Here is a 116,667-nt window from a genome sequence, read left to right on the forward strand (position 1 = left end):
GAAAGCTGACCTCCTTTGGGCCATTTCTCCCAATTGAATAAGCCCCAACCACTGGTTCTTCCTCTTGCCCAGCCATGCCAAAACAGACTCTAGAGATTCCAAACCTCAGGAGTGGCATTTTTAAAAAAATCTGTCTCCCCCCCGCCAATATACTTCTACTTATGCTTACCAGGTCAGGACTGACTCTGGGGAGAAGCTCTCCTCTTGGGGACACTCCTGACTTTCATGGGAAATCAAAGCTTGTCTCCTCTGCCACCATCCCAGGAAGGCTAAAGCAGGAGAGCATCCCAGAACAGCAGAGGGCCTGCTCCCTAAAAACCTCAAGGTAGCTCACCAACACTCACTGAAAACCCGCATATAGCTAGGAGATACAAAGGAAAAGTATTTAAGCTAGCTTGGGTTGGAAGAGGGAGTGCAAGGAAGGTTTCAAAGAGAGGATGAGTACTGAAACATGACCAGAGATTAGCCAAGCAAATGTTGGATGGTGGAATAGCATACTTCAGGGCTTAGAAACAGAGAGAAAGGCAAATTCAGAGAAGTCACATGTTCAGGTATGGCTGGATTAGGTGCGTGTGTGTAAGCATAAAACATGAGGTTGGAGGTAACTGATGGGAAATGAGACTGAAAAAACCAGAAGCCAGAAAATGGAGAGCTTTCCTGGTTTCCTGTGCTAGAGAGTTTGAACTTAATCTTGAAAGCAATTAAGAGGCCCTGAAGTTTTAAAACATGGCAAAGGGGTGGAGTGGCACTTAGGATTAGATTTCCATTTTAGAAAGATCATTGGCTACTGGATGGATAATTGATTGCAGAAGTGGAATTAGAGAAACCAGTTTGAGGTGCCTATGAGATTTCCAGATGGACAAGAGATAACAGCTGCATGGTTTGAACTAAAGTTTAGGTAGTGGAGATGGAGTCAAGTGGATGCATTCAGAACATATTTTGAAGGTAAATCTTATAGGAGTTTATAACTGATTACATGTCAAGAAGAGGGGAGGAATCAAGGATGACTGGCTTGTGTTGCTGGACGAGGGATGCTCCTAGTGAGATAGGGAACACTGTGTGAGGAATAGTTTGAAGGTGGAGGGAGAAGAGAGCAGATGATTTTAGATTTGCAAATGTTGAGTTTGAGGTGCCATTAAAACATTCAGATGGGGTCAATCAAAATGCAGTTGATTATACAAATCTTGAGTTCAGGAGAGAGATCTGTGCCAGAGGTATGGATTCAGGAGTCACTGGCATAGAGACGGAATGATGAGACCACCCTTAGAGAATGTGAAGAATAAGAAAGAGAAGTCTAGAAGTCCAGATGAAACCCTGGAGGGAATAGTCAGATTTATACAGTGGGCACAAGAAAAAAAAAAACTTATGAAGAAGACTTAGAAGAATCATTTTGAGGGACAAGGAAAACTGGGAGGGGTATTACAGAAGACAAGGGAGAGGACAGTTCTATGAAGGAGAGGGACAAAGTGAGATGACGGAAAGATGACTGCTGGGTCTGGGAACAATATGATTGTTGGTAACCTTAGTTTCAGCAGGGGGCTAATGGCAGAAGCCAGGCTGCAGAGGGTTGGGCATTTGGTGGGATGGGGAAGAAAAGAGACATCAACATTAAATGGCTTGTTTAGGAATCTTGATGGCAAGAAAATGATGAGGATAGGGTAAGAGATGCAAAGGGAGGAGGTCAGATAGGGAGCTCAAAGAAAGTGCTAAATATTTGAAGTAGTCACCAGGAGATGCTCACCAGGGAGAAGTAGAAGGACTTCCAGAGAACACTGAAAGCCCCACTGAGATGCAGTCATGATCAGGATAGGGTAGAGTTGTGCCAGCTTAGTAGTAACAATACCAATGCGTGGAAAGGACCTGTGCAGTTGGTAAGTACCAGAGCTGAGATTCAAACTAGATTTCCCTCCCCATCCCATCAACTGTGTAGTGCCCCCTCCTCCACTCCACGCTGCTTTTCATCAACATTGACCTTGTCATATTCATCACTGATGAAGAGTATTGACTGTCATCTCTGCACCCAATGCTGCAGAGGCACAACAGACTTTAATATATGTTTAAAATATTCAATAATTAATAAGTATAATATATTTCCTCCCTCAGGTGGTTTAGAATTTGAAGAGACAAGATATTTGGCAAATTCATATACATAGAAAATGATGAAATTCTGTCTCTGTTTCTCTTTATCTGTCTCTCTCTCTCTCTCTGGCTCTCTTTCTCTATGTGTCTCTGTTTCTGTTTTTTTCTCTCTCTCCCTTTCTGGCTCTCTTCTGTGTTTCTCTCTCTGTCTCTCTGTCTCTCCATTTCCCTCCTTCCTCTGATTCCCTCTCTCAACATTTTTCCCAACAGCAGGCAGCTCTAGTCCCTTACACTGAAGTGTCATTGGCTCATTTAGAAAGTCCATATCTTATAGTCCCTCAAACCTCTTTATCACTTTCATCCACTCATTAAGAAGAGATTTGTTAACATCTGTTCTGAGTAATGTACTATGCAAGTCACCTGAGATACAGAGATGAATAAGATACAGTCCTTGCCCTCAAGTAGCTCACATAATAGTGGGGAAGAACACAGATTTAAGAAGGAAACTGAAATACAGTGTAATAACTACTATTTGTAGCTGTTTTCTCATCTATGCAATAGGATTATTAGTACCTACCACAAAAAGTTGTTGTGATGATTGAGTTAACTGTATAAAGTGCTTATAATGGTCACATCAGAAACACTATGTAAGTGTTGCTATCATTATTATTATTACTGTTACTACTACTACTACTACGTTGGAGGTAAGTAAACACAAAATGCTGCAAGAACATGGAGAAGTGGCACTTGTTCCAAGCTAGAGGAAGAGGTATATGAATTGAACCCTAAACAGAGAGAAGTCACTACACAGAGAGAGAAGAATGCCAGGCATCCTGCATAGAAGGAACAGCCTGCAGTCAGGTTTGGAAGCAAAAGACAACATGACATGATTGAGGAACTGAAAGTAATTTAGTTCAGCAAGAATATGAGGAGGGCAATGGCAAGAGATGAAACTTGAGAGGTCATAGAGTACAAACAAGTCTGGACTTTATCCTTTAGCCAATGGGGAGCCACTAGAATGCTTTATGTAGACACTTGATCAGATTAGACACTTGAAAGATCACCTTAGCAACGTGGAGAGTGAATTGTATGAGACAAGATTGGAAATAAGACAAGTTAGGAAGTCATTGCTATATTCTGGGGGAGAAAGGATGATGAAGCACTGATTTGAGCAAGTAGCAGTAGCGATAGGGAGAAGGGTACCATGGATTTGAGGCATTGCAAGAGGTAGAGTTAGTGACACATTGACCATGGAAGGTGATGAATAAGCATGAAAGGCATCAAGAATCACTCCCAAGATTTTAGTCTGGTGCAAGGGGATGAATAGATGTATCATTCAGTGATCACAGGGGACCCAGGGAAGAACTGTTTGGGGAAGAGTGCGATAGGAGAGGTGATGAGTTCTCTTTTGAACATGTGAAATTTGAGGTGTGTATAGCATTTCCAAGAGGACATTTAAATTTTTTTTAACATTTATTTATTTTTGAGACAAAGAGAGACAGAGCATGAATGGGGGAGGGTCAGAGAGAGAGGGAGACACAGAATCTGAAGCAGGCTCCAGGCTCTGAGCTATCAGCACAGAGCCCGATGCGGGGCTTGAACTGACGGACTGCGAGATCATGACCTGAGTTGAAGTCGGACGCTTAACCGACTGAGCCACCCAGGCGCCCCCCAAGTGGACATTTAAATACGTGATTGCTCTGCCAGTCTTGAAGCCCAGGAGGAAGGTCTATGATGGAAATTTAGATTTGGAAGTGCCAATTGCTAGGTTGGAGATCAAGTCATGGGGTGGATTAAGTCCATTTAAGATGAAGTCATGGGACACTTGCTCAGGGATGGAGTGTTGATTGAGAAAGGAATGAACTTCTGAGGAATACTTGAATTTAAGAGATGATTAGGAAAAGAGAAATCTTGAAGAAGGTTAAAATGGAATAGCCAGATTAGGGGGGCTGAAAAGTGAGTGGGCTGGAAGGTCTTGTAGAGAATGGGGAAAAGGATGTGCCCTTGACCCTCAGGGTCTTGAACCTTGGCAAGAGTGTGGGGGCTTGCACCTTGAGCACTGAAAAATCCTAGACAGCTCTGAGATTCTAAAGGACTGGCTCAGATGCTTTCTTCCTTCAAAGCCCTCCATTGTAGAATAGTTCCCCTTTCCTCTGTTTATCCTAGTGCCCCTAGAAGATAGCCTAGGGAATTTTATGGCTCCCCTTAGGCCTTGGCACAACCTTTGCTAGAATCTTTCCACATTTTATGAGAGGCCAGACCTCGTAAGGGGATCTATTAAGAGAGCATGTAGGAAATGTCTGAGTGTGTTATGCATGCAGGAGGCCTTACTTAGGCTGGCTTGCAGAGGGAATTTGGGCAGGGTTGGGAGGACCTGAACTCTCAGAGTGTGGACAGAAGTGTTTTTTGCTTACCCCAACCTTCCCTGGAGTAGATTTTCCCCTTGGGAAGGATGACTCAGGGTTAGACCACTGCCCTCTAGGCCCCTGGATATCTAAGAGGCCTCTAATAACCTGAAGTCCAAAGCTATATCTTAGGACCTGTTCCTCCTGTTCCAGTCTCCTGGAATTTGGCCTTAGTCTGCAACTGAGGGGCCCTGTGGCACTGTTGCTGGGCAATGCATTAAACAGCGGCTTTGGATACAGAACTGTGCCAGCGAACAGCCTGACCTGGAGCTAACGCGTCCAGCACAACCGCCACTTCCACCACTACCTTCTCAGAAAAGAGTCACTCGTCTGGCTCTTGGCTTTGTCTGGCTGCCAACCTAAGGCATGTGCCTACGCAGGAGGTGATGGCATTTTGGCTCCACTTTCAAAGTTTTTTTTTTTCTTTCTCATGTGTTATTTCTAAAGATAACAAAGGTCAAAAGGCATCCAGCATTTTCTGGTTTCTCATAAGCTTCTGGTCAATATTTAATCTGGTTTATGGATTTTTTTAGGTCTTCTAGATGCCTTCTTGAGCCTGCTTGTGGCCACCCACAGACACTTGTAAGGAGGAGAGAAATCAGCCTGGTAGAGACACTCTGAAATGAGGGATTAAAGGCCAAGATCCAAGGAGTGAGAACTGCAGCCAGAAGGCAAGGGAGCAGGTACTGAAGACGCTTCTGCTGAGAGGTCTGCCATGGCCTCTGTTGGTTTCCAGCTCGTAGGCTACATCCTGGGCCTCCTGGGGTTGCTGGGCACTCTGGTAGCCATGCTGCTCCCCAGCTGGCGAACCAGCTCCTACGTTGGCACCAGCATCGTGACAGCAGTCGGCTTCTCCAAGGGCCTCTGGATGGAGTGTGCCACACACAGCACAGGCATCACCCAGTGTGACATCTATAGCACGCTTCTAGGCTTGCCTGCTGACATCCAGGCTGCCCAGGCCATGATGGTAACATCCAGTGCAGTCTCTTCATTGGCCTGCATCGTCTCTGTGGTGGGCATGAGATGCACAATCTTCTGCCAGGACTCCAGAGTCAAAGACAGATTGGCGGTGGTGGGCGGAGTCTTCTTCATCCTTGGAGGCCTCCTGGGCTTCATCCCTGTTGCCTGGAATCTTCACGGGATCCTGCGGGACTTCTACTCCCCACTGGTACCTGACAGCATGAAATTTGAGATCGGAGAGGCTCTTTACCTGGGCATTATTTCCTCCCTGTTCTCCTTGGTAGCTGGAATCATCCTCTGCTTTTCCTGCCCACTCCAGGGAAATCGCTCCAACTACTATGATGCCTATCAGGCCCAGCCCCTCGCAACTCGGGGCTCTCCAAGACCTGGTCAACCACCCAAGGTCAAAAGTGAGTTTAACTCCTACAGCCTGACAGGGTATGTGTGAAGAACCAGGGGCCAGAGCTGGGGATAGGGGTGGCTGGGTCTGTGAAAAACAGTGGACAGCACCCCCCGCCCAAGGGCCATAAGTAAGGGACATTGCCACTGGACCATGTCAGAAGGTGCTGCTGAGGATAGACTGACTTTGGCCACTGGATCAGGCAAAGGCAAAAATGGGAACTGGTGTGACAGCATGCAGGTTGAATTGTCAAGATGCTTGCCAAGCCAGCCTTTCTGTTTTCTTCACCTTGCCCACCACCCACTCCCCACCTGGAGTCCTCAACCCTCAACTCCAAACTCCACCTTCTACCCTAGGCCATGCCACAGAAGCTCCCCTCTGCCCCTTGATTTACCTGGGAATCCATCCCCAAACCTACTAATTATATCCCACTGGCTAATCCTCTCTGTGATCAGAGACCCTCCCTGTGGCTCAGGTCGGCTGTTGGCTCTTAGCTCATTGCTGGGGGATGTGGGGGGAGGAAGAGTGGTGGCTTTCATGGGCATGGCTTTCACCAACTTTCCAAGCTTCTCTCCAAAGAAACTGGCCAGTAATGAGGTCTGGAGCCTCCATCCCACTGTTGTTATGACTCCGCAGTGTTCAGACTGGTTTGTGCATGAACTGAAATAAAACCATCCCATTGTACCGAGGGAACAAAGAATGACTGGGTGCAGGATGAGAGGGAGGGAAGGCAGCCAAAGACCAAAAAAATCACTGCCCAGGACATTTCCTGGAATTCTCTCCTGTGGTGGGTTGGGGATCTGGCTCCCCCACTAGAGGAAAGCACAAAGAAAGAAGATATGGTGGAAAGCTCAAGGCAGCATCAGACTCTGACTCCACTTGAGGAACTGCCCCAGAAGCTGCAGCCTCAGCTTTCACTGATGCCCCTGCCTCCCTCTGACCTGGCCTCCTGCTAAGAAACAAGGCTATAGGTCCTACACAGTGATCTCCTTAGGAAGGGGAAACTAGTTTTTCTGAAGATGGCTCTTGGCTGGGGGATGACAGCAGGGACTGAAGAAGAAACCACTCCTTGATGCTGCCCAAGAAAGAATAAGAACTTTGGTCTCAGAAGCTGGGTGGGGACATGTGGTGACTCCAGTGGGTGTTTCTATCGGGCCAGAGAGAGGCACCTTCCCTAATGGACAATCAGCTTGAAGTCTGCAATCAGTGCCCCGGGGTCTCCTCACAGAACAGTACAGAGCCTCTGAGTGACCACAGCATCAGGTGCCTGCCCCCCGCCCGCCACCCTTCAGGCTGGCCCCACCATCCTTCACCAGACATCTCAGAGTTGCTAGAAGGTGTCTGAGGGCTTCTGCGTGGAACAATAATGCTCAATGAGCTGTAGCCCTGATCTAAGCCATAGCTGAGCTGCCCTTTGGGATTTCAGTTGAGGTGGGACAGTAGAGGATGGTTCCCAGGCACGCAGTTTCAGCTCGGAGGTGTGAGAATGTTCCATTTCCCCTGGGGAGGGAGTGGGGGACAGGAGTCACAGCTAGACCAAAGGCATTTTCCCTCACCAGCCAAAGCATGCTCACCCAGCTTTTGACAAACTCCAGTCCACCTCCCCAAACCTCAGTGCCAGCAGAAGGGGCTCACTCGTCTCTAACATGCCTTTCACCTTTCTACCTTCTTGCCTGTGATTAAGCACTTCTCCGAAGCTGGAAGGCCCTCTCTACTTAGCCACATCTTCCTCATTTCTGGAGAACTTGCTCAGCACCACCTCCTACACTGAGTCTCCTCTGACCACTCCGTCCCTCTCCTACCCTCTCTCCTCCAACCCTCAACATATAAATATTGCTTCTTTGATGCTTATTATTCATATTTTTTGGACGGACAGTTATCTTTTCATATGTGTGTATCTGATTTCACAAATACATTGTAAACTCTTGGAGGGTAGGGGCCATATCTGAGACCTCTCTGTATCCTTCAGACTATCTGTAAAAGTGCTGGGCACATAGTAGGTGATCAATAAACACTGGTTGATTGAGTACTTTTGTTACTGTTTTATTAATTCAAAGGGGCCCAGACAGGGCAGATGTGACAGAGAGAACTGGGCCAAGGGGAGGAGGGATGGAAACTGGTTTTACTCTTGAGGTGCCTAGCTGGCTCAGTCAGTTAAGCATCTGACTCTTGATTTCGGCTCAGATCATGTTCTCACAGTTAGTGGGATCAAGCCCCACATCAGGCTCTTCGCTATCAGTAGGGAGCCTGCTTGGGATTCTCTGTCTCCCTCTCTTTCTGCCCCTCCTTTGCTCATGCACTCTAAACAAACAAACATAGAAAAGAAAAGAAAAGAAAAGAAGAAAAGAAAAGAAGAGAAAAGAAAAGAGACTGGCTTTTCTTCCCACTGGGTGGATAAAAAATTCTAGACCTTAATAGAGACATTAAGAAAGCAAGACAGGTGTGCCTTGGTGGCTCAGTCGGTTCTGCGTCCGACTTCGGCTCAGGTCATGGTCTCACAGTTTGTGAGTTCGAGCCCTGTGTCGGGCTCTGTGCTGATAGCCTGAAGCCTGCTTCGGATTCTGTGTCTCCTCTCTCTGCTCCTCACCTGCACACACTCTGTCTCTCGAAAATAGATAAACATTAAAAAAAAAAAATAAAGACACCCCCCAACCTTCCCAGAGAACCTTAACCTTTTTGTCTTGCCCAGGGCTCCTCCCTGTTCATAACTGTTTCATTGAAGTTATTTAGTAAATGGCTATGTGTTTATTCCTTTCATCCTCTGAACCAGCATTGTGAAGAAGGCAAAACAGATCTGACAACCTCCATTCAGCAAATGGGGAAACAAAGGCCCACATGTAAAGAGATTTTCCCAGGGCCACATTGCTGGTGTTAGTGTCCTAGTCTCAAGACTCCCTAAATAGGACTCTGCTGATCCAATAATTGGAAGAGCCTGCCGGGGTCCCCAAGGTGCCAGAGGAAAACAACTTATGGCCAGCAAAGTCACACTGGGGACACATACATTCTCCTGGTCTCCTGTGAGGTGGATGTAGGAGAGCAGGACCAATTCACTGAGTGGGCCACCTGGAATTGCCCTTCCTGTCAAGCTGGCTGGCTGTCATCTGGGGGGCAATGCCAAGCTTACCTTTGAGTAAGACACAACACCTCAGTTCTAATTTCCCTAACTCTGGAGGTGTAAGAGTTTGGGAGGCCAATGATTTGGCCTCATTGGGAGTTAACAAAGCCTAATTCATAAAGATGTTAACCATGGCAACAGTGACAATAATGGGGCCCTGCAAGATTCAGCTTACCCAGCTCCTGGACCTAGCAGGCCTTAGCACACAGGAGTCTGTTATAACCAGTACTACCTTGCACTCCTGAAGTAGGCCTTCTTTGGTGCAGTGGCTTGGACCCCAGCACCCAAACCCATTTATTTCTAAAAAATTTTTTTAACTGAAGTTTATTTATGTATTTTGAGAGAAACAGAGAGCATGAACAAGGGAGGGGGAGAGAGAGAGAGAGAGAGAGAGAGAGAGAGAGAGAGAATCCTAAGCAGGCTCTGCACTGAGCACGGAGCCCGATGCGGGGCTCTACCCCATGAACTGTAAGAACATAACCTGAGCGGAAACCAAGAGTCAGACCCTTAACTGACTGTGTCACCCAGGTGCATCCCCCCCCCACCCCAAGCCCATTTGGAGGGAATGGAGGCAGGCAGGAATAGTGTGGAGAGAAAGGGCTCTCTGAACAGAAGTTTAATAAGAGGTCATGTCTCTCATCTGGCACCAGGAACCCCAGAGTGCTTTAGTGGCCACTAGGGGCTGGAAGATGGGGTTGCTTTGCTGACTGTGCTGTGCTGAGTGGGCGGCGGTCTGGTATGGGCTCTGATGACCCACCACCTGGCAGCCAAAGCACTTTCAGATCCACATCATTGCATTCTCCGAATACCCGGAATAAAGCAGGTCTTTTACAGGAGACAAAATGGAGGCCCAGAGAGGTGAGTAAATTCTCTAAAGTCACCGAGTGTCAGAGTCTGACTATAAGCTTGGAAATTCTTCCCACAGCAACGTGGGTCTGGGATTCTGTCTTGGAAGGCTTAAGAGTGCCTTTTGCTCTTCAGATTCCTGCAGCCATCCTATCCCTGTCTGCTGCTGGGATATAAGGACCTTCGAGGGAAACAGGGCACAGAGCTTCCCTTCATCTTAGGATAAGGCTGCCCTGGGACATCCTCCTTCCTTTTCACCAGGGAAGATTCTACAGAGGAAGTTAGAATTTCATCCTCAACTAAAAAAATCGGGCAAACCCGATAAAGAGCAACTGTTCCCTTTGGCTGGTTGAACAAGAAAATCCTTGCTCTAAATAGTTTCCTGGAAATCTTCCTGTGTCTGAGTCCAAGTTGAACGGCTTTCAGCTCACCCCATTGCCTTCCATCATAAAGTAATTTAGATTAGCCACAACTGAGGGGATAGGGAAGGCCATTGTGTTTATGCCCCAAACTGATGGCTCTGACCCTTGCACAAGGAGAGATGTTTCTGCCCTCCCTCATTCCTCTGATAATAGTGTGACTCATGTTTTCTCCCCCTTGGGGCCCTAGTGACCTACTGCTATGGGATCATTAATGGGGGAGGGGGAGACTGAAACTGGCTTCTTGGCGGGGGGGGGGAAAGCAAGTTCTAACTTTCTGAGAGACCTTCCTCCAGCTCTTCAAACATCCATTCAACCAGCTCTCTAGCCAGCCAGCCTGCCCATACCACCTGCACTCTTAATCTGTGTCAGACAATGTGCTGAGGTCTTTGAGTGCAACAAGGGTGAACAAGGTTAAGTCTGTGCCTTGCAGGAGTTGACAGATGATCTAGCGGAGATAAGACATGTACACCTGGGGCGCCTGGGTGGCTCAGTCGGTTAAGCATCTGATTCTTGGCTTCGGCTCAGGTCACAATCTCACCGTTCAGGAGTTCAAGTCCTGCATCGGGCTCTGCTCTGACGGTGTTCTCTCTCTTTCTCTCTCTCTTTCTCAAAAATAAATAAACTTAAAAAAAAATGAAAAAAAAAATAGTGTTAAAAAAAAAAGACATGCACATTTAAGTGTGGTCAAGGCATGATACAGTCTGTCCTGTGAGAGGTGAGGGAAAAGTGCCCTAAGATAGAGGTGTCAGGGGCTAGTTTAGAAAGGTTTGTAAGTCCCCTCAAATCCCAATCCATATGAAGTGGGGGGTCTGGCACCGCTTGAGCTTTCGGGGAAATGATGACCAAAAGAAACTGCTTCCTGTGGCTGAAGGACCATGGGAAATAGAGAAAAAGGGTGAAGAGTAATGCTAATGAGGAAACAGGGTTATACTGTGCAGCTAACCCAGAACCCCTCTGAGTTTGCCTCGCAGGGCTCCTAGGTGGCTGCAATGGAAAGAGTGACCATGGGGCTCAGCACCTTTGCTCTCATCTCCTTTCCTCCGGCAGGTAGCTGGAAATTGGTAGAGGCAGCAGAGGCAGTGTCCTGAGGCCTTTTGTCTCTGGACCAGAGGAGAAACACAGACTGACGTGGAAGGATGTAGGAGAGGGGAGAAAGGAGGGAGAGGGGCACAGCGCTAAAGGAAAGCAAATGAGGCCTTGAAGGGTCAACTGTTCCCTCCCACTCAGCCCCAGGCCCATGGACAGGAGATTTTTTTGTGTCTGTAGCTGCCCACTCTGGGACATAGAGGCCCCAGGCTAGGAAATGCATGTGCCCCTCCTGAAGCCTGGCCTTTGCCCAGCTTGGTCTCCCTGCCCAAGCAAGCGGCTCCTAGCTTTGATGTGAAATTCTGTTATCTCAACGGGAGAGAAAACCTCAAACAGGAAGTCCAGAGGGTTATCTCTCACTCTTGCCCTAAGTGGTGGCTCCTCCATGCTGCGATGTGATCACTGATAAAATATTAACAGGTTGTTATCGGGCACAGCAATACAGAAGCTGTAATCTCACCACCCCCTCTGCCTCACACAAGCTACCACTTTCCTGAATATTGCTGCTCAGGAATTCCCAGTTAACTCTTGCCTACAGGTCCCTGCTCTGGGCCTCATTTCTGCATGAGCCAGGTGGCAGTTGTCTTAGGTCTTAACAGAGCAGGAATTCACTCTACACGGGGAGATTATCAGGTTCTATTTCCCGTCATCCCTCAGGTCCCATTGCTCCAGAATGGTGCCCTTGCCACTTCACAAGTCACTTCCTTAGGAGGGCTCTGAAGAACTTTCTTTTTGCAAACATTACCTTGTGGAGATAACACAGAGAGAACACACCTGCTTGCAAAGAGACACGTATAATGTGATGCAAAATAAGATGCCAAATGAGTATAAGCAGTGTGGCAGGCAACCCAGGGTTCAGTGGTGGCTTCTTTTCTCCAACACCACTTTTGGAAGTCTGTGACATTTGACAAAGTTCTATGCTGGTTGTTTGGGAGAAAGGCCAGTCACACCAAAATTACAAGCAGCCTCTTCATTTGCACTTATTTCGGGGATTTTACCCAATGGGACGCAATGAGGTGGATCAGCATTCTCCCACAAAGGCTATCTGCTCCCTTGATTTAAAGGCACTGAGTGTAGGGGCACCTGGGTGGCTCAGTCGGTTGAGCGCCCGACTTCAGCTCGGGTCATGATCTCAGAGTTCATGGGTTCGAGCCCCGCGTCGGCTCTGTGCTGACAGCTCAGAGCCTGGAGCCTGCTTCAGATTCTGTGTCTCCCTCTCTCTCTGCCCCTCCCCCACTCATGCTTGCTCTCTCTCTCTCTCTCTCTCTCTCTCTCAAGAACAAATATTGAAAAAATTTTAAAGGCACTGAGTGCTTTGATGAAAAAGCACATCTGTTTTTCTAGGAAGAGAAGCCCATTCAGTTCTAGATTAGCCCTTGACGTCACTATTTGCACTAGTTTCTCAGTTTAGCGCTTTTTAAAAAAGAGGCAGAATGAGATGAGTCCAATGGGTTTAAAAAAATGGAACTTGAGGGAGCAGGGGACTTCTCTGAGGAACACATGCACTCTTCAACTCAGTGACTCAATGGCCTCCAATGGAGACGGAGTAGAAATCAAGAAAAGGCAGACAAGATGAGGTGCCATCTTTTTCTCGACAATTCCAGAGGTACCTCGTGTGGTTAATTTTACTTCTCTGTATGTAATAATAAACCAGTATGTTCTCAAGTGTCACTTTCTCACTCCCCAAGAAACTTGTCCACCTCAGCACTGTCTGGGGTGGGGGTGGGGTGCAGAGTAGCCAGCGAGAACACTCACAGGCAGAGGCCAACAAGTCCAAGACCTCCTGGAGTGTAAGAATATGATCTTGATGGCTGTTTTGATATCAGGAAAGCTGCCAAGTGACAGCCCTGAGTGAAAAACCCAGTCAAGAGGAAATGAATTTCCACATTGTTTGGAGGGATATTCGTTACATAAGTGAACGATTTCCTGATCATGAGGGCAGTTAAATATTGTGTGGGATTGTGGAACTTTCTTCCTTGGAAATTCCTAGTAGCGTGGGCTAGCTTTAGCATTTTCTTATCAAAAGCAAGAAGATGAGATTAGTTGTTTTCAAGACCCAAAGTATGGTGTAGTGGGAAAAGGGCCTGGGCTTTGGAGTCAGACAAACCTGGGTTTGGTTTGGCCACTGCATGCTCTAGCTCTGTGGCCTTGGGAGAGACTCTTACAATACTTTACACGTTAGTTTCTTCATATGTAAAATGGAAATGGTACCTGCCTCTTACTATGGTCACAGTATAATATATAGTAGGTCCTCAGCAAGTAATTAACTGTATTCTAAGCATATCGGTGACCCAAAGGGTAGTGTCAAAGTCACACCAAAATGTGTGTCTTTGGGGAGCAGGAACAGTTGACATCTGCAAAGGATATGCTTTCCCAGGTCAAAATTTCTCGATATTCCCCAAAAGTCTGAACACCTTGAAGACCTTGAAAAGACTTCTGCTCAACAGATTCCATTAACAGAGGCCAGAGGAAAAGCAGACTTGAGAAGTTGGAGAAGAAAGGAGTGGTGATGGCTTTTAGACCTTCATCCAGATCTGTGAAAATCTGAGGTCAAGCAGAACCATGACCAATCAGGTTCTACTCCTAGAGAAAATCTTAGTCCAAGGGAACTGCAACTTAATGTCCCCAACTCTGGGACAACTGGGGAGGTACAACAACCACTTTCCCCAATTCATAGCCTACAAAGGCTCCATTCTTAAGCAGATTTAGCATAGCCCCCCCACCCCTTGCTGGTACTCCCAAGCCCTGGATGCATTCTGTTCCTTAGGCTCCAAGTTAAATAATTCAATATTTCTCAAACCCACTCGGGTGTTGCTTTATTCACACCTCTTCCCCCTACCTAGCCTTGTGACTTCACTTACACTCTTCCCTACAACCTGGAAAATTCCACACCTCTGCCTTTCCAATCTTTACAGGTTTCCATAGCCTTCTGGAATATCAGGTCTTTTGGCGACATCTTCCAGAGCCTCTGCCTAAAGTCATCTTACCTGCCTCTGAGGACTCAATGGTCAGATGTATGAAATGTGTTTGGCACGCAGAAGGCACGCAAAACATTTGAACTATGCTTATCTACAAGTGTGTTGGGGGTTTCCGAGGATTCACATCAAAACTTTGGACTTGGGGATGGAGGCAAGTAACAAAACACATTTCTTCTGCAGATGCTACTTTACATGAGAAAAATGAATGCTATGTATGTCTCAATGACTAAAGCTTTCATATACCCAAGACTAAGTTAGTTCTCTCAAACTGTCTAGTTTATTATCCAACCATGTGCCCTGACTTTGGATTCAGAAAGTATGTTCTCTGAATTTTCTCTCTGCCTAAGAGAAGTCCTAAGTTAGGGATGTCCATGTCATCAAGACCAAGTTATTCTTTTGGGGAAATTACACTTGACTTAGCCTGAGCTCACCCCTAGGTTTCCTGAACATACCCTCATGCTTCACTCCTAACACAGTACTACAGAGAGAGGTTTTATTTTATTTTTTTTAAGTTTAGAGACAGAGCAGAGAGAGAGGAGAGAGAATCTTAAGCTCTGTGCTGAGTGTAGAGCTTGAGCGGGGCTTGATTCCACGACCCTGGGATCATGACCTGAGCTGAAATCAAGAGTCCGATGCTTAACCGACTCATCCACCCAGGTGCTCCCCTGCCCCTCATCCCCTAGAAAGAGCTTTTGACTCATAGTACAGAACTCTGAAACATGTTCTATCTGGGGATTGCCTTTGGGAACTGAGCCTCTGCTTCGAAATGATTGCCCCAGATTATTTGCAATCACCGGACATGGACAAGCATATCTTTCTGCAGAATCTCTGACTTGGTCCCCTGCTAGGTGCCCATTTGTTCATCCAACAAGCAGGTACTGACTTCGTAACATGGGCCAGGAACTTATTTCGTTGAGGCTTGCTCTGTCTGACCTTTAAGGATAGCTCCTCTTTCTTCTCTTGAAAAGAAGCTATTGGTGCTCTTGGAAAAAGGGAACAGAAATGTTTTCTTATTCCCAAGATCTGGTCTCTATAGACTTCTCCTGATTGTATTCTGTAATCCTCCATATTTTAAAATTGCATGCTAGGGAGCTTCCTTTCAATAACATTCAGAGTCTGTGGGAAAGAACACCTGTATTCCCTTTCTCCTTTGGTAGCCCTTTCAATTATCCAAATGAAAACTCAACCAAAGAGAAAACAGTAGTTTGCTCTGGCTCACACCGACTGACCCCTGCAACCTGTTGCACTTACCATTTCAGTTTTGCGTCTGCAGGTTTTAAGGTTCAGGGCTGTGATCTACCTTGTTCATACCAATTTAGCCAACCCCTACAAATGAGGCACTGTTACAGGCTCTTAAGGTAGATGGAAATATCAAGTTCCCATGATTAACTCATTCATTAAGGATGAATTATTTACTGATTACCTACTATATACCAGGTACTATAATCAGCTCTGGGATAAAGTGATAGGCAAAAATGTGCAAGGCCCTTCCCCTCACAGAACTCATTAGGGAAAGAGGCAGACAGACATCATGTGTGTTGTGTTTACCACTGTGTATCACACGGCACATCATAGGTAGCCAGTGAGTATTTGTTGAATGGGTGAGAGTCAACAGCCAAATATGTAACGGCACATTGTGAAAAGTGCCAGGAATTAAACAAAACAGGAAATAATGATAGAGTAGGGTAAAGAGAGGGGAAAAGAGGCTGCACAGAAGGCCTGAGAAAGTGGACACTTACACAGAGACCTGAAGGATGAGAAATGGGCAGCCATGCCCAAACTGGAGATGAGAGCATTTTAGAAGAGGGAACAGTATGGAGAAAGGCTTGGAGGGAAGTAAGAGCCTGACATTTTTCAGTGGGAAGACCAAAAGTGAGATCTGATGAAAAATAGCAGAAGACAAAGCAGATGAAGGAGGGGGTATGGGTTTTATTCTAAGTGCAATGGGAAGTCATAGAAGTCATAGAAGGGCTTTAAGCAGGGAGTTATATAATCTGATTTGTATTTTTTTTTAATCTGGCTGTTGTAATAAGACAATCGTGGGAACAAGAGTGGAAGCAAGGACACCAGTTATGAGTTGCAATGATCTGTGGGAGATGATGGTTGTTTGGACTAATGTAGCTGTGGTAAAAAGTCAAAATACTTTGGCAATAGAAAGGACAGACTGACAGACTGAATGTAGGGGACTACAAAAGAGGAAAATTAAGGATGACTTCCAGGTTTCTACCTTATGTGACTGGGTTGGTGGAGGTGCCACCTTCTTTTTTTTTTTATTTAAAATTTTTTTTTTCAACGTTTATTTATTTTTGGGACAGAGAGAGACAGAGCATGAACGGGGGAGGGGCAGAGAGAGAGGGAGACACAGAATCGGAAACAGGCTCCAGGCTCTGAGCCATCAGCCCAGAGCCTGACGCGGGGCTCGAACTCACGGACCGCGAGATCGTGACCTGGCTGAAGTCGGACGCTTAACCGACTGCGCCACCCAGGCACCCCGAGGTGCCACCTTCTAAAACAAGGAAAACAGGGAGGGAACGGTCCCAGGGTGTGTGTGTCACTGTTTATTTTTAACACATTTTATTTGAAATGCCTGCGAGACATGTAAATGTAAGTGTCAAGTAGGTAGCTATATATTTGAATCTAGAGCTTTCTAATAGCAAGATAGGACAAGGAAGTTTGTGGTAAGGGCCTTAAAAACGACCCAAAGCCTACATGTTCAAAGAAAATGTTATGCCTGCCTGGGTTAATCAGAGGAATTGGGGGGGGGGGCAGGGAGTTGACATTTGAGCCAAAGGAAAGATGATGAGGGAGAACATTCCAGGCCAAGGGAATGGAAGAGCAAAGGTGGAGGAGAAATTCTCAAGGCAGGTTCAGACACTGAAAAACTAATTCAGCTTGGATGGAATGAGGGTTGTGTTTGGAATGTTAAAAAAGGACTCTAGAGCTCACAGTGACAGTGGAGAGGAATTTGTATTACAACTTGAATGGCAACGGGGAACACTAGCAAGTCTTTGAGCAGAGGCATAACCTGATGAGGTCATTAAAAGTAATTTCGTGATCGTGAATAGAGTGGATGGAAGGAGTGAGAACAGGAGGAAAGGGGGGGCAGTTAAGAACCTATTCCACTTTTTAAGGCACGAAATAATAAGAACTTAAGTGTTGATTGGGAAACAAAAAGCTAAAAGGTAAATTACGAAAGACATTTGAAAGGGCAATTATGATTATGTTAACCTAACAGGACAGCCAGGAGGAGGCACCAACTTTTTTCTTCCAGATGTCTTGCCTCCACACTATATAAGCTCTGGTAAAGCTGTGTGACACTTTTTAATCTCTCCACAGTGGCACTGAACATTGGTTAAAGGGTCCTCGTGCTGGCCCAGTCTCACTGTAAATAGGTAACAAAGAGGTAGTTCTGGCATGGCAGTAAATGGACTCACACAGGTAACTGTCACCGGAAGAAGCAGTATGGGGTTGAGACCAGGAAATGGGCTGAGAGTAAGCACTAGTAGAGGAGTTAGAAGCTTTCCAACTTTTTTGTTTTAAAGCCCAATTGCCTGTACTCTTTCCTACCTTGCCCCCCACTCACCCAACACACACACACACGCATGCATGCATGCGTTCACTCTCCTACAGGCTGAAACTTCAATGCTCTGAATTTTTTCCCACACCACCTTCCAACCATATTGTCCGTATCTGTGCAAAGACCCACCTTTTCACAGCTCCCGTCTGAAGAACCAGTATCACTGACAGGATAGCTGAATACATTCCCCCTTTCTCAGGAATATTTACATTTAGACAACGGGGACTTCAATATCACAGTCCATCTATCTGACACAGAGATTAACCACACGGCAGTCCACAGCTGTGGTGAGGGGAGCGCAAGGGGACCAGGGGTATCTTTCAGTTCTCATTCTGATGGTGAAGCCTGGCTCTGGCCTCCCCCCGCTCCTGACAGTTTCATTACAGTGACTATGATGGGCTTCCTCTCCAAGGAGATAAAATAAACGTGGGAGAGTCTTCCAAAGTAACCCTGCAGAGGAAAACAGAACAAATATCCAAAACGTTTCTCTGCACAGACTAACTAATCCTATTGCAATTGCTTGAGCCCACCTGCCCCACCCCCTTCTTTTAAAATTTCTCCTTTACTTTTTCTTTTTCACGGCTGGCATATTTTTATGTGTCCATTCTTCAACATTTTGTGAAGAGTACCTTGAACTCTTTGGAGAGTACATGCTATATAAATACAATAAAGTAATGAATAAACAAAATGTCTACTTTTACAAGAGTATAGGTTTTACTATTCTTGATAGTATGAGATCAACCCCTTACTCAGCACTAGACCAGGAGTAGGTAGATGGTGTATTCTGAGGAATATCAAATAGATCTCCCTGCTCTAAAATAGCTCCCCGCACTACCTGAAATCTCACAGTTTGGTGGTATATATATATTTTTACATTTGTGCCCTGAAGATTTTTTTCAAGAACTCTTTATCAAAATGCAAATACCACGTGAGGGTGGGTGGATGGTCACGATTTGACCTTAGTTTCCTTTACATGAGCCCATCACTTCTGCCAAAAAAAACCATATTTTTCACATTCTAGCATCTTCCATGCTTTTGTTCATGTTATTTTCCAGAGGTAATGCTAAATACAACATAAATTATAAATATAAAATTACCTTATATGTTAAACAGAGTCTCTCATCTGATATCTAAATCCAAACCTACTCATTCTTTTTTAAAACAATTTATTTTTTCCAATATAAGAGTAACAGGTTTATTATAGAAAATGTGAAAAAGGCAGGAAGAAAGCAGGAAGAAAAAATACCAACCATGGTCCTACTACCTAAAGAATGACCACTGTTAACAATGTGATCATGCTAGTGCTTTAAACAAATCTTAGTTTAGGTCCCATATCTGATGTTATGCCTTCCTTCAACTTCCTCCCCTCGCCCCCAGAATGCTTCTGTCATGTTTGTACCACTCCCTTGTACAAGTTAGTTGACCTGGTGTGTGTCCTGTGCTTCCAACTAGGTTGTTAGATCCTTGAAGGCTGAAACCATGAGTTATATTTCTTAATTTATCCCCAAACACCTACTGCGTTGGACCCAATATTTGCTGGCTGATTTCACCTAAATGAATACAAACCATTTAGGAAAGGATATAAAACAGGCCAAGTATCTACATCATGAAAATTATAGCTTTCAGGTCATCTGGCTTGGTGACTATTGCTTTTCTGTTCCTGGAAGTCCTGAAAGCCCATCAACTAGCCTCTTTCTCCACACCAAAACTGAGTAAGAAGCAGACTGAGTAAGAGCCAGGATTTACTCAAAGATCCTCTACATAAGGCATAAAGGTGAGAGAGAGAGAGAGAGAGAGAGAGAGAGAGAGAGAGAGAAGAGGAACAGAGAGAGAGAGAGAGAGAGAGAGAGAGAGAGGAGGGAGAGGAGAGAAGAAGAGAAAAGAGAGGAGAATAAAGTAGAGTAGGGTAAAGGAGGGTGTATAGAGTAGTAAGTCTGGTGCTCAATCCAGTATGTGATTTGCCTCCAGCACCGTATACAGGATCCCATCCACTTGTTCTGAGTCAAACCCGATCTCACGAAGCTCCAAGTGAGGGAGGACAGAAGTAAGGAGATAGCTGACGTGGATACGCAGCCGCGTAAGCTTTGCCAAAGCCCTGTATGATGGAGTGAGGGGGCAGAAGAGATGACATGAAGTCATTAGCCAACAACAAAATGAAGCTCCTTACTAACGGGCCTACATTTCTCAACAATTAGGTTTTCATTAGCTAGACAGAAAGAAGAAAGCACAGTGCCACAAAGCACGGGGAGACTGACTGCAGCTCTCTAAGTAATTCCTTGATCCTTAGTGGCCTATGCATTAATTAAGGCTTCCGCCCTTATCTATGGCCAGTGACTGGGGTTCTTCAGGGATGGTTCCCATTAGCACTCACAAGCTGATAACTAAACCCTAGTAATTAACCTTTCTAGGTCATCTCCCTCTGGGGTCCGGTAGGAGACCTGAGCCTTCTGCAGCACTTCTAGGTGTGTCTCTGTCTCCTTCAGTTTCTCTTTGAGCTCCTGCTTTTCCTCCTTGGTTCTCTCCAGCTCAGCCTTCAGAATCTGGAATTCAGCTTGGCGATAGCCCATGTGTTTCTTGCTCCAGTACAAGCCTTCTGTTTCCTGGGTAGTATAGGTCACCAATTCATTTTGGACTTTCTTGAATTCAGAATGCCAGTGATTTCTCTCCTGTTCCAGCTCCTCCACCTGCAGTCCAAGAAACAGAAATTCAATGACCCCCACATGCTATGAGAGAGTGCCCTGGATTGCCCCTGATAAATTCACTCTGTGATTTCTCTATCCATATTCTACTTATGGGCCTTCTCAATCCCCAAATACGGGAGGGAAGCCCATTTGGGCCCATTCAATCTGAGACCCAGCACAGAATGACTCAATAGCTTCTTGTGTTTAAAGGCCTCAGGACACGAAACCATTAGAGCTCCAACTGTCTGGTCCCTTGGTTAAAATGAGGTCTTATATCCTAGTGGTAAGGGGGTGCCCTAACCTTTTGCTGGAACAAATTCCTTTCGGCCAAAACACGTTCCAGTTTTTCTGTGGTTCTTTTCAGTTCTTCCAGCTCTCTTTGGTTCTTCGTCTTTGGCGTACTGCGCTCTCCACTCTCCTCATAACCTCGTCCCTTCTCCCCAGTGGCTGCGGCAGGGGTGTTGACAGAGGCCACAGAGGAATAAGGCACTGGGCTCCAGGATTCAATCACTTTTCTTCTCTCAGCAAGCTCCTCTCTGTTAAAAGGGATCAGCTGAATGGGAGCTCCTGAATCTCTAACACCTTTTGCGACACCCACGACAGCTACAAAAGGTCCCTTGTTCACTTCCTCCTTGTTTATGTTTGTGCTGCCTCTGTTAGACTCTTCTGCTATCAATCTTGGCATCTGATCTTCTAATTCTTCAGGGAGCAGGGACACCTGGTGTTGGTCTTGGGCCCCTGAATACAGAACAGAGACTTCCCTACTCTGACTGGTACTCTTGCCTGCTTCTGGGTATTCTGGGGAAAGGTACGGTGGTGTGCTTCTCTCGGAACTGGATTTATCATGGCTGTTCTCCCCATCTGGGTAGGTGACAGCTGCCTCAACCCTCCTGTAAGGGCCAGGCATGGAATAATCTAGAGGAGGTGTTGTCCTCTCACTATGGAGCCTTCTTCGTTTCTCTGCCGGCTCCTCTCCCAGGATCCATTTGTACTTACTGCAAGAAGAAGAGGAAATTAAATTTTAAGCTGTCACAATACAAGCTAAATATATTCTTAATCCTGTGGAGCCTCTCTCCAAATTTCCTGCATTAAAACTGACTTGAGCTTTTATCCACAGAACATTTCAAGTTAGGAATATAACTCAACCCCCAAACTCCAAACTCTTCAACTCATGCGACTTGCTGAGATAGCAATCGGTCTGAAGGGACAGCTGAAATCAAAAGGTAGGAGGGTGAGCATCTGGATATAACAAGACCAGATTGACCTTGGTGAGAATTCTGAAAATAGGATTGAAACCAGACTGACTTAGGAGGTCCCAAAATGCAAGGAAAGGCAGAAAAAACCAACAAAAAATACACATGCAAAATCCCTTAACACAAGAATGGAAAAAAGGTCATAAAAAGCCCCGCAGAGTATGTGGAGGAAAACCAAGCCAGCTCGTTAATTTTAAAGTGTCACAAAAACCTTCCAGTATCAAAGACTTAGACATATTTTTTTTTATATTGCAAGAGAACACCATACAGTTCCTTTGCCAGCCAACTGGATTGTGGTTATTGCCCATTATTCACTTGTAAAAGTTAATTAAAACACAGGGTGCTAGTCAGGAACAAACAAATTGAATCAGCCAATTCAAGTCATTTCCCTCTTAGGGCAAAAGAACTCCCCTCTGTCACAGCAAACAGGCACTCCCTCATTTCTTCAGGAAAGTGCAGGACAGTAATCTTGAGTCACCTTCCATTTCTGGCTGCTATGTGCACTGACTGTTGAAGGAATTAACAAAACAAACTTGCACCATGAAATCCGTAGGCAATTTAAAATCATGCAGTAGGATGGGGACCCCCCCCCACACCCAGTTTTTACCCATATCACTGTTCTGTCTTCCCTGCAGAAAACCACAGAAGTTTCAAGGTAAAAAAATCAACTTTTGAATTTTCAATGAGAAAGAGTCAGGCACGTTATGCGCCACCTCACAGTATTTTGAGGCCACTAGGTTTTCTCTGCAATTTTTGGCAACATCCGTAAGACATCTCAAACATTAGCTTCTTATAGCACCATGAATGTTCTTCAAAACTAGCGTTCACTCAGAAAGAAAACTGGTCTGCATCTTAATAGATCTTGCTGTGTCAACCTTTGGGGGAAAGCCAAAGTATTTGTGGGCAATGTGAGAACACATGGATCCATCTATATAACATGCGCAAGGGCCACTGCAGACGGCCCATTTAGCTGCAGTGCTGAGGAAGATAGTAAAGCAGTCAGTTCAGGGGCACCTGGGTGGCTCAGTCAGTTAAGTGTCCTACTTTGGCTCAGGTCATGATCTCATGGTCCAAGAGTTCGAGCTGTGCATTGGGCTCTGTGCGGACAGCTCAGAGCCTGGAGCCTGTTTCAGATTCTGTGTCTCCCGCTCTCTCTCTGCCCCTCCCCCACTCATGCTCTGTCTCTGAGAAATGAATAAACCTTAAAAATTTTTTTAAAAATAAAAAAAAAAAAGCAGTCATTTCGGAGGTCTTCATGAAGGAAGGTTATGGGATACTGGATAGCAACACCCAAAGTTTTATGAAAGGCAATGAAAGTCAAATGATCTGCCTTCTCTTCATTTTACCACCTCTAAGGGTTCTGTCCTTAATTCACTTCTCTTCTCTCTTTTCTTTGGTAACTTCATACAACCTCTTGGCTATAACCTCTGGTTAGTAACTCTAAAGTCATTTCCCGAGCCCTGATTTCTAGTACTGAATTTCTAATTGCCCATCACTCATTCCTTCCTGGTGGTCCCCCCTGTACCTCACGATGTATAAAACTGGCCTTTCCATTTTCATCTTTAAACCTGTTCCCTCCCCTATGTTTCTGGTATGTGTTATGACACCAGCAAACTCTCAGTAATTTCATATAGTTCTACTACTATCAATACTCAAGTTCAAGCTCACATTACCTCTCCTGAACTACTGCAGTGGCTTCCTCCAGTCTCCCCTTCTCTCATCTCCAGATTACCTGCTGCCAAGTTAATCTTCCTAAGGTGTTACTCTGATTATGTTATACCATTAATTGAAATTTTTATGTACTGCTCCCCACAACAGAAAAGTTCAAATGCCTTAACTTGGTATGCTTTAGCTTAGTCCATTTGGAGTGGACTCCAAAACATAAGAAACAATTATTCAGCACTTACTCTGTGCCAGACAGTGTGACAGGTGCTTAATGTGTATGGTCTCATTTAATTTTTCCAATAACCCTGAAGTAGGTGGTGGTATTATCTGCATTTTTTTGAAGAGGATGCGCAGACCTAGAGATGTTAACTTTCTCTAGTCAGTGACAGCACTGACTGCACTAACTGCAGCTAGTCAGTGACAGAGCTAGGACATAATTTGGCCCTAGCTGCTCTCTCATTACCTCCCTTCAAGAACACCAGCCAAAAGAAATGTCCCATGATTTCTCATGCTGCTTCTTTTGATTGGAATGCCCTTCTCCTACCCAACACTGCAAGTCTGAGTCCAGCTCAAATGCTACTTCTGAATTCCCATAGCACCTTAGCACTCTATTATAATGTATATCACTTTTTACAGTGTGCCTATGTGTCTCTTGTAAGTTCCCTACTAAAGTACCAAAGTGGAAACTCCTTAACCAAAGAGAGCTTAACTAACTATGCTAGATGGGAATGAAGGAACAAAACTTTGCATATAAGAGGAAATCAAAAAGAAATGAGAGAAAAATAGGTGGATATTACTTACTGGTTCTATAAGTACTTACTAGCTCTGTAAATTAAGGTCTGGTTCTTCCCTTTAGGGATTGATTCTTATTCTAGACCTGGAGTCACTCATTTTAGTAAAGATTAATATAGGGTTTGAATAGCAGGAATTCTTCTCCAACTGCATAGTTTCTTCTCATTTTCTTTCTTCTTTTTATCATAGCCCTCAAAGGTCTGTCTGCAGAAGAACAAGCTGATATTTTGATAGGGACTGCATCGAATCTGTAGCTCAATTTGAGGAGTACTGACATCTTATCAACATTACATCTTCTGATCCATAAACACGAAATGTCTTTCCATTCATTTAGGCCTTCTTTAATCTCATTCAGCAATATTTTATGGTTTTCAGTTCCCAAGTCATTCTTGCACTTCTGTTAAATTTATTCCTAAATACTTCATTTTTGAGGCTACTGTAAATAGAATCATTTTACTGTTTTCTTAATTTTTGGTGGCTATTTGAAGTATAATTAACATACAGTGTTATATTAGTTTAAGGTATACAATATAACGATTCAACAATTCTATACATTACTCAGGGCTTATCAAGAAAACCATACTCTTAATCACTTTAATCTATCTCATCCATTCCACACCACACATCCCCTGGCAACCACCAGTTTATTCTCTATATTTAAGAGTCTGTTTTTTCCTTTGTCTTTTTTTCTTTGTCTCTTTTTTGTTTGCTTATTTTGTTTCTTAAATTCCACATATGTGTGAAATTGTAGGATATTTATCTTTTCTTTGACTTACTTCACTTAGCATTATACCCTCTAGTGTTGCACATGGCAAGCTACTGTAAATAATGCTGCAGTAATCATAGGGCTGCATATTATTTATTCAAATTAGTGTTTTTATTTTCTTTGGGTAAATACCCATCAGTGGAATTACTGGATCATATGGTAATTCATTTTTAAAATTTTTGAGGAAACGCCATACTGTTTTCCATAGTGGTGCACCGATCTGCATTCTCACCAACAGTGCATGAAGGTTCCTTTTTCTCCACATCCTTGCCAACACTTATTATTTCTGCTCTTTTTGATTTTGACAGGTGTAGTGTGGTATCTCATTGTGGTTTTGATTTGCCTTTTCCTGATGATTAGTGATGTTGAGCATCATGTGTCTGTTGGCCATTTGTATGTCTTCTTTGGAAAAATGTCTATTCAGGTCCTTTGCCCATTTTTTAATCAAGTTATTTGTGGGTGTTTTTCGTGTTGTAGAAGTTCTTCACATATTTTGGATATTAGGCCCCTTAGAGGATAATTTGCAAACACCTTCTCCCATTTAGTAGGTTGCTTTGGCATTTTGTTAATGGTTTCCTTCACTATGCAAAAGCTTTTTATTTTGGTGTAGTCCCAATAGTTTAATTTTGCTTTTGTTTCCCTTGCCTGATGAGACATATTGAGAAAAATGTTTCTAGGGCCAATGTCAAAGCTTTCTTCTAGGAATTGTTTTTTTTTTTTCTTCAAAGACCTGACTTTTGTTTCCACTGATTTTTCTGTATTGTATTTCTACTCTCTATTTCATTTCCATTCTGATCTATGTTATTTCTTTATTTCTGCTTGACGTGAGTTTCGCTGGCTCTTGTTTTTGTAGTTTCTTCAAGTGGAAGTTTAGGTTATTGACTTGAGGTCTTCCTACAATTTTAAAATGAGCATTTACAAATATAATTTTCTCTTGGAGTGCATTAGCTTCATTCCATAAGTTTTGATATACTTTATTTTCATTTTAATCTCAAGATATTTTCTAATTTCCCTTGTGAGCTCTCCTTTTACTCATCTGTTATTCTGAAGTGTTGTTTAATAGCCACATATTTGTGAATTTCCCAAATTTCCTTCTGTTGTTGATTTCTAATTTAATTCCAATGCGACTGAAGGACATCCTTTGTATGCTATCAATACTTTCAATTTGTCAAGCCTTTTTTTTTTCATGGTCTAACACATAGTCTGACCTGGAGAATATTCCATGTGCACTTGAGAAGAATATGCATCGTGCTTTTTTGGGGGTGAACTGTTCTATATGTGTCCATCAGGTCCAGTTGGTTTATGGCATTCTTCAACTCCTCTACTTCCTTGTTGATCTTCTACCCATTATGGAAGGTGGGGCATTGAAGTCTCCAACCATTATTGGTATTTATTTCTCCCTTCAATCCTGTCTGCTTTTCCTTCATGTATTTTGGGGGATCTGTTGTTAGGTCCATATTTAGGTATAATTATTACATCTTCTTAATGAACTTTATCATTATGAAGTGTCCCTTTACATCTAGTAACATTTTTTTTTTTGGTTAAAGTTTATTTTGTCTTGGCGTGCCTGGGTGACTCAAGTCAGTTAAGTGCTGCACTCTTGATTTCAGCTCGGGTCATGATCTCCTGGTTTGTGAGATCAAGCCCCACAACAGGCTCTGTGCTGACAGTGCAGAGCCTGCTTGGTATTCTCTCTCCCTCTATCTCTGCCCCTCTCCTGCTCATGCTTGCTCCCTCTCTCTCACTTTCTCTCTCAAAATAAATAAATAAAAACTTTTTAAAAAGTCAGGTCTATTTTGTCTGATGGTAGCATAACCACTGAAGCTCTCTTCTGGTTGCTGTTTGCATGGTATATCTGTTTCCATCCTTTTATTTTCAACCTATTTGTATTTCCGAATCTAAAGTGTGTCTCCTATATATTTAGATATTTAAAAAATCTAATCTGATAATTTCTGTCTTTTGATTGGATAGTTTAAAGTTGTCATATTTAATATTATTGAAATGACAGAATTTACATCTGCTACTTAGCTTTCTGTTTTCTACATGTGTCATGCATTCTTTGTTCCTTTCTTCCTCTACTGTTTCTCTTTTTATGTTATGTGGATATTTTCTCATTTAACATTTACAAATCTAACAATATATTATTGTTTTATGTAATGTTATGTCTTTTGAGGAAGCTGAGAGAAGAAAGCAGAGCAATCACATATTGATAATGTTTATAGAGTTTGCTAAATCAACCTTATTTTTCCATTTAAAATTTTCTTCATTTCTTTTTTTTTTTTTTAATTTTTTTTTTCAATGTGTATATATTTTTGGGACAGAGAGAGACAGAGCATGAACAGGGGAGGGGCAGAGAGAGAGGGAGACACAGTATCAGAAACAGGCTCCAGGCTCTGAGCCATCAGCCCAGAGCCCGACGCGGGGCTCGAACTCACAGACCGCGAGATCGTGACCTGGCTGAAGTCGGACGCTTAACCGACTGCGCCACCCAGGCGCCCCTCTTCATTTCTTAACTATGGTGTTATTTCCTTACTCCAATACCACTTTGCTCCCACTCACCTCCTCTGTGCTATTATTGGCAAACATTTTACATCTGTAGATGAGCCCAACAATAAGGTTATATATGTACATAAAATTATATACAAATATATATTGTTTTGTGAAATTATTCTTTAATTAAAGATAGAAAGAGGAAAAATGCTATTCTATTGTCTTTTATAATTAATTAGATACCACTGCCAGTGCTCTTTTATTTTTTCATGTGAATTTGAATTACTATCGGGTATCACTTGCTTTCAGCCTAAAGAACTCCCTTGAGTATTTCCTGAAAGGCAGTTTTGTAGAAACAAATTTCATCTGCTTTTGTTTATGTGAGGATGTATCTATTTCACCTTCATTTTATAAAGATAGTTTTCCTGGATTTAAGATTCTGGCCTCACACTCTTTCTTCTTTTACTACCTTGAATATGTGATCCTACTGCCCTCTAGTTTCCACTGTTTTAATGAGAAGTCAGCTGTTAATCTTACTGGGATTCTCTTGTACATGATGAGTATTTTTCTCTTTCTGCTTTAGAGATTTTCTCTTTGCCCTTGGCTTTCAAAATTTTCACTATGCTATGTCTGACTGTGAATCTCCTTGCATTTGTCCTATTTTGAATTTGCTAAGCTTCTTGGATGTGTAGATTAATGGTTTTCATCAAAGTGGGGAGGTTTTCAGCCGTTATTTCTTTGAATATTTTTTCTACCCTTTTTCTTCTTGTATCTCCTACTCTGCAGATGTTAGTGTACTTAATGGTGTCCCACATTTCTTTTGAGGTGCTGTTCATTTTTCTTCATTCTTTTTTTCTCTCTGTTCTTCAGATGGCATAATCTATAATTGATATATCTTCAAGTCTGCTAATTATTTTATGCCAACTGATATATCTTCAAGTCTGCTAATTATCTTGTGCCAACTCTAATGCACTCTTGAGTCTTTTTAGTGAAATTTTCATGTTAGTTACTATACTTTTCACCTCCAGAATTTCCATTTGCTTCTTTTATATATGTATTTACATATAAAATATATAGATATAGATACAGATATAGAAACAGATACAGATGTAGGTATAGATAACTTTCCCCTTTATTGATATTCTCTAGTTGATGAGACATGCTCTCCTTTTAGTTCTCTGAACATATTTACAATGGCTGCTTTGAAGTCTTTGCTAAATCAAACATCTGGATCTCTTTAAGGGAAGTTTCTATTATTTGCTTTTTTTCTTATGTACAGGTCACACTTTCCTGTTTCTTTGCATGTCTCATATATTTTTGTTGACAATTGGAAATTTTTTAAACTTTATTTATTTTGAGAGAGACAGACACAGCGCGAGCAGGGGAGGGGCAGAGATAGAGAGGGAGAATCTCAAGCAGGCTCTACACTGCCAGCACAGAGCCCAATGCCAGAATTGAACTCATGAAACCACAAGATCATGACTTGAGTTGAAACCAAGAGTCCGACGCTTAACCCACTGAGCCACCCAGGCACCAGATATTTTTTTTTAAGGTTTCTTATTTTTAAGAAATGGAAATTGCTATAGTCAATGTGGGGCTCAAACTTACAACCCTGAGGTCAATAGTCTCATGCTCCACCAACAAAGCCAGCCAGGAACCCCAACAATTGGATATTTTAGATAACACAGCATAACAACTCTAGATACTGATCCCATCTCCCAGAGTAGTTGATACTGTTGTTGTTTGCTTGGTTGTTTATTTAGTGACTTGGCTGAACTGACTCCATGAAATCTATTTCCTCTGCAGTATGCAGCCTCTGATGTTCCTGTTCAGATTTCTTCTTGGTTTTTACCTTTTACCTGACAACCTAAGAGTCACCCTTGGGTCAACATAGGCCCCTTTACTGGTCAAAGATTATGCTTAAGCCCTCTTATCCAGTTAGATTTTTAGCTTTTACTATTTCATGTATGGTACCATTGGCTTGGAGGCTGCTATCACAGTTCAAGGAATCTGTTTCTACCCCACATTCAGCCAGATAGTAGCAGCTTGGATTTTCCCTTTCTAATCACCTTTGAGAGGACACAACTTTGAGTATGCACACAGTCTTCCAGTCTACCAGGAAAAGTGTGATTTATTTTTAAGACTGGTTTCCTAGGAATTGCCCATGGGTCAGAAAAGCTTACTGTTGTCTACGGCCATACGACCCTGAACACGCCCGATCTCATCAGAAAAGCTTACTGTTCAGCCAGTGGTTATAGGTTGTGCTTAAGCCCTTAGTGCCAGTGAGAGCCCTGTCCTTTGTTGTTTGATCTGCGTGAGGCTTGAGGGCTGCTTTAAAGTCCACCTTATGTCCTAGTTTGATTGCTCTAGAGTAAATGCAGCCTTATGCTTATGCACAGCCTTCCTAATCCTAGGGCTATGATCCCAGAAGAGGTCTTCTTGACTTTTTTCTTGGTTTTCTCTGTTATCAAACTTCTGACTGCTCAGTCATATTTCTTGTAACTTGTATCATGGAGCTATGAGTGTCCTCTTAATTAATGCTCACCAAGATTTCCATTTTTTTTAAATTTTAGAGAAAGAAAGACAGCATGAGTAGGACAGGGAAGGGGAGGGGGACAGAAGGGGAGAGAGATAATCTTAAAACAGGCTCCACATTTAGGGCGGAGCCTGACATGCGGCTCAATCCCACCACCCTGGGATGATGACCTGAACGGTAATCAAGAGATGGATGCTCAATCGACTTAGCCACCCAGGCGCCCCTCCATTATTTTTGACAATGCTTTTATGAATGGAGTTCTCCATGATCTGTTCCACATAAAGTCAGCTCCTTTGGGCAGAACTAAGGAGTTCTTCATCTTTAAGGCCTCTCCCTAAGCAGAGCCTCAGTGTCATTGTGCACAAGTGGCATAAATAAAAGAAAATTTTCTTTATGAATGGGTGCTGGGTGATGTTTTTTGGCTTGCTTCTTCAGGCATGAACCTCTGCCCTATAAGCAAGCTGGGTGTAGAGCAATAGGAGTCCAGTATTGTCAACATACTATCTCTACATGCTACGTGAGTGCTTCCCCTGAGTGGGGACTGCATAGGAGAAGAGAGACCTATTCCTTTTGAGTCTGCCTGGAATAGAGCTTCTGCATGACAGAACTGGGGGAGATGAGAAATATCAGAGGCCTATTCCTCCCAGGTGAAACCATAGCTCTAGACTGGGAGCTAGGGAAAGAACTTCTGGATCATACCCACCTGCATTACAGCTCCCTGAGAAGTTTTTGTAAAATATAGCTCGGAAGGGGGTGAGTGAGAAGAACAAGCTAAATGTTGAAGACTGTTGCTGTTGTATCTGAGATTTCATAGATTTTCTTGATTGAATATTTCTGTATGCCTCTAGAACCATTTCTAGGAACTCCAAATGATTGTTTTTGCTGTTTAATAATATTTTCCAGTTAAATTGTTATTTGTTCATGAAAGAGTCCATCACACTCCTCATTTCTCTAGTCTGGAAGTTGCTCTCAAAGATCATCTTTTAAAATATTAATACTAGCTGCTGAATCAACCTTACTCATTTATAAAACTGTTCTTCTAGTTCTACCTGTATTTGTTGTTTCAAAATTTCCTTTAAACATATTAGAATGTCTTTCTTCCTCTCCTTCAGCTATCGCAGTGTCATTTGGATGGTATTTTTTGTTATCCTTTTAAAACATGAATTATAATTATAGCCTTTGACATATAGTTTATTCAAAGGGTCTCTAAATAGCTAAATGAATTACAGCCGCTAATTTTCTCCTTTGTCCATATGCTAATGGATACTTTAGACCTTAAGTTTGTATCACACCTAATGAAAAGTAGCATATATTGGAGATCCTTACAAATATAACTTTACCATAAGTTCCTTCATTTTTCATTCCATTACTGCCTTAGAACATTGCCTTTCAGGGGCGCCTGGGTGGCTCAGTCAGTTGAGTGTCTGCCTCTTGATCTTGGCTCAGGTCATGGTCTCACAGCTCATGAGATTGGGCTCTGTGTTGATAGTGTGGAATCTGCTTGGGATTGTCTCTCTCTGTCCCTCCCTCTCTCTCTTTCTCTCTCAAAAATAGATAAATAAACCAAAAAAAGAACACCACCCTTCATTCAGCAAGCACTCAAATATATGCAGAATGAATAAAGAAAAAAGGACTATTTCCTTTAACAAAAATATGCTAAACGATTATGCCAGCTTACATACTGGCTGAACCTATTCTTTACTGCAAGTCCTCCCATCCCCTTGCTGGTTTGTGAAAACTCACAAAGTTATTTCCAATGACACCTTTGGAGCCCTGTACTCCACTAGAACTTTAAAAAACTCTGTAGGATACTGTGGGCTTTATTTTATCTAGAGTTGGAGAGCTGTACTGCACGACCCAAGGAGCCTTATTAGCTTTAGGTTTTGATAATAACAGGGACCTTTGTAACTCCTGAATAAACCTATTATTTCAAACACTGTTTTACCAAGAAAACCCTGTAAATTTTACTGAACTCTTGTGTACCTTCATTTTTCCCTATAAAAAGGCAGACTCTTTGCAATCAATCTGAATCCCTTTATACATGTAGCTTAAAATGACAAAATCATCTTACTGACCTTACATAAAACATAACGTTAGCAGCATCAATTATCACGTATCTCTTTCCCTTGAAAGAATATTATTGTCAAATTAAAATTACACATGATTGAAGTACTTTACCTATCCTCTATAGCCAAAACCCAAATCTAGATATAGCAGCTCCATAAACAACTCATACGGAAATCCCATTAAAGGATGATGAAGTATGCCACCCAATGGATGTACTGCCGTACTGCACTCATAAAATACACACACACACACACACATATATCAGCATTTGCAATCTCCTTCAGATTACCAGAAACCACTCTAGAGTAACAAAACAAACACTGAAGCAAAAGGAAAAGTTGTCACAGAAGGGAAAGAATAGCCTGCAAGGGCAATGAAACATTGATACGGCAGTGGCAATTTGGGTGCGTGACCATCTCAAGGAAATCAAAGTAGAGAGATAACAATGTACTTTGAAAACACACAACACTTTACTGTCTATCCCTCCCAATATACAATGGGAGTTGGAAAACAATGGATAGGAACAGAGTTGAATTAGACTCAAGGCCCTGAGACTGAATGGATCATATTTTGTGGCACAGTTCAATCTTAGAAATTGCTCCTTCAGTATCACTCAGATTTAACATTAGTTACTGAGTACCTATTATCTTCCAAGGCACTGTTCTAGATGATTTCATACAGATTCTCATTTAATTCCTTTAGCGTTGTGTTAGTTTTACTCCTAATAGCTTACTTCCTCTTGAGACTTTCTGCTCATGTTCGGGGGTGGGGGATGGAAGGGGGGTCACGCGATTCTTCCATTATCTATGGGGCTTAATTATGAAGAATCACAGAATAGGGGACCTGCACACATGCAGAGATGTCTATCTAGATGAGAAGCTGAAGAGACCCACCTAAGAAAACAACCCTTTATATAATCATCACATTACTGATGACTGCAGAAGTTTCTACTTTTAGAGAGCAACTCTGTTATCTGCCTTATGGTTTGGCCCTGCCAGAAGTGAGAAGCATAGTAGAGAGGAGAAGGCAAGTCATAATTAGGAGCCCTGAGTTCCAGTCTCATGGTAGTAGAGGGGCAGTTGTATCTTTCAGCACTTCAAACACTCCTGTTATTTAAGAAAAAGGAAAGGTATGCTTCTTCCTGTTATAAAGATGAACAAAATCGTACTGAGGAGGTGCTAGAAGATGGACATGGGAAGACCCTGACTAAACTCATACCAATACTGACAAAAAATTCTAATCGTTATTATTTATATGTGACCGACATGTTAGGCCTACGGGGCCCTACAGGACTAAATGTAAGGAGAGAAGTAATGCTTATCTAGGTACCACTCCCTTATATCTGGATTGCATATTATTCTTTTCAAAGAGTTTTTACGCCTGTTATTTCACTCACATAGTTCCCAACATAATGTGAAGACATAATACATAAATGAGTATTTGTCAGATGACTAGCTCAAAAGAGACAGACAGAATTGACATAGGTGTAATGTCAAAAAAAATTGGAAGTACATGCAACACACAAGTCTATCAGCTCCAAATGGTATTTCTCCATCTGAGTTCCATGCTAGGCCTTAGGAGAAACATACACATAAACACGATAACCATACCTACTTTACAGGAAAATGGACCTGAGGTTTACTATTGAAGAGAGACTATGTTTTACCCACCTGGAAAATTGAAAAATACTGGAATCCAGAGGCTTAAGCTGAAGAGAAGGTGTCCTGCTTTCTTCTCCAACAGATGGAGGCCGACTAGGACTATCAATTCCCTCATATCCAATTGTCTTATTGTTCAATTCATCCATATCTTGAATAGCAGGAATCCTCAGTGGATTAGTGAACACCTAGCAAAGAGAGAAATGATTCATAAAAATCCTAATTTCAAATGAAATACCAAAGGATGAGTCAATCCTTCTGATGCTTGGAGAAAACACTTGGCCAAATAAAAAGAAACTGGTTTCTTACACAAAACAAACAGCACACGGTAATGTACACTAGAACACTGAACCCAGTTCAGTTATAACCTTATCAGCTGGACAGACCTCCCCAACTCACTTATTAGCTCCTACAGTCATCCCACCCACAACATAAAACCCAGGCCCCCTAATCACCACCTAATTCTCTCCTGTGACCCAGTTTTAAGGCTGGGTTTTCACTCCTCTGAAATCTGTGATGCTGGCAGGGGTGGAGGGAATAAGCATTGCAGCAAGTGTCAGTGCTGGTTTTGGAGAAATGCATGCGAGAGACTAATGTATATCCACAATGCACACACACAGAGACATGCATCTAAGATCTTGTGGAAGAGCCAGCTTATGAAGACAGTACAGATGATGAAGGTGGAGGGATGTAATGGGAAGGCAAACTGAATGAGGACAGGGCTGTCCCAGGAAATCTCCCAATCTCCAGATCAGACTACTAAGCCAAGACATTAGGGTCTGAAACCTGTGTATTCATATACCCGGGTTTCGGTAGGATGTCAGAAGAAGAATAAATTGCCTCTATCCTCACCAGTCTGACCTACCCTGATTGAGTGGGTAGAAGGTGAATCTAACATGCGACTAGCAGATATCTCTGGGAAAGTGGGTCAAGAGGAGAATCATGCAGAAAGGCAAGGTTGGGTGGGGAAGATACATGGGTGCTATGGTGGCTGTCAGGAAAGGAGTGTCCCTGAGAGGACGGCCAACCTTATTGCACCCTTCAGCGTCCGGAGCTGGGCAACCATGTCCGAGAGACAGTGCTCCTGAAAATTCAAAACAGCAGAGTCTTTATAAAGCCAGCCAGCCTGAAAGCGGGGAGAGGGCAGGGGCACAAAGAACCAACCCTTCTTCCCAAGAGGAAGGAGGAAGGAATCACCCCTGAATCCTGGAAGAAAGGAGATTGAGGAAAAAACAGACACTCAACAGGAGCAGCCTGTATGAGAATGGAATGCAACCCTGAATATTCTGTGACATTGAAAGTGATATTCACACTGTCCAGAATCAGTATGGAATCCCAATCTGGGAAATATATGATTTGGCTCTTCTATTTTTGGCGATCTGAACATCAGTAACGGGAGATCAAAGCAAAATCAAAAGATTCAACAGAAAAAAAGACCACCAGGAGAAATGTTTCATGATTTTTATGCAGCTTTCAAGATTGTTGCTTCCTTCCACCTATGTCCTCTGTTGGGGAAAATTTCATGTGAGAAAAAAAAGACGATGGGCTCTCACCTGGTGGTTCTCACTGTCCACTGGCAGCTTCTTCTTCTCAAGAGCTTGATCTCTAGGAGAAGATAAAAGTGCTATTTAGTTCATTCATGAAATTTCTCCGTCTGAAATGGATTACCAATTGCAGATTTAGGTTATATATAATGTTCCTACCAATTTAAAAATAGTGTGGGCCTCACTGAATAACTGAGGGTGCCTTCCTAAACTCTGCTACTTAAGAGAGAGTTCAAATGTCCCATCAAACAAGAGACAGGGAGGGGAAGGTGAGAGACTAAAGACAATCACTAATTAGACACTCAGGTGATGATCAGCAGGAATAAAGAACTGGTAGAATAGAGAAGTGAGAGGGAAATAGTTAAAAATCAAAAAAGAAAAAAAAATCTCTCTTCTCAAAGGTCCCCTGTCCTATTAGAGTCAGGCTCCTCTACCTTATGATCTAGAACCTTAAGTATACTCAACTGTTTCTTGGCTTTGTTCAAGTACAGGTCTTCATCGCTGAGTTCTTGCTCCTCTGGAACAGAGCATCTCCTGCAGTACAGAGAAGAAATCATCTTTTGGAAACAAAATGTGCTTTTCAGTTTTACCCTTTACTTTCCTTACAACTATGACAAGACAGGTCATTGAGGTTAACAACCCTCTAACCTCACAGAGTTCAGATTCCACCCACATCACAAAACCTGTATGCAGGTTAACATGTAGCAATTCTTATTTCAAGGCATCATCTAATTCTTTTGGTGCATATATCACCTTTCTCCCATGACATTCAAAGTATATGACAGCTACAAAGTTCCTATTATGGTGGACAGCAAGAAGCATAATCTTTATTTTTACACAGTGAGTTTCAAGAGAGACCTGTTTGAGGTTCCATACAGAGATTATTGTTAACAGTAGAACCTGGGTCTTTTGCCTCTTGTTTACTAAGAAAGTAATTCCCAAAGTGCAGTTCAGAAGCACAAGAATCCCTAAACTAGGTGATGATGCCTGAAGAAAATCAAAGGCTATGAGAGAGAGAAACAATAAGGGATTAGGAGCTTACACTGCAAAAACCACACAACAGATTAGCAAAGAGGAGAGAAAGGAGGATTCTATAAATTGAAAGACATCTGTTATATGTAAAGCACAAGGAAGAGAATTTTAGGAGTTAACACTAAAAGGAGTACTAGAAAGTGTATTCAAAGATCAAAAGCAGTCCTAGGAACAAATAAGCAAAAATTAGTAATAGTTGGAAACCCTCTATTAAAACTATTTTATTTTAAAGTTTATTTATTTATCTTGAGAGAGAGAGAGAATTCCAAAAAGGTTCCACACTATCAACACATAGCCCGATGTGGGGTTTGATCCCATGAACCATGAAATCATGACCTGAGCTGAAATCAAGAGTCAGACACTTAACCAACTGAATCACTCAGGCGCCCATTACACCCATTTTATAAGGAGGCAGTGTCCTGGAAGGGTATGTCTCCCAGATTGAGTAGAAACTGACAGAAGATACAGGATTAAAAAATGAGACTCCTAAGCACTCAGTCCCATATTCCAATCACACAATCCAAGTTATTCTCCAGGAAGAGGTGCTTAGGCACATCTGGAGACTATGGGGGAATGCTTACTCATTACAGACCTAGACCTCACTTACTGAATTTCCTCCATTTTAAACATTTTTTTTCTAAAAAGCATACCCTGTTTTAGTGCCTTTTTTTTCTACTGCTATTGTGCAGAAAAAATATTAAGAAAATCACAGCTAACTGAAGCAAACAGGATAATTATTTTGAGTCTCTGTGATTACTGAGTCAAATAAATATTTGTTAAATTGAAATAAATGCTCGTGGGTATGCCAGGCACTATCTAGATGTTAGATGCTGCAAGGGACATGCAAACAAATGGCGTTAAATGTACAATATGTACTATAATAGATTCAGGCATAGGAAGCATATGAGTGAAATCATCAACTAAACGTGAAATGTAAAGCCCTTGTTCTTGAATAGTTTACAATCTTTTGAAGAGCCAAAGCATATACATATGAAAAGCATCTAAAAATAATACAAAACAGTATGCAAACAAATGTCAAGAATTAAATACCATGGGAAGCTAGCATAAAATCACTGTAAACTATTGTCAACAGAAGTATCACACAAAATACTTAAGCTTCCCAGATGGATATGATTTGGATAGGCAGATGGAATGCAGAACGTCACTGTAAGCAAGCAGAATAACACTATCAAGTCATGGGAGAGGGAATAAGCATGGCATGTGTTGGAAATACTGAAGCCAGAAGCCTGGCTAAAGCATATGATCTGGGTTAAAAATAAGGTTGGATAGATAGGGTGGGATCAGTTAGCAAGAGGCTTGGATTCCAGGCTGAAGAGTATGGACTTGAGATAAAAAGTGTTTTAGTGGGCAAAGTGAGTGAAAGGGAGTGGGAGTCCAGTTATGGAATGAGTAAGTCACGGGAAAAAGAGGTAGAGCATGGGCAATACAGTCAGTGGTAGTGTAATAGTGCCATACGGTGACAGATGGTAGCCACACTTGTGAGTACAGTATAAAATACAGAGTTACTGAGTCACTATGCTCATGCCATACATGAGCAACCAATGTAACATTATATGTCAACCGTACTCAAAAGAGCTTTTTATAAGTGTTTTAGAACAGAGAGACAAATCAGGCATTTTCTCTGGCATAATAACCTTACCTGTACTTTGGATGGGAATTATAGTAACAGAACCATCTTGCAGGTAATGTAGATGGATCAACCTTGCCAGGAAGCTTCCTCCATTTAAGACACTCATCACACTGTACCCATGTCTGGTCAGGAATCTTCCTGAATGAAGGAAAACAGAAGTATGACTGTGTATATCCTAGCTCTGTGCTCTTATGTTAGAAAGGCACACCCTAAAAGGGAAAGAATAAAATTTTATATATGAATTGTGTTAGAACTGTAATGTTATGGTCTAAGTGTTTAAAACACACATCTTGAACTTCACAAAGAAAATAATAATAGAATTATACCAAACATGGATAAGAAAAATAGTAACAAGTCTTAACATGGTAAGCTACCATTATTTATGGAACTAAATAATATTTTCCAGTATCTCTTGTTCTAAGCAAACAAGAGGATCATTTTAACTCTAAAAATTAACAAGGAAGAATATATATTACAATATTACCAAGAAATAAAACCCATAGAATCATTGTATTTGCTTCTATACAACTGTGTAACAAGTTTAAAATGCATTTGTGGGGGTCACGGAAGCATCATCATCAAAAAGTCTTCCCCATTTCCCCGCAGACTCCCTAGTCCTCTCTTTTTGTCCATTTAAAAGTCTTTGTTTACACTTCAACCAAAATTTTATTAGGTTGGTATCCTCAACATTAATCTTAAAAACTCCTATAAAAGTGATTAAATCTCGTAACTAGAAAGGGTGGCTTCAGTCTAACAACTGAGTGAAATTAAGGCAAAATCCTTCTAGAGGTCTATGCTTAAGATACAAAGCCACTCAAATCCCTGCCAGGAAGCATAACCCAGTCACCTACACCTTAGAGCAAATGTGTTTCTCTATGAAAGGAGGTGGTCCATATAGAACAGAAGTAGTCAGCAACTAAGGTGTGAAAAGCAGACTGGAGGAGAAGGCTGGAGAAAAGAAACAGAAAGAGGGCACGGGGTACCAAGGGTCAGTCTGAGAAACATGTAATTTAGCTTAGAGCATGATGTGCGTATGTCACATTTATACTGCTCTTACCAGTAGCCATTTTCAATAGAGTGATAAGAGTTCTTTTATGTCTTAGTTTGTATCTTTTTCTTTAGTTTTTATTTTGTTTAAATAATGCTTTTTTTCTTTATAAGTAATATAAGCTCATTACAGAAAAACTGGAAAACACAGGAAAATATAAAAAAGAAAATAAAAGGCATGCATATTTCTACCACTCAAACACAGTGTCCTCTTCTTGTTTAAAAGTCTGCTTTAACATGGAAAATTCGTGTTTTTGGATATATGGCTTCCTTATCTCCTAGCTCCAGGCTGCTCTAGCCTTGAAATGTCCAAGCTCTAAGCTCAGGCCTGACCTCTGGTGTCTATTTATTTCCATACAGCTACTGCTTAATTTAGAGCCAGAGACAGCAAAGGGCAGTTTCAGCAGCAGTGGGAGGGAAGAGGAAAGGTCGTGTTGGCTTTGGTTTGGCATGCGGATGCACAGAAGAGTTGCATGCAGAAGCATGCCAATGTGACTGCCTTGGAGAGAAGCATTAGAGACAGCAAATCCTTGCCTTAGGCTATATCAAACTATGGAGGATCCTTCCAACCAGGCAGATAGGAGAGGCATTTAGCTGTGATTGCAATAAATAGGTAGTTGAAGGGGCTGTACCATCCATACTCCCCTACTGCATCCTTCCAGAAGAGCATCATGGCTAAGCACTTGGGCTTGGGGGTCTGACTGCCTATATTTGAACTTCCTACCTACCACTTTCTACTTGTTTCATCTTGAGCAAGTTACTTAAGCTCTCAGTATATCAGTGTCAGTAAAAAGGTAATAATACCATCTGTCTATCCCACAGGGTTGTTGTTAACGATTCAATAAATCTAAATACATGTAAAAAACTTAGACCAGTTGACTGGCATGTAAGTACTCAATAAAGAATAATAATTATTACAATTCTGCCTCCAGAAAGGTTGAATAACATATACACACACTCTCTAGCAATATATGAACATCTGTTTAATGGCATTTATCACTGTTTATTTGAAAGGCAAAAAAATGGCATCTTGTCCTAGCTGGCATTTCTTTGAAAACCACAGAGGTTATACATGAGCAGAGATCTTTAGAGTGATATTCACACAACAGTCAGTCATGTTGCACCGAAACAAAATTTTGTATCATACATTTGCCTGATAACTTCCATTAAAAAAAAAGTGCATGGATGTCAACCCCAAAATCTTTTAACACTCTAATCCTTGTCATGATAGGGGTGTAACTGATTATATATGTGTTGGTATGTATTCTGTCCTCTGTTTTACCCTTTCCTGGTTATTGAGGCATGTCATCCTGATCCACACTTCTGTATGTAATTTGCAATCCTAGACTCAATAAATTCTACTTTTTTCCTGATATGCTGGGTTCTCTACTTCTACCTTCAAATGCCTTGGTACAGGTCCAATAGTGTTCACTAAGAATAAAGAGAAGGGAAGTTTGCTAACATTTCTGAACACCTACTATATGCCAGGCACTATGCTACAAATGTTATGCTCATTTCATATTCTTACAGAGGTGAAGTAACTTACTTACCCAAGCTCACCCAAACTATTAAGCAGATCCAGAGTTTCAACCCAGGAGTGTCTCATTTAAATGGTCATCATCTTCCACTATATCACACTGCCTGTAGGATAAACTGACAGTACTAAACTCTGCATATTTATGACCCAAGCCACACAAGTGTTAAACCAGAATGAAGAGGTCTACAGAATGATGAAATCAGTACCTGTTATTTCCTATTTTTAGTTAATTAAACTTCCTATGTGAAAGCACCATCTTACCCTTGTTCCTTCCATTTGCTCTATGGACATTAACCCCTGACATTTCTATATTCTACATTTACTACTCACGGTATTGGCCTGGCTATGGCTGAGGTCTCAAAATTCTCTTGGGAGGTCTTTTCCTTCCAATAAGCATTGAGCTTCTGGGCAAGGGCATTTATTGTCAACCTGAAAGAAGAAGGAAGAAGAAGCATATCAATGCTGAGGATCTGTTGAACAATTTTATGATCTCTGAGATGCTCCCATTTAATAGAGGCCACCAATGTAGAATATTCAGCCTAAGTTTGAACATCTACACTTTCAGGAACCAGGATGGGAATCTACTGCCTTTGCAAATTACATGTCAAAATGACGAAGTCATACTGTTGACTAGTCGCTTTGGTTGAAAAGGTAAAATGGTCACAAGTCCTAAGAAATACTGTGTTCTTCAAATTTTCAGGTCTTTTAGAATCACGAAGTGGGAGAGATGACATTCTAGACAATGACAGAAGACTAAATTGCAGAGCTAGGACAGAACCAAATACTGGTAAGATTAAGGGGGAGCTGCTCAGACTGTCAGATGACTACAGGTAAACAATTCAGGACCAAACTGAAAGTCAGGGATCAAATGCTGTACCCTATGTATTAGAAATCAATCAAATACTAACATAAAAATGTCTACGCAGTTCTTCATTCAAATGTTGATCAGAGAAGTTACAGCACCAATGGACAACAAAGTCCCCTACAACCTTCCACTACATATCCGTTAGTGGAGGCTGGACCCCAGCTCTGGCTCTTGCTCAGTCTCCTTTATTTCTCCTTCCAAATGAACAACAGTAAACGTAGGGTCAAACAATGTAAGGTGTAGAAGACAAAACCTGAATTTTACTTTTTTTTAAACTTCACTTTTAAAAACTGCCAATTCGAGTGACCAATTCCTATTTAATTCTAGAACCTAGGATTACAATTTTTTAAATAAAAAAATTTAATGTTTATTTATTTTTGAGAGAGAGAGAGAGAGAGAGAGAGAGAGCGAGAGCGAGCACTCACAAGCAGGGGAGGGGCAGAGAGAGGAGACACAGAATCCAAAGCAGGATCCAGGCTCTGAGCTGTCAGCATAGAGCCCGATGCAGAGCTTGAACCCATGAACCAAGAGATCACGACCTGAGCCAAAGTTGGATGCTTAACCGACTGAGCCACCCAGGCACCCCTTGAACCTAGGATCACAAAATAATGTTGAGTTGTACACACCTGGTATACTACAAATTTATGATTTAAAAAAAAAAATCTTTGGACTTCTTGGATCATTGCCCAAGGGTTTTGTAGGCCTCATCTCTCCTTAAAAGGAATTCTTCCTTACCTCCACCTTACTAATATTAAATTAGATTCTGACTACACAGAAAAGAATAAAGTCATTATATGTGAGCCCTTCCACAAACACTCTACTCCAACCTACTAACGTTCATATTTTTATGATTATATCTTTCCTTCAAGTCACGGATGAAGAATGGTTTCTTGTCTTCTCTTTAAATTCTATTTTAAAAATATTTTTAAAATTTTTAAAGTTTATTTATTATTGAGAGACAGAGAGAAAGAGAGCATGAGCAAGGGAAGGGCAGAGAGAGGGGGAGACACAAACTCTGAAGGAAGCTCCAGGCTCTCAGCTGTCAGCACAGAGCCCGACATGGGGCTCAAACTCGCAAACTGCGAGATCATGACCTGAGCCGAAGTCAGATGCTTAACAGACTGAGCCACCCAGGGGCCCCCTATTTTAAAACTATTTTTAAAAGAAGTAGATTAGATGGGATTCTGGAGAAGGCTTGAGTGGTAAATTGACACATTTCAGCTCTTAGAAAGGCAGCAACTACCCATCTCTCATCCACGCACAGCCCCCATGGCAGGCAGCTGTGCACATACTTTAAGAGCAGCTTGTAGGGGCCAGTGTGGGCAAAATAAGCCTGCCTCCAAATACAAGCTATCTGTACTCTGACTGCTGTTTGCTGCTACTGATCACAGGATCATGTCATCCCATGGTAGCCACAAAGAAAACAGCTAGAGAATATACGCAAAAAGAAATTAGGAATAGATCTTTCACTATAAAAAATCAACTGAACACAAAAGAAGACAGTAATAGAGGAAATGAGGGACAAAAAAAATCTTAGAAGCCATACAGAAAACGGAGCAAAATGACAGAAGTCCCTCCTTATCAGTAAGTGCTTTAAATGTAAATGGTTTAAACTCTCCAGTCAAAAAACAGATTGGTGTAATGGGTAAAAACAAACAAAACAAAACAAAACAAAACCACATGATTTAAATATATACTGCCTACAGGAAATGAACTTTAGATTAAAAAAAAGACACAAATAGGGGGCACCTGGGTGGCTCAGTCAGTTAAGTGTCAGACTTCAGCTCAGGTCATGATCTCATGGTTTGTGGGTTTGAGCCCTGCATTGGGCTCTATGTTGACAGTGCGGAGCTTACTTGGGATTCTCTCTCCCTCCTGCACTCTCTTTCTCTCTCTCAAAATAAATAAATAAAAACTTGAAAAAAAGACACAAATAGTTTGAAAGTGAAAGGATAGGAAAGGCTATTGGTAAATAGTAACTAAAAGAGATAAATGGTGTCTATACTAATATCAGACCAAATAAACTATGAATCACAAAAGCTAGAACGTGGAAGCAGCCCAAGTGTCTGTTGATGGACCAATGGATAAGCGAGATGTACTGTGCATGTGTATGTGTGTGTGTGTGTGTGTGTGTGTGTGTGATTATTATTCTGCCTTAAAGAAGGAAGGAAATTTTGACACAGGCTACAACATGGATGAAGCCCAAAGACATTATGCTAAGTGAAAATAAGCCAGTCACAAAAAGACAAATTACTATACGATTTCACTTACATGAGGTACTTCAAGTAGTCAAAATCGTAGAGACAGAAAGTAGAATGGTGGCTGCCAAGGGCTGGGGAAGTGGGAATGGGGAATTATGGTTTAATAGGTATAGAATTTCAGTTCTTCAAGATGAAAAGAGTTCTGGGGATGAATGGTGGCGATGGTTGCATAACAGTATGAATATATTTAATGCCACTTAACTATACACTTAAAAATGGCTAGGATGGTAAATTTTATTTTACCACAATAAAAAGAAAATTGGGAAAAAAGGGAAGTAGATTGTGTGGTTCCCAGGGGTTGGAGAAGGGGAAGTGTGGAGTGGCTGCTAGTGGACAAGTGGTTGCTTTTTGGGGTGGTGGAAAAGTTTTGGAGTTAGGTAAAGGTGATGGTTGAACGATTTGTGAATATACTAAAACCCTCTGTAGTGTACACTTAAAAACAGTGACATTAATGGTATGTTCATTGTATCTTCACTAAAAAGAAAACTAAAGCTCTGTTCTCATGTATTCAGGTAAAATTTACACAGAGTGAAATGCATCTTTTTAAGTGTGTTGTTCTATCAGTTTTAACAAAGGTATACAGTCATGTAACCACCACCTTAACCAAGATACTGTTATTATGGATTCTCAAATTCCAGTTCTTCTCAAAAAACCCTGGCTTGACTTCACTGTTCTATTAATCTCCTTTCATTTCCCCAATCCTGGTGTATGTAACTAGACACTATCTCCTCTTCATTCTCTTGTCTTAACCCCCTATAGGCTACTTTCTACCATCATCACTCCATGAAACTATTCCTTTTCCCAACGTCATTAATTCTATCAATGACCCTGCCAATATCCCAGTGTACTACATTTCAGACTTTGCAGTGATCTTTGATTCTTCCCTCTCCTTTATATGCCTTATCTGTCACCAAAATCTTTTGAACTTTTCTTCACAGTGTCTGTTGTACCCTTCCTTTTTCACAGCTATTCTTATTTCAGATGTTCACCTCACACCTAGGTTACTCCAATAGCCTTTAAAGTTTATTTATTTTGAAAGAGAGCACATGCATGTGTGCACACAGGCATGTGTGAGCAGGAGAGGGGTAGAGAGAGAGGGAGAGAGAATCCCAAGCAGACTCCTTGTTGTCAGCGCAGAGCCTGACACGGGGCTCAATCTCACGAACTGTGAGATCATGACTTGAACCGAAATCAAGAGTCAGACACTCAACCGCCAGGTATCACTCAACTGCCAGGTGTCCCTCCAATAAAGAGCCTTTAATACTTCCTGTACCCTGTTTCCAGATTTGTCAGCTGACCTGATTCATGTAAAGGATCTTATAAACCACAAAGCAGTACACAGTTATAACAAACTATATTCTTTAGAATTGTTTCAAGTCACTCCCCTATTCAAGAATACACAATGAAGTGTCACCATCTGAGGCGTCAACTACTCTATCCAACATCCCTCTAAGACAGAAGTTCTCAAACTTTCTTGGTTCATGGCACCCTGAAGTCCCAAGTTTTTCATGGCACCTTTGGGTCAAAAGTGGTATGTACCAGTTCTAGTTATTAAACAGTTAGGTCCAAACAATTTAGTTGGTATTTATGTTCCAAAATGTAGCATTTATGTGAGAAATCAATGCATATGAATTGAAAATAAATTATTTCGTTCTTAAAATAGTCACAATTACTTACTAATGGGAAGTGTGTGCATGCCTGTTGGGTACTGAACCCCTACCCGAACTTTGGAATGAAAGTGGACACAGTTTCCCTCACTTCTTATTCAACACTGACTTTCATGTATTACTTTTTATCACAGCAACCACCAAAAACCCAGATTCACAAAGATATGGTGCACTCAAAAGGAATGCAACAGATTTTGGTACCTGGAAATGGGGTACTGCTGTGACAAATACCCATAAATGCGGAAGCAGCTTTAGAGTTGAGCAGTGGGCAGAGGCTGAACAAATTTAAGGAGAATGACACAAATTGCCGAGATTGTAATCTAGGTTCTAGATTGAACAGACTGTGGGTAGAAATACGGATACTAAACAGCTCTGTGGTGAGGGCTCAGATGGAAGTGAGGAGCGTGATAGAGAAAACACAAATGTCCTCAGAGACTATCTGAATCACTGTGAACAGATGGCTAGGAGAATTAGGGATGTTAATGGTGCTGCTGGTGAAGGCTCAGAAGGAAATGAAGAACATGCTGATGGAAAATGTGAGGGAAGGTGGTCCTTGTTACACAGTGGCAGCAAGCTTAGCAGAATTGGGTCCTACAGTTCTGTGGAAAAGCAGAACTTGTAAATGATGTAACTAAACATTTAGCTGAGGAGATTTCCAAGTAAAGTGGTGAAAGCGTGGCTGGGTGTCTTCCTGCTGCTGACATAAAATGTGGGAGGAAACACACAGATCAGGAAAGAACTATTTGTCAAAAAGGAACCAGGGCTTAAATGATTTTGGACATCCTCAGCCTATAGAGATTGCAAAAGATGCTAAAATGAAGACATTCACTGTCAGGAAAGCATGCATGCTCTGGAGAAAAAGTCAAGGCTGTAGCTACAAAACCTTTTGCTAACATCTCAGATCAAAAGGTCAGAGCATTCGGTCACACAAAAAGCTCTTTCAAAAGATTAAACATGTGACTCAGATCACCACAGCCATCTCAGCAGAAGCCAAGAATAGAAATAGGATTATCTAGGAAAGACCTGTCAAGAGCTTCTTGTCTGACCGAATGAATATCCATGACATACATGTGGAGACCCACAAGGTTCTTGAGAATGGGGTGCTAGCACAAAAACTGCCAGACTGGACTGAAGGGATGGAGAGAGTATGAAATTGAAAGAAGGCTGGTGGACCTCCAAAACTCTAAGGCCAGGAAACAGGCTGATACAACTCAGATGCAAATACATGCTACCTTTCCTGAGAAAGGTAAGATGACTCTGAGGGTGCAGCCATGAGCCCACAGGGCAGGGCCTTCAGTTTATAGGAGGAAGCCACAAGCCCCAGAAGATTCTTCCCAGGTCTTGAAATTTAATGGAATTCGTTGGACTGGATTTTGAAATTGCTTGAGACCTGTGACTCCATTTTCCTTCAACTTTCTTTTCCGTCTGAAGTGGAATATCTATAACTGGTATCCTATGCTTGTCTTGCCATTATATCTTGAGAGCAAAATACAAAAAAAGGGACACAACTGCAGATGGAGTGGAATTTTATGCCAGCATGCATCAGACCCACACCTGACTCAGATGATGAGATTTGGGGATTCTGAGCTGCTGATGGTTAGATGAGAGTTTAGACTTAAAGTTGTTGTAATAGTTGAGAGTTTGGGGGATGTTGGGATGGGATAAATGTATTTTGCATGTGAGATGTAAGTGGATCTCCGAAGGCCAGGAGGCAGGCTGTGGTAGGCGGAATAATGGTCCTCGGTCCTCTCCAAAGAGGTCATGTCCTGATGACTGATCCCTGAAACCTGTGACTATATCAGGATTCCATGGCAAGGGGGAATTAAGGTTGCAGGTGGAATTAAGGTTACTTACCAGCTGACCTTAAGAGAGGGAGATTATCCTGAATTATCCAATTGTAATCACAAGGGTCCTTTAAAGTAGAAGAGTGAGGGCAGAAGAGGCAGAATCGGAGTTGATGCGGCAATGACAGAAGCAAGGTCACTGGAGGCATGTGATGCGAGAAGGACTCAACCCACCACTGATGCTTCTGAAGATGGAGGAAGAGGGCCACGGGCCAAGGAATGCCAGCAGCCTGTAGAAGTTGCAAATGGCAAGGAAGTGGATCCTCCCTGGAGCCCCCAGAAAGGAGTGTGGCCCTACTAATACCTTAATTTTAGCCTAGTGAGAGATCTGTGCTGGGCTTCTAACCTACAGAACTCGAAGAGAACAATTTAGTGTTGTCTTCAACCACTAAGTTCGCAGTAATTTGTTCCAACAGTAGTAGAAAACTATTTCTATTATTTATAGGCAGAAGTCAAGCATCACTGTATTTCCCTCAAAAATCTAAAATATCTTGTGGCTCCCCCATGAGTTCATTATGTGCAGCTGGGCACATAGTTTGGGAACTGTGGCTCCAGGACAGGGATTGGCAAACTACAGCCTGGGGGCTAAATTCAGGCCACTGCCTGCTTTTGTGTGTGTGTGTGTGTATTAATTACTGGACACAGACACAGACATGCTCGTTCCTCTACTTATTGACTGGCTACTTTCATACTACAGCAGAACTGAGTAGTTGTGACAGAGACCATATGGCCCACAAAACCTAAAACATTTCCTTTCCGGCCCTTCACAGGATAAGTCTGTCAACTCCTGCTCTAGGATATGGCCCTACTCTATCCGTTTGACTCTATTTCCCTTCACTCTAGTTATATCTCTTATCCCCATGGCCTATATTGTCACCATTCTGAGTTCTCACTGCTTTATATCATGCTATAATTACGTCCTGGAATTCCCTTCCCGCTGTTTCTAAATCCCATATTCTGTAAGACAAATCTCAAGCCCTGTCTTATCAGGGCATTTTCCCTATACCATATCACTTGGTTTTGATTGATCACACATTTTATTGCTCTCCAAATTGTTTCACATCTGTGACAATTCATTATTACAAACAGACCGTAAGCTCCTCAAAGACAGCAACCATGTCTTGAATTTCTCTGGAAAATTCCATAAAGCCCAGCCATGGTGCCATGCACCAGTGAGGTGCTCAGTGGGTATGTGTTCATTATATTTCTTCAGCTGAAACTCACTCTAAAAATGTTGTAAGTTTGAGCCCTGATAGGTGCAGCTGAAATCTGATATCCACAACTATTAAGAGTGATATTGCAGATGATTTATTTGTAGACATTCCAGCAGTATGATGGCTGGTATCTCTTTTAGCATTTGCAGTTTTGATTATCTACAATACTCGTAGGATGGGTTTCTGATAGCAAACAGCTTTCTCTAATCCTCTTCTCAAAGTCCCCTATTTTTTTTTAACTAAACACCTTTTCATGTTATATAAAATGGTGTAAAAAAGGAAAATGATGCCAGAACTGGGATAAGAGTAGTGCAAATTTATTATCCTCAAAAGACTCTGTATGTAGGACAGTACATATAGTTTCCTGTTTTTAATAAAATGTGTAGCAGATATGAAGCCACTTAAGGCAGAAATCCTAGATGTTTAACTAAATAAACCTACTGTCTGTGGAATCTCTCTATTTGAATCCCCTGCAATCACCTCAAACACATCATGCTGAAAGATCACAAGCCAAGGTCTAATACCTCTAAAATTTAAAAAGGAGATGGGGAGGCAGTGACAAAGATGATATAAGAAAGACATTAAATAGTTTTTAATATCTAATATTTGAATTTCACAAATCTTAACTACCTGGCTAATCACCAGAAATTCACTGTTCCTTTCACTCAAAAAAACAACCAAATAAACAAAAAACAAAAGCAGAACAACTTGGCTCACAGACAGTGTCAAACTGATGTCACTTCTAAGCTTTCACTCTTAGGAGTCAAGTCTTAGTCAAAGATCTCCATTATAAAAGGAGGATCTCACATTTATAAAAGGCCATTTTCCTTAAATTGGGGGCAGGTAGTTACCATACCCACTGAGCAGCCCTAGTGATCAAGAACCAATTTCCCTGAAATTAAATTGGGGCTGCCATCCAAACAGCTGTCTCTTTTTGAAGCACTAAACCTAAAATTCCCATGGTTGCTGATAAATTAAAGTGTAACACTTAACTAATTCTATTACATTTTTTGTGTACAAACGAAAAAAGATTTGGGGAAATACTTTTCCCCCACTCTAAAATCTGCTACTGAGGCTTCAAGGAAAATGGCACCAAATGTCCTGATGTCTTCTTCCTCCATACTCCCAGGACACCCCTTGCCCTTTCATGACTTTGCATATACTTCCCTCTGCTTAGAACGTCCCTGCCCTATTTGTCCACCTAGCAAACTCCAATTTCTCCTTCAGGTTTAAGCTCAGGTATAATCTGCTTTGTGAAGCCTTGCTTGACTCCTTTAGGCATATTTAAAGGCTCTTCCCATTTTGCATGCATCTCCCACTGAAGCAATTATTTTATAGGTATTTATGTTTCTTATCTGCACATATCTCATCCCATTTGTTCATAGGCATCAAGGATTCTTACCTTTCATTCCTATGTTCTAGTATCTGGCACCTAGGAAATATCTCATACTTGGTGAAGGAAAGAACGATCCATCCCTCCTCAAAAGTTTTACAATAAACTATTAAATCCTGGCTTTATCAACTCCTTTTTTGTCTCCTAAAAATACACTTGCTGCTTCAGCCTCAATGTCAAATTCCTTTTCGATTCATTTTTAGTCTTACCTATGAAATCTAGATGCTTCCATGAAAACACACATGTCCTTCCTGCTGTTTTCCTCTCAATCTGTTCATTGGCTTCAAGAAAATCTTTTGGGGGCACCTGGGTGGCCCAGTTGCTTAGGCATCCAACTCTTGATTTCGGCTCAGGTCACGATCTCACGGTCATGAGATGGAGCCCTGCATGGGGCTCTGCACTGACAGGGTGGATCCTGCTTGGTATTCTCTCTCTGCCCCTCCCCTGCGCACTCTCTCTCACTCTCTCTCTCAAAATAAACAAACAAACAAACAAACAAATATTTTATCTCTAATCTTGGGAAAGTGACTGGAAAGAATTCTCAAGTTAACTTATCTGCCTGGTTTTCAGAGATGATTTTAGAGGTTTTAGAGAATAGAATCATACCTGAATAAACTATCAGAAACACCTCAAGTCGGGAGTCACTCACCGGTACTCCTTGGTGTACTCAAAGTCTTGTTTGTTGTAGGAAGGTTTTAAGAAATTGCACTCAATGACTCCAATCACTCCCACACCTTCTCCATGAGTTGGCTTAGAAGAAAAATATTAATTTCAACATTTACATTATTGTTGACTGTATGAGGCATTTCCTTTTGATTTTAAACAGCAATAGAAAGAGTACATAACATTCAAAGGCAAGGAAAGTACATCATCTAGAGAAATACTCAAAATGCACTTCAATAGACTGCAAAAAATTAAATCGAATTGGAACCTCTGATAAATTCTAAGGCAGAGATTTTCACATGATCCATAGGTTCTCTGGGATTTTCCAGGGATTAATGGCCATCTCTGCTTCACCCACATTACTTCCATTTCCATCTGTTTTATATTATGGGATTGCCATAGGATTTCCTTTGAACAAAGAATGACAATGCTACAAAAAATCAAGGCTATATACTATTGCTCTAGAGAATGGAAATGAAACTTCATCTGAAAAAATGATTTTAAGGAGGCTATGTAAATACCACACTCTAGTCATATAAATAATTTATACATTAGGTAGGCTACCAAACAATTACTAAAGGGAGTCAGACTTGCAATGGTTATTAACTACAAGCTGATACAAGAGATTTTTGGATTTAAAAAGTCAAGGTGTAATTAGACTGGCATATAAATATGAGTTGTACATATAAAGATGATATAATAATAAAAAGCAGCTTAGCTATAAACTAGCTACCCTGGATCTTACAGAACTTTGTCCTACTGCAGAATACAAAGTGGCTTCTCATTCTTTGTGGTTTAATAATCCTATCTGTACAATAGAAACAAATGGGATACTTATGGATATTACTACTTTAAATTGCCATTAAAACATTAAAGACAATGGTAATATTTGTATAGTTCAGTTCATAAAGTATTTTCACATGCTTTATCCCATTTATGTCTCTCAAGCCTTTAAGCTGTGGAGCAGGCAGAGCAGGTAAAATTATTTATTGTTGTTTCTATTTTACAGGGAAGGAAAATGAGCCTCAGAGAAATTAAACAATTTAGTGAAGCTTTTACAGCTATACAGCTTTTAAGTGGAAAAGCCACAACTCAAATCCTGGTCCTCAAACACTAAATTTTATGCACCTTCTACTAGGCCTTGTTGTCTCCCCAAGAAAAAAGACAGAGCTACCTTAAAGCATTAATAAGCTGATACACATGCCAAAGTCACTGGTGTTCTAATTCTCTCTCTTCTCAACAGCTACCTAGAAAATGCATTCGGTAAAGTTCCTGGATTGATTAACATCTGTGAAGAATGAGAAGTAGAAGGGGCTTTTTAACACAAGATGGCTCACCAGCTCACCGGTAACAGAGTTCCGGGATCAGATTTAACAGCCATTGTAAGGTGGGAGTAAAAGCCTATAGTGAGTCTATGCCCTTTGCAAATTTTAAATCCTTGTTCTCCTTGTTTTAGACTTCTATGACAAAGAAACATTAACCACTTACCTTCACCTGGCATCCCACCTTCTCAAAAGACTTTATGAGGCGGTTGTTATGATACATCATTACTCCAAACTGGTTATCACTCTTGCAAGAGAACCCAAAAGTTATTTTCACCTGCTTATTCTGAGAGGAAAATCATTAAGGAGACAAACACCAGGGGATTTGGCAGACAACTTTTTGCACTGTGTTACAGCAAAAAAAAAACCAAACAAACAAACAAAAAAAATCAAATACCATTGGATGTAAATTGGTATAACTTTCCAGAGGACATTTAAAAAAAAATCTGTACCAACAGCTTTAAAAATACTCTTAATCTTTGACCAAGTCATTCTCTTTCCAGAAATTTATCCTAGAGAGACAGGAAAGCCCATAAAGGTTATGAGATTTATCAACTAGTTATGACAGAAAAACATAAATAATTTAAATGTTTGACACTAAGGAAATAACTAAATAAATGTTGGTATAGTCACATGGTCTATTATGCACCTCTGAAAATTATGTCCTTGAAAAATATTTGGTAACATTAGGAAATGTTAGAATATAATAACAAGCATTATCTAAAAATACGTATATATAAATATATGCATACAAAAGAGTGTAAGAAAATACACCAAAATACCATCAGTGGTTTAAAAATTCATAAATAATCACAAAACATGTCTTAACCCTTGCTAGTTGCTCAGTTGGCTGCTAGGTAAGATAAGAGTTGTAGCTAGTACAACACAAATCCACACAATCATAGCTGATGCTTGAACAACACATGTTTGAAACTGCACCGGTCCACTTACGCATGGATTTTTTTCAATAAATATATTGGAAATATTTTTGGAGGTTTGTGATGATTTTTAAAAACTCAGACAAAAATGAGCTGTGTAGCTCAGAAGTACCAAGACACAAAAAAGAAAAAGTTAGGTACTACTGTAAGAATGCAATATATAGTATCATACAAAATATGTAAACTGTGTATGTTATCGGTAAGGCCTCCCATCAACAGAAGGCTACTGGTGATTAGGTTTTGGGGGAGTCAAAAGTTATACTCAGACTTTCAACTGTGAAGGGGGTAAGTGTCCCTAACCCCCACACTGTTTAAGAGTCAACTGTATAAGCAATAAAGTAAGTCCTGCTAATCACACAAAACACAATGAAAGCAAAAGCATGAAGAACAAAATCACTTTTAAAGGTAAAGGGCAACGAATAGTCCTGTTGTAACATATTTCATGGGAAGGAGTGAACAAGCTTGGATAGATGAAATAAAGTGGACTAAATATGACACATAAAAAATGAACAATGATGTGTTTTTAGCAATTCTATTCGATTTAAAAAACGAAGATAAGAGAGTGAGAAAGACAAAGGGGAGACAGAGAAACTGAAATTTTCCTAAAAACAAACACTGAGAAATCTTCATGTCAAAATGAGTTAACTTAAAATTTACTTTTGTTACCAATTCAAAAAATGATCTCTAGGGGTGCCTGGGTGGCTCAGTTGGTTAAGTGTCCGACTTGGTTTTGGCTCAGGTCATGATCTCACAGTTCATGAGTTGGAGCCCCATGCAAGACTGCGTTCTGTCATCTCAGAGCCTGGAGCCTGCTTCCAATTCTGTGTCTCCCTTTTTCTCTCTGCCCCTCTCCCACTCCCACTCTGCCTCTCCCCCTCTCTCTCAAAAATAAATATGAAAAAAATTAAATAAGTATTTCTTATGAAAAAAGAGATTTCCAGAATCTCCAAAATCTCAGGATGCTATATGATTTTAATAATTCCCAGGTGGTCTCTGATAAAACTGGTACATAGATTGGCATTTAAGAAATACCTTCTAAAAATAAAAAAGATCACCTTCTTAAAGAATATACCATAAAAGGATTAGTATTATAACACACATTTTTTTAATTAGAAAAGGAAAGGCTTTTGTTCTTCTACGCCAACTTGGGAATCTAATCCTGAAATGAAGAGGTCAACTTCATGCAGCTGTAAGGATACTGTGAAGGTAGGTTTATACAAATCATATCCTACATTGGCAAGGCTCTTGGCAATCATCTGGGTAGTCACCTTCTTTTGACGCAGAAAAATTTTCATTCGTGGCTTCATATACAGAATACCACAAAATGCCTATGGAACAGTGAAGGGAAAATTATTATGACATTGCCAATTCTACTGACACCCTCATAAAACACTGCTAGTGACTGAGGTCTATTCTGGGTAAAGAGTTGGCTTAGTTTCTATACCTTGTTTATGTCAACCACCACACTAAAGTGCTATTGACTCTATTAGCTAAATTCAGTGGAGACAGGGATAAAGGAATCCTAGCACAGGGCTAAGAGATAGTCATCTTAACTAAAGTGAGGGCTTGTTCTATAATGTTTTCATGTTGCAAGAAATCTTACCTCTCATTGTTGAAGAAAAACCACCCTCACTCACCCGTAAAGAATACTCTGTTTCTGGCAGCTCACAGGTAACACCACCAGTCTCTTTTTCGTCTGTGCCAAAGTCTGATACCAGGATATCATACTGATCTGTATCAAAGTCCAACTCAGACTTTCCATCTTTATTTCTGGGTAAAAGAGACAAGTACCAATCTAACAAATACTGGCTCCAAAGGACAAAAATGCACTAGGAACCCAAGAGAAAAGAAACAATATGAGCCAAAACTCAGATACCTATTTCTTTCCCTGGCTACCAGTGCAAAGTAACTACAAATTACTTGGTTTGAAGATCACACAATTTTGAGACGTATTCCCAGTTTAAACAAATTCACTATATTTCATAGAAGTGGTGATGCCAAGTACAGAAGAAAAGAAAAAAAAAGGGAAGGTGGGAAGGTCTGTGATCTGATAAATCAACTGGATGTCAGCTACCCTCACAGTGGGATCTTAAAATAGATCACAACTTTCTGGGTATTGCTGGGTAGGTCATTCAACGGCATCTTCCCCAACTGTGTTAATAGATGAATGAATCAAAACCCGCTTCTTCTAATTTCAGCAATAGTATAAGGAATAATGAAATACCAAGATTTCCCAGATCTAATCCTATTTCTTAGAGGGGGAAAAAGGTTGCTATAGCAACAGCATGTATCTGCTAGTCCTCTAGAATATCATTTATGGAATTATCACATAAATATAACAGTATTCATATTCCTTTCATAAAGATCTTTCTTCTTCTCATAATCCTTTTTGGGCTACTTAACTTTGATCCATTCCAAGACCCTGGACTGTACCACTAATAACTGCCAGGGTAAAAAGGCAAGACCCATCTTTGTTCCTGGAAAAAACTAAAAACATATGATGGGTTATAGAGAAAACATCTTTATCAGAACAATAGTTCCCAAAGTTTGTTCAGTGGAACAGTCGTTCCCCCAAATACTCTTAAATAAGAAATAAAGTAGTAAGGGTTATATGACTGAATAAAATTGAGGAACAATTCCTGGTTCTCAGAGCCACCTCAGGCTCTAGTGATACCTCCCCCTCATACTTCAGGCTCCACAAGCTCAGAGCCGATGTGATGAAACTGTAGCTCCTTCTTCAGGGCTGTATCAGAGCCATTATGGTATGTACTAAAGCCCACCTCACTGTAATAGTATATTCTGGATTTTCCAAGGATATTCCTGATCCTTTCTACCTCACCCCACTATAACACATACTCTGAGGAAGTTCCCTGTCCTCCCTGCCTCTCACCATTCATGGAAAAGAGGTCTGGGGGTGCCTGGGTGGCTCAGTCGGTTAAGTGTCCCACTTCGGCTCAGGTCATGATCTCATAGTTTGTGAGTTCATGCCCCACGTCGGGCTCTGTGCTGGATGGCTCAGAGCCTGGAGCCTGCTTCAGATTCTGTCTCTCCCTCTTTCTCTACCTCTCCCCCACTCACCCCCTGTCTCTCTCTCAAAAATAAACATTAGAAAACTTAAAAAAAAAAAAAAAGGAAGAGGTCTGGAGAAACTTTTTTTTTTAATTGGGAAATACCACATACTATATTGCTCTCTTAAACATTTTCAGTGCAGACTGAAATAACATTAGCATATTAAAGCCTCTGAGAAGTCGATCAATAAAGCAACATGGTAAACTTTGTGTAAGCCAGTTTTCCCCACAGTTACTTGACCATAGAATCTTTTATTCACATAACACCTAATACCATATAACTGAGAAACAATGTACAAAGAAACAAGTCTCCTTAATATGTTTAAATCATTAAAACACCTCAGGAAAATGATCCTTTATTATATAAATGTCATTACTAAAAGTTTTTCCAGTAGGATGCAGAAGATCTAAATTACCAATCTTTTTTCTTTTTAATTGAAAGCAGTCTATATAAACCATGATAGTTTTTATATAGTTTTACCCAGCTAAGAAATGAGGCAAAAGACTTGACCTAAGGAGAAAAATAAGAATGAATACATCTGATAGCCTGTTCTATTAGATACCAGTATCATATCCATTTTATGTAAAAGGCTTCTAGATTTTTGTGGACACTTAAATGTATTACTTGACATGACCAGATTAAACAGATGGTGACGTATCCTAGAGCATTTCTAGATGGTTTTATTAGCTCTGAACACATGACCTAAAGCTAAATTGACATTATAGGTCCAATTTACCTGCTTCAAAGATTTTCATACTTCTAATCCAGCTACTCTGAAAGCACAAATAAGAGGTCATCATTTTTAAAGATTATGTTGTGCTTTTCTAACTTTTCTTTCTCATACTTAATTTCAATTGTCAAATATGTAAAGTAACTATCATTATCCTATCTCAAAACAATGCCCATGAATATAAAATAATTATAGTGGATCCTCCAGATTTGGAATAATGCTGAACTGTCTTGATTATTTGTGGCAATAGCCTCAGGATATGCAGGTCTTCACTTTACCAAGCTCCACATTTTACCAGTAAAAACCACTATTACAAACGTCCAAGGAAGTAAATGCAAAATATGCAATGACATGCAAATATGTCAAAATTTATCTACTCTGCTTCTCTAAAGAAGACTTCTTAAAACGTGCTTCATCATACTACCTGTGCTTATTTGAATCTATCACCCTAGAAATACTATACCTGCGGATGTTCCAAATGAGAACACGAGTGCCTTTTTTGCCTGGGATGGCATCAAACTGGGACAGCAGGTCATTTTCACTGTTGAAAATGGAATAGTTCAAGATGGCTTCTAGGCTAGGCAAGGAATCCTCGGTGATAATCATTTTTTGTAAAACCAAATATAGTCAAAGAAAAATTAGTATCTTAAAAATATCTTTTTTTTTTAATTGGGAAATACCACATACTCTATTAGCTCTGTCAAACATTTTCAATGCAGATTGAAATAACATTAGCGTATTAAAGCCTCTTTATAATAGAAATGTCATTAGAGGTTATCAATTCGGAAGATCTGCCTTTGGGGTTGCATGTTTAGACAAAACATGGACATACAGAGGGAAAGCATGAAAAGCACAGGCATTACTGCTACAGAAGGAAGGAAAGGGGGAACATGGAGAAAGGTTGTAGAGACAAACACCCAATCAGTTACCCCTGCAGACTGCACCTTCAAAGGTACAATGTAAACAAAGATTAAGAAACATGAAAGGCTGAATTTTTAGACTCTCTGGGAATAAGAAGTTCAAACTTTACTGCTATACTGCTTGGATCAAAACAACCTGTTGTCTAATAAAAAGAAAAAAAACAGCTTATCTAGATGTAGGGAAATGAGCCACTCTGCAATCAGATAAGCTAATAGTTTCTAGGAGTATGATGCAAATATAACTACCCTTAGGGGAAACAGAGAAGGCCCTGGGAACTTTACCAAGAGAGTGGTGGGGTGGGGGTGGGGGTGAGAGATTATTTAAATCAAATCTCAAAACAATGGACATTTTAATACAATAAAAACATTTCTAACATTCTATCAACAGTACAATTATTTTAAAAGTACTTAATAGGGTGAAATTCCAGTTAAATTTAAGATACTTGAATATCTCTTTAAATATGAAAACTCTTGTGGGTGCCTGGGTGGCTCAGTCAGTTGAGCCTCCAAGCTTCCTACTCTCCTACTATTGATTTCAGCTTGGGTCATGATCTCATGGTTCCTCTGGCCAGGGTGACAGTGCAGAGCCTGCTTGGGATTCTCTCTCCGCCCCTCCCACACGCATGTGTGTATGAGTGCACACGCACGCTCTCTAAATAAATAAATAAATAACCATTAAAAAAAGAAATATGAAAACTTTTGATAGCTGGATTTGAGCTGAAGAAAAGAGGTTTCTATCATTAACGGTCAGATCAGACTCGTTTTTAACCGACATTCTCCATTTCCAGAAAGGATATTGTTTTGATTGAATGGAACAATTGGTACAATAACTGCCTGTGCCTGGACACATTCCAGATAGGTCTGTGATAGGAGTCCAACAGTGAGAGTACCCCCATTCTTGGTGAAGACAAGAGCGTCCTTTCCTAGTCGCATGGAGCCTGACTTGAAACCATTACCAAAGACCCCGATGGGACACTGGCTCTTCTTTATTACTTTATCTGTAAAGCCAAAGCTGTAATTACACAAGAAAACAGAAATCAGAAAAAAAAAAGAATTCAGAAAAGTAAAAAAACATCCTAAGATAGGTAACAGAATGGCTTGCAAATTCAAAATACTTAGAAAAGTTCACTCCTGCTTTCTTCCTTTTGGTACTTGTGGGCAAAACTATTAAGTGGAAAACCTAGGAAATTACTGTGAGGTAATAGCACTGATTCTCCTGTGTGGTTTGTGGGTACACAGACACCTCCACCACAGTGGAGTCACACTTTACAAATGTAAAGGTAACAGAGAGAACTGGAGAAGGCCATGGGCAGCTGCCTTTCTTGCCTAAACAAAGTGGTTCTGATTGCGAATAGTAAAGTTAGGGTAAGGTGGAAAGGGGGTTATCTCAGAGTACCCCCTAGAGAGGGTAACAAAAGTAACAGATGGTGGCACTGGTCAGAAGTACTAGACTAGGCATCCCCTAACCTGGTTATATCACCCGCTAGAGATCTGTAAGTCAGAGGTTACATATGTTAACAGTTTCAACTCTCCACCGAAAGGATAACTCTTCCAATTCTTACCCTCTGCTCCATCTGCTGGGACAGGTCATTGGAATGTGGCCAAGGGATAAAAATAGGTAGTTCTGCCGCTGAATATCAGCAAACAGCTGCAGTGTAAAGTCTCTCTTGTTTTATTAAGGGCCTTTCACTGAGTCACCTCAACAATCTCTGAAGCCAGATTCTTTCCCTTTCTTATATTCTCCACTCAAAATACATGACAAAGTAACAGAAACAAAAAATTATTGAAGACATGAAACCTAGAAAATGACTATTGGCTTCTTTATATGCCTTCTCTCACCACAAATAAAACTAATTTTAAGGATTGCTCCTCTCCAGATACAATGTTGTACGCTACCATTCATTCAGCAAATATTTACTGAGTACCTACTACTATGTGCTGGGCATTGTACTGAGCACTGGAGACACAACTGTTAATTAAAAAGAAAGACATGACTCTTGCCTTCATGGTTTGCATTGTAAGGAAGGATTTCATATATTACAGATTAGATGTTTCTCCAACATCAATGGACACTCTATCTGCCATGGGTGAGCAGGCTGGCCTTGGCTCTTACTCTTTTGAGCAGGGTTGAGGTATCTAGTTTCCACTTCCTGAAGGCTGTGGTTTGTGCTTACTCCTTAAGGGGACTACCTTTTAATTTTCTCTTTCAAAGTGTTAAACAATAATACCAACGCATCCTCCTAGCTTCATAAGAGGTTTGTATATCCTACAAATAAATCTAACCACAGAAAAAGGTAACTTCTAGGGCAGCAGTTCCTTTGAAGACACCAAAAGATCATTGAGTTTCTGTAGTCACGGGCCTTAGTATGCCAGGAAATAAAACGTATAGAAGCTGGTAAAATTCAGGCATTCCTAATCCTCTTGTCTAAGAATGGCCTAGAAAAGATGGCGTCATCAGGAGGATTAAATTACACATTGTCTGTGCAATGTATTTTAAGTTATAAAGTAGGGTTCAAACCTTAACTTCAACTCTAGAAGTCTTTCTAAGAACCGTCCTGTGCTATCCTCTACCTCAACTTCAGATCGAATGTCGTACCTAAAACTCAGGGCTCTGCATAAACAGTAATCTTACCTACCACATGGAGTGAATCTATATGGTTATCTGGACTTAAACCTCTAATGGACTTAACCTCTATCTGGACTTAAATATCTAATGCCACAAAAGCTTCAAATTGGTGGTTAAGAGAAAGTGGTGAAAACAGAGACTATATTAATCCCCTTAATTTCCTAGCCATTCCTGCGTCTTCTGCCATCTATCATCTCTTTTTCCCTTTGTAAAGTATAAATCCTCCTCATGTTACTTAGTTTGGAGACCAAATGACTACATAAGGTGAGAAGATAAGTAATAGCCCAAGGCCAGAACCAGACATGGAAAAGGATAAGAAAAATGAGAAACTCAGGATTTTGTTGTTGCTGTTGCTGTTTTGTTCCACTTAGCCCATCCTATGTGTTCCATTATTCTATTTATATTCCCATGTTAGGTATTCTATTTAACTGAAAATTGCAGAATGACTGCCAGATACCAATCAAATAACTACCGAGTAGAAAAGCCCTCACAACGAAGAACAGAACTTTAGGGCTGAATTTTGTATCATTTGGTGTAGCACACTGATTTTCCAGATATCTCTTGACTTAGGTGGCTTCCTTAAGTAAGTCCTGTTCTACCCTTTCGTGTGAGAGACAGCAGTGTTTACACACCAAGGGGGCTTGGATACCAGCTTTTTGAGTGGAATCCAGGAAGACAGCAGCTTGCTCCCGAGTTCCTTAAAATGTCAAGACTCTACAATCTGAAGAGAGAAATTCCAATTGAGACTCTGACCAATGAAACAAACCTCAGCAAATCCGTGGACATACAAAGTCAGGCACTGCTGTTTCCTAGACATACTGGTGATGTAAAATAGGTAAGAGAAAAGAATGGAAGGCTGCTAATAAGCACATTATTATTCTTTGGCTGTTGTTTTAGAACAGACCTGCTAGGAAACGCACTTCTGAGCAGAGGTAGCAAATACCTTTAATCCATGGATCTGTGGCTGTTTTTAATCCTTGACCTTTGAAAGAGGTTTTCTACCTTGCTGAAAAAGGTAGCTGAACATACAGACTAGCTGGTTCACACTATCCCCAGAAGCTAAAGAGAATTCACTGTGGACTTTAAAGGAATTTAATGATAGGCTGTTCCTTCTTAATTTGATTTTCACTGGAATTCTGTATTTATGGGAGAAACTGTTGCTGCAGTTACAGAACTATTTTATTAGACTGGAAACAGGAAGGGTGGCATGAAGAATTGAAAAACGTGAATAGGATTATTAAAAATGTTATACAGGTCAAATAGAATTTCAGTGGGCTTAATCATTTTTGTAAAATTACCTCTATGATTATGCAAAAGTAATATGTCCCTAACCAAATCCAGAAAAATGAACATTCTTGAATAATTTCCAAAGCTACCTCTAAAGTTCAATTATTTATAATCAAATTGTGGTAAGTGGAATCCATGGCTAGGAGTTAGGATTGGACTACAAGAACTTTTAAATAAATGGGACCTCCCAGCTCATTCAAGTTTGTTTTAAGATATAATCACAAATAAAATCTGGTACATATACTATGCATTAATCCAGGACTCATTAAAATCCCCTAAAATTAATTTTTTAAGTATGAAGAACAATTGCCCAGTTCAGATTAGTGGGAAACATATTTGGTGTGATAATGCCAAAAATGCTATCGCTAAGTAAGTTTCTGCCTGTTTTGCTGTTTTGTTCCTTGGGGAGGGAACAGTATTATGAATGGATACTCATCCTTCATATTTCAACTCAAATGCCATGTCTTCAGGATAGCCTTTTTTAATTCCCTAGACTAGATCACTCCATTATATATTCTCATAGAAACTGTATTCTTCCTTCACAGCACTTACCACTAGGTGAGATAACCTATTTAGTTGTATCACTAGTCAATTCTTTTCTAGCGTTCTCACTAGACTGTCAGTCAGCCCCCTGAGAGCAAGGATCACGTCTAGAGTCTGGTTCACCACTTTATCTCCAGTGACTTTCACGTAGGTTCTCAGTAAAAATTGGTTGAATGAATCTGGAACAAAAATTGTTGCAATTACTTTGAAACCATCCTCTTCCCTTCTCTTGCCTTGTAACTATAAGCACCAACTTTCATAGATGTGGTTCCACAGACAAAATAGAAGGTGGTTAAGATTTGCTGGGTCCACTCTTTGACACCCATGTCACTAGGATAAAGTGTGGTGGGAAGGAGTTATTAAAAAAATATGTGGGGGCACTTGGGTGGCTCAGTCGGTTAAGTGTCCAACTTTGGCTCAGGTCACAACCTCTCAGTTTGTGAGTTTGAGCCCCAGGTGGAGCTCTGTGCTGACAGAGCCTGGAGCCTGTTTCAGATTCTTTGTCTCCCTCTCTCTCTACCCCTCTCCCACTCACTTTCTGTCTCTCTTTCTCTCTCAAAAATAAACATTAATTTTTTTTTTAATTTTAAAAATGAAAAATTTAAAATAATTAAAAAAAAAGAAAAAAACGTGATTTTATGGGGCACCTGGGTGGCTTAGTCAGTTAAACATTTGACTATTGGTTTTGGCTCAGGTCATGATCTCATGGTTCATGGGTTTGAGCCCTGCATCAGGCTGCACAGCTGGCAGTGCGGAGCCTGCTTGGGATTCTCTTTCTCTTCCTCTCTCTCTGCCCCTCCCCCGCTCACACTGTTTCTGTATCTCTCAAAACAAATAAATAAGCTTAAAAAAAGAAAATATGTGATTTTAGAAAAAAAGCAAATACATACATAATTAGAAATGTTTTGGTTCCATCCCATCTAACACTGTATTTTTTCTTAATATAAAATATTAACTTTAGGAGATAAAAGTAATGCTAAAAATTAAAAGAGTGGGCCAACTCCACACCTTCACCAACATACTGGCCACATCTTTATCTCACTTCTAGCTTTCCTTGAATATTCTTCTAATTATAAGGGTCTGAGACACAAGGTACACAGACTGCTGAGTGGTAAAACATAACATATTAACTGGTTAGTGCCCAAATTTCATTTTTTTTCGATGGATCAAAGGGCTTTCCTATAAATAGGGTTACACAATTAGAATACCTTTAAAGAGAACTACAACCAAATGAACGTTTTCCATTTTTATAGTTCAGAACCCTTTCCCTCCTCCACAGAACCCCTCTTCCATTGTTACTTATGTTTCACACACTAGTTCAGGAAGCCACATGGAGAGTAATTAACCTCATCTGCTAAAAATGAAGAGAGAAGGAAGGAGTTGAGGAAACACTCATCTTTCACTAAGTGATATGTGAAGAGAAGTACAAACTCATTCTCAGCTACAAACCTTTTAAGGTAATTAAATGAATGGAGAGTGGCAACAGAAATCTCTATCACCAGCTTTAGCAGTCAGAAAAGGAAATTCCCTAATTTTGCAATTCTACTACAAAACCTCCTGAAGGTTATGTGTACCAATGCCTTCTAGTTATCTTTCATGGGGCTTGATTATACCCAGGCACATTCATGGTTCGAATCCGCAAATCATCCCAACTCTAATACTTCTGATCTAAGAGTGAGTTCAGGTTAAAATAAGTTGGAGGAGGTCTCAGACCAGTGAAGGCCTTTTAGGTCTTTATTATTTGCTGTTCTCTGCCTGAACTCTCCTCCTTTACCCCCTGCTCCTTGACCTTGTTAAACTCTACTATTCTCCATAAACTGTAAGTTCTGTGATGGCAAGAATAGTGTCTACTTCATCACCAGTGCCCTGGCACATAACATATGCTCAATAAATATTTGTTGAATGAATAAAGGGAAACTAAAATACTTTAAAAAATTATTAAGCCTCAAATAGAGTTCATAAACTCAAGACAAGAGAAAAAGAATGAAGACATGTTTACCTGAGCATTCGGTGTAGTTTATGAGGTGTCATCCCACATCCATCATCAGTAAAGGTCAAACAAGATTTGTTCTTGACCTCCTCGACATCTATAAAGACCGTCCTGGCACATACATCTGGATCTACAGCATTATCTGCAAAAGGTAGAAATCTGTGATATTAGATCCCTTTTTCTAGTACTTCGTCAAAATCTCTACGTCAGTGCCTCAAGACAAAGAAACTATCCTTTATTCCCCTCATGTGGATGTTCCCAAAGGTGGGCAGGGAGCTTTAATGGTAGTGTGCTTACTAAGTTACAGGGAACGAGAGACATGGCTGCAGATGGGGTTATGAAGCTGATTTCTAGATTTCATATAATGATTGAGCTACAATCTGCCTTTCTCCTTTAACATTTCTGGGTCTGTGGGAAAAACAACTCCTATATACAAAGCATTTTGCTCCATTTCATCTTACTACTTCTTTCTTATCTTTTAGCCACTTTACTGCTCATGAACACGTATAGTAAAGGGTGGCTATGGAGAACAGCTGAGTGTGCAATGTATACAAATAGATGCACACTCTACACAGTACAGTGCATTTGTGAATGTTTTATTTTCTACTTTTTGACATCACGTCCTCTGTTAAAGAATACAGATATTAACACCATCCCTGTTTACCACCTAAGGAGCACTAAAAGAGAAGTTCAAATTGAAACATTTAATTGCTGGGCTAGATTCCAGTGAGGGTAACAAGCCTGCTTAGAGAAGAGTGATTCTGCTTAAGCACTCTGTAATAGTCTTAAAGGTGAAGCTGACCAACCCTCATCAAATAGAGAACACAGAAGTTAAGCAGAAAAAAAATTATATGGAAAGTTTTGCGATTCCTCCCCAGTTAGGTCTTCATAATGGGCTAATCATTTAAGACTCAGGAGACAGCAGATATAGCAATATTCTAACATATGTACCATGTCTAAAACCGCAGGGGGTATCAATGTCTAGAGACCACCTCTTTCTATTTTTAAATTTTGTAAAGTTTATTTATTTACTTAGAGAGCACCCACGCACAGGGGGAGAGGAAGAGAGGGAGGAAGAGAGGGAGGGAGAGAGGGAGGGAGAGAGGGAGAGAGGGAGGGAGGGAGAGGGAGGGAGAGGGAGGGAGAGGGAGGGAGAGGGAAGGAGAGGGAGGGAGAGGGAGAGGGAGGGAGAGGGAGGGAGAGGGAAGGAGAGGGAGGGAGAGAGAGAGAGAATTCCAAGCAGGATCCACGCTGCCAGCGCAGAGCCTGATACGGGGCTTGAACTCATGAACCCTGAGATGATGACCTGAGCCAAAATCAAGCGTCAGACACTTAAATGACTGAGCCACCCAGGCGCCCCTAGAAACCACTTCTTTCTGCCACAGGCACCAGTTCACATAACTGGTGGTCACTGACACATGTACTGTAGAACTACTCTCATTAGGGCTCACTGGCCCGAGAGGGAGGGCAGTGTGTACAATCTGTTGGATGGGCTCCCTAAGCACTCCTGTCCCTACTAGCTCTTTAATCAAGACAGAGACTAACCCTTCCAGCCCCCTTCCCTCTCCCTGGCATCCTTACTGATACCACATGGCTAGGCTGAGAGAGCCAGGTGGGGTCCTGGCTGTATACCTGTCCCACTACCACCGTTCAAATCATGGCATTTCTCCACTGGGAACATATCTTATAAGCAAGAGAAATATTACTCATATTCAAAATATCAATTTTTATAATATAATTAACAGTTTAAGCTACACTTAGATGTGTGTCATGGCCATCAAATAAAACAAGATGCAGATTAATTTCAAGGGTCATAATGGTGTTGCCTGTGCCATTGATAAAAGTCATTAACTGTAACCAGCATAAGTCTTAACAGCTGTAAGCCATCACCATTAGCCCCAGAAGGGAGTTATGAGGTCTGATAGTCAATCTTTAAGGACTAGGTAGGGCCAAAGCCTTGTGTCATGTGGTAAATCAAGTGGGCCAACTTTTGGCAGAATTGGAAGTTTGATGTGCAATAGAGGCTTTATCATAAATACAGTCTTTTACTTTGTGTAAGAGGCAACAGTTTTTTCTTTAAATGACAAAAGGATTCAGCATTGTGAAGCTGCCCACATTGTTTCAAGAAACTACTTGGCAAGCAGGCCCTGAATTGTTCTGGGACTTATCAGTCACTCTTGCTGGCAGGAAGCCAGGATCACTGAGATGGATACCTTTACCTTGTCAACCAACTGGGCATCATTTCTATTTTGCAAACTTTGAACACAGGAGGAAGTTTTCCTAACACTTTATGAACATTCACAGTTCAAACACGTCACACGTATCAATTCCAAGTTTATATAACAGCACATTCAATGAATCAACACGGGCTTCTCACAAAATCACTTTGACTTCTTTGCTGTTTCCTGCGCATTTTGCCCAAACTTTATTAGATGCTTTTTTTTTTTTTTTTACAGGGACATACCAAAGAGTTTTAACACAAGCACTTCGGGGATTACAAGGTAGCTGCCAGGAGCAGCTAGATATCTTATCTCCTTGGCTAGAGGCTTCTGGAGTCCGGGGAGGAAGGGGCACACACGAGGCCAGGGTCAGCTCCAGCAGCAGGGAACAAGACAACAGCAGGCAGCAGTTAGCACAGCTTACCCTTATTTTCAGTTTGAAGTGGCCTTTCCCTTGGTCTCAACAAATGACATTATAATAGTGAGCCTCAGCAAATGACCTTATAAGAATATGGCACCAATCTGGTGGCTGGTTTCAATCCAACCTCTTGCTGTCTCACCTTCCAAAAATTTATCAACACGTTGCACAGGATATCCCAGCCCACCCGGCCAACGCACAGGCAGGACAGTGAGAGAACCCCTGCTCCCCTCCCCCTGCCCACCACTCAGGCAAGAGAGGCAGTACCAGACCCTGGGATGTCTTAACTCCCAACATGGCCCAGACAAGCTTGCATGCTACCAGATCCCAAGGAGTCTTGTCTCTCCTAACCTGGCCCCATGCTACCCTGAGTGGGAGGGAAACCCTATCTCTACCTCTCCTTGCCCCCACTGAGGCAAGAGCATGAGAAACCAGATCCCAGGGAAATCTATCTTATCCTTTAACCTGGTCCACCCAACCCCTGGTCTTCTAAAAGAAAGCATTCTATCTAAATGAAGCCTCGTATCTCATCAGAGCCTGGGAGGCAATGGGAAACTGTCCCATGATAATCTCTCTGGGACAGATAAGATGGAAAGTGGGAGGGGACTTTAGGGCTGCACTTCACAAGCCTCCCATCCTCTCCTGTTCCAGGAGGACAACCTATGTGGATTCTTGCAAAGTCGCCAGGGCCAAGCTGCTGCCCTACAGACATCCTGCATGTATCTTAAAGCATTCTTGTCTAAAATTAAGGTCATTACCTACCAACACAAGCCTATTCTTCCTCTGTTCCATATACACTAAAACCCTGGATTGCAAGTAACTTGTTCTGCAAGTGTTCACAAGACAAGCAAACATTTCTAATCAATTTTAACTTGATAAATGAGCGATGTCTTACAATACGAGTAGTTCGTGCAGCCAATCGTCACATGATCACAACCGAACCAATGGTTCTTGAAATTCACCTTGATATACGAGTGCTTTGGATTATAAGCATGTTCTGGGAATGAATTATGCTCGCAAACCAAGGTTTTACTGTGTGTGTGTGTGTGTGTGTGTGTGTGTATACACACACACATACACATACACATATATAGCGCCAGCATCCAAAGGACCTCAAATGTGAAATTCAAAAATCCTGGTTTGTCTCTCACTCTCTTACCCCATGCATCTCTAAGCTCTCCCCCATCTTCCTATTTATGGTCCCACTGTCAGTTTCTTAGTTTACAGAGTGTATTCCCTCTCATCTGGATTATCACGTTAACCTCCTAACTAGTCTCTCAAGGCCATGACTCTCTTCTCCAATCCATCTTTCACCCGGCTGTAAGATTAACTTTCCTGCAGCACAGCTCTGCTCATGACTTTCCCCTGCTCAGAAAACTTCAGACTAAAAGGCCCAATACCTGGGTCTCCCAGTCACATCCTGGTCCTAGTCTGCCTTTTCTAACCTTATTATTTACTTGGTACTTGGAGCAAAAAGACCTGGGCTTGAGTCCTGGATCTGCCACTTACTAGATCTACAACCTTGGAAAAGTCCATTAAATTCTGAGCTTCTATATCTTTATCTGCAGGATGAGGATAATAAGGATGGTAATGACAGTACTAATATTAATTATAATAAGGCCGTTGACTTCAGAAGGTAAAGTTACAAATGTATTTGTGAAGGCTCTTTATCAGCTCTCTAACGACAGTTTTGACTACTTGTAAACTCCCTGCTCTAATTAAACTCAACTACTCAATATTCTTCATGCTTTTGTTCACACAGTTGTTCCTTTTGCCTGGAATGCCCTTCCCTCCCCACATCCATATCCACATGTCCCGATCCTTCAAATCTCAGCTCAAATGTCACCACCTCTACAAAGCCTTTCCTAACCCTCCTCTTCCTGGTGAGCTGGAAGTCATCCCTCCTTCCTCTGAACTCCCACAGCATTTGAGGTGTGGATCTTTGCTGATGCACCCCTTTCTGTTTTGCTGTTATACAAAGCATAAACCTCCTGGACATGTTTTATCTCCCTCTACTAGAAAAGGGAGTCTGTGCTGTGCTCATTTTTGTACCTACCACAGTGGCCTTGCCCACAGTGTGTGCTCAATAAATATTCACCGGATGAATGATTCACTAGAAAATTAATACATAAGTGGAGAAGAAAACCCTATTGAAGGAACACCTAAAATGAAAGCTCTGGGCTACCAGTTAACATTTTGCTCTCCTCTTTTTCCTATTAGTAATATTACCACAAAGAGTTGTGATTTGGTGTTTAAAATCTGGGTTTTAAAATCTGGGTTAAAGCAATTGCTTTAAGTAGGGGCTGGGGTTCATCTAGCAAGCTTTGAAACCACTTTCAAGATTTTGTACCGTGCTACCTTGTCCCATAAACGTCTCTCCCTTCTTTCAATTTCTGAAATATTTACAATGTGCTCTGTGTGCTGCATTTGGTCCGGGAATGCCTTTCTTCTTTGCTTTCCACACAGTATTTAGCACACTACTGCAAAAGCTGATGTACTTGGCTTCAAGGGATCAACTGAAAACGCTTTAAAAGCAAACATCGGTGGAGCGAGAGGTTAAGTGCTCAGTATTCATTCCAGCGGTGTGAGGGCGCTCGTGGACCACGGACCCAGCCCTCCGCAGTCGCAGGGAGCCAAATGCACTCGTGTCATCTCTTAAGAGATGTCCCATCATTCCCAGATTCCCTGGTCCCAAAAGTTGAAGAACTCCGTCTTCCAGACCTTTCCTCAGGACCCTACCGGGTCCTCCGCAATGCCCCTCTGCTAACTTGGCGCCCTCCGTCGGTCGCCAGTGCCTGCGGAGCCCAGCTGCCTCAGGGCCCTGTATTTTTATGCATCACGTTTTGATTATTAACTAAGCTATCCTAAAGTGCCCAGAACATCACGAACCAGAAAGAAAACGCACAAGGGAGTCCTAACTCTTCCGGGCACACCTTGTTTCCTGAGCTTTATTCGCTGGACCTCGCCCCCCACCCCCACGCCTGGCGAGAGAGCCGTCCCCCTCCGCCTGCGGGGTCGGGGCCGGTCCCGACGCCCCCACCCCAGCCCCGGCCCGCCCCGCGCGGCTCCGCACATTCCTCTCGCGACCACGGCACCACGTTGGCACCGCTGCCTCGGGCTATCGCGGCCAGGCCCGCCCTCGCCACTCACCTAGCAGCTCCGCGATGGCACTGAAGGGTCGCGTGTGGCTGCTGGAGTTGCTCTGTAGGTAGCGGGGGCTCATCTGGGGGCGAGAGAAGGTCCCGTCCCGCGTGAGGCCTCGGCCCGCCGGGCCCTCCCCGCGCGCCCCCCGCAGCCCCTCGGGCCCCCGACCTACCGTGCTCAGGCGGATCCCAAAGGCCTGCGGGCCGCCGCCCGGCCGGGCCAGCGCGCTGCCCGGCGCGCCAGGGCCCGCGGGGGCCCCTCGGTACAGGAGCATTTTTTTGGCCGCCACGATACTCGCTTGCTGCCGCCGGACTCCTCGCCCGGCAGTCCCGGACTGGCCCTCACTCACTCCCCCTCGCAGCTGGCGGCGGCCGTCTGGGGCTGGCCCTCCCTCGCTCCCACCCGCAGCTGGCGGGGGCGGGGCGCGCTCCAGCCACCTGTCCCGGGCGGGAGGGGTGAGGCCGGCGGAGCAGAGCGGCGGCCCCGCCCTGTCAGCACCTCTCCCGACCGACCGACTGCCCGCCGGGGCGGCCTCAGGGCCGTACAGAAATATGGCGACCTCCTGACAGCCGCTCCTTGATCCCCGCCCCTAATTAATTCTTGGCGTTTGCCATAGGCCAGGCCGCCGAGCGGGAAAGCGCGGGGAGGGGGGCGCGGGGGGGGGGGTGCGCGGGGAGGGGCGGGAATGAGGCAAGGGAAGAGAGAGGATGTAGGGATTTCTGGAACAGAGTCACAGTTAGGCTGCATGACTAACGGGCAGGATAAGACAAGTCTTTCAAGTTCTAAAGACTGCAGTTTTGCTATCTGGGAAGATAGCAGGCTCGCCTGATGGGAAAGCATTCTGACTCCTCTGGCTCCAGTGCCTCCAGAAGCACCCAGAAATTTCTGGAACGCAATTGGCAAATCATCTTCAAAGCTTTTCAAGTGTGTGTGTGTGGGGGGGGGCGGCTGTTTATAAAAGAAAAAAAAATGGGATGCACTTAAATGCTCCAAAATACGGTATTGGTTAATTTATGGAGTGCCCATGAAATGGAATACTATGCAGATCTTAAAGGCCATGTTTGTAGATGAATATTTATAGATGTGCAAAATATTCATGAAGGAATTAAAGAAACAAGAAGTTACAACATATTGTGTAATGTGATATCTTTTTATTGGAAAAACAAGGATGTATATGCATATATATTCATACATACATAATACATATGCATGCATATACACACACAGTGAATAACACTTGAAATGATGTATTCCACGATATCTCCAGGTCTGAAACTCTAAATTTGTTTCTTATTTTTCTTATTTGTATTTTCTAATTTTTGTGCTACTACACATACACTATTTGATTATAGAAAAAAATTTTAATATTTATTTTTGAGAGACAGAGCATGAACGGGAGAGGGCGTGTGACACAGAATCCAAAGCAGGCTCCAGGCTCTGAGCTGTCAGCACAGAGCCCTATGTAGATCTCAAACCCACAAACTGTGAGATCATGACCTGAGCTGAAGTTGGATGCTTAACTGCCTGAGCCACCCAGGAACCCCAAGATATTTTTAATTAAAAAAAACTATAACATTCCTTGGTATGGATGAACTATAATTTATTTGACCATTCCTCTATGAAAACTGGTTGTTTTCAATTTTTTTTTGACTACACAAAAAATGCTGCCTCAGACATCCTCATGTATAGATCATTAATTTCTGGTACTGTAATTTCTATAGGATATTGCTGTCTAATAGCATGTGCGTGGTTGACTTTAATAAATACTGTTAGGTAGAGGCAATTTGCCCTCCCAGCAAGTCAGCTATTTTGCTGTGCTCATAGCACTACATATCAGATCCTGCTCTTTTAACTCCTTCCAATCTTTTGAATAAAAAATAGTATCTCTTTATTGTTTTAATTTGCATTTCCCCAACTACAGGTGATGCTGAATCTCTTCTCAAATATTTATTGTACATTTGAATCTCCTTTTATATAAATGCCTGTTTCTATCCATTGAGCATCATTTTCCTCCCACTGGGTTCTTTGCATTCATCCTTTTTTTTTTTTTGGTATCTTAAAAATTGTGTTTCAAATACACAAAAGTACAGAGAATGATATAACAAATCCCCATATACTTATTATCCAGATTCAAAAATTATCAAGACTTTGCCATACCTGCTTTATATATTCTTTTTTTTTCATTTCTGTAATCATTTTAGAGCAAATTTGATATCATTTTACCCTATATACTTCAGTGTCCTCTAAAAATATGGACACTTTTCTAAGAAAACAAACTGCGATGCCACTTTCACACTAAACAAAATTAATTAACAATTATCTAATGTCCTCTAGTGCCAGTCCATATCCTGATTTCCTCAATTATCACAAAAATATGCCTTTTTACATTTGGTTTGTTTAAATCTAGATCCAAACAAGATGTACACATTGCACACGGGATTTGTCTCAAACCTACCTTAAACAGTCTTCCCTCTTCTACTTCACGCTATTGACTTGCTGAAGAAACAAAGTCACTTTTACTGTTGAATGCCGTACATTCTTCTCAGGTGTCTGTTTGCTCCCTCATGTTGTCACTTAGCTTGATCCTCTTGTTAGAAGAAGTGGAACTTAGCTATAAATCATGAGTTGGTTCTAAAGGCTTGGTTCTAAAGCCTTCATTAGATTCCAGGACAAAGATTTTTCTGAAAAAAGGAATGCTTGTAGATGGTCCTGTATACTTCCTGTTACATCACATCAGGAGGTACATACTATCCAAGACTTAGTGGTATTCAGTTTGATCAGTAGGCTCAGGTGGAGGCAGCCTGAATGCTCCACCATAAAGTTCCCCATCAGCCTTTTCCTTTATGGTTTCATCCATCAATGTTCATCATCTAAAACAAAATTGTATTGGGGCTGCAAAACAATGATTGTCTAATCCCAGAATTTCTTGTATTAACTGGATCCTTCTGTATAGAGCTTACCTTCATCAACCATGGCTCTTTGGTTACTCTGAAATACAATTCGTATAGGAAGGACAGGATAAGTGCTCAATTCTTTACTTTTAATTGATAATTTTTAGGGTCAAGAGATGGTGCCTGTGGCGGCTACTGTGATATGCCAGCCCATCTTCCATTTATTTTTTGTTTTAATTTTTTTAATGTCTATTTATTTTTGAGAGGCAGAGAGACAGAGCATGAGTGGGGGAGGGGCAGAGAGAGAGGGAGACACAGAATCTGAAGCAGGCTTCAGGCTCTGAGCTATCAGCACAGAGCCGGATGTGGGGCTCCAGCTCACAAGTTGTGAGATCATGACCTGAGCTGAAGTTGGACGCTCAACCGACTGAGATACCCAGGTGCCCCGCCCATTTCAATAAAGGACTTTTGGGCCCAGCTGCTCAGAGCACTGTAGGCAAGCTGACTTCAGCTCTTACCCCCTTCAGGGATTGCCCCAGGTACAGAGAATGGCTTCCCTTAGGATCACAATTTTCTGAGGCAGCCTACAGTGTCTCACCAAAGAAGAGGTATAAAGGCTTGACCATCTCAGCCCAACTCGGGACAATTCTGAAGGATTATTCTAACTCCAGATCTCTCTGTGGGGTCGGCTGAGGCTGTTGTTGGGCCTGTAGTGCAGGTCTATCTCCCCTCTGCCATTGCCAGCTTCCTTCCATTGACACTAATCCAAAAGACACCTCTTAGTAAGCATTCTGCATGCTATGTTCTATCTTGGAGTTTGCTTCCTGGGGAACTCAAGTGATGATCCTTGAAACTAAGACTTATCCAAGAAATTGGCACTTAGATGGGATTGGGGAGCTAGGTCATTCACTGCCCAGTTGGAAATTAGGACAACATTACAGGTAGCCCCCTGCCACAAGGTGGCAGTCCTATTATTGTTAAGATCTTCACTAGGTGGTGAACCGGAATGGTATACTGGTAGAAGGTAACATAGGATCTGGTATGAAATATCAAGTGTTTGAGAAATATGGGGAAATAGTAGCCCTAAGACCAATAGAACTCAGTAGTTACTGAGAGCCAAAGAAGATTAAACTTCCAATGGATACAGGTTTGCTATGCCCAAATCAGAATGCTTCCTGGGAAAGAATAGGGCACTGACACATGGTTTGTGGATATCTAGATTGATGCCACCAAAACCTTGAATCTCCAGATTTCCCTACAGAATTGGGCCAACTTCCCTACTGGTAATCTCCTCACCTCCCACTTGGAGATGTTGCAGAATCTCTCCACAAAACGATGTGTACACTCTCTTTCCCTCCTGGCCGCTAGGCCTATAACAAAGAGTTAAGACACAGCATGAACATGCTAAACCTGATAAGGGAGGAAAGTGTCTATGCCCCCAGGAAGCTGTAAAGTCTAGCCAGCATGGATTGGCAGGAGCTGGAAGAGTTTGCATGGAATTGGATTCTGAGGGTGCTTGATCAAGGGAGCTAGACTCTAACGTTGGATAAAAGTGAGTTTATCAATCTGGGAACACTCTCCTGGAATATAGGATTTAACACCCTGGCATTGGCCACAAGAAATGGTGCAAACTCACTACTGGGATGGCTCCTAGAATACAGAAAAAGTGATGATCCATGCTATGTGAGCTTGAAATGCCAGCATTGCTGTGGCAATAGTGGAAGAAGGAATGAAAAGATTCAGAACTGAGCATACTGGAGTGGATATACTAAACAAGACTGGAAAACTAAACAGAAAGGCACAGGATACACCATTTACTGAAGAAAAGGAATGAGCTGGTGAGAGGGGCACTAGCACCACTAAGAAATTCAGTGGTGGATGATAGTCTCAGTGGCTCAGTCGGTTAAGCTTTGGACTCTTGCTTTCAGCTCAGGCCATCATTTCATGGTAGTGAGATTGAGCCCTGTGTCCAGCTCTATGCTGGGCATGGAGCCTGCTTAATATTCTTTCTCTCTCTGCCCCTTTGCCCCTCCCCTGATCTCTCTCTCTCTTTCTCAAAAAAAAAAAAAAAAAAAAAAAAGAAAGAAAAGAAAAAGAAAAAAATTCAGTGGTGGCTCTCTTCCGCAGGTTAGGCCTGACAATAGAGTGGTAGCAGTTACTACAGACCTAGGATCACTATAGCAGTGGGGATTGTAAAGCTCTGAAACAATAGAAAGCCTATGGCTGAGGGTAACTATCAGAAGTCAGGTGGGTACAATTAAAAAAATGAGTAGCAAGGTTGGAGGAGGAGCCAGAGAGCCTGAACTGCAGTTATGAAAATAGAATATAGCATCTCTGGGGGAAGAATACATGCACAGAGACAATAAATGTCCATTCTAATCAGAACCCTTATATCTGGAAGGAGTATTCCTAATTTTCCTTGCAGAGTGATCCACTGCCATTTCTTCCTTGCAGCAACATATGGTATTTTAAAAGCCCTGTTTGGCCCTCACTTTTATTTGACTCAAGATTTGGAACTTCCAACAATGTCCATTTACTGCTTTCTTCTAAGGTATGTGGTCTATGTCTCTCGTTTGCTTTGGGCACTGGGGATGCTGCACTAAGTGTTGGTGTGCTTACTACTTGGGGGATTTGGTGTTTAAACAAAAGCTTTACTCCTCCCAAGGTTTTGGCCCCCTGATTGGCATCTGGGGTCAGAGACTGCCTCTCAGCCCCTCTCCCGCTCCCCAAGATACAGGGACGATCCTGAGGGGCCAAGGGAGCTGCTGGAAGTTTAGGGTTTGGCCTCCTCCGGGCCTTGCTGCCATTGCACAGCAATAAACAAAAGCAGCAAATGAATCCATACAAATCCCATCACCGTGGCTCCACGGAGCAGTAAAAAGGCCATAACACAAGGTTCCACATACTTCACCACCAAACAGGCCTGCAGCAGCAGCTGGTATCTTGCAAGGGAAGATTCCAGTGACCAGATCCTGTCAGTGGGCAGAGTATGGGTGGCAGTTGTGAAACCCTGGGTCTTGCTTCAAAACAAAGATCAGGGAAGCGCTTGAGCGGGGTGTGGTGGGGCCCTCTGAAAATCCCCAGCCTGCCTGTCTCCGTCTTGGGGCAGAGCTTTAGACGCCAAGGCCAGCCTCACCCTGATCCAGGGCCTTGGGTCTAAAGCCCTGAGCCATCTTTTTGATCTGAGCCATCTTTTTGATCTTTTTTATTTGTGCCTAGTCCAGGCCGGGTTCTCCCAGCCGTTGTTCCAGGCAAAGGAAGGAGCCCTGGGAGAACAGAGGGGCACCTTGCATTTGCTCCTGGCTGATTCGCCTGGAACAAGTAGCTCCATTTGTGTGACACACACATGTACTTGTTACCACGCATGGCGCTCCTGGGGAAGGAGGCGTTTCTCCTAGCATCTTTTGACTCAGTCTCTAAGGTCACTTGTCCCAACTTCCCAGATGGATGTGCAGAGAGGGAGCCTAAGAGGAATCAGTATGGGAGGTCAGCAAGATGGAGTGAAGGGTCGAGAGTCAGAAGGCACGGGCTCCTGTCCTGACTCTACTGAAGTGGCCTGTGACCTTGGGGAAGTGTCACCTAGGGAAACAGTGTGACACAGAGCTTTGCGGGCAGGAGGTTTCTTGGGGAGCATTCTCAGGATCAACACCTACAGGGAATGAAGAAAACAGGACTGACAGAGGAGGAGGTGGAACTGCAATGTGGCCACACCAAAGGCCTCAGCTGATCCCACAGGGAGCTCTGGAGCCAGCGTGGCTCCTCAGACATGTCCTAAACTGTGGTAAACGGGTTGGCGCTTCATGCTCCTGCACTGACCAGTGACCTGGGATGGGTATGTGACTTTGGGCATGGCGGGTCTTCTCAGACAAGGGCCACTGCTGGCGAGGCCTTCAGCTGTGCACTGATGACCACCGACACTCCCTACAGCTGGGGAAATGGGACTTTGACACTAAAGGGTCGGGGTGGAACTGGGAAGTGCTCCCACGGCTTCCCGTCAGCCAGTCAGGGAGTCATTTCCCCTCTCCGGGGCCCCACTTTTCTCATCTGTCAGATGTGTGCTGAGGATGAGTTCTAGGACCCCTTCCAGCTCCAGGGCTCTCTGATTCCACCAGCTCACCCCTCTGCTCTTACCACCACCTCCCACTCTCTTAAGCTACACCCTGTTTAATGTCCCAACCCTTCTTAAATGTTTGTAGGGATTCCTCATCCACTATGGCAAAGTACAAATTCCTTAGGTGACGTCAAGACCCTCCGCGATCTAGCCCCAACCGGTTCCCTCTGTCTCCTTTCTCATTACTCCATGGGGAGCATTTTGTTTCTATCATGTTTTTCCAGAAAACACTCTCCCCTCCTTTTCTCAGTTCTTTCTGTAAAGGATGTGTCCTTTATGCATTCATGAACAAAGCGACTGCAAGGGCTGTGCAGCCAGAGCTGGGACCCAGGTCCAATTCTTATCAGTTGTGAGACCTTAGGCCACTTAAGCTCTCTGAGGCTCAGTTTCCTTATCTAAAACAATGGAATGTCTTTTTTTTTTATTGATATCTTTTCATATGGTTGTGGCAAGAAGCAAATGACGTAACGTATGTACAGGGCTTAGTGCAAAGCTTAACAGAGCTCATAAATGTTAGTTCTCTTCCCTCTCTCCCTTGTTGAAATAGCTGAACCTAAACAACATCATCCAATGATTGGTTTCAAAAATATTTAGGATGTACAAATGCTGTATATAATTTGGTATTTTTCTCGCTAATTCTTAACTCAAGAAAAATCAAGTCATTTCGAACTTTTAGTTTGATGCCCAAATAAATCCCAAGGCCTGTTCAGGCTGCTCCTTGGTCTGCATCTCTCTCAGGGGCCAAGGCCCCTCTGCCTCAGGCACAAGAACACAGGAAGCCTTTTTATTTCCTTGACCAAGAGGTGTCAGTCAAAGTCACCTGGGAACTTGTTGGAAATGCACATTCTCAGCCACCACCATCCCAGACCTACTGATCAGAATCCCTGCGGTTGTTGCCCAGCAATCTGGGTTTTAGCAAGCACTCCCCTCTCCCAGTGACTCTGATGCATGTTCAGTGGGGAAGTCACCCTGCGCTACAGCAAAGGGCTCATAATGGGCCACGTGTTCTAGGGTTTATTGGTGCTTCAGTTCCCTCCACCACACACAGGAAGAGGGAGGCATGACAGCAGGGGTTAGATGACTCCAATAGAGACTAGACCTTTGACAGGATGTTCTGCATATAACTTAATGCTCTTTAGTCACTGTAGGTGTCCCAGGCGTGGGTTGCTGAGCTCTGCCCAAGGCCTGACTGCATTGACCCAGAACCTCCTCCAGGTTACATGGTGCAGTCCCTGCCTCTGGACAAGTCCTCCCAGGACCAGAGATTCCTGACCTTCAAGCCTACTCAGCACAGCACCTACAGCAGTGGTTCTCAAAGTGTGGTCTCCATTACTACTGAGCTCAGAGAAATAGAAAGGATTCTAAGGAATACTATGAACAATTGTATGCCAGTAAATTAGATAACTTAGATGAAATGGACAAATTTGTAGAAAAACACAAACTACTGCAACTGATTCAAGAAGGAAGAAATAATCTGAATAGTGAAGAGATTTAAGAGATTGCATTAGTCATTCAAACCACCCCCCCCCCAAAAAAAGGAAAGCCTAGTAAAAGATGGTTTCACTGGTGAATTCCATTCCATAGTTACTGGAGAGTTAACACTAATTCTTCACAAACTCTTTCAAAAATAGAAGAGGAGAGAGCACCACCCAGCTCCATCTATGAGGCCAGCATTACCCTGATACCAAAATCAGACAGATAACACCAGAAAGCTACAGACCAATATCTATTATGAATATGGACGCAGAAATATGTAAGAAAATACTAGCAAAGTGAATCCAGTGAAATGTAAAAAGAATTAGATACTATGACCAAGTGGGATTTACCCTAGGAACGTAAGATTACTTTAATATCTGATAATCAATCAATGTAATAGACCATATCAATACAAATAAAAAAACACAAACCAAATGATCATTTCAATGGACAAAGCAAAAGCATTTGAAAAAATCCAACATCTTTTCATGATAAAAACACTCAACAAACTAGGAAGAGAGAATCTTCTTCAACCCAGTTAAGAGCATCTAAAAATCACCCACAGCTAACACCATGTTTAGTGGTAAAAGACTGATGTTTTCCCCCTAAGGTCAGGAACAAGACAAGGATGTCCACTCTTATTATGACTATTCAACATTGTACTGGAGGTTCTGGCCAAGGTAATTAGGCAAGAAACAGAGACAAAATACATTCAGATTGGAAAGGAAGTGGTAAAAACAACCTCTATTTGTAGATGACATGATCTTATAGACAGAAAACTCTAAAGAATACACACACACACACACACACACACACCACTATTATAATTAATAAATGAATCCAGAAAAGTCGCAAGATACAAGGTCAATATATACAAATCAATTTCTGAACACTTACACAAACAATCTGAAAATGAAATTAAGAAAATTCATTTGCAATAACATTAAAACATAAGATGCTTAGGAATAAATTTAAATAAATTTAATAAAAGAAGTGCAAAACTTACTCTCTGAACATTATAAGACATTGTTGAAAGATATATGAAAAGCTCTAAATCAATCAATCAATCAATCAATCAATAAAATAACAAGTGTTGGTGAGGATGTGGAGAAAAAGGAACCTTTGCACACTGTTGGTGGGAATGCAAACTGGTGCAGCCACTGTGGAAAACAATATGGAGCGTCCTCAAAAAGTTAAACAATAGAAGTACTATATGAGCCAATAATTCTACTATGGTATTTATCCATAGAAAGGGAAAACACTAATTTGAGAAGATACATGTGCCCCTATGTTTAGTGCGGCATTTTTTACAGAAGCTAAGATATGGAAGCAACATAGCACCCATTGATAGATGAATGGATAAGAAAGATGTGGTATATACACAATGGAGGGTTACTCAGCCATAAAAAGGATGCCATTTACAACAACATGGATGGACCCAGAGAGTACTATGCTAAGTGAAATAAGTCAAACTGAGAAAGACAAATACCGTATGATTTCACTGTTACGTGGAATTTAAAAAGACAGATGAATAAACAAAACAAAAAGCAGAATGATACCTATAAATACAGAAAACAAACTGATAGCTGCCAGGGGGTGGGTGGTTGGAGGAGTTAGGCAAAATAGGTGGAAGCCAGTGGGAGGCACAGGCTTCTAGTTATTGGATATATAAGTCACGAGAATAAAAGGTACAGCACGGGGGTGCCCGGGTGGCTCAGTCAGTTGAGCATCCGGACTTCAACTCAGGTCATGATCCCACGGCTTGTGGGTTTGAGCCCCACGTCAGGCTCTGTGCTGACAGCTCGGAGCCTGGAGCCTGCTTCGGATTCTGTGTCTCCCTCTCTCTCTGCCCCTCCCCCACTTGCACTGTCTCTCTCTTTCTCTGTCTCAAAAATAAACATTAAAAAAAGTACAGCACAGAGAATATAGTCAATGATATTGTAATAGTGTTGTATGGTGACAGAGGGTAGCTACACTTGGGGTGAGCACAGCGTAATGTATAGAGAAGTTGAATCCCTATGCTGTATACCTGAAACAAATTTAACATTGTGAGTCAACTACACTCAAGTGAAAAAAAAGCTTATAAAGCTTGAAATAAACAGCAAAACATCCCGTGATCATGGATTGGAATGTTAAGATGGCAAGGCTCCCCAAATTGATCCACAGATTCAAGATAACCCCTGTCAGAATCCCAGCTGACTTTGTAGAAATTGGCAAGTTGATTTTAAAATTCACATGGAATCACAAGGGATCCAGAATGGCTGAAACCATTTTGAAAAGGAAAACAAAATAGGAGGACTCCCACTTCCTGATGTCCAAGTGGTCATCAGACCAACAACATCAGTGACACAGGGAGCATGTTAGAAACACAAATTCTTAGGCCCACACCAGACCTACAAATTCTCAGGACAGGTGATTCGATACAGGCTCAAGTTTGAGACTCACCACTGGCATAGACTGCAAACTAGGTTAACTCTATAAGACGAAATTAATTTGTTTTTTCAACCTCCCCCTTCTCTGGATACCTCTTTCTTTTGTACTACACAGAAGACAAACAGAAAGATAAAACCATATTGATGAAGAGAACATTATGAAGCCCTATTTCCTAATTAGAAGGAACCTTTCCACTTTGCTCTTTGAATCTCTTTTCTGACCAGTCAACTGAATGGGACCTGCGGCGGGTCTAACTTGATTTGCACTTGCTACTTATTTCTCCAGTGGCTACTGGTAAAAGCTTTGGTAAACAAAACAGAGCATTTGGAATACAACATGAACAAGCATTTTGAACAGAGATTTGGTTTCATTACAGCCACTGGCATGGTGTGTTCTACAGCTCTGATCTCAGTTCCAGTTGTGAAGACTCAGGGAAGGCAAACAGATTTCAGAAAATAAATAAAGAAAATAAAGGGCAGGGGGAGGAGGAGGATATACTCCCCACGTGGCACATCAAGGCCAAAGAACTAAATTAGTCAGGAAGTTTTATAGCAAGGGGAAATAAGCTGTGGAGCCCTCACCAGGGAAGGAGGGGGCTGGAGAACAGCAGGGCTGGCTGGGGGCCTGGACAGGAGAGACCAGGGACCAGAGGGAGCTCTGTGGGAGAATCCCAGAGGGCGAATCAGGGCCAGGGGCTCAGGCCTAAGGGTCAGTGGTAGGGACTACCAAAGGAGTTCCCTCTGCAGCCAGGGTGATGGTTCCATAACAGACTGAGACAGGAGTCAGCACTCGCCCTGCGTACCTGCCAGTGTGAGAGAGATGACAGGAACAAAGTGTGAAGTGAGCCCCCAGGCCTCCCCTGCCCCCCACCGTGCCTTCATACAACTCAGTCCCTCTCCCCAGTTAGCGGGACAAGACTGCTTTCCTCCTGCTCATGCCAGGTGTAAGGCCTTCCACAGAAAGCCACTCTCCCTTCTGGGCCTTGTTGGCTTTCTCCTTCTTTCTCTTCCTGGGGTCTAACCAGGAGCCTGAGCAGACCTGCCCTGGGACTGGCGCCCTGGTCAGCACAGAGCATGTGTGCTCAGTGACTTCAGGAAGGTTTTCCCTTCCTGATGTGGGCCGCCCGCCTCCTGGCTCCTACCTGGCAAGAATCCCAGAGAATCTCAGGGGAAAGGAGAGGGAAGCCTCAGCTACCAGGAGAAGTGGGATGGGGGAAACCCCTGGGGGGGGGGGTGCACTCCAGATGAGGCAGGAGTGTGCTGTTAGCTCACCCAAAGCTTACTCTCCCTGGGAGTGCTCTTGATGCTGGCTGGCCACAGTGCCAGTCTTCAGCTGTGAGTCAAGGAGATGCGTTCCCTGGGTATGCGGGGCTCAGAAGAAGGCGCCTGTGTAACTTATGCACAAAGGACTGGCTGAATAGCTTGTTAGCTCACCCAGGTGGGGCTGGTCCCAGGTGGGGGTGTGTTTTGGGGACGGTAGGTACTTAAATGGTATGATACATGGGTTATATGCATTTGTCAAGTCATCAAGTGGTGCACTTAAGATTTGTGCATTTCATTATAAGAAAATGTTATCTAAAATTAGAACTGTAAACAAACGTCGATATACATGCTCAAATATTTCAAGGAAAGTGTTCTGATGTCTGCAACTTACTCTGAAATGCATATAAAAAAATTACATAGGTTGTGGGGCACCTGGGTGGCTCAGTTGGTTGAGCACCCAATTTTGGCTCAAGTCATTATCTTGTGATTTGTGAGTTTGAGCCCCACATTGGGCTCTGTGCTGACAGCTCAGAGCCTGGATCCTGCTTTGGATTCTGTGTGTGTGTGTCTCTCTCTCTGCGCCTCCCCTGCTCACACACTCTCTCTCTCTTTCAAAAATAAATAAACATTAAAAAATTTAAAAAAAATAAAAATTAGGAGCGCCTGGTTAGCTCAGTCGGTTGAACATCCTACTTCAGCTCAGGTCATGATCTCACGGTTTGTGGGTTCGAGCCCCGTGTCAGGCTCTGTGGTGACAGCTCGGAGCCTGGAGCCTGCTTCTGATCCTGTGTCTCCCTCTCTCTCTGCCCCTCCCCTGCTCATGCTCTCTCAAAAGCAAATAAATGTAAAAAAATAAAAATGAGATAGGTTGATAGATGGTTGAAAAATATAGATAAATAGGGGATAAAGCAAATATAAAATGTAAAATGTAGAATCTAGTTGGTGTCTACATGGGTGTTAACTGTATAGTAGTTCCAACTTTTTGGAAGTTTAAAATTCTTCCATAATGGAAAATTGGGGAAAATACTATTGCATTTAACAGGTAAGCATGGAAATCAGTACCATTTGTAAAGATCTAAGCATGCAAGGGTGTTAGGCCCTGTCACGTTTATATTTAATTCACTAATGTAACCCCTGGGGAAAAAATGGACAGATCTTAGAAAATGACAGACCATTCTAAACTCAAGTCACATCCTAACTTCTGCCACTGTGCTAGGTGTGATATATTTGCATGTAAACATGGCTTCATGTACATGGTATGTTGCTGTTGATTTGGTGAATGTCTTCTTTTCTATACTATTCAGAAAAGAGGATCTGAAAAGGTTCAAATTCATATGGAACAAACAACAACGTACATGTGTAATTTTGTGATAGTTCTGTGTTCACTCTCTTGCCCTCTGCCGTAATATAGTCTGAAGAGATCTGGATACACTACAGAACATCACATTGATCCATTACATGAAAGAAAGTGCACTAATCAGCCTGGAGGAGCAAAAAGTGGCTTGCCTAATGGTCATGGTGATAGAGAATCACTCACAACATGGGAGATGAACCCTATGAAGCTTCAGGGGCTTGGCGTATCAATCAATTTCCTTAGTGTCCATTGGTTATGGGCACATGAGTAATCCTACCTGAGGTAAAGAACACGTTATTGCACCTTGCGCCTCTCATCATAAGGAAGGAAAGAACAACATCTGGCAGGCCTCTTTTGGCTATGGAGGCAGTATATTGATCACTTGGGAATACTGCTCTGACCCATATACTAGATTATGGGAAGACTGACAGCTTCGAGTGGAACTCGCAGAAGGAGGAACTCTGCAACAGGTCTACACTACAGTGCAAGTGACACTGCTGCTTGGGCCATATGACCAGAGTACCCTATAGTATTAAAGGTAATAGTGGTGGGAAAAGATGCTATGTGGAGTTCACAGCTAATCCCGTGGGATAATCACAATGTAGACCCCAGGAGTTTCAGAACAGAGCCATGACATCTTCAGATAATTCTATGCCTTTGAAAAAAACTCCCAGCACACTACTAGGCACTGGAAGAAATGGAACAAGCTGGTCATAGGACACCAAGTGAGTATGTGGTCACAGCTGCTCATCACGAGCTGGGCTCTGTTAGACCCACCAAATCCTAAGGTCAGCTGGGCCTAAGAGCAAGCTCTCATAAGGAAGTGATAAATCCAGCACAAGTAGGACCAGAGGACGCAAGTAGCTATATGAGTGGGTGGCCCAGACCTCCATGGCATCCACCATTAGTTCACTGGCATCTCTTCCTGTGATCACATTTATGATGTATGGAGGCATCCCTTATGACCAGCTGACAACAGAGGGAAAAGCCTGAACTTGGGTCATGGATGGATTACCATGGCGCATAGGTATAAGCTGAAACTGAGTGATAGCCACGCTACAGCCAGACTCATGACAGCCTTGGAAGAAAAGTGATGAGGGGTAACTCTGAAGAATTGAGACTATCTTTGAGCCTGCATCACAGCTCTACTTCTCCCTCTGCCCACTCATGCTTCCTTCCTCTCCCTTCCACAGCTGTTGATCCAAAGGTTACTTCTTTTTTTTAAGTCTTAATTTCTTTTTTTTAATTTTGAGACAGAGTGACCAGGAGAGGGGTAGAGGGAGAAAGAGAGAGAGAGAGAGAGAGAGAGAGAGGAGAGAGAGAGGAGAGAGGAGAGAGAGAGAGAGAGAGAGAGAGAATCCCAAGCAGGCTCCATGCTCAGCACACAACCCAACATGGGCTTGATCGCATGACTCTAGCATTATGACTTGAGGTGAAACCAAGAGTCAGATGCTCAACCAACTGAATCACCCACGTGCCTCCAAAGGTTACTTCTTAATTAACATCCTGCTTACCAACATCATCTCAGAGTCTGCTTCCTACCACAACAGTGCCCTTTAAAAAAAAATCTTTTGGGGCACCTGTGTGTCAGTTAAGCATCTGACTTGGGCTCAGATCATGATCTCACAGTTCATGGGTTTGAGCTCTACATCGGGCTCTGTGCTGACAGCTCAGAGCCTGGAGCCTGCTTCCAATTCTGTGTCTCCCTCACTCTATGCCCCTTCCCCACTCATGCTCTGTCTTTCTCTCTCAAAAATAAATAAACATTAAAAAAATTTTTAAAAATCTATTCCCTCTCTAAAAAAAAAATCTACTCCCTGCTACATGCATTGCAGATTTTTTTCCTAATCTTTTATCATTTAACTTTGCCTACATTGTTTTTTGCAAAACAAATAATTCGATTTTTTTTGTAATCAAATCTGTTAATCTTTCCTTACATCTACCAAAAGGTAGTGACTTCAATATATAGGCATTAACCCGAAAGGATAACCGTGTTGTATTGTATTGCTGTATTGCTAGGAGATAAAAACAAGTTGTAGAATAATATAGACAGCATTTATCACACTCTTCTGATTATAGAACTCACTAAACTAATTTGCATAGGGTGGGGCCCAGGAATCTGTATTTTTATTATTTATTTATTTTTAAAATACATTTAAAAAATATTTATTTTTGAGAGAGAGACAGACCAAGTGTGAGTGGGGGAGGGGCAGAGAGAGAGGGAGACACAGAATCCGAAGCAGGCTCCAGGCTCTGAGCGGTCAGCACAGAGCCTGACACTGGGCACAAACTCACGAATCCATGAGATCATGACCTGAGCAGAAGTAGGATGCTTACCCAATTGGGCCACCCAGGCACCCCAGGAATCTGTATTTTTAAAACAAATACTCAAGGCAATTCTATGATCAGACTCCTTTGCATGTAAAGTAACACTCCAGTTTTGTAAAGAAAATGAAGGGAGAAGGAGCTATCTATTGGGGTGTGTATGTGGGTATGTGTGCATACGCAGTATAGAGCATAGAGAAAAGTGTGTAAGGATACACACCAGATTAATATTGATTTTTCCAAGTGGATGGAATCAGAAAAAATTAGAATATGTCTTTATATACTTTTGTTATTCTTATTACAATGGGCATGAATTACTTATGACATTTTAAGAAATCTAGTACATTTTTAAGGCCATTTTCAAATTGCCTTTTGTCCTTTTAAGAGAATACAATAGAGGAAAAAGAAGCATTCAGAAGAGTCATCTTAATTCTTGGCTAAGCCTTCCCTGCAAGCTCCACCAAAGTATCAGGAATTTCCCCTCTGTTAGGGCAGCTAAACCTGGCCAGTGGTGGATGAGGTTTATACCTATGTGACCATGAAATGGTTAATAGTTTCTATGTTGTTAAAATTTTGGTTCACACCAAAAATAGTTTATACAGGTTGTGTAACAGCTGCTGTTGCAATTATGTCTAATGGAAGGTTTTGATTCACACCAAAAACACTTACATGTGTTTTGAGTGGCTAAAACTTCTGGTTTCCTAGGAACTAACTACACAAGTCTCCCCTAGGGACTCTGAAATCATCCTTCTTACTTTTGTCTGGTTCACTGCCTTGGAAACATTCAAAACAGATTGCTGGTCTGCTTCTAGGCACTGAGCGTTTGAGACTTGCTTGTCCCTTTTATTTAGAAAAAAATGTTTTTCTGATTATACAAGTGATTACATGCTCACTGTAGAAAATTTCAAAAAGAAAAGTATGAAAAGAAACAGAAGAAAATTCACTCATAACTCTGCAATTCAGAGGCAAACACTGCTAACCTTTTAGCATATTACCTTCCAATTTTGTTTCCATGTACTTTTTACATAGGTGAGCTCATCCTAGACATACAATTTTATCTACTGCTTTTTATCATGTAATGTGATAAAATAAGCAATTTCCAACCATGCTTTTATAAGATTTCATTTGTATGGATGCACTCTATTTCCCTTTTATTCAACAGCTGTTTCTATTGCTTTGTTATTTTAAGTAACACTGAAGCTTGTATCTTTAACAATAAAATCTGTTTGAATTTGAAATCATAGCCAATTTGTAATGCTGATGATGGGAGAGCCTGACAGTTGTACTCCATTAAGGTGCTTACAACTTTTCACCTGATAATCATCACCGTGAATTGCAGGATCTCTTAAGCTCATGAACTAGAGGCAGCTCTCCCAAAAATAGGAGACAAGGAAATAAATGAAATCATAGTTCCAGTGACAGAAAGGACAAATGTGTTATCTTAAAGCACAAGTCTCCCGAAATTCCCAAACAGCAGCAACAATGGCATCCTCTATATCCAGCCCAAACTCCTATGTATCTATGTCTGAGCTGTGCTTTGTTCTTATCTGAAGTGTTCAAAGAACTTTTCCATTCTGTTTTTTTCTGGCAGAACGCTTCTAAAGGGAGAAGGGCCAAAAGACACCTTGTCCAGTTGAGCTGTGTGTTGCTAGCTGAGCTAATGCCATAAAAGAGATTTCACTAAAGCTGGAATCATTTTTAAAAAATTATGCTGGCAATTTAATTAGGGCTAAAGACCCAGGAGGCTTGGAAGGACATATATTTTCTCATTCTAATTTCACACCCCTTCAAACGTTTCTCAAAAATAAGACTGTAGTTGCTTTAAAATGCTCCAGGAAAAAAAAGTATGGTTGTATGAAGAAAATAGATGAAACAGGATTAGTAAAGTGTTGATAATTGTTGAAACTAGATGATGGGTATGGGTTATATGATTCTTCTACTTTTAGGTATGTTTGCAAATTTCCATGAGAGAGGGAGAGAGAGAGAGAGAGAGAAACACTAAAAGGCATCCAATAATCAAAAGTAAAACCAAACACTGTAAGAGGTCCATGCAAAAGGTAACATTTGATCTTATTTAGGCTAGAATATTCTAGTGAGCCTGTAGCTTACTTTCTAAAACAGCTAGAAGCTACATAAACAGTTTTAAGGGGCACATTTGATTATGTAGTTTCTCACCTATAATAATTTAGCTATTTGTGACAAATAGTAATCCTATCAGTAGCTATATGATTGATGAAGTGATATTGCATTGGCTTAGAAAATGTACTTCAATTAATTAATACTGCCTTTCATACCTTGCAGAAGGAAAAGTTAGATGAATGAGATGGACTACAAGTTTTCAGAGACCAACCAGCCTTGCTATGATTTACTGCACACACAAAGCAAATAGATGTTCCAGCAGCATGGACAAAGCATGCACGGCCTTTGAGTTGTTTGTCACACGTGGCATCCTTTTAATGGTGGCTCCCACAGCACAACCAGTCATTCCACGCAGTTTGTCCAAGTCTCTAGTCCAACATCCGGCATGTGATATTATGATATACCTCTCTATTGGTCTTTCTTCCTCTCTAGAATGCCAGCTACTTCAAAGTCAAGAGTGTGTCTCAATCAGTGTTTGTTTTCATTGTGCCTGGTACAGTCTCTTGAAATGTAGGGAGCATTAATGTATGATAAATGAACAAAGGAATAAATAGACAAAATTACTGGAACCAGAGTATGTGGACAGAGGGTTAAGATCTGGCTTATATTTATTGGTTTTTACAGTCTTCAGAAAGTTCCTTAACCTAGGTGAGTCTCAGTTGCAAAATGGAATGACAATGCCAAACTTTCCTAACTTCACAGTGTTATTTATTGCAAGACTTAAGATCAATTTAAAGTGGTGCATATGAAAGGATTTAGGAAACCAAAAGGAGGGAGGGCCACCTGTGTTGTGTTAAGGAGGGAGATCATACAGCATGGTGTTTATGGCTCCTATCACTGGGTTACTGTGAGATTAAAATGAGGTGATATATGTAAACTGCTTGGCAAAGTACCTGGGACAAATAACCTTTCCAGAAATGGAAACAGTGAAGATTATTCTCTTGCATGTGAAAAGGTTCATGCAGCTGAGAGGGTGGTGGGAATATAAGGGAGCTGACAAAATGGACCAGATGTCCTTTAAAATGACCACTTGACCTTTTGGATGCTATGGAAAGCAATTCAGAATCCTCCATCCTGTTTAAGTAATAACAGACCCACATACAGTCTCTATGGCTGGCTGGTGCCCTCACTGGGCCTGAGAATGGCTCCCTCACATATGCATGTATACGTAAGTGTGTGTATACGTTTATCTGTGTATCTGTGCATACATGTGTATGTTTGTAAGAATGTATGTGTGCTGGGCCTAAGAATTGCCCCAAATAAAGGGCACGTGTCTCTATTTTTATGTATTTGTTATATGTCTATATGTATATATATTTGTTGTATCTATATGTATATGTGTATACACATGCTATGCATGTGTGTTAATATTTGTGTATATGTGTATATGGTGTGTATTTGTATCTGTCAACGTGTATGTATGTATATGTATGTGTACCTTGACCAGGGTTGTTCACCTTGGCCAACCTGAATGGAAGGGTGAGCAGAAGCTGCAGGCCCTGCCAGATCCCAGGCTGGATTAGACCATAGCCTTGTCAGCAGGGCTGTGAGGTTGGTAGGAAGGTATCAGTTTGGAGGCTATGTGAGCATTCTCAGCATGGCAGGTGGGCCTAGCTCTGGCAGTGCTGAATGTGAGGGAAAGCACAAGGAACAGAAGGCGCCTGGGTGGCTCAGTCGGTTAAGCATCCAACGTTGACTCAGGTCATGATCTCACAGTTTGTGAGTTTGAGCCCCACATAGGGCTCTGTGCTGACAGCCTGCTTCCAGTTCTGTGTCTCCCTCTCTCTCTGCCCCTCCCTGGCTCACACTCTGTCTCTCTCTCAAAAATAAATAAACATTAAAAAAAATTTTAAAAAGGACAAGCAACAGGACATTTGGAGGTCAGGAGCTGCAATAGAAGTTTCAGGCTGGTGAGGGCCTCGTGTGCAGGAATAGGTCTTTCCCTGGGGCCTTCAACTGATGAACTTGGGTAGAAGGGGAGAAACAGTATAATGCCAAGGGTCCACAGGGGTCAAAAGCTACATCTGCAGCACTCCCCAATTTCCACAGAGCTCCCTCATAGAATAGCACCTTGGGGACTGGAACCTAATGCTGATGAAACTGCATCTGACACTTGGAAGGCTCGAATCAAATTTCACTTCAGTGGGATGCTGTGCAGAGGTGCAGTCACCTTCTCTGGGAAACAAAGTCAGCCTGAGGAAAATTATAGCCCTGAGAACTACACATTTGGACAGCCCAATTGGCCTTTCCCCTAAATTCATATACAGATAATTTCACTGTGTTCCTTTTATTTCTGAGCCCTGAAAGCCCTATTTAAAAGCTGAAAACCTTATTGAACCTTCAAGTCAGAGATTTCTGCATGCCTTGTTTTAGATTGTACATGACACCCAAGACACAAAGTGGCAAAGAACTCAAGGAACAGTAAGTTACCTGAGCAATCTTACATTTGGATTTTTGTATTATGTAAATTTAGTTGGAAGGTAAGAAAAGTTGGTGGTGGTAAGAAGCCCTTTTAAAAAACAGATTTTGATGGGGTGCCTGGGTGGCTCATTTGGTTAAGCATCTGACTTCAGCTCAGGTCATGATCTCACGGTTTGTGAGTTTGAGCCCCTTGTCGGGCTCTCTGCTGACAGCTCAGAGCCTAGAGCCTGCTTTGGATTCTGTGTCTGCCTCTCTCTCTGTGCACCCCCCACCATGCTCTGTCTCTCTGTCTCTCTCTCTCAAAAATAAATAAAACATTAAAAATTTAAATAAAATAAATAAAAATTAAAAAAAGGTTTGGAAAAAAAGATTTTGGAAAAATGTCTGTAATCTCATCTCCCAGATAATGTGTATTGGAAAAAAGAGTAATTTACACTCAAGGCTAAAAAGTTCAGAGAAAGTAGGTTATAAGTGGCAGCCTTCCTTTGCCCCTCCACCAGAACCTCTTCCTGAAAATAACTACTCTTTATCAGTTTCTCATAGTTCTTCCCAGAAAAAAGTACTTATTTTACTCAACTTATTAGCATCATTTGACATATAGTTGCTCACTCCCTCCCCTCTAAAACATTTATTGGGGTGCCTGGGTGGCTTACTTGGTTAAGTGTCCAACTTCAGCTCAGGTCATGATCTCATGGTTCACAGGTTCAAGCACCAGGTCGGGCTCTGTGCTGATAGCTCGGAGCCTGGAGCCTGCTTCATGGATTCTGTCTCCCTCTCTCTCTGCCCCTCCCCTGTTCATACTCTGTCTGTCTCTCTCTAAAATAAATAAAACATTAAAAAAATAAAAAAAAAACACTTATTCACTTAGCTTTCATGCTCCCAAGCCCCTTTGGTTCTCTTCCTTTCTCCTGGGAGGCATCTTTCTCAGTTTCTTTTGTTGGTTCTTTCATCTTCCCCACACATCCTTGTTCAAAACAAACTGATGATATTCTGTTTCCTCATCACCTGGGGCTAGCAAGTGGAAATATAGTCATATCCAGCTCTAACAAAGATAGTTGGGTTCTGGGTCCAAAGGCTCGCAATCTATCTATGGTACATTGTTTCCAAAGATGACTATGACAGTCCCTCCAATCCTGCAGGCCCACTTGCAATGTGTCTTTTTAGTTCCTCCCATCAAGAAAAAGTCTATTTTCCTTGTCCTTGAATCTAGACTGGCCCTGTGGCTGGCTTTGACAAAGGGAATGCAGCAGAAGTGATGTGGTACAATTTCTGAGACTAGGCTTGAAGAGACCTTAGTAGCTTCCATTTTTGCCCTTTGGAGAGCTACCCTACTGGAAAGAGAAGCTACATGGAACAGAACCGAGACACACCACCCAAGAATGAGGACCAAGATCCTAGACATGTGAGTGGGGCCATCTTGGGTCCTCCAGCCTCAGTTGATCTGCCTCAGTTGACACCATGTAGAATATAGGCAGCTTCCTGAGCCCTGCCTGAATTTCTGAGCTTCAGCATAGTGAGTAAATAAATGGTTATTTTGTCATTCATTTGGGGTTGTTATATAGCAATTGATAACAGACACAATAGTGCAAAGAATCCATATTCAACCAACTGAACATTACACTGATTCCTACAAACTATGGCCCACATGCACAAGTCTGCCCATTTTACCACAGTTAGCCAGATAAGCCCTGACAAAAGGAGGAATCATTACTTCCATTTGTGCTGACATCAGCTAAACAGAATGATTTTTCATTCAATCTCTGCTTTTGAAAGTAATCAAAGACAAGTTCTTAAAAATTAACGATTTCAAAAATACTTTTTGGTGAGTTCATTGTTTTCTGTTTAAACCAAGTTAGAGGTAAAAATAACACATTAACCTGGACTGGTGGTAATTAGCTGGACATATTACAGGTCCCAACTTATCTAACCCCCAAACAACTCATGTTAAATAATTAATGTTATTCCCATGTTATAGATGATAAAACAGACTTAGGTTAACTAAGTTGTGCGCAAGGTCACACACACAGCTGGAAAAAGTTAGAGGAGAGAATCATATTCAGGTTTTCTAACTCCAGATATTTTACACTCTTAACCAGCATACATAATCCTTCCCGTTCATTAAGAAGGTGTCTCATCTTGGTCCTTAGCATATAAAGACTGTTATGATGAAAGGTGTGTCAGGGTAGAGGGAATGAAAGGGTCGTAGTAGCCTCCCCTTGACTCCTCTCCACTGTTGTTTTCACTTCCTTCTCCCATCTCAGATGCCAGATGGAAAATTCCCTCTCACCTATACACACTCACAAGGCTTCTCTTTATTTGAGCTGACTCTGAGCCCACCCAATTTGAAAAGCCTTTTCCCCAGGCTTTGTCAAAAACAATCAGTGACAATTGTTCAACATAGCAGTTGCCTGAGACAATGACAATAGTTGGCAAACAACAAACTGTCCAAAAACTTAAAAGCTGGAGAATTATATGTACAAGGGAGCTTTGAAGAGCATCAGCATATTCCTGGGAATCTAAAAAGTCACGCACATGTTTAGGGCTGTGTGTATGCCCAGAGAAGACCTGAGAAGGCTATAAGTTCTCACCTATGGCTGACCTTGAGGCTCTGTATAAGTAGGAAGTGAAACCTAAGACGTAGTTGTCAGTCGCCTGGCTGAGTATCAAAAGTGTGCCCCAACATGCACACAGCTCCATAGAAAAGACTGGGAAGTTTATTGGTTCCAAGTATTTAAGGAAATCATTCTCTAATCATTACCTGACCACTAATAATGAAGCAGAGACTTTAGTGGCCATGCATAGTAAAGAAAACAGACTTCACAGAAATTAGTTCAGAAAAGTCACCAAACAACAAATACCATGGATGGAGGGATCTGATTTCTAGAGCTGTCACATTATATTATGTTAAATGTCCACTTTTCAACAAAAATATGAAGAATACAAAAAAAGAGTATAGTCTATACAAAGAGTAAAAAGCAGTAATTAGGAGCTATCCTTGAGGAAGCCCAGGCATTGGATTCAATAGATGAAGACTTTAAACTGTTTTAAATGTATCCAAGTAACTGAACTATGTCTAAACTAAAGGAAAGTATGAGAATGATGTTTTACCAAGTAGAGAATACCAAGAAAGAGAAATTATAAAAGAAGAACCCAATAGAAATTGAGTTGAAAATTATACTAAGTGAAATAAAATCAGGACGCTCAAAGTAGATTTGAGCATATAAAAGGAAGAATCAGTCAACTTAAAATAGATCAGTTAAAATTATCCTATGTGAGTATCAGAAAGAAAAAAAGAATAAATAAAAGTAAACAGAGCCTCAGAGAAATGTGGGAAACCATCAAGCCTACTGATATATAAATAATGGAGTTCCAAAAGAAGAAGAGAAAGACAAAAGGGCAGAAGATATATGTGAGAAAATGTAAAGAAATTCCTGAAGGTGACTCAAAAAAAAAAAAAAACCCAATAATATCTCAATCTACAGCTCAGCAAACTCCAAGTAGGATAAACTTGAAGAGATAAACACATCATAACCAAACTGTGAAAAGCTAAAGACAAAGGGAGAATATTGAAAGCAGCAAGAGAGAAAAGTGACTTACACATACAAGGGAACTTCAGTAAGATTAACAGCTGATTTCCCATCAAAAACCATGGAGGCAAAAGGAAGTGGGATGACATATTCAAAGCAATAATGAAAAAAGATCATCATCGGTGAAGAATTCTATCTTCAGCAAACCTGTCCTTCAAAAATGAAGTTAAGACATTCCAAGATAAACAAAAACTGACAGAAGTGTTTGCTAGCAGATCTGCCCTACAAAAACACTAGAGGCTAAAATGTAATGAATAAGTACTTCAGGCTAAAATGAAAGGATACTAGACAGTAACTTGAATCAACATGAGGAAATAAAGGCATAGGTAATGGTAAATGCATAGGTAAATATAAAAGGTAGTATAAATTTTTCTTGTAAACTTCTTTTCTCCTATCTAATTTAAAAGATATCTGCATAAACTACTAATTATAAATTGTTGATTTATAATTTATGTTGATGAGAATACAATGTATAAAAGTGTAATTTATATCACAATAATAGTACAAAGGAGAGGGAGAGAGAATGGAGTTGTATAGGAGCAAAGTTTTAGTAAATTATGAAAATTAAATTGGTATTAGTCCCAACAAGAATGTTATAATGTAAGATGTTAATTTTAATTCCCAGGGCAAAGGACTCTAGGAAGAAAATGAAAAGATAATGTACAGAATGGGAAAAATTTTTGCAAACTTTATATCCAGAATATATAAATATGCAGCTCAACAAAAACATGATAAATAATCTAATTTTAAAATGACCAAGGAAAATGAATATACATTTCTCCAAAGAAGATAAACAAATGGCCAATAAACACATGAAAGGATGCTCATATTTTTATGACTATTTTTCATCCCTAATTATTACTAGGTAAATATAAATCAAAATTACAGTGAGAGGGAAACTTGGGTGGCTCAGTCAGTTAAGCATCTGACTCTTGATTTCAGCTCATGTCATGATCTCACGATTTGTGAGATTGAGCCCCCCATTGGGCTCTGTGCTGAAGTGTGGAGTCTGCTTGGGATTCTCTCTGTTCATCTCTCTCTGCACCTCCCCTGCTCTTTCTCTCTTTTCTCTCTCTGAAAATAAATAAATATTTTTTTAAAAAAATCACAGTGAGATACCACTTCACCCCCACCAGGATGGCTACAATGGCAAAGACAATAACAAGTGTTGATAAAGATGTGGAGAAATTGGAGCTCTCATATACTACTGGCCAGAATGTAAAATGGTGGAGCCACTGTGTAAAAATGGTTTTGCAGTTTCTCAAAAGGTTAAATATAGAGTTGTCATATAACTCATCAATTCCAATTCTAGGTATGCATGTGTAAGATAAATGAAAATATTTCATAGAAAACTTGTACATAAATGTTCATGATGGCATTATCCATAATAGGCAAAAGTGGAAACAACCCAAATGTGCATCTACTATTGAATGAATAGTCAAAATACATTATCTTCATATAGTGGAATCTTGTTCAGCTATTAAAAAAGAATGAAGTTCTGGGGCATCTGGGTGGCTCAGTCAGTTAAGCAGCTGACTTCGGCCCAGGTCATGATCCTGTGCTTCAAGGGTCGAGCCCCGCGTCGGGCTCTGTGCTAACAGCTCAGAGCCTGGAGCCTGCTTCTGATTCTGGGTCTCCCTCTCTCTCTGCCCCTCTCCTGCTTGCATTCTGTCTCTCTGTCTCCCAAAAATAAATAAATACTAAAAAAAATTTAAAAAGGAATGAAGTTCTGATATATGCAATAACAAACCTGGAAAATAACATGCTAAGTGCAAGAAACCAAAAACAAAAGACCACATATTTTATGATTCCATCTATATGAAACATCCATAATAGGCAAATCTATAGAGACAGATAGCAAATTAGTGATTGGTCAGAGCTGAGGTGTGGAGAAAGGAATGGGGAGGGGAATGCTAATTGGTATGGGATTTCTTTTGGGGGTAAAGAAAATGTTCTAAAATTGTGGTGATGGTGTGTTAATTATATCTCAATAAAAAATGGAATAATAATTACACAGGCAGAATTCTCAATATGAGCAGGATTTCCTAGAATGCCATAAGTGAAGTCAGGGCCTTAGAGACCACAGTCTTCTTACAACTGCCTATGCCAGTATAATGCCAGTTCTGCCACTACCACCTCCACCACCCCAGGAGTAGAAAGAGATTCTGGTGAGGACAGGGCTGATACTTTTCAAAATGTATATCTACTACTCATTATGATGAAAGAGTGAGGAACAGAGTCCCACTAAGGTAGGGGGGAAGTAGCCCCTGTCATAAAATCGTAGTCAGTTCTCTGTTAATCCTAGAGCTGTAGGTTCTTTTGGTTTTGCTGGACCAGCCCAACAATTTGGCAGGTAAAGTATACATAGTCTGCCTAACTTTACCAGTGGGCTGAGACCCAGGAGACAATAACTTGCCAGAGTTACCTGTATGCTGCGGAGTGGAGAGTGCCAGGGTTCAGTTGAGTCCATGCTGAACTAGGATTTGGATCTTGGTTGTCTGCCAGCTTCTTGGGAAAAATAGATGTTTTCAAACAGTTCAGTTAAAAATGGCCCCTAGGCAAGGAGCCCTATGGGAAATGAGAGGAAGCTTTTAGACCAAATTGGATAAGAACAAAGGGAAGAAAAGCATCTCTTTTATTGTAGCAGGAAGAAGCCTAGATAGTTGGGAGACTGGAGTTACAGTCCAGCCATTTTAACTCAGGAATGCCACACTACTTTTCTGGGCAAACTTCTTCATAGGTAAAGGAAGCAGGCTGAATGAATTAGATTGGTTTTTTTCTCCAGCATTTTCAGGGAACTTTATGGCATTGTTAGAGACAAAATATGTCAACAAAATCCATATGTTGAAGTCCTAACCCATAATGTGACTGTATTTGGAGACAGAGCCTATAAAGGGCTAATAAAGTTTGAATGAGGTAATAAGGGTAGGGCCTTAGTTCCAAGGACTTGTGTTCATGTAAGAAGAGGAAAAGACACCAAAGATCATTCTCTCTCTCTCTCTCATTCTGAGTGCACACAGAGGAAAGGCCACATGAAGACACAATGACAACATGGCCATCTACAAGCAAGCTAGGAAGAGAGGTCTCACCAGAAGCCAACCCTCACAGCACCTTGATCTTGGACTTCTATCCTCCAGAACTGTGAAAAAATAAATTTCTGTTATTTAAGCCATCTAGTCTGAGGCATTTTGTTATGGCAGCCTGAGCTGACCATTACAAGTATAGTGGAGGTGCACCAGTTCATAACCTTTTATCTGACTTAACTTTTTAAGCATTTATTTTAAAAGCTTAATAAAAGTCATGGGGACACTTATATGTGTCATATGCCCAAAGGGTTAGAAACCACTGATTTTCATTAAATTCTGCTGCCAGGTTAGCTCATTTTTAGAAAGACCTTTGAATGAAGCTTCTGTTCCTTCAGCTTAAATAAGGAGTATAAGTCTATTTCAGGGTAGCTGTTTTATTTATTTTTTATTTATTTAAAGATTTTATTTTTGTGTAATCTCTATATCCAACATGGGGCTCAAACCCACAACCCTGAGATCAAGAGTTGCATGCTCTAGTGACTAAGCCAGTCAGGCGTCCCCAGGGTAAGCTGTTTTAAATGAGTGAGTTACTAAGCATAGATTTAAGGAGATGGGGTATAGACACTTCCTGTTAATGGAAAAAAATGTGAAGCAAGTTGCACACACCTTTTTAAACCACCACAATTTTATAACTATCTGTGTGAGTTCAATATTTTCTCAGTACTGTATAACCAAATACAATAATAAATTCAATCCTGAACCTGAAAAAAAAAGAACCATGGCAATAGAGCAATTTCACCAATGAGAATATTAATGAAATCAATCCAGCAATGTATTCAAAACCATTATATCATGACCCAGAAAGATTTACACAATAAATTTGAGATAATCAACACAAAAGAATCTACTTATGTTAACTGTGGTAATATCCAGAAGGTGAGAATATGTAATTTAATTTTCTTATTTTTGCCCTTTTATGTTTTCTAATATTACTGCAATGCAAATGTACTGCTTCCATAATAACAAAAGATTATAAAGTTTTTCAAAAGAGAATCTGAGAGAGATAATTTGCAAAACTTATATCATAGTGAAAGGGCAATATTCCAAATACATGAAGATTTTCAAAAAATTTTTAATGTTTATTCATTTCTGAGAGAGAGAGAGAGAGAGTGCACACGCATGCGCAAGTGGGGGAGGGGCAGAGAGAGAGGGAGACACAGAATCTAAAGCAGCCTCCAGGCTCTAAGATGTCACCACAGAGCCCTACGCAGGGCTTGAACTCACAAACCACGAGATCATGACCTGAGCTGAAGTTGGAAGCTCAACCAACTGACCCACCCAGGCGCCTCTGAAGAATTGTTTTCATAGTGCACTAAAAGACCAAAACTTCTATAAAAATTGTTTCAAAAGGCATTCTAAAAAAGATGTTAAAATGCCACTTAAGCATATTAAAATGTTTTCAATTTAACTCATAAGAGAAATGCATTTTGTTTGTTTATTTATTTATTTATTTATTTATACTTCAGTTTTTAAGAGCAGTTTTAGGTTTGCAGCAAAATTGAAAACACAGAGATTTTCCCATATATCCCTGCCCCCAGACATGCATAATCTTCCCCATTATCAACATCCAATATCAGAATAGTACATCTGTTAAAACTGATGAAAATACACTGACAAATCATAACCACCCAAAGTCAATAGTTTACATTACATTTCATTTCATTTCACTCTTGATGTCATATACTGCACATCCTCTTCAGTATTTAGTGTTGCCAGTGTTCCAAATTTTAGACATTCTAACAGCTGTGTAGTGTGTAGTGGTATCACATTGGTTTAATGTTCATTTTCCTAATGAGACATGATGTAGAGCATCTTTTCATATGCTTGTCATTTGTATATCTTCTTGGATGAGGTGTCTATTCAGGTCTTTGGCTCATTTTTTAACTGGGTTGTTTGTTTTCTTATTCTTAAGTTTCAAGAGTTCTTCATATATTTGTTTTTTTTTTATTGTTTTCTTTAAAGTTTTTATCTTAATTCCAGTTATCTAACACACAATGTTATATTAGTTTTAGGTGTACAATATAGTGATTCAACAATTCCATACATCACCCGGTGCTCATCATGACAAGTACACTTCTTAATCTTCAACACCTATTTCTCCCATCCCCCACCCATTACACTCTGGTAACCATCAGTTTGTTCTCAATACTTAAGAGTCTATTTCTTGCTTTCTCTCTCTCTCTCTCTCTCTTTTCCTTTTTGCTCATCTGTTTTCTTTCTTAAATGCCACATATGAGTGAAATCATATGATAGTTCTAGTTCACTGATTGACTTATTTTGCTTAGTATGATATTCTAGCTCCATCCATGTTGTTGCAAATGTCAAGATTTCATTCTTTTAATGGCTGAATAATATTCCATTATGTATTTATGTATATACCACATCTTCTTTATATATTTATCAATGGACACTTGGGCTGTTTCCATATCTTGGCTATTATAAATAATGCTCTATAAACATAGGGGTGCATGTATCCCTTTGAATTAGTGTTCTTGTATTCTTTGGGTAAATACCCAGTAGTGCAATTGCTGGACTGTAGGGGGTAGTTCTATTTTTACCTTTTTGAGGAACTCCCATACTATTTTCCAGAGTGACTGCACCAGTTTGCATTCCCACCAACAGTGCAAGAGTGTTCCTTTTTCTCCACATCCTTGCCAACACCTGCTGTTCCTTGTGTTGTTCATTTTAGCCAGTTAGACAGGTGTGAGGTAGTATTTCATTGTAGTTTTGATTTGCATTTCCTTGATGGTATGTGATGATAAACATCTTTCATGTGTCTGTTGGCCATTTGTAAGTCTTTGGCAAAATGTCTTTTCAGGTCTTCTGCCTATTTTTTAATTGAATTATTCATTTTTGGGGGCGAGTTGTGTAAACTCTTGATATATTTTGGATACTAACCTTTCATCAGATATGTCATTTGCAAATATCTTCTCCCATTCTGTAGGTTGCCTTTTAGTTTTGTTGATTGTTTCCTTTGCTGAGCAGAAGCTTTTTATTTTGATGAAGTCCCAGTAGTTTATTTTTGCTTTCATTTCCTTTGCCTCAGGTGATAGATCTAGAAAAAAGTTGCCACAGCCAACATCAATGAGATTACTTCTTGCATTCTCTTCCAGGGGCTGGACTGCGTGAGTTCTGACAGCCAGCGGGACTTAACATCTGGAATGTTAAAAGTCAACAGCTCCTCTTGGAGAGCGGGAGGGCAAGAGGATACTGGGAGGGAGAGATGTTGAGCTCCGGAAGACAGAGCTCAGCTCAGCGGGGAACAAAGGTGCTGGCCAGCGCGATCTCCCTCTCCCATCCCCCAGCCAAAATCCCAAAGGTAACCAGTTCCCATCATCGAATTTGCGTGCACCCCGCAAACACCCAAAGCTGTGTTTCTGTGGATCCATCCCTCCGATGGATCTGCCTCCCTCCTGCTGCTGCAGGGCCCCTCCCACAGGGGACTACCCACGGCAAAGCCAGCTGAGCCACCCTTCCCACCCCAGTGCACCTTGCGGATCCACCCCAGCTAATACACAAGATCCCATCAAAGCAGCACTACAAGCCTGGCAGTGTGCAAGCAGCCCAGACAGAGGCCACACCACTCCACAGTGAGTCCTGCCTCTGGGAGAGGGGAAAATAAGGTACAGACCAGTCTGACTGTGGCCCCAGTGGTGGGCTGGGAACAGACTTCGGGTCTGACTGTGGCCCCGCCCACCAACACAAGTTACTCCAGACAGCACAGGGGAAGTGCCCTGCAGTTCTGTGCCACTCCAGGGACTATCCAACATGATGAAACAGAAGAATTCTCCTCAAAAGAAACTCCAGGAAGTAGCAACAGCTAACGAATTGATCAAAACCGATTTAAGCAATATAACGGACCATGAATTTAGAATAATAGTCATAAAATTAATTGCTGGACTTGAAAAAAGTATAGAGGACAGCAGAGAATCTATTACTACAGAGATCAAGGGACTAAGAAATAGTCACGAGGAGCTAAAAAAAATGCTATAAATGAGGTGCAAAATAAAATGGAGGTGACCGCAGCTCAGATTGAAGAGGCAGAGGAGAGAATAGGTGAATTAGAAGATAAAATTATGGAAAAAGAGGAAGCTGAGAAAAAGAGAGATTAAAAAATCCAGGAGTATGAGGGGAGAATTGGAGAACTAAGTGATGCAATCAAGCACAACAATATCTGTACAATAGGGACTCTGGAAGAGGAAGAGAGAGAGAAAGGGGCTGAAGGGGTACTTGAACAAATCATACCTGAGAACTTCCCTGATCTGGGGAAGGAAACAGGCATTGAAATCCAAGAGGCACAGAGAACTCCCTTCAGATGTAACTTGAATCAATCTTCTACATGACATATCATAGTGAAACTGGCAAAATACAAGGATAAAGAGAAAATTCTGAAAGCAGCTAGGGATAAACATGCTCTAACATATACAGCGAGACTGATAAGACCAATGACGGATCTATCTACTAAAACTTGGCAGTCCAGAAAGGAATGGCAGGAAATCTTCAATGTGATGAACAGAAAAAATATGCAGCTGAGAATCCTTTATCCAGCAAGTCTGTCATTCAGAATAGGAGAGATAAAGGTCTTTCCAAACAAACAAAACCTGAAGGAATTCATCACCACTAAACCAGCCCTACAAGAGATCCTAAGGGGGACTCTGTGAGTGAAATGTTGTGAGGACCACAAAGTACCAGAGACATCACTACAAGCATGAAACCTACAGACATCACAATGACTCTAAACCCATATCTTTCTATAATAACACTGAAATGGTGAGGCCCATGGCAAGTGGATAGAATTTTAAATCCCATTTACTAGCTTGTTATTTCCCAGAGTATGATTGCCTTTGGAGAAAGGGTTTCTAAGGGGTAATTGGACTCTCTAAGGTGTATGATCAGATGAACACTCAACACTTGCAATGTGGAGCATGTTGTCTCAGTAAGGATCATTTGATTAGAACTGAAGAACCAAGACCCAATCAAGCTAGTTGTGGAAAGAAAGTGGTGGCTATAAGGATACTTGTAGAGTCAGGATTCAAACCCCATCCTTTTCAAGTTAAGCCTGGAGTACAAGTCTAGAAATTCTGCTCTTAAGTTCCCTCTAACTCTCTCAGACTCAAGTCTGATCTTCAGTCAAGCATCCACTTTGTCTAAACCTATGTCTCTTTCTTAAGAGTCTGTCTTCTTGGGGCGCCTGGGTGGCGCAGTCGGTTAAGCGTCCAACTTCAGCCAGGTCACGATCTCGCGGTCCGGGAGTTGGAGCCCCGCGTCAGGCTCTGGGCTGATGGCTCAGAGCCTGGAGCCTGTTTCCGATTCTGTGTCTCCCTCTCTCTCTGCCCCTCCCCCGTTCATGCTCTGTCTCTCTCTGTCCCAAAAATAAATAAACGTTGAAAAAAAAATTAAAAAAAAAAAAGAGTCTGTCTTCCATCTGACCCCCACACACACACCTTTGCGAACCTCTGTCTTGGCTTACCTCTGTTCACAAAAGGAACTGACCTTGATGTAAGAATTGGCTCTGCTCCAAAGGCCAAAGCAACTGTACCACACCTCTGAAGGGATTACAGCCAGGTTCCCAGAGAAACTGTCTCTATTCAGTGTCTGAACGCCAACAAAAACTGGCAATTCAGTCTAAGACTTTCTTAAGAACCTAATGGAGTTGGTTAGCAGACAGGCATCCATAGAAATGTTTTAGAGAAGAAGTTGGGAACATGTGCTTTTTGTTCTAATTGTGGATCTTCTTGGCCTCTTTTAGATCCAATCTAAAAGTATAATATTAATAATAGTTATACTTTCTATATGTACTAATAGGCAAAGCACATTTCCCAGGGTCTGGCACATAAAAATTTCTTAGAACTATGGGTTATCACTTATACTCATGCACAAAAATGGCTACAAAACAAGGACATCTTTCAGATCAAGATTGCCAACTTCCTCTTTATCCTCCCCACTTTATATCCAGTACCTGGAATCTACTTAGAATTTAGTCATGCACATGCATCTATTGTAGGTCATTTCCCATCATTATTATTGTCTTGGTCTTGTGGTTTTATGGAATTGAGGCTGTTAGCTGTTCCTCAACAGAGTATGAAGCTGAGTGGTCTTCCCATACCTCTTAGGAGACAGTCCAAGGTCTTTACAACTCCTAAATTGACCTTCACCCCAATGAAAACAGCCTTTTATTGCTGTTTGATGGCTGATTATTTATATAAGCTGTTTATGGCTTATATGTGACCCAAACCAGCTATCCTATCTGTGGGGCACCCTCTTCCACATGCCAGTATCTTAGTCACTTTTACAGACAATAATCCTAATTGCTACAACTTTACTAGGAATTCTGAAGCTGATCAAATCATAAAGCTACAGTCAGTAGGGGCATAGGGTAGTTGTGGATCTCATCAAGCTTGTTTTTGTGTGTTTGTGTGTGAGCAGTTTTTTAACTGAGATACAAATAACACAAAATTTATCATTTTAATGTATAAAAGTTTTTAGTATGTTTACAATGTTGTAAACATGACCAATATTTAATTCCAGAACATTTTCATCATTCCAAGAGGAAACTTATTACCTGTTAGCAGTCACTCTCAATTCCTCCCCCCTTCATTCCCTAGAAACCACTAATCTACTTTTGATCCTTATAGATTTACCTATTCTGGACATTTTATATACATTGAATCATATAATATGTGGCCTGGGTTCTTTCATTTAGCATAGTAATTTTAGGGTTAAACCAAATTGTAGCATGCATTCATTCCTTTTTATGGCTGAATAATATTTCATTGTACAAATACAACACATTTTGCTTATCCATTTATCAGTTGATGGACATTTGGATTGTTTCCATTTTTAAGCTATGAATAATAATGTTTATAACTCCTTATGAATGCAGTCCATTTTGCTCCCTGTGATATGGGAAGGTGGGCTGATATTTTCAAGGCTATCCTGATCTGGAAAATGAGGGATAGGGCTAGAGAAAGTTAAAATGCCACAAAACTTGCCGTTCTTACTGAGAATAAGCTGTTTTTCTTGAATAAGTGCTCCCCATGTTGTTGAAATCTTTGTTAAGTTTTGAGGTTACCTAAAAAGTTGATTCTGACAGTTTTGCTGGTTTTATAATTGTTTTTATGGAGGGGAAAATTCTGGAGTTTCATTTTTTGCTAATATCCCACATCAAGTGTTAAATAAAAATAGTTTACATCTACCTGAAGAAGATTTGGTAACTGGATAAGTCAAAGATCAAGTTCTTTTGTCCCCAAGATGCAAATGCCCCAGGTTTCATAGTCTTTTCTACTGTTGGGATTGGTAGTAAGTTCCGCTTCAACTCATGCTGGAAATCCAATTGGTACAAGCCTACAGAGAACAGCCTTTATGCAGTTGGCATAAAGCACTAGGAAAGGGATAACAAATATGACCAGCTTGAGAAGCTCCAAAGCTCAACTTTGAGAAGGGAAGAGGAGGTCCAGCAACTTTCTTCAGGACACAGACTACTGTTGGGACCTGGCTGACTTTGAGTCTCTTAGGAAACTGCTGAGTCATAAAATTGGCTCCATTAATAAGTGAATTTCAAGCAAATAACTGAAGACATGTCATCAAGTCAGACATGCAAAGCCACATAACAAATACATAAGGATAATGAGGCATACACTTTGAACCCACACTCATATCAATTGTCTCCACAGAATTTATCTGGAATAAGCACTTGACTGAGAGTTTATAAAACTAAAAATGTAGAGGGGATTTCTGTGGAATATAGTGAGCCAAATTTAAGGATTAGAGCCCTAAAGTTCTTGGCTCTTCTGCAGGTTCTTTGAAAGGGAATTAAGCAACTAAAAACTATAGGAAAAACCAGAAAGCTGTCCAAGTGTATTGCATGATTTTGGGCAACTGATGCACTAGACATGGGGTTGACATTGGATCTTCAGAGACTAGAATATAACCCAGCAAACCACTTGACCTATCACTGGTCAGTATTTAGGTAGTCATCACAATGTAATGTTGGTTTTTGGTTTTTAAACTTCAGAATCAACCCACAGACAAAGCACATAAGACTTCATCTGGTTATAAAACAGAATCCATAATCCAGACAGGATAGGAACCTCTCCTATATACTCCCACAGATACTCAAATGTTACGCACAGTATTCAGATGGACACCAGGAGTAGATGCACAGTTCCCTGTCTTACTGAAATCCTGGAGAAAGCTGTACAAGGGTCAGATGCAGCTGGACACATTGAGTCTGTGCTACAAGAGAGGAAACCAAGCCCCTGTGGCTCTCCCTTTTTACAGCGCAACGAAGACAGCAGCTTTGCCAGAAGAACAAAAAGAGCCCAAGTTGTGACACCAAATGATCTGAACGTAGGTGTCAATTTTCCTGGGAGTTGCTGGTAATGACAACTTCTTAGTATCTAGAGGTCGTGAAGTTGAGGTCATGTGCAGCTCCTATCATGGAAGGGCGAGGGATCCCATATAGCTCTTCACCAGGCTATCCCAAGAAGATACCTGCTGTCATTCATTAAAATTGGTTATTTACTTTGTCCTTCCTACTAGTCTGAGTGACTTTTGAAGCCAGGGACCCTGTTTTATTGATCATTATGTCTCTTGCACCAAGTCAGGTTTTGCAAACTTTGGTTTCTTTGAATGAATCAATGAATAAATGACATGCCATCTGACATTACACTTGGAAAGAGTTGTCCCACTACCTTATTTAATAGGCCTCTCCTATTCACATGTATGTTACTGTCTGAGCCTTTAAAAGAATATCCTGGTGATTGGAAAACTTCCTTGAGAGCCAAGTGAGAAAATCTCAAAGTTGGCAGAACTGCTTGGTATTATCAAGATGGAGAATCATGTTCCCTTGACTCCTTACTTTGTGTATGTACATATGAATGCATGCATCCATCATTCTCCACTGGCTTCAGTCATAATCACAGAGAAGGGGAAAACACTTATATTAGAACTTGAATTGAAGTCTTTCTAACTCCAAACATAGTCTCAGAAGACATAAAGATAATATAAAACATTGGCCCATGTAATGCAACAGTATCTCCCTTATGAATAAATTTAAGACTTTTTAAAAACATCTCTAAACTTTTTTGGAACATGCTGCTGTCTTTCTAGATTTTTGTTGGATAAATTATAAAGCCATAGCAACAGAGAAACTATTTACTTTAGTACAGAACAGAGTTCTGAATTGTCCCTCCCTTATCACCATGAATGCTATAGCCAGGTCTATTTTCCCCTTCCTTCTGGGGAGAACAGAACAGCACCCCCTCCTTAAATAATGTAGGAAAGGAGTCCTTTCATCTGTGCAATGCTTTGACTCTGATACAGTCTTCTCCTGATCGTGATAGAAACCTAAGAGTCCCCCAAGGAGCTAACAGATAATTCAAAGGATACTTATGGTAAAGAAGGAAGCATAGATCAACAGTAATACTTGCAGTCTAATCAATTGAAGTGACGAGTATCATGAAATTGCTCACCAGAAGAAGTAATTACATGAATGTTTGGGCCCAACTAAAAGAAATGTCCCATTTGCAAATTGGCTAGTGGGGACCTACCCTATTTCATTGAAATTCAGGGATTAAAAAAGACAAGATTGGTTTTGTTCTCACCTGAGAAAAATTAATTATATATATTTTCAATTGTGTTTAGTGTGGAGAAACACTAATTTAAAAGTAATGAAAAAATTTAATTGAATTTTTTAAAATATTATTTCTTCATGAATTCAGTTGCTTTGGAACTTAAAGCTCAATGAAATGAACTTCATTGCTTTGACGTCTCTGATAAAAATGTTCACTAGTCAGGTAGACTTCCCATTGTAAATGGACTGATTTCTACAATGTGTATCTTAACACACGCCTACCAAAAAATAAAACCCTACCAAAATTATACTTGGTAAATATTTTATTTGGGAAACATGTGCTACTCATTGCAAATATGTGGATAAGATCAAATTTCCAAATAATGAATACCTTATAAATAAATGATTCTAATCAGACAGTGATATCTCAAAGTACCTCTTGGTCTATGATTCATTAAAAATTTAATATGTCATCTAGAGACGCATGCAGAAAATACCAAAATAAACCATGACTAGTACTTGAGGGCATATCTGGCTTGACACATATATGTACATCTACCATTAAACTGGAGTTATAGAATGTTATATGAGCCAGGAATCTATCTCTTACTCTCAGATATTTGTAAGAGGAAGTGACCAGGAGTAACTTACATAATGAAAATGTTAGGGGTCAGTCATACTTGATCTAGGTCTTTGTGAAGAATATTCTTCAGGAAGACACACATAATATTTAAGCACCACAGGGACTATTCTCTTTCAGTACAAAAGTTAGTTTACATTAATCTCTTTCAAACTAAACCCTGGTTGGAAAAGGCTGAACATTCTACAGAGAGAGACCACCAATTTTTCAGTTTTACTACTAAGAAAAGGTAATGAACCATTCTTTTTCTTTACCTTGGCTTTACACAAATTTTGGGGGCTTTCCTTCTATGATTTACCTATAAGTAGCCAGAGAAACTAGGGTATCTGGCCTGTCATAGGTACATGTATATTTTTTTTAAATAATTGGAACTTCAATAGAGTAAATTCACTTTTTCTAATCACCAGAAAATCTAGAACATTAAAATGAAATAAGTATTCTCTTTTCTAAATTATGAGAAATGCAGCTTATGGTATTAGTTCAATGTTTACCCTGCCATCTATGCACAATGGTTATTTAAAAATAGAAAGCACAGCTAAGCAGATAGTTAAGTGACCAGATCTTATCTGGATCTTGAAAAGTTGTTTTCCTTAATAAACCTTGTTCTTCTTGGGAATAAGTTGTCACTTAAATCTCTTCTATACTGCACTTTATAGGGTGTATAATTTCACACACAATCAGTCATAGTGTGTACTTTATCAGCAGTTTTTCAGAGCTGTTTTTACTTTTTCCTACAGAGGGGAGAATGGAGCCCAATAATACATACTATTTATAAGGTACCTTTTTCCTTCCCCAATGGACACTGCTTTTTTCTGATTTTGTAATCTCCCTTTTTCTATTTCACTATATTACTCTGTAACTGTCCTCTGATATTTCTACATTCCACTTTACAACAACCTTGGACCTAGAATTTTCCCCCTTGAGCTTCTCTTAGCTACTTTAAAGCACACAGTGAACTACTGTCATCAAATGGTCTTGGTTTCTTTTTTCTAACTTCTCTGCTGTGTGTTTAATGCTAGTTTGTTTGTATCATTAATCTTGTAATTAAACCCCTCCTTCATTGAATTTATACCCTCTGTTCCTCCTTGAGCACCACATTCTTTCTGAGCCTTTGAAAGTAATTCTCCTGATCTGTAAGTCTTGTATCATTCCTAAATTTCTTTGATCTTCAAAAATGGCTTTCAGGTCCACCAGCTGGGAGGTGGAAATATACTATGACATCTTCCAGGACATCTTCAAGCCTCGGCCCTTAAGGGAAAAGGGCCACTTCCAAGCTGTAGGTTCAGTTATTTCAATAATAACAGGGTTATAATACTTGTTAAACATGGTGGGAATAATAATACCACCCATGTGTGACAGGATCCCCATGGCAGCCCTTGATCTTACTTATGGTCTACCAGTGAAAATCCTAAATAAATGCAAGCCCACACAGGAATGACAAAATTGTATTTCTGATAGGAAAGTTTTCTTTCTCTCTCTTCTCTTTCTCTCCTATTCTTGGGAGCTTGAGACAGGTAGCACATTAACATACCAGAAAACTGTCAGCGTTATCAACTGAAGGTCTAATTGCTTCACAGACCTCTAAGGATCTAAAGTACCTACATAAAGTCATCACAGATGAAGAACTCAAGAGTGGAAAGGGAGGGGGTAAAGAGCAAGACTTAATGAGATCTCTTGAAAGTAGAGGAGATGGGGGTAAATGTGGGAATCCCAAATGTCCATTAGAAGAAAATTTTGGATTGGTGACGATTTGATGGGGAAAAATAAAGAAAGGTTGGTCTCATCCCCTTGACTCTGTGAAGCTGTGATTGGATAGCAATAAAATCTGATTTCTAGTAATGATCTTTCTAACACCTTTCTCAAATGCTGTTTCATAAAAAGGGGCTATAGATTCTTTACCAAAGACATTGGGGGAACCAGGGAAATACTTTATATCATGCATCTTTATGAAACTTCATAAAGATAGTTGTGAAACACCTTTTTCATTGAAGAATTCTTCTCATTTGTTAGTAATCCTTACTGCTCCTTCTTCATGGAATTTATTTCTCAAAATTACACCAATTTTCCATAGATATCTAACTCCTATGTTCGCATTGGCACCTACTTAGCTTAAAAAAAGCCTGGCAGTCAGTCAAAAAGCAACAATCTACTCTTAGAAGTCATGTCCCATGAGAATCTGTCCCTAACCCAACTGGCTTTTCAAAGTACTTTATTCAGGAAAGACTACTCCCATATACCTTATATACTATTTTATTGAAATGTTACTATAGCGCTAGGCCTTTTATACACTCGTAATATTCACATGTACAGACTTAGCACAGAATGTCAAAAGGCTTTCCAAAATTGTTACACTGATTTACATTTTTACCAGCAATATATGAGAGCTTCTGTTGCCCCATATCCTCATTATTTGCTGTCGTCACTCTTTAATATCTGACGTTCTGCTGGCTATGTAGTGATATATCATTGTGAGTTTTTTATTTAAATTTCTGTGATGGCTAATGATGTTGCACACTTTTTGATATGTTTATTCATCATTTATATCTTCTTTTATTAAGTGCCTATTCAAGTCTTTTGCCCATTTTTCTATAGGGTTTTCTCTCTTTCTTACTGATTTGTAATAGTTCTTTTTAAAATTTTTTTGAATTTTTATTTATTTTTGAGAGAGAGAGAGAGTGGGGAGGAGGGGCAGAGAGATGGGAAGACACAGAATCTGAAGCAGGCTCCAGGCTCTGAGCTGTCAGCACAGAGCCCAATGCGGGGCTTGAACTCACAGACCGTGAGATCATGATCTGAGCAGAAGTCAGATGCTTAACTGACTGAGCCACCCAGGTACCCCTGTAGTAGTGTTTTTTTAACATATTTTGTATATGAGTCCTTTGTCAGTTTTATATTGTGCAAACATCTCTTATTCTTTAGCTTCCCTTTTCACTCTCTTCATGGTATAATTTGATGGTCAAAAGTTCTAAATTTTACTAATTTGGATGTAAATTTTAAAAAAATTAAGTTAAAAATTAAAAAAGTTGTAAATTCTAATGTATTCCAATTTATTAATCTTTGAATTTAATGGTTAGTGTTATTTTTGTGTTCCATTTAAAAAATATTTGATATTCCAAAGTCATGAATATATTGTGTTATTTTCCAAAAGCTTTATTGTTTTAACTTTCACATTTGGATCTTTTCATTTAGATCAACCTTGAAATTATTTTCATGTAAGTGTGTGGTTGAGGTTTAGGCTCATTTTTCCTTTTATGGCTATTCCATTGACTCAGATGATTAATTTAAAAGAATGTCTTTTCAGGGTGCCTGGGTGGCTCAGTTGGTTAAGCCTCTGACTCTCGATTTCAGCTCAGGTCATGAGCTCATGGTTGTGAGATTGAGCCCCACATTGGGTTTGCATTGGTCATGGAGCCTGCTTAAGATCTCTGTCCTTCTCCCTCTGCCCCTCCCCCACTCTCATTCTTTCTCAATAAAAAATAATAAATAAATAAAAGAATTCCTTTTCCCAATGCTCTGCAGCTCTCACCTTTTTCATAAATCAAATGTCCATATATATGTGGGCTTCTGGACTTATTTTTGGACTGTATTCTGTGTGATTGCTCTATTTGTCTACCCTTTTGAAAAGACCAAACTATATTTATGTCATTTTATGAGCCTTGATACCTGATATTGTTAATCCTCCAAATTTGTTCTTCTTTAGAATTGTCTTGGCTGTTCTTCACTCTGTACTGCTTTATAAATTTTAGAGTCAGTCTGTCAATTTTCACAAAAAAAAAGAATATGCAGAGATTTGGATTGGTTTAATTACATCTATCTATAACTCAATTTGCAGAGAACTGACATATTTACACTATTGAGTCCTCCTGTCCATGAACTTAGCAAATCCCTCCATTTGTTTACATCTGCTTCAAGTTTTTTCTTTTTTCTTTTTTTTTTTTTGATGGGGGGGCAGAGGGAGAGGTAGAGAAAGAATCTTAAGCAATACATGGGGCTTGATCTCACAACCATGAGATCATGACCTGAGCCAAAATGAAGAGTCAGACGCTTAACCGACTGAGCCACTCAGGCACCCCTCAACTTTTTTCAATAACATTTTGTTTCCTGTGTAAAGGTCTTGTTAGATTAATTCATAGGTACTTCATGTTGCTTGTTGATAGTATATTAAAATAAAATTGATATTTCCATATTGACTTTTTATCCAGTGAATTTTCAAAATTCACTTATTAATTATAACATTTATCCATAGATTCTTTTGTGTTTCTACATACACATTCATGCAATCAATACATTTTTATAAATATGTGTGTATGTGTATATGTATTAATATGAATATCTACTGGGAAACTGTAACAAAGCAATGCCTCATATGTGACTACAAACGAATCTACCAGCTGTGGTTTCCACTCAACATCTACGCTGTTCTTTCCTCCCTTTCTGGATCAGCAGTTGTCTGTATCTGCTATCATAAAAGTACTCAGAAAAGCATCACCACTGACACTACATATAATCTCAAGTAGACTGTCTCTAGATTCTAAAATGCTTATGCTTGGGATATCAGACCTGGGTCCCACAAAAAGTCAAAGGAAAGGGCCTCTCTACTTTGTGTTATACTGTGTTGCCTGAGTTCTAAAGCCAACTTGCTTGTGCCAAGAGTTTCAGAGCCTTTCTTAAATGCCCCATCTCTCACCATTCTCTAATCACAAAAGGTCATTCAGTCCACAGGACTGGGGACACATCCTGTATCATCATCTTTATTCTCCATTTTCATCTTTTTAAGTTCCTCTCTCCAGAATAAAATAAAAAACCTCCCCTAGTTTATGAATAGATGCAAATAGATATTGGTATGTGGAGGGTGGAGGGTGGACAGGGACCTCACTGCATTAGCTTCAGACAAGGTAAATCTCCCATTATAATTTAACAATAGTAAAATCTTTATAGTCTCTTGATTTAGTTGATCTTTTCTTAGAATGGTGTATGTTTTTGGTGAAACTGTGGGTACAAATACACAGAAATTAGGATAATGCAACTGTAAATAAACTAAAGAGACAGAGAATTTTTAGCATAATATCTCATAGGAGTTATGTTCAAATGCCAGACCAATGAAGGTGGCTTTCCTTCATCCCATCCTCCATCGACATGGATTTAAAGACCTTTACATCTTTTTTTTTTTTTAATTTTTTTTTTTGCAACGTTTTTATTTATTTTTGGGACAGAGAGAGACAGAGCATGAACGGGGGAGGGGCAGAGAGAGAGGGAGACACAGAATCGGAAACAGGCTCCAGGCTCTGAGCCATCAGCCCAGAGCCTGACGTGGGGCTTGAACTCACGGACCGCGAGATCGTGACCTGGCTGAAGTCGGACGCTCAACCGACTGCGCCACCCAGGCGCCCCAAGACCTTTACATCTTTAATGAAAGAACTAGATGGAACAAATGACAACCCACTAGATAAAACAAAATGTGGGAGCTCAGAAGAGGAAAACAGAGAGGTTTAATGACAGAAGAAGCCTGTGGAGGAGTGACGAAACAGATAATGGCTCCAAAGAGGGAAGATTTTCCCTAAGAGAAAAGTGACTACATTGGTAGCTCCAACAATCAAGACAAAGATTCAACACACCTATAGTGGAGCAAGCAGAATGAGCTACATAGTGTGGGAAAGCTACTTCCTGTTCTCCCATAAAGGAAATGCTCTCCTGAACATTCTTATGGATTTGGGGCATGTGGCTGATTGGCTGAGAGTAAAATTTGTCATTTTGGGAATACATTTTATTGTGCTCCGTTTGGGCATTCAGGGCACAGTAAGGAGGCTATAGTCTCAAACTCTTAGTGTATTTGGCTTTGAATGATTTTCAGGGAAGCTGCTGTGTTGGCGACATTTTTCATTAAATGCAGAAAGTAGAAATTTACTTTTGCCTCTGGTGCCCTTAGTCATCTTTAGCCCCAAACTAGATTCTACATACATAGTTCTTTCCTTCCTCAAATGGTTAATTCCACTATTAAAACTCTCACAACCATGGTAACAGCGTTCTTGAGGAGGTTTAACCAGTCGTTTCCATTGCCCTTGCACAGGGTATAGTAATATACCATTAATCAGTTCTCATTTATGCTATTCTTCAAGCAAACTTCAAGATAACTTATATAGTTTCTCCTAGGAGGCCTTTAGTTTTTCCCTTAATCAGCCATTTTATCTTGCATTTTGTCCATTGTCCTTTATTCCAGGTCTTACTTCTAGTTGGAACATTGACAAGTTTCCATGACCATAGGGTTGATCCCCACCATAGACTTAGTCTCTGGAGGCAGCTTCAAGTTGTTGACTTTTTTACTTAGGAAAGTTTCCTATACTTTGGCAGCTACAGATAGCCATGAACCCTTCATTGGGGATAGTTTCAATAGCTTATTGGTATGTGTTATGAGAGACAACCTCAACGTCTTAATCTTGATCTCAGCTTTCTAGAGAATATTGCATTAAAACATAAGATTAAATTTTATTAGTACTACTTCTGATAGCACTGAGCTTTGTATTGGTAAGCAGTAAATCTGAAAAGGCGCACCATAAACATATTCTCTGTAAGAACCAATTTTAAAGTCAAGAGTTTTATTTTGCAAATAGGATATGGAGTCTCAACTTCAGACAGACTTATATGGCAATAACTGTGTATAGCATATTTTCATAATTTTCTGGCTAAACCACAGTATTTATTTTAAAAGTATGTTAAATACAGGGTTTGATGAGGCCAATAAATATTAGGGCAGGAGTCTAAGCGGGTCATCAATCCCTGAAATACCTATGTATAGGCTTTTCCAACCAATGCCTCAAGGGGTACAAAGACCTGCCTACCTTCTGCCGATCATTAAACTTTTCCAGTTTTAATCTGACAACTCTAAGTTGGTTTGTGAATGGGTTTCACAAATATATAATGTCCAATGAAACCCAAGAATATCCTTAATTTCCTATAATTGTTGAACAGGGCCAGTTAATAAGAGTAAAACTCTTTTTAGAATTTGGGATCACCTTTAGTTGTGGCACGATATATTCTATATGATCCAGGACTGGTAGAATTGGCATTTGTCAATGGATACTTTCAGGCTTGCATCTTCCAAGTGGTCCCATACCAGAAACAGTACTCATTCATGTTTCTTCAAGTTCTTTGCTAATATGATTATGCCTTCTAAATAAACATCTCCAGGCAGTTCAAATGACCTATCATTTTTTCCCCATCAACTGCTGAAACGTAGCAGTCTCTCTCCCAAGATAATTTAGGGCATCCTTTCAGATTGGTAAAACCCCACAGGACAGATGAAAGCTTTCTTTTTGTTGTTCACTTCATCCATAGGGGTTTGATAATACTTGCACTTCCAGGCCAACAAACATTAACTCATTACAAACTCATTACTAATAAATACAACTAAATAAAGGTGCTATTATCCCCTCTTAGAGATGAGGAAACTGAGGTATTGAAAGATTAATTAACTAGGTCAAGTTCACAAACTAGTTAATGTTGGAACTGAGATTTGAACCCAGACCCAGAGTCTGCATTTAAACAATTGTTAATTTTATTTTAAAAAAATTTTTTTTTTCAACGTTTATTTATTTTTGGGACAGAGAGAGACAGAGCATGAATGGGGGAGGGGCAAAGAGAGAGGGAGACACAGAATCGGAAGCAGGCTCCAGGCTCTGGGCCATCATCAGCCCAGAGCCCGACGCGGGGCTCGAACTCACGGACCGCGAGATCGTGACCTGGCTGAAGTCGGACGCTTAACCGACTGCGCCACCCAGGCGCCCCAACAATTGTTAATTTTAAAATATGTTCATTTATTTTGAGAAAGAGATGGGGGGGCATGCCTGGGTGGCTCAGTCAGTTAAGCATCTGACTCTTGATGTCAGCTCAGGTCATGATCTCACAGTTTGTGTGTTTGGGCCCCACATTGGGCTATGCGCTGGTGGCACAGAGCCTCCTTGAGATTCTGTCTCCCTCTCTCTCTGCCCCTCCCCCACTTGCTCTCTCTGTCTCTCTGTCTCTGAAAATAAATAAAATTAAATTTAAAAAATTAGAGAGAGAGAGTGAGAGAGAGAGAGAGAGAGAGAGAGAGAATGGGGGAGGGGCAGAGAGAGAGAGAGGTAAAGAGAGAATCCCAAGCAAGCTCCACACTCAGCACAGAGCCTGGCACAGGGCTCAATTTCACAAATGGTGAGATCATGACCTGAGCTTAAATCAAGAGTCAGATGCTTTAACTGGCTGAGCCACCCAGGTGCCCCTAGAGTCTGCACTTTTATGTTTGAACCCATTCTTTACTCCTCTCCCTCCCCCCAAGTTTTAGGTATATGGTGTCATAGTTTACATCCTTTTATTTTGTGAATCTCTTGAAAGACTTTTATAGATATACTTAATTTTACTGCTTTTGTGATTTCTACTTTTCATACTCCTATTTATGGTTTTTCCTTTTCACCCAAAGAGTCTCCTTTAACATTTCTTGTAGGGCTGGTTTAGTGGTGATGAATTCCTTTAGCTTTTGTCTGGGAAACTCTTTATCTCTGCTTCTATTCTGAATGATAAGAGTATTTTTGGTTGCAGGTTTTTTTCTTTCAGCACTTTGAATATATCATGCCAATGTCTTGTGGCCTGCAAAGTTTCTGCTGAAAGCCTTATGGGGTTCCCCTTGTATGCAATTGTTTTCTTTTCTCTTGATGCTTTTAAAATTCTCTATCACTAGTTTTTGCCATTTTAATTACTATGTTACTCTCTGTGCCTCCTGGATCTGAATTTCTGTTTTCTTCCCCAGATTTAAGAAGTTTTCAGCTACAATCTCTTCAGATTTTCTGCCCCCTTATCTCTCTTCTTCTGGGATCCTTATAATGTGAATGTTATTATACTTTATACTGTGAGCTTCCTTGGTCTATTTTCATTTTTGTTATTGTATTTTCCTATCTCCTGTTCAGCTTGATTACTTTCCATTACTCTGTCCTCCAGGTCACTGCTTTGCTCTTCTGCTTCCTCTGGTCTGCTATTTATTCCATGTACTGCAATTTTAATTCAGTTATTGAGTTCTTCATCTCCAATTGGTTCTTTTTTATGTTTACTATCTCTTTGTTGAGGGTCGCACTGAAGTCTCACTGTTTTCTCAAGTCCAGAGAGTATCATTATGACCATTACTTTAAATGTTGTATCAGTCATATTATTTATCTCCATTTTGCTTAGGTCTCTTGCTGTAGTTTTGTCCTATTCTTTCATTTGGAACATATTCTTCTGTCTCTTCATTTTGTATAATTATGTTTTAGGAAGGTTGACTACATATCCTGCTCTTTAAAGTAGTGGCCTTATGAAGAAGAGGTCTCATAGTACCCTGCAGTGCAATGTCCCCTGTTCGCCAGAACTTAGTGCTTTCAGGAGTGTCTCCTATGTGTGTTGCATGCACCCTACTGTTGTGGCTGAGCCACTTTTGCTTTCAGTCCAGTCATCTGCAATGACTCTCTTTGTTGTGGGCAGGATTTGGTATCTCTGTTGTTAGGGCTTCAGTCTGGGGCCACCTTGGGCTGGTTGAGTCAGACTATGCACTTGTCAGAGATGCAGTACAACTGAAATACAGACAACTTTCTCTGTGTTGTCCCCTGAGAAGCTTTCATTGATGGATGGGACCTATAGTCAGACCCAATGTCTGCCCCCAGTCCACT

The 116,667-nt window shown here is 41.1% G+C and overlaps 2 protein-coding genes across 3 annotated transcripts; one reads left to right on the forward strand and one right to left on the reverse strand.

Annotated features, from left to right (window-relative positions):
* The first annotated feature begins 5,022 nt into the window (after nucleotides 1-5,022).
* Nucleotides 5,023-7,873, forward strand: CLDN2 (claudin 2). Its single transcript, XM_030306244.1, has one exon. It carries the CDS (start codon nucleotides 5,200-5,202, stop codon nucleotides 5,890-5,892), a length of 693 nt encoding a protein of 230 aa, XP_030162104.1. The 5' UTR covers nucleotides 5,023-5,199; the 3' UTR covers nucleotides 5,893-7,873.
* Nucleotides 7,874-19,062: 11,189 nt separating this feature from the next.
* MORC4 (MORC family CW-type zinc finger 4) lies at nucleotides 19,063-70,169 on the reverse strand. 2 transcript variants are annotated; one of them, XM_030305950.1, is made up of 17 exons: nucleotides 69,873-70,167; nucleotides 69,707-69,779; nucleotides 63,929-64,061; nucleotides 58,271-58,485; nucleotides 57,017-57,164; nucleotides 54,392-54,524; nucleotides 53,954-54,082; nucleotides 51,983-52,102; nucleotides 50,481-50,581; nucleotides 40,918-41,016; nucleotides 38,013-38,141; nucleotides 35,786-35,854; nucleotides 35,330-35,381; nucleotides 33,789-33,964; nucleotides 20,851-21,544; nucleotides 20,269-20,552; nucleotides 19,063-19,963 (listed from the first exon to the last, which is right to left on the reverse strand). In XM_030305950.1, exons 1-17 carry the CDS (start codon nucleotides 69,972-69,974, stop codon nucleotides 19,810-19,812), a joined length of 2,811 nt encoding a protein of 936 aa, XP_030161810.1. In that variant the 5' UTR covers nucleotides 69,975-70,167; the 3' UTR covers nucleotides 19,063-19,809. The 2 variants fall into 2 exon arrangements, with proteins under 2 accessions (XP_030161810.1, XP_030161811.1); XM_030305951.1 differs by having other exon boundaries at nucleotides 19,812-19,963; nucleotides 20,307-20,552; nucleotides 69,873-70,169.
* Nucleotides 70,170-116,667: the final 46,498 nt, after the last annotated feature.

Source organism: Lynx canadensis, chromosome X (genome assembly GCF_007474595.2).
Source record: "Lynx canadensis isolate LIC74 chromosome X, mLynCan4.pri.v2, whole genome shotgun sequence".
NCBI lineage: Eukaryota > Metazoa > Chordata > Mammalia > Carnivora > Felidae > Lynx > Lynx canadensis.

Coding starts and splice junctions, on each gene's coding strand:
- CLDN2 (XM_030306244.1), top strand. CDS start 5,200: ATGGCCTCTGTTGGTTTCCAGCTCGTAGGCTACATCCTGGGCCTCCTG.
- MORC4 (XM_030305950.1), bottom strand. CDS start 69,974: ATGCTCCTGTACCGAGGGGCCCCCGCGGGCCCTGGCGCGCCGGGCAGC. Junction 57,165..58,270: donor TGTTCCATTCAATCAAAACA/ATATCCTTTCTG, acceptor ATTTGGTTTTAC/AAAAAATGATTATCACCGAG. Junction 21,545..33,788: donor AGTATTTTTCAATTTTCCAG/GTGGGTAAAACA, acceptor TTCTTCTTGCAG/TAAGTACAAATGGATCCTGG.